Here is a 118,000-nt window from a genome sequence, read left to right as displayed (position 1 = left end):
CCACTTGGTCACATACAACAAGTCTCCACTTGGTCACATACAACAACTCTCCACTTGGTCACATACAACAAGTCTCCACTTGGTCACATACAACAAGTCTCCACTTGGTCACATACAACAACTCTCCACTTGGTCACATACAGCAACTCTCCACTTGGTCACATACAACAACTCTCCACTTGGTCACATACAACAGTCTCCACTTGGTCACATACAACCTCTCCACTTGGTCACATACAACAACTCTCCACTTGTGTCCACATATACATACACTCTCCACTTGGTCACATACAGCAACTCTCCACTTGGTCACATACAACAACTCTCCACTTGGTCACATACAGCACTCTCCACTTGGTCACATACAGCAACTCTCCACTTGGTCACATACAGCAACTCTCCACTTGGTCACATACAGCAACTCTCCACTTGGTCACATACAACAAGTCTCCACTTGGTCACATACAGCAACTCTCCACTTGGTCACATACAACAACTCTCCACTTGGTCACATACAGCAACTCTCCACTTGGTCACATACAACAACTCTCCACTTGGTCACATACAGCAACTCTCCACTTGGTCACATACAACAACTCTCCACTTGGTCACATACAACAACTCTCCACTTGGTCACATACAGCAACTCTCCACTTGGTCACATACAGCAACTCTCCACTTGGTCACATACAGCAACTCTCCACTTGGTCACATACAGCAACTCTCCACTTGGTCACATACAGCAACTCTCCACTTGGTCACATACAGCAACTCTCCACTTGGTCACATACAACAACTCTCCACTTGGTCACATACAGCAACTCTCCACTTGGTCACATACAGCAACTCTCCACTTGGTCACATACAACAACTCTCCACTTGGTCACATACAACAACTCTCCACTTGGTCACATACAGCAACTCTCCACTTGGTCACATACAGCAACTCTCCACTTGGTCACATACAGCAACTCTCCACTTGGTCACATACAGCAACTCTCCACTTGGTCACATACAGCAAGTCAACTCTCCACTTGGTCACATACAACAACTCTCCACTTGGTCACATACAGCAACTCTCCACTTGGTCACATACAGCAACTCTCCACTTGGTCACATACAACAACTCTCCACTTGGTCACATACAACAACTCTCCACTTGGTCACATACAGCAACTCTCCACTTGGTCACATACACAACTCTCCACTTGGTCACATACAACAACTCTCCACTTGGTCACATACAGCAAGTCTCCACTTGGTCACATACAACAACTCTCCACTTGGTCACATACCACAACTCTCCACTTGGTCACATACAACAACTCTCCACTTGGTCACATACAGCAACTCTCCACTTGGTCACATACAACAACTCTCCACTTGGTCACATACAGCAACTCTCCACTTGGTCACATACAACAACTCTCCACTTGGTCACATACAACAACTCTCCACTTGGTCACATACAACAACTCTCCACTTGGTCACATACAGCAACTCTCCACTTGGTCACATACAGCAACTCTCCACTTGGTCACATACAGCAACTCTCCACTTGGTCACATACAGCAAGTCAACTCTCCACTTGGTCACATACAACAACTCTCCACTTGGTCACATACAGCAACTCTCCACTTGGTCACATACAGCAACTCTCCACTTGGTCACATACAGCAACTCTCCACTTGGTCACATACAACAACTCTCCACTTGGTCACATACAACAACTCTCCACTTGGTCACATAGAGCAACTCTCCACTTGGTCACATACAGCAACTCTCCACTTGGTCACATACAACAACTCTCCACTTGGTCACATACAACAACTCTCCACTTGGTCACATACAGCAACTCTCCACTTGGTCACATACAACAACTCTCCACTTGGTCACATACAACAACTCTCCACTTGGTCACATACAGCAACTCTCCACTTGGTCACATACAACAACTCTCCACTTGGTCACATACAACAACTCTCCACTTGGTCACATACAACAACTCTCCACTTGGTCACATACAGCAACTCTCCACTTGGTCACATACAACAACTCTCCACTTGGTCACATACAACAACTCTCCACTTGGTCACATACAACAACTCTCCACTTGGTCACATACAACAACTCTCCACTTGGTCACATACAACAAGTCAACTCTCCACTTGGTCACATACAACAAGTCTCCACTTGGTCACATACAACAACTCTCCACTTGGTCACATACAACAACTCTCCACTTGGTCACATACAACAACTCTCCACTTGGTCACATACAGCAAGTCAACTCTCCACTTGGTCACATACAACAACTCTCCACTTGGTCACATACAGCAACTCTCCACTTGGTCACATACAGCAACTCTCCACTTGGTCACATACAGCAACTCTCCACTTGGTCACATACAACAACTCTCCACTTGGTCACATACAACAACTCTCCACTTGGTCACATACAGCAACTCTCCACTTGGTCACATACAGCAACTCTCCACTTGGTCACATACAACAACTCTCCACTTGGTCACATACAACAACTCTCCACTTGGTCACATACAGCAACTCTCCACTTGGTCACATACAACAACTCTCCACTTGGTCACATACAACAACTCTCCACTTGGTCACATACAGCAACTCTCCACTTGGTCACATACAACAACTCTCCACTTGGTCACATACAACAACTCTCCACTTGGTCACATACAACAACTCTCCACTTGGTCACATACAGCAACTCTCCACTTGGTCACATACAACAACTCTCCACTTGGTCACATACAACAACTCTCCACTTGGTCACATACAACAACTCTCCACTTGGTCACATACAACAACTCTCCACTTGGTCACATACAACAAGTCAACTCTCCACTTGGTCACATACAACAAGTCTCCACTTGGTCACATACAACAACTCTCCACTTGGTCACATACAACAACTCTCCACTTGGTCACATACAACAACTCTCCACTTGGTCACATACAACAACTCTCCACTTGGTCACATACAGCAACTCTCCACTTGGTCACATACAACAACTCTCCACTTGGTCACATACAACAACTCTCCACTTGGTCACATACAGCAACTCTCCACTTGGTCACATACAACAACTCAGAGAAAGGGAGAATGTACGTTCTGGCTCACCGATTCCGACAGACCCTAAATATTAACGCAAAATAGGCTTCTGGACTAAACTTTTACTAAAATGAAACATGCGACAAAATTAGAAAAATACTGCATAAATCCATACAAAAAAAAAATACAGTAAAGTAAGGTTGTTTTGAACCAATCCCGGGTCTGTCGGAATCAGTAACCCAGAACGTACATTCTCCCTTTCTCTTATACAACCACGGAAATTACGAGCCGTTGCAGGTGTTCTTTATGGATATCCTGGATTTTTTGCTGTTGGTCTCCCCTTTCGTTTTATTTACAGCAAGCTAAATAATCGTCTCGTATCGAAAACAAAAGCAGACGACAAATTTAGTCAGTTGGAGTTGTCTCCCGTACTCCTGTAGCATGCACTGCGCGCTGCATCTCTGTGGCTGCACCAGACGGTTCGGGAATTCCCAACAAAAGAAAAGATCAATACGGCACTGGCAACTTCAGTGTCAGCTGAACACGAGAGCGTTCGGTCTTTTAGAAGATTTGTATCTTGAAATGAAAATTAACGAATATCGCGCTGTCCGAAGGAATGGAGTACATATCGGACAATGACCACGCTCAGGCTAAAACGATAGGACATCTGACCGACATGCGGCAATGTGAATCGGACATTTGGGGATTTTCATCGTTATATGTCCGATGTCCGACGCCTAACGACATCCCTGCCTACATTATTCTGATTGATCACAACCAAACCTACTATCATTGGACACATCCAAATGCAAGCGTCTGTTCTTGAAAATTTCCCACTGATCTAAAAATAAAACCAGTGCAATTTCCTCTGTCGCGCTTTGCCACAGAAACTCACGGTTTGGCCTGTATTTCTGATTTGTGCGCAAAAGCTTTCTTTCTTTTTTCTTTTTTTTAACATAACAATGTTTAATGTCACTGTTTGTTTAAAAGACCATGGTCATATTTGTAAAAAAAATGTTAAATTAGAAAATAAATAAGACTTTGGTATATGATTTTTCCTACACCTGTGCTGAAAATAAGACATAAAAATGTTGGTATATAAGTCGCTCAAATACAAGAAGGAATGAATGGCTCGGTTTGAGTTTGTTGCAGTTGACCCTGCACAATACGATCTATGATGTTTTTGGTAACAATTTTGCCGTGACGTATTTCACAACTTCCTGTGTTACACAAACTCAATTTTGCCTGTACCAGAAACAAGCCAGCTCCAACATTCTCAAGAATTCTAGGATTCTAAAAATAGTACCGTTCACGCGTGAACGGTAGGTCTTGCTGGTAAACAGGCGGCTTGGGTCACTCTGTTTCAACGCTTCGCTTCAATATTTAGGCCGCCTGAAAAGGCAGCCACCGAGTGCACTTTATGCAAATGACTTGTGTAATATTGTTCCACCACGATTGGTTCTGGTGTATCACGTGGTTCATGAATATTAAAACTTGTTTATTGAATCAAGCTTTGACAAGTGTACTTGGTGGCTGCTTTGAAACTCAACAAAGCCTACTCCCCTTTCACAAACACTTCCCCGCCATAGCGGGTTTTCCCGATTGACACAAATTCTTATTACACACCCAGACTATTTGGAGCCGCGTTTATTCTCCAGTGGCCAATTGCATAAGAATATTCTGGTGATGAATAAACGCGCTTTGTGTCATTAGCATCTAAAGATTTCTTGTTTACAATAGTTGTGTTGATCTGATGAAGCGCGGAACTGATCTTAGGGTTGTCATGGTGAAACACTCGCTTCTGAAACAGTGCTTCCTTGTAGTTATCATGCGATATGCTCGACTTTACAACCTGTTTGCTTACACCCTTTGCTTTTTTAACCACCCCTTTCTCACTTGCAACACTGTACATCTTTGCACGCAATCCAACATACTCCTTAATTATCTTCCCATTCATTTCATCTTTCATCTTTCCAATAACCTTCTTGTTAACATTTGAGTGCAATGGTGATTCTTTAGGGTAGTCGCAAGTGTCATAAAAAGAATCTTTTCCTTTTACTGCAGGACTTTCAGCTTCTAGATCTTTGTAAATGTCATCCGCTGGAATGTCAAGTAAGAATGAATCTGTGTCTGTGTAAAGTACTCTCGATTTGGGATATCTTGGTTTCAAATAATCATACAAAAACTCAAGCATCAACAGTTTTGACAACTCTAGCACAGTAAAGCCTATGAATACTGGTTTGTCAAGCTTGACTACAAGTTTTTTCATTAAGATACCATACAGCTGTTCATGAAAGTATTTAAAGTCTTGATACTGTGGTTTGGATGTCAGCTTGATGGCCTCATTTTCTCTTGTAACAAGTCTAACATCCTTTCTCTTGTGTGGGTTTTCCATTGTCTTACCAAAGCAACTGTTGTTCATCAGTTTAAAAAAGTCTTTCTCTGATGCATCAGCGGCTTTGGTTCTCAGTTCTGTGTTTTTCATGATGTAAGGTTTCATAAACTGTTCTTGATCAAATAAAATTATACGATGAACAGCCTTCAAAATCAATCCATGTCTAATGTAAAACTGTAACAGTCTGTAGTGACACACATACTTCTTTTTGTGAAACAGATTGGGCACCAGCTTTGGAGGTTCTCTTGGGTTTACTTTTAACCTCTCAGCCGCTAAAGGATAATCATTATGTAGATCATGAAGTGATAGTGGATAGTCTAAGTCAACTTCTAGTATCCATCCCTTTCGACTGTCTGGGCCTGCTTTTAATATTGCCAGCACAACACATTGTGAAAATGGTCCTGAATAGATCTTAAAGTTCCGAAGTGGAAGCGTCTGACACATTGCCCAACCATACAAATTGTTTGCATCTAGATACATGATGTAATTAGAAGGTTTCATAGGATCAAAGTCGTCCAAGTATTTGTTGTTGGCTTTGCAGTAATTGTGTGAAGCCATACTGATTCCTCCACGTAGTCCATTTTCAATCATCTGAAGTGTAGGTAGATCTGATAGCAAGTCAATCTTTACTCCCGTAAATCTAAGAAATGCATCCCAGCTCATGCCTGGTGCAGATATGTAATGTGAAGGATCTAGATTGTAGTGCTTCATACATGTTCTTCTGTAATTCTCAAATATATCTGCAAGTAAACAAACATCAGCCAACAAATATTGATCATGATAATCACCCATTGTATTACATCCTAATTTATTCCATGCAGTCTTAGCGTGTTCATAGTCTTCGTCACTTATACCTTTACCCTTCAGCCGTGAGAAGTAAGCATCCTTTGGTGGTAACTCATCTTCATCAAACCTCTCCCACGAATCCATGTATTCATATGGATAGACTCCCTTTCTAACTAAGTCACTGTCAAAGTACTTACATGTGATTGGGAAAGCAGTTAGTGATGAAGATAAAGACTCAAGTGTTCCCATCAGATGTTGAGCAGAATCGTAGAAGTGTAAACTATTCAGAGTAAAGGCCATGTACTTTTCTGAAGACTGCGCAATGCATCTTGCTTTGTATTCATCAGTTACTGCCTGCATGATCAGATGTGAATCATAACCGCGCAAGTTATGGAAGAAGATTGGAAGCTTCCAAGTCTTAGGATCAAACTTTAATTGTAGATTACATTTGCTGTGTGCTGCTCCTCGGAACTGCCCACTTACATGATCATGATCTCTTACTATTGGATTGTCTGTGTTTGGTGTTAGACTTTGTTTGCATATCCAACACTGTGTGGTAGAGTTAAACTGTTCTTGGTCTTCAGGTTTCATAACAATGTCTGAAAGATTCAGTTGTTTGGAGCAGTCATTTCGCACTTGGTTCATTTGCTGTAAGAAGTTCTTTGCTGCATTAGGTCCTCTGTACAATTGCGGTTTAGAATGTTTACCATCTGAACTAACAACAATAAATGCATATGAACAGACTTGATGATTACTTAGAGTTACTGTTTTAGGTAGGTCTTTTGGTAAAGGTCCTTCATATGGCACAATGATAGATTCAAAGTCAGCATAAACAACATAAGGACTTTTCTGTAGTTTGCATACATTCTTAAAATACACTTTGCTGTCTGGCGGTGGTGTTGTTAACTTCACAACCGCATCATCAACGCTCTTACAATGTTGCTTGTGTATAAGTGCTGCATGAATTGATGGAATACGCAAGAGACATCGCCTACAAAAGTCTTGTTTACTATTGTGATTGCTTGTGCTCGCCATCAGTCTACTCATTGTACGAATCAAAGTGTAATGATATTTTACACCATCAGTCATTAGTAACATGTCAACATGGTTAGTATCACAATCACCAATCGTTGGTGAGTTCTTTGATATTCTGACTGGTTTCAGTTCATCTTCCTCATCCCACGTGTAAACATTTACGGTGATGGGTTTGTTTTGCTGTTCAAATTTCTCAATGCTTGTAATGCTGACAGGAAATTCAATACCAGTAAAGTTTAGTTTATTTCTGTATGCATGATAGTTAGACACTCTTTCTGCATTTTTCTTTACACTGTACAGTCTTGCCAGAACACACCACATAAAACATTTGTCATCATCATTCTTTATGTTCAGCACAGCACGTTTTTTGACAAGAGCAGGAGGTAAAGGTATGTAACTTCTACCTCTGATGGGGGCAAATTTACTTAGCTTCAATTCTATTTTTAGAATTTCACCTTCTGACCATCCGGATCCTTTCATCTTTGCATCCTCTGCAGCTTGCTCAAACCGTTTCATCATTTCATCTGCCCAGTTTCCATTCAATTCTGCCATAGAATTAAGTGCTAGTTGTCTGGTTGAAACATGAACTTCTAGCACCTCATCACTGACTGTTTTGTATTTTATTAAACTGACTATCTGCACTTTTACTGGAGGTTCAATCAACAAATTGTTTGGAATTTGTTCAATGGCGTCTTGCACACTGGACTGCACATTTTGAGGATCCGTTACTTGTAATTCAACGGTGTCAAATACTGTCGATAAAGATTCTAATACAGAGTCTTCCATCGCTGTGAGTTTGATTTTATAACTCAAAATAAAAATATAAATTAAAAAAAATGAAGTTGCTTCCATTTTTGTTAACACTATAAAATCTGAAATAAAAAATCATTTAACATTTGTACCACGTGGAACTAATTGTAATTCCTCTTTTACAAAGGCTCTTTGCGGTGCTGGTTCTCTCAAGTAATATATAGGTGGATTTGTCTCTACTACTCTCTTGATTTCATGAATGTCAATACTCCAGATTGGATCCGTTGCACGCTTCCTGCTGTCACCCTCAGCTTCACCGGGTGCATATAAATATCTGACTTTCTGATTGAAAGGTAGTAATGCCACTGGTGTTGTTGACTTTGGAGCAACAGGTATTGTTTTCTGTTTGATTGCATCAACTGGTCTTAACCCTGTAGCTTTAAATACCTCCAGATTCATTGCTCTAAGTACTGATGGTAATCTTTTGACCCATTCAGTGTTACGCAATTTACTTTCTGTGTCCAAAAATTCCTGATGGTACTGATATGAAAACAGTTTTTCTGCCAACTGTTTGTTAAAGCTCTCAACAATAGCCTGTGACCTGTGGTTTCCTGGAATACCTCTCTTCACTGTAACATGATGTTTTAAAAGAAGCTGGTTGACAGCTCCTTTAAACTCCTTACCATCATCGCACTGAATCATTCTGGGATACTTTAGTGGTCCACGTCTGTAAATTTCTTGCAGGGCAACAGCTGTAGCTATAGCACTTTTCTCTGTCAACGGTTCAGCATCTTTGTATCTTGTTGCAACATCAACTACAGTCAGTGCATACTTATATTTCTTCCTTCTGACTGTGTCATGCGGTAAATACAGCAGGTCTATTTGATGAGTGTCATTCGGTTTAATGTTAACAAAGTGTGGTCGTGTAATTTTTTTTGGTGCAGGTAAATAGATCTGCCAAACTGCCTGCTTTGACAACCATTTCTTTGCTGTATCTTGAGAAACACCTGCTGCGTCACTGAGCTTGTCAATAGCAGTTCTTCCTTTCCAGTATCCTTTTGGGGAATAATATATTTTAGATAACAAAGCATCACTCATGGTTTTTTAAATGACAGAATATTAAGATTTGACAGCACGCGCAATAAAGTAAACAACAGCCATACCAATAACAATGAAAACAATCTCGCCCACCTTCTGCTCTTCTGAAGGTTGATAAAAGTCACCCAGTTTTGGAGGAGCACTTGTCTTCATTTTCTTTCCAGTTACAAGATAGTATTCTTGAATGGCTGCATCAACATTGGCAAAGGTTTTGTTTGCATGTCCTTGCTGCCTGAGTTTATCATTCATAAAGTCTAACTGCGCAATTCGTTTCTTCTCGTATTCATCCTGTGCTTTCGCCAGTTGTTCCATGGCTTTGTTGTGCCTTTCCCTCTCTTCACCATTTTGCAGTTTAGAAAACAAATAGTTGCTGCCAGAAAATGCAAGCGCATTTACAATCGCACCTCCCACCATCATAACCAAGCTAGCCATTTTATTGTCTTACATGTTTATATTTTCTGGAATAATTCCTTGCTTCACCAGGAAGTCTTTTGTTGCAAAGGAAGCTGTCACAACACCAATTAGTTTAGCACCGTCTTCGAAGTCTAACTTTCCCAAGTCGGCTGGTTTCATTCTGAGGAGACTTTTACCCAGCATTGTGTAACCTACACTCAAGCCTCCAATCACTGCAGCGTGATAAACTAGATTAACTATTGTCTTTTCAGAACTCATTTTTATGTTATCAAAATTAAAATATTAAAATTATTCCATATGAAATGAATCCACTGCAGGTACTACTGTGGGCTTTGTTATTGTTTGTACTGCTTTGTTTGTTGGTTTTGGTGTTTCTGATTTTGGTGTTTCTGATTTTGGTGTTTCTGACACTTTATATTTGCCTTGCCAAAGTTTGTAAAGCAAGTATCCACCTCCTCCAACAACAGCTGCTACAGCTACTTTTCTGTATGATAGAAATGAAGATTTTAATTCTTGATCAGTTTGTGTGACCTTAGTCACTTCAGGAATGTTTGGTGTCTGCTCAACTTCAGACATAATGTTCTGCTTTGCCTTTTGATTTAACTTTTTTTGTCTGTTCCATTCGGCTAGTTTTTTTCCTGCTTCTACTCTACCAGGTTTCTTTGTCACTGTGTTCACTTCTGGTATTTTCGTCTGCTCCACTGTCTGCTTCAACTGATCCGTCATCTTTTTTATTCTGAAAATTAATGTGTTTGAAAGTAATTAATCCAGCAACAAATGGTACTAATAAAGCACCAAATCGATAATACAGGCCACAGGCAAGAGATTCGAGGGACTTGGAAACAACAGGGTCATGAGTTAGATCATGTGTTAAGTCTTCCTCCGAGTCGAGAGGTGTAAAATGTCCAAAAATCTTTGTGTACAAACCTATAACAGTCTGTCCAATACTTCTAACCATCTTAGAACCAAGCACTGATTCATACCGTCCATGATACTTTTCTATATCTTCTGAGGAAAGATGTTGTACTTCTTCCACAGTTAACTGCTGCCCAAGGTAGTGTTTTGTTTTTCCACAAACAGCAAGTGAATACAATCTTTCTTTTTTATCAGGTATAGTCCTACTGTCACAGATTTCAATATCTGTAGCAGTCTGCATCAGCAATTCATCACAGTTCATTTTATTTTGATGCAGAATAAAATAAAAATCTAGTAATTAAACTTGAGTAAGAACTTGGGTAGGAACTTAACAAGAACTTAGGTAGGAACTTGAGTAAGAACTTAGGTAGGAACTTAACAAGAACTTGAGTAAGAACTTAGTAAGAACTTGTGTAAGAACTTGAGTAAGAACTTGACAAGAACTTGAGTAAGAACTTGACAAGAACTTGAGTAAGAACTTGACAAGAACTTAGCAAGGATTTCTACAAACATACATACTGAACTGGTTGATCAGTTTTTAAAACCAGTTTCGAGTGCTTAGAAGATTTCAGATTATTCTTTATTCTTTCTCTCTCCTGTTTGTTTTCAATGACATCATTTTCTCGAAGACACTCTTCAAAACTGTCACGGTCCTTTGAATAGAACAATGTTATTGTTTTGAGTTGCTCTCTAAAGTCTTTCAGAACTGCATTGTATTTTTGTGTTAATATCCAAACTGATATTAATGCATGTCGTCCACTGAATGCAAGCTTTGCTAGTGCACTTTTCTTTCTAACAATGTCACGTTCTGCTGCACAGTCATCAATAATAAACAGTGTTGGCGTGTTCTGAAAAAGATCGAAATAATGCTCCAAGCAAACATTTAGACGATCAGAAGGATTTACAATAAATATATTTTGATCAGACCATATGAATTTTCTCTCCTTGTATGTTCTGTTATGCTTTATGGTTGGACAGAATATGACTATGTGTTCAAAGTGATTTATGTAAACAGTCTGTAATAAATCCAAAACATATCTTGTTTTGCCGCAACCTGTTGCCCCACAAATCAAAGAACAGTGTGGATCTTTTGGAAGAAAATCTAGATACTTCATTTTAACACGTTCAATAAACAATATCCTGTAATCTGCTTTCAGAGATGTTTAACTGCGCATCTGACACAACAAACACGTAGATCTTAACTGATTTACTACTACTCCCTACTTCCTTTTCAATTTGTATTGTGATTCCTTCTGATCCGTTTTCAATTCGCCTTCCACTTCCATGCAGTTTGTTGTCGTCAGTTGTTCTGAGATCCAGCCATAACGCATATTTATTTGTCAAGAAATCTTCTACGCCAACACCGTGTAAATGTAGATCTTTAGCCACAAGATCAGATGTTGGGTCTTTCAATCTTCCTCCAGTAAAGTACTTTCTTGCTTCATCATAGTGTTGGTATGGCAGCATGCCAGATGCAAATATTTGGTTTGGCTGCCCTTCAATTGTGCAATATACTCTATTGATTAGTGGATTGTAAAACTTTTCTATTTGCCTTTCATATGAATCTTTTGGTTCCTCAAACAACATAAGTATTCCCTTCATTGACCTAGCTGGTGTATTCAAGTTAATGTTCCAGATTGGATCAGCCTGGCTTTTTGAAAGTGTACTGTGATTCAACACTCTTTCATAATAGATAGGCAGCTTAGAACTGTACTGATTTTCTATAAGTCTAGCCAGTTCAGGATGGTTTACAACATCAAACTCTAAAGAAATTCCAGACACCTTATACTTTGCTTCCGGGTCTTGTGAAAGCATAACACGATCATAACTATTGAAAGTCAGGTCGTATGACAGCCTGTCACGCAATGCTCCTTGATAGAAGGGAGGATGTGAATTTATGAGTTCAAAGTCAAGTGGAATACAAAATTTGTTTCCAAAAGCAACATTGACAGCGTTATCTTTTTTGTTATTGTCAGCTTTATCTCCTGCTCCTATTCTAACTTTTATCCCATTGTCTGACTGAATCCCTTGAAACACTCTGTTTTTCTTTTCATTGTCAGTCAACCAATTATCTGCGTAAACTAAAAAAACATCTGCATTATTCAATGACATCACTTCCCGCCCTTCCAGTTTGACAGTAATCTTCCTCACAATTGCTCTTCCTACATTATAAGCCAAAGTCCTATTTGCATCTGAGCCAGATTCTAATTCTAATTTGAATGATAGTCTTACAGTGCCTGGTACAATAACATCGTTCTTACCTAGATTAGGAAACCTAACAGTAAGTATTTCATTCTGATCAATAGTAGAAGGATTATTTGTAACTATAACTGTTTGCCTTATTCCTTTTACCCCGAGAGGTTCTTTCAGCCTTCTGTAAGGATCAAGAACAGAACCGAACGATTGTGCCATCTTTTTTTATTTTCAAAATAAAAAATAAGTTACAAATGGCAGAAGGTGGATTTGAAGATTTATTTGAGCCAGCGGACGACATGAGCGAAGCAATCCCTTTGGTTCCCTACCATCATTCACTGCATTATGAGGTGGCACGACATGAACTTCTGGAAGGTAAAGTTAGAGATTTCTACAAAAGTTTAGGAGAAGAACCTGATGTTTTAGATCCAAACCAGTTCAAAATGGAAGCAAATCATTTATATACAACTAACGATAAAGGAGAAAAAGTCCAACTTACATATAAATCTAATCCTGCTAAGTTTCTATCAAAAGTTTCACTAAAACAAAAACTTACTGCTAATCGACTTAGGCAATTAGATATTGTGCCTAGCACACGGTCATCACCTTCCCATGTTGTTTCCTTACTTCAAAAAGCAGAACTAGGACTACCAACTGCTACTCAAATAGAATCTGTTCCATTGCAAGATCTTAATAAACTTGCAGATGAGGCTGATCAACTTATACAAGAGATAGAGACTTCTTTTTCTGAGGAAACTTCACTGAAGACTCCACATGAACTATTACCTATGAGAGAAATAGAAGCCCTTAATCAATCACTACAAACCATCAGAGGTGAAATAGCAAATAATCTGTCAAAACTAGGTCAGCTGGATGAAGATATAAACAAAGAGAAACAAAAACTTGCTGATGCTGATGATTTGAACCTAGAACAAGAAGTAAAAAACAGAATTTCTAAGCGTTTAAAAGATTTGCAGGAGGAGAAAGCCATAAGGTTAGAAGTTCTAAGTAACAATAGAGAACAACTGAGAACACAGGTCAGCAGAATAAAAAATACAATTCAAAGAATCCTTTACGAAGACACAACTCTTGCTGAAAGAATTAGAACGCTTTTCAGAGAGCAGGGAATCACAATAGCTAGTATACTAACTGCGTTAGGATTTGCAATAAGCACATTAGTGTTAACACTCACAGGTGGCACTGTCACACCTCCACCTCCACCTTCACCTTCACCTCCATCTGATCCGGGATGGGTAAAGAAACAACTCAAACACATTGCAGAACTATTAAAGAAACTAGCAGCAAAAGCTTTGGATGCACTTCCAGGAATCATTGGTTCAATTGTTAGCTGGCTGTTATCTTTTGCAGGTAAAGTTGTTGGTTTCATGGCTGAACATCTCTGGACTCTAATAGTTTTAATTGCAGGTGTTCTGCTAACGAGAATAAAGCAAAAGTAAGCCTACACCCACTCCACCAATTACTAGAGCAGTCTTCTGCGATTCATGATCATCACTAATACTAACAGCTTGATCATCACTAGTGACAGAATGATCTTCACCTGCAGCGTGATCTTCACTTGTCACGCTTTGTTTCTGTTCATTGTGATATGGCTGTAACATCGTTCTGATTTCTGAATTCAGTTCTTCACCCTTTCCAAGCGGCTGGGTGTCACTAGCAATAATGATTTCATTGTTATAATTTGTTATTGTTCCAATCTGCAGCTGGAGATCAGAAGGTAACATGTAAAGGCCGTTACCAACAGCAAAGTCAACTTTTGATCTTGCATAACGGAGAGAGTCTTGATACCTTTTGATGCTGGAAGGCAGATCAACTGCAGAGTTTATGACATCTTCTAAATTTGATAACAACTGTTTCTGTGCACCAAACCCTGTGCTTGTTCTCATTATGTTTGATCGTGTCTGTGCCTGCGAGCCTAGCAAGCACCACGCATATGTTCGGATAGATTCATTGATCCTTTCAACACCTGATCCAGTGAAACCTTTGCCGGTGTCTAATATAAAAGTAGTCCATGCATTGTGGTGCTCTTGTTCTATTGATCCTAACTGTACCTGCACATTTGAAGAAAAAGATGTATGACCTGGCCAGTAATCAAAATTATACCTCCTGTGGACACCCCATAAATATAGTGTTCCCATGCCATGGTTTTTGTCTTGCTTTTGCCTAAAGTCGGTCTTAAAATCTATATTGAATTCATTGCAGAGACGCTCATACACTTTCATGTTTATCCTATTGTTGAATGGGTTCCAGCTCTTTTCATGCGGCATTGGTGCCTGAAGTTCAGACAAGATTCTTCTGCACTGATAGTAAACGTGAAATGTGTACACACACTTTGTCAGTAAGTTTGAATTATTCATGTGGTCTGCATAGGACACTCCACATCCTGTGGTTGCACAGAATATTGCAAAGTTTAACTGATTCTGATAGAACTGAATTGGGTGAGAGTTCCACATCTTTGGAACACTATCATTTTTGATTGGGGGATTTAGGTAAGAATGGAATGGGTCAGGCACTTTAACGCGAATGGATTCTGTTTCTGTTACAGCAAAGTCCAACTCATGGAAAGAAATAGTCTTTGGATTGTAATATGGTCCAGTTTTGTATTTAACGTCTTTGTTGAATTTATACTGACTCATTTTTGTTGTTGAATAAAAAATGTTTATCACACTAACAAATGTGAAGACTAGTGTGCCAGTTAAACTTGCAAACCCTATCAACAATCAAAATGGAGGAATGAAAGTTGCACTGCATGAAATTATGTACAAGGTTACTTGGTATAATATCAGTAAAAAAAAGGCTAACAACTGGGTTAGAATTAATGGTAAAACACATTCTGTAGAAGATGGTTACTATGACTTCTGCACTTTAGAGAAAGAATTGTTTGCTCCAGTAGGTATTACAGCGAGTTTAAATCATGCAAGTCTCATTGCTACTCTTACTATGCCCAAAACTAGAGAAGTAAACGTTGAGTTTCCAACCAAACTCCTTGATATGCTTGGAATTACAAATTTATACAAGGGAACACGTCCCATTGACATGGATGTTAACAGTGTACTGTTTGTTCACATGAGAGAGCTTAACACATCCTATAATCTGTTTAATGATCAGCGTTCTGATCTGCTTAGGATTCTTCCACCGAGTGATGCCTCTTTTTGTAAAATGCACGTGCCAACATTTAAGACACTTCAGTTCAAGGACTTGGAGGAAGGGTGTCATGAATTCCTACACATTGATCTGAAAAATCAAAGTGGACAACCAGTTGATTGTTTGTTTAACATTACATTGGAAATAGTTCCATAAAATATTGAGTATTAAAATGTCGAGTGGACCTACAATAGCTTATCCTGTTGCATGTTCAACTATAGAGTTGAAAGATTTAGCAGACGCTATCGACTTTGAGAGCAATGCTGAAGTTGGTGCAGTGTATGCATTCGAGTTTACAGACACCGGTTATTACAAGAGAAAGGAAATCGACGATGAAAAGAAACCAAGATTCCTCAAACTAGGTCAAATCCGTGATGTTAATGTACCTGATCCAATTGTCGATGACATATACTACATGTGGAAACATCAGAATAAAAAATGGGTACTTAGTCCTGTTATGAAAAAGATTGACTGGGAAATGAAGTTTGAATTTGTGAGTCCATACACTCTTGTTGGAAAAGACGACACATTCCGTAAGTCAATCAATGCTAAACCACTAATTGTTAGCCTTGTTCCTGCGATTAACAGCAGGGGAGAAGTTGCAGTTAAACCTTTCCATAAGAACAACTATCTCATTCACAGAAAACAAAGTGTTGAAAAGGACGCTGACACCATTGTCGATTTTATACCCAAGCTTCCAATAGGGCAGAATGCAACTATGATATTTGATATAGTTGTCAGGAAAAGGGAAGAAACCACAAACACTGTTCTAATGAGAGGAATAAATCTCAACTGGAGACCATTAAATGTTGAAGAAGTCAGAGTATTTATTGCTGTTCAAAAGGATTCTAACACAATAAAAAAACAGACGTCAAACCAAAATGTTGTTGTTAACGCAGATATAAATAATTTAACAGAAATAAGAAGTATTAATCTTACTTATCTTGATTTGATTGCTTTCTACTATACAGATAAGGTGTTAAGCAATGAACAGCTTCAAAGCTTAGCAGAAACACTGGCCAGTGAGAATTAAGATAAATATTTTATATTTTGCATTAAAAAGATGACTAGCAGTGTGAAGCTTTATCCTAATATTGATGAAAGTGCAGCAGAAAGTCAACAATTCAGACTGGCACACATTAGTAATATACAAAAACAACTAGAAGATGAATTAGAAAAATATTCTCGCGCTAGACGTAAGTACTCAACAACTTACAACAGCCTTTCTAATGCCAGCACTGGTTCTACTATCCTTGCATCAGCTGCAGGTGTAACGGGAACAATTCTGTTAGCTACCGGAGTTGGGACTCCAGTTTCTCTAATCCTAGGTGGTGTGGCAGCAGCAGTTGGTGGTTTATCATTTATAGCATCAGCTATAATGAAAAAAATTGTGAAAAAGCTTGAAAAACACGAATCCATTTCCACTCTTGCATCATCAAAATTGTCTAGCCTAAAACTGTCTATCAGTAAAGCACTTGAAGATTCAAAAGTTTCTGACGAAGAATTCAAACAGATACAAACAGACTTTGATGACTACAAAAGTAAGAAAGCAAGTATTCAAACAAAAACACGAGCTGAATATAACAAGCCAATCGATATAGAAGATCTGAAAAAGCAGTTTTTAAAAAAGGGGATTCAAATAGGACGGGAAGAAAAAGTAAAAATAGAATCACTTGTAAAGAGTTAACTATTCGTTTAGACAGTCACATTGCATGTATCAGATATAATTCTAACAGTGAAAGAACATATGAAGTAAAGTTTGTAAATGAGAGAGCGTATTGAGCTTAAGAATGTTGTATGAGAGAAAGGGGGAATGTACGTTCTGGGTTACTGATTCCGACAGACCCGGCATTGGTTCAAAACAACCTTACTTTACTGTATTTTTTTTTGTATGGATTTATGCAGTATTTTTCTGATTTTGTCGCATGTTTCATTTTAGTAAAAGTTTAGTCCAGAAGCCTATTTTGCGTTAATATTTAGGGTCTGTCGGAATCGGTGAGCCAGAACGTACATTCTCCCTTTCTCTAACTCTCCACTTGGTCACATACAACAACTCTCCACTTGGTCACATACAACAACTCTCCACTTGGTCACATACAGCAACTCTCCACTTGGTCACATACAACAACTCTCCACTTGGTCACATACAACAACTCTCCACTTGGTCACATACAACAACTCTCCACTTGGTCACATACAACAACTCTCCACTTGGTCACATACAACAAGTCAACTCTCCACTTGGTCACATACAACAACTCTCCACTTGGTCACATACAACAAGTCAACTCTCCACTTGGTCACATACAACAACTCTCCACTTGGTCACATACAACAAGTCAACTCTCCACTTGGTCACATACAACAACTCTCCACTTGGTCACATACAACAAGTCAACTCTCCACTTGGTCACATACAACAACTCTCCACTTGGTCACATACAGCAACTCTCCACTTGGTCACATACAGCAACTCTCCACTTGGTCACATACAACAACTCTCCACTTGGTCACATACAGCAACTCTCCACTTGGTCACATACAGCAACTCTCCACTTGGTCACATACAGCAACTCTCCACTTGGTCACATACAGCAACTCTCCACTTGGTCACATACAACTCTCCACTTGGTCACATACAGCAACTCTCCACTTGGTCACATACAGCAACTCTCCACTTGGTCACATACAGCAACTCTCCACTTGGTCACATACAGCAACTCTCCACTTGGTCACATACAACAACTCTCCACTTGGTCACATACAGCAACTCTCCACTTGGTCACATACAGCAACTCTCCACTTGGTCACATACAGCAACTCTCCACTTGGTCACATACAGCAACTCTCCACTTGGTCACATACAGCAACTCTCCACTTGGTCACATACAGCAACTCTCCACTTGGTCACATACAGCAACTCTCCACTTGGTCACATACAGCAACTCTCCACTTGGTCACATACAGCAACTCTCCACTTGGTCACATACAACAACTCTCCACTTGGTCACATACAGCAACTCTCCACTTGGTCACATACAGCAACTCTCCACTTGGTCACATACAGCAACTCTCCACTTGGTCACATACAGCAACTCTCCACTTGGTCACATACAACAACTCTCCACTTGGTCACATACAGCAACTCTCCACTTGGTCACATACAACAACTCTCCACTTGGTCACATACAGCAACTCTCCACTTGGTCACATACAGCAACTCTCCACTTGGTCACATACAGCAACTCTCCACTTGGTCACATACAACAACTCTCCACTTGGTCACATACAGCAACTCTCCACTTGGTCACATACAGCAACTCTCCACTTGGTCACATACAGCAACTCTCCACTTGGTCACATACAACAACTCTCCACTTGGTCACATACAGCAACTCTCCACTTGGTCACATACAACAACTCTCCACTTGGTCACATACAGCAACTCTCCACTTGGTCACATACAGCAACTCTCCACTTGGTCACATACAGCAACTCTCCACTTGGTCACATACAGCAACTCTCCACTTGGTCACATACAGCAACTCTCCACTTGGTCACATACAGCAACTCTCCACTTGGTCACATACAGCAACTCTCCACTTGGTCACATACAACAAGTCTCCACTTGGTCACATACAGCAACTCTCCACTTGGTCACATACAGCAACTCTCCACTTGGTCACATACAACAACTCTCCACTTGGTCACATACAACAACTCTCCACTTGGTCACATACAGCAACTCTCCACTTGGTCACATACAGCAACTCTCCACTTGGTCACATACAACAACTCTCCACTTGGTCACATACAACAACTCTCCACTTGGTCACATACAACAACTCTCCACTTGGTCACATACAACAACTCTCCACTTGGTCACATACAGCAACTCTCCACTTGGTCACATACAACAACTCTCCACTTGGTCACATACAGCAACTCTCCACTTGGTCACATACAGCAACTCTCCACTTGGTCACATACAACAACTCTCCACTTGGTCACATACAACAACTCTCCACTTGGTCACATACAACAACTCTCCACTTGGTCACATACAACAACTCTCAACTTGGTCACATACAACAAGTCTCCACTTGGTCACATACAACAACTCTCCACTTGGTCACATACAACAAGTCTCCACTTGGTAACATACAGCAACTCTCCACTTGGTCACATACAGCAACTCTCCACTTGGTCACATACAGCAACTCTCCACTTGGTCACATACAGCAACTCTCCACTTGGTCACATACAGCAACTCTCCACTTGGTCACATACAGCAACTCTCCACTTGGTCACATACAACAACTCTCCACTTGGTCACATACAACAACTCTCCACTTGGTCACATACAACAACTCTCCACTTGGTCACATACAACAACTCTCCACTTGGTCACATACAACAAGTCTCCACTTGGTCACATACAACAACTCTCCACTTGGTCACATACAACAAGTCTCCACTTGGTCACATACAGCAACTCTCCACTTGGTCACATACAGCAACTCTCCACTTGGTCACATACAGCAACTCTCCACTTGGTCACATACAGCAACTCTCCACTTGGTCACATACAGCAACTCTCCACTTGGTCACATACAGCAACTCTCCACTTGGTCACATACAGCAAGTCAACTCTCCACTTGGTCACATACAGCAACTCTCCACTTGGTCACATACAGCAACTCTCCACTTGGTCACATACAGCAACTCTCCACTTGGTCACATACAGCAACTCTCCACTTGGTCACATACAACAACTCTCCACTTGGTCACATACAGCAACTCTCCACTTGGTCACATACAGCAACTCTCCACTTGGTCACATACAGCAACTCTCCACTTGGTCACATACAGCAACTCTCCACTTGGTCACATACAGCAAGTCAACTCTCCACTTGGTCACATACAGCAACTCTCCACTTGGTCACATACAGCAACTCTCCACTTGGTCACATACAGCAAGTCAACTCTCCACTTGGTCACATACAGCAAGTCAACTCTCCACTTGGTCACATACAGCAAGTCAACTCTCCACTTGGTCACATACAGCAACTCTCCACTTGGTCACATACAGCAACTCTCCACTTGGTCACATACAGCAACTCTCCACTTGGTCACATACAGCAACTCTCCACTTGGTCACATACAACAACTCTCCACTTGGTCACATACAACAACTCTCCACTTGGTCACATACAGCAACTCTCCACTTGGTCACATACAACAACTCTCCACTTGGTCACATACAACAACTCTCCACTTGGTCACATACAACAACTCTCCACTTGGTCACATACAACAAGTCAACAGCAACTCTCCACTTGGTCACATACAACAACTCTCCACTTGGTCACATACAGCAACTCTCCACTTGGTCACATACAACAACTCTCCACTTGGTCACATACAACAACTCTCCACTTGGTCACATACAACAAGTCAACAAGCAACTCTCCACTTGGTCACATACAGCAAGTCAACAAGCAACTCTCCACTTGGTCACATACAACAAGTCAACAAGCAACTCTCCACTTGGTCACATACAGCAAGTCAACAAGCAACTCTCCACTTGGTCACATACAGCAAGTCAACAAGCAACTCTCCACTTGGTCACATACAACAAGTCAACAAGCAACTCTCCACTTGGTCACATACAGCAAGTCAACAAGCAACTCTCCACTTGGTCACATACAGCAAGTCAACAAGCAACTCTCCACTTGGTCACATACAGCAAGTCAACAAGCAACTCTCCACTTGGTCACATACAGCAAGTCAACAAGCAACTCTCCACTTGGTCACATACAGCAAGTCAACAAGCAACTCTCCACTTGGTCACATACAACAAGTCAACAAGCAACTCTCCACTTGGTCACATACAGCAAGTCAACAAGCAACTCTCCACTTGGTCACATACAGCAAGTCAACAAGCAACTCTCCACTTGGTCACATACAGCAAGTCAACAAGCAACTCTCCACTTGGTCACATACAACAAGTCAACAAGCAACTCTCCACTTGGTCACATACAGCAAGTCAACAAGCAACTCTCCACTTGGTCACATACAGCAAGTCAACAAGCAACTCTCCACTTGGTCACATACAGCAAGTCAACAAGCAACTCTCCACTTGGTCACATACAGCAAGTCAACAAGCAACTCTCCACTTGGTCACATACAACAAGTCAACAAGCAACTCTCCACTTGGTCACATACAACAAGTCAACAAGCAACTCTCCACTTGGTCACATACAGCAAGTCAACAAGCAACTCTCCACTTGGTCACATACAGCAAGTCAACAAGCAACTCTCCACTTGGTCACATACAACAAGTCAACAAGCAACTCTCCACTTGGTCACATACAGCAAGTCAACAAGCAACTCTCCACTTGGTCACATACAGCAAGTCAACAAGCAACTCTCCACTTGGTTACATACAACAAGTCAACAAGCAACTCTCCACTTGGTCACATACAGCAAGTCAACAAGCAACTCTCCACTTGGTCACATACAACAAGTCAACAGCAACTCTCCACTTGGTCACATACAACAAGTCAACAGCAACTCTCCACTTGGTCACATACAACAAGTCAACAAGCAACTCTCCACTTGGTCACATACAACAAGTCAACAGCAACTCTCCACTTGGTCACATACAACAAGTCAACAGCAACTCTCCACTTGGTCACATACAACAAGTCAACAAGCAACTCTCCACTTGGTCACATACAACAAGTCAACAGCAACTCTCCACTTGGTCACATACAACAAGTCAACAAGCAACTCTCCACTTGGTCACATACAACAAGTCAACAAGCAACTCTCCACTTGGTCACATACAACAAGTCAACAGCAACTCTCCACTTGGTCACATACAACAAGTCAACAGCAACTCTCCACTTGGTCACATACAACAAGTCAACAGCAACTCTCCACTTGGTCACATACAACAAGTCAACAGCAACTCTCCACTTGGTCACATACAGCAAGTCAACAAGCAACTCTCCACTTGGTCACATACAACAACTCTCCACTTGGTCACATACAACAAGTCAACAAGCAACTCTCCACTTGGTCACATACAACAAGTCAACAAGCAACTCTCCACTTGGTCACATACAACAAGTCAACAAGCAACTCTCCACTTGGTCACATACAACAAGTCAACAAGCAACTCTCCACTTGGTCACATACAACAAGTCAACTCTCCACTTGGTCACATACAACAAGTCAACAGCTTCCTGTGTGCAGAGTTGGAATTTTTGAATGAGGTAGTTTTTCCTTAAAGCCATTTGTGCCTTTGTGGGACGCCTTGAACTACACAGTCTGGGTCGTGGGTCGTGTACGACCCATACTTTCTAAAGAAGGATTCAGCGTAAAAAGTATTGGTCGTACACGACCCACCCCATCCGAATAGGGATAAACATCGTAAAATACTTTCTTTAATTCCATATGGGTCTGCCCACAACCAACAACATCCTGACTGACTGTGCAGTTCAAATGATGTCACGGTTTATTTGTTTGTTTACAAAGATTATCCTTTAAAAACTGGAAGGTTCGATGGTGTTTGAGGATGACATGAAGTCTCAATCAAAACCTCCCAATAGTTTCAAAGATGCATACTTTTGTGATGCTCCAAGTCGTCCAACACCCAGGAAGCATATATAATATATATGTGTAAATTTGTTGTGCTTTTTTTGTTGTTGCTTTTTTTTTTTTTATCTCTCTCTTTTCTCTTTCTTTGTTTTCTTCTTAATTTTGTCATGGTGTCACGGTGTCATGGTGTGACGGTGTGCAGGTATGGGCAGTGAAGAGGCCGGGGCGGGGAGCAGGACAACACAGAAGCGTGGGGAAGGCAGTGTGGCTGTGCAACGCTCAAAGCCCTGGTCAAGCATCCCCAGTTTATGGATATAAATGGCAACTGGACAGTCGGCGTAGTGGACGGGCTATCGAGCGGGGACACCGGATACATCAACCAATCAAATAACAGCCGGGCAGTGACAGAGCGAGGGGACGCAGATCACAAGATGACGAAGGATGAACCCGACTCTGACTTGCCTCGTCAGGACCAGGCCAAGGAATTCTACGCCACGTACGAACCCAGGGACATTCTTGGAAAGTCAGTACTTTTTGTCTTTTGTGTCTTTTTTGTTGTTCATGTTGCTGGTGGTCATGGTGATGATGTTGCTACTGTTTTTCACATGTAGCCAGTCTTGTTTTTTTTTTTTTTGGGGGGGGGGGGGTTTGCTTGAAATTATGATTTTAATCATTTTGATGTCGTCATGGAATTTTGGCGTAACTCGATTCTTGGCGAGTTTGATGTTTTTGTGCTTTAGATTCAGTAAATCATTCTCCATGAGAAATTTTCTCTAAAAAAGTTAAATATGATTGATGATACGTGATTAAACATTCTTTCATCTTTCTATTCATATCAAGAAGAAGTATAAACACTACTTCATAATGTGATGGGGTGGAAGGAGGGGGATATAAGAGTTTGGAAGTAGTAGGTAGGTGAAGTTGTCAGCCAGTAGACCCCGAAGTTAGGAGTACACCATGTGGGTGCCTCTTTAGTGTCTTGCACGGAACGAACATCACTTGCTCTTGTTTTGGACTTTACACACGTGTATGGAATGATAGACAGGAGTTCACTGGCACAGACAGACCGACGAATCACTTGATGCAAAATTAAACTCTGGAAAACCATGACTTTTGGTTCACATCTCTTTAATTCCTGTTGGCCACACAAGTAAAAATGCAATCTACGTCGGTATGTCTCTATCATAACAGGGTACAAAACAAGTACGTCCTCTCTGTCTCAGAACCTAGCGTATACTCACGTCGTTCTGGGGACAGAACTATTAAGTTAGCATACTAGCATAGCATAGCTGTCTCAGATAGTTCTCACTTCTCCCTAAAATCTCAAATGGTGAAATGCTGTAGAATAAGGTGTGGGCAAAGCCACCAATCAAACGTTAGCTAACAAGACTGACATGGCATCTCATTGGTCAAGCAAGTCAACAAATCACAATCTTACAAACACACACGCAACCTGAAACTAGGAAGCGACATTCTAACACCCTCTTGAAAAAAAAAAAGCTGACCCCCCCCCCCCCCCCCAAAAAAAAAAGAGAAGAGAAAAAAAAGAAGAAAAAAAGTCGAAAGCCTTTTGCATATGATATGAATCTATGAACATTTGCGGCCTATTAAAGATCTGCATCTTGTAAATCACCCGTGTGTGTGTTTTTCTTTTGCGCACTCCTTCATTAATTGGCAAAATTAATTCAGCGAAATTAGCAAAAAAAGCGACAAGCTGCTTACTTTTAATAATGTACCCAAGTCTGAAAGGTGCCGTTAGCGCATTTGAAAGCTTGGACGATTCTGTGATGGTAAACATGACACATAGACAGTCATACCCCATGATCCCTGTATGACTGTATACATTGCTGAATCATACAAGTAAAAGCCCACCTTTGCAAAACAAGAGTGTATGTATGAAGTCATGTACGAAAGATTCTAGGCAGACACTGAATTCTCTTCACCGAGGATTGGATCAGCTGTTTTATTTGTATACCTATATATATATCTACACTGAATTCGCTAACCTGTTCGTCGATGAAGAATAACCACTTGGTGTAACCTGCTGTACCTATTGTCTACGTCGACCTGTCGTCACTGGATCGTCGTCGTCCCAACATTTGCTGTTCGTCATCCTGTCTTCATTATTTCTTCGACCTCAAGCTATCAGCGTCTAACACTATAACTCATCGTCATCATAGGTTCTAGATATATTGTGTTTTTCACCTGAAACTTTTGAAGAAGAATTACTTGTGTTCTCCCATTGTGGGCATCTATTTATTAATTAACCTGTGATAGATAGAGGATGTTGTGAATTTTGAACAATATATAGTTAGCCACTTATAAACGAAATTGTTCAAACTAAATATATTAAAAAAAAGTTCTGTGAGGCATTGCTAGTAACATTTTTTTCTCTCGAAATATTACTGTTCTTTGAGTATATCGAGATTTGTCTGAACAGGTACAGAATAAAGAAGAAAAAAAAAAAAAAAAAAAAACCACCCTCTTAATGGAGCTTTGATCTGAGTGCATCAAACAACATCTTCCGGGAATCTAGCCCCGGCTCGGTCATAAAATTTCGTAACTGACCCCAGCTGCGAGCCCGAAACACCCGTCTCTCCCTGGGAGAGCGGCTTGACGTCAAAGGAACAAAGACTATAGTTTCTAGTGGACACAGACGACTGAGCGCGTTTACGATCACTGCAGAGGTGTCGGAGCATATCGAAAACATAAAGCGATCGGCAAAACTTACGCAAGACACAAAGGACAGAAGACATAAAAACGAATTAGTAGCCAGTTCGGCCCTTGGCTACAATAATACAAATAATCAATATTGTCCTTCTCCTCAACACATGGTTAAAACGAGTTACGCCAAAATTCCACGACACCATTGATTTGATTTCTAATGTTTTTCACTTTGAGGCGCTGTTCCTCTTGAACATTTCACTATGTATTTTACGGCCAACAAGACGCATAAATCTGTTTTATTTTAATCGGACTTGCAATTCAGAAGAAGTGCTGCCTGTAATCCCTATGTTCTGTTGATATTTCATTGCTTCTAGTTTCTGTGAGGTTTCCCTCACAACTAACTAACTGTTCTGAGAGTTGTGTCATCTGAGTGATAAAACGCTCACATGCAAATATGAGACGAGACATATATCATGTTGATGAAGTGGATGTTTACTTTCCTAACGCCCTGATAGTGAATGACTCACTTGAATATAATATTCTCTCTCTCTCTCCTCCTCCCTCCCTCAGGAGAGGGGGAGGGAGGGATTGGAGAGAGAGAGGGGGAGGGAGGGGGAGAGAAAGGGGGGGGGGGGAGAGAGAGAGTTGTGACACTAACAGCCCAAATCCTGTTTTCACTGATGAAAAAAGGTCTTGTTGATTGACGACCTAAGCGTGATGATTTGAACGATGACTCGACCTATCAGCAACTCTGCCGGGTTCACTATGACAACGCTGATGACACCATACAGTGCATACTCCAAGCCCCAATAGTGGTTTTATCGTACGGGCGTTAAACAACACCTATTGTTACGCATTTCGCATCCCCGATCCTGATTCGTGTCAGCACAGAGGGAGACCGGCTGCCACCTATTGCATCGCCCGCCGTCAGCATCCACCCGTCTGGTCAACCGATTGTCCGGGCAGGGGTGGAGCAAATTACCCCCCTTAGCTTGCATCAAATTAGACGGACGATCGTGGGGAGGGTCGGGGTTGAGCTCAGTGCGGGCGGTGTATTAAATGTCCATGTTTTGTACCGGTGTCAGTAGCGGGTAAAACAGCAACAAATCGGCTCAGAAGTGAAAACCGTTACGGCCAGAGATACACCACTCAGCAAAGTTGAACTATGATGCAATCCCGTGTTACAAAATAATGAACAATTGACAAGAAACAAACAGTTCAAGTCTATGGCGAGGGCCCCAAAGGGTTTAAAATCGTGATCGTGATTGGCGTTTTTTGACCTTTCTGTGACCGTGATTGCCGAAATTTCCATTTCTGTGATCGTGATGGGACTTTGCCCGTGATCCGTGATGACAAAAAAATCAAGTCTCGTGATCGTGATCGTCATTTGTTTTCGTGATCGTCATTTGTTTTCGTGATCGTGATGGGCATTAATGCAAAGCATTTTATTTTCAACGTACATTTTTCACAGCTGTATCACTCTATGATCCTCTATTCGTCAAGGTGTTTGTGATCGTGAAAACAAAAATCAAGGTAACTGTGATCGTGAAAGCTAAAATTTCCCTTCCCGTGATCGTGATGATACCGCCCCTGTGGGGCCCTCTATGGCTATATGCGACTGTCTGTAAATGCAGTTCAGTGGTTGCAGACAGTAACCGTCTCGGGGAAAATTTGCATGCGACAACCGGCATTGTTAGATCGGAGGGGCCATTTTATGACACGAGTGTATGAAAATAGAACCTTTCTTGTTCATTTCGTTCACTGATTGAAAGCAACTTGCCTAACGTTCACTGATTGAAAGCAACTTGCCTAACGTTCACTGAGTGAAAGCAACTTGCCTAACGTTCACTGATTGAAAGCAACTTGCCTAACGTTCACTGATTGAAAGCAACTTGCCTAACGAATCAAAAAAAAAATTAAACAAAGACTTGAAAAACCCGCGAACAACCCCCCCCCCCCCAAAAAAAAAGGGGGGGGGGAGAAAATAAGCCTGTGTTTGGTCTTGCGAACAGTTTCCATGATGAGCCATTCGCTAAAAGTAGGATTTGGTAAGGAGATTATATCGCATGTAAACCCGTGGTCAATAATGGGATTTTACCGGTATAACACTCAGTTTTACGAGGGAAACAAGCTATTCTCAGACAAAATTAATTTAATTTGGCTGACAAAAAAAGAAGAAAACAAGTCGCGTAAGGCGAAAATACAATATTTAGTCAAGTAGCTGTCGAACTCACAGAATGAAACTGAACGCAATGCAACGCAGCAAGACCGTATACTCGTGGTCCACCGCTCACGGCATAGGCAGTGAAATTGACAAGAAGAGCGGGGTAGTGGTTACGCTATGCTGCATAGCACGCTTTTCTGTACCTCTCTTCGTTTTAACTTTCTGAGCGTGTTTTTAATCCAAACATATCATATCTATATATTTTTGGAATCAGGAACCGACAAGGAATAAGATGAAAGTGTTTTTAAATTGATTTCGAAAAAAAAAAATTTGATAATAATTTTTATATATTTAATTTTCAGAGCTTGTTTTTAATCCGAATATAACATATTTATATGTTTTTGGAATCAGCAAATGATGGAGAATAAGATAAACGTAAATTTGGATCGTTTTATAATTTTTTATTTTTTTTTACAATTTTCAGATTTTTAATGACCAAAGTCATTAATTAATTTTTAAGCCACCAAGCTGAAATGCAATACCGAACCCCGGGCTTCGTCGAAGAGTACTTGACCAAAATTTCAACCAATTTGGTTGAAAAACGAGGGCGTGACAGTGCCGCCTCAACTTTCACGAAAAGCCGGATATGACGTCATCAAAGACATTTATCAAAAAAATGAAAAAAACGTTCCGAGATTTCATACCCAGGAACTCTCATGTCAAATTTCATAAAGATCGGTCCAGTAGTTTAGTCTGAATCGCTCTACACACACACACACACGCACGCACACACACACATACGCACATACACCACGACCCTCGTTTCGATTCCCCCTCGATGTTAAAATATTTAGTCAAAACTTGACTAAATATAAAAAGCACACACAAAAATGACTAGCCAAGAGCTGTCTGGTGAACCAACAGCTGTTCACCGTCACTTCAAGGCGTGTCAACAAGTCGAGTGACCGAGTGACTGAGATTAAACACATGACGTGCCCGCTGACGACACTTCAAAGCCCGACACAAAGCTGTCCGAGTCGCGTGCACTTTGCGTTGACAGGAATGTACTCGCCCGCTGTAGTGAGGACCAAAGAGTGTATCCCTACGGATAGGCTAGAGCTGAGGGAGCGAATATTTAATTTGTAATCCTATAATATATCCGTTTCTGTCTTTTCTTATTCTTCTGTTTGATTGGCTATTCGTTTGATTAACTATTCTGCGTTTCGTGACCTTCGGGTGCCAGTCTATCTCTTATTAAACCGAATCTATCATAACGTTCTTCATAACTCCTTATCATCAACAAACTTTGGCCTTGTTAACTTTAATTCTTATATATACATTATTACTTAAACGTTGGAACCTATCTTTCATGTACTAAGTGACCCCTTGGCTGCTAAATTTATTCTTCAATCTCACTGTACAACTCGTAAAGTACTATTAACTAAATTCCATATATAATATTTACGATTATCGTTAAAACCTAAATCCGCTTTAAACTCTAAAATCCTAATTTGCACCGTGTGATAGTACCTTCCGCCCTACGCGAAAACGGTCCTCCGTTTTGTTTAAGGTATGACAACTATCACAACTTCATCATAATATGTATAATACATTGCATGACTATCAATATCAAACTTCATTTTTCATTTTTTTTTTTTCATTTTCATTACTTTATTGTCCCATCGCTGGGAAATTCGGGTCGCTTCCTCCCAGTGGAAAGCTAGCAGCAACGGAGTCGCGCTACCCAGGTGTTTGCGTGTTTAGGTGTATTCAGCCACCTGCACTTATGGCAGAATGACCAAGGTCTTTTACGTGCCATTGTGATGACACGGGGGTGGGACATGGCTTCCGTCTCTGGGTCTGCACATAAAGTTGACCCGTGTCCGTCCCGGCCCGAATTCGAACCTGCGACCTTCCGATCACAAGTCCAGTGCTCTACCATCTGAGCTACCGGGCCCCCTTGGCAAGTGATCGATGAATTTTGAGGGGGTCCTATGGGGAGGGAGAATTTAAAGTTAACGACACAATGAGTCGTATTTGACTAAGTCGGAAATCCAACAACAGGTTGATGTTGAAGATGGTACGCTGAATGATGGTGTCTTGTCCGGAAGATATTGTCCGGCGAGTGAGGTCCTTCGAGGTTTTTGTGACGCGTAGAATGATGCCAAAACGTAGTCGCTGTCCTGGAAATGGTAATGAGGTAATGTCATTGTTTGAACCTCCGTTGTGCACTAGGTCTTCTGTATTGTGCAGTGTTTATATAGACCGGACCGGCACGGTTGGCCTAGTGGTAAGGCGTCCGCCCCGTGATCGGGAGGTCGTGGGTTCGAACCCAGGCCGGGTCATACCTAAGACTTTAAAATTGGCAATCTAGTGGCTGCTCCGCCTGGCGTCTGGCATTATGGGGTTAGTGCTAGGACTGGTTGGTCCGGTGTCAGAATAATGTGACTGGGTGAGACATGAAGCCTGTGCTGCGACTTCTGTCTTGTGTGTGGCGCACGTTATATGTCAACGCAGCACCGCCCTGATATGGCCCTTCGTGGTCGGCTGGGCGTTAAGCAAACAAACAAACAAACAAACAAGATATAGACCGGAGTGTTTATCAGCAGTGTTCGTTTGTAGTGACCGGCGTCGGTGAGGTATGTGTTCAGAATGTGACGCCGGCGTGACCTTGGTTGAGGTCACATAAGTTTGTAGAGTGGATGGATATCGTAACACTGCGGATAAGGCGACGGGGTCTTTCGTTGATAGCCCTCGAGTTGAAGGGCGGTGTAGATACCGATGATGTGGCATTATGCGGACCCGGGCTGGCTGTAGAGGGTTGGCGTCAATGTTGACCATGTGAAGGGGGTGTTACGGCGAGGCTGCCGTGTAAGGTGTGAAGTACCATGTTGTGGTTTTCCGACTTAGGAGTGGGGTAGACTGATGTACGGAGGTTGGGTGAACGGATCATTTGCCAGGTTGGACGTTGTTGTACACGGCGTAGCGAAGTAGTCAAATACGTCATCTAAAAAAAACCACCAATATATCGTATAAACAAAATATCATAGTAATTTTTTTTCCTTTTTACATTTAGTCAAGTTTTGACTAAATGTTTTAACGTAGAGGGGGGAATCGAGACGAGGGTCGTGGTGTAATGTGCGTGTGTGTGTGTGTCTGTCTGTGTCTGTGTGTGTGTAGAGCGATTCAGACTAAACTACTGGACCGATCTTTATGAAATTTGACATGAGAGTTCCTGGGTATGAAATCCCCGAACGTTTTTTTTCATATTTTGATAAATGTCTTTGATGACGTCATATCCGGCTTTTCGTAAAAGTTGAGGCGGCACTGTCACGCCCTCATTTTTCAACCAAATTGGTTGAAATTTTGGTCAAGTAATCTTCGACGAAGCCCGGACTTCGGTATTGCATTTCAGCGTGGTGGCTTAAAAATTAATTAATGACTTTGGTCATTAAAAATCTGAAAATTGTAAAAAAAAATAAAAATTTATAAAACGATCCAAATTTACGTTTATCTTATTCTCCATCATTTGCTGATTCCAAAAACATATAAATATGTTATATTCGGATTAAAAACAAGCTCTGAAAATTAAATATATAAAAATTATTATCAAAATTAAATTGTCCAAATCAATTTAAAAACACTTTCATCTTATTCCTTGTCGGTTCCTGATTCCAAAAACATATAGATATGATATGTTTGGATTAAAAACACGCTCAGAAAGTTAAAACGAAGAGAGGTACAGAAAAGCGTGCTATCCTTCTTAGCGCAACTACTACCCCGCTCTTCTTGTCAATTTCACTGCCTTTGCCATGAGCGGTGGACTGACGATGCTACGAGTATACGGTCTTGCTGAAAAATGGCATTGCGTTCAGTTTCATTCTGTGAGTTCGACAGCTACTTGACTAAATATTGTATTTTCGCCTTACGCGACTTGTTACATTTAGTCAAGTTTTGACTAAATGTTTTAACGTAGAGGGGGGAATCGAGACGAGGGTCGTGGTGTATGTGCGTGTGTGTGTCTGTCTGTCTGTGTCTGTGTGTGTGTAGAGCGGGGATATAGCTCAGTTGGTAGCGCGCTGGATTTGTATTCAGTTGGCCGCTGTCAGCGTGAGTTCGATCCCAGGTTCGGCGGAAATTTATTTCAGAGTCAACTTTGTGTGCAGACTCTTTTCGGTGTCCGAACCCTCCCCCCGTGTACACTACATTGGGTGTGCACGTTAAAGATCCCACGATTGACAAAAGGGTCTTTCCTGGCAAAATTGCTTAGGCACAGTTAATAATTGTCTACATATACCCGTGTGACTTGGAATAATAGGCCGTGAAAGGTAAATATGCGCCGAAATGGCTGCAATCTACTGGCCGTATAAAATTTCATCTCACACGGCATCACTGCAGAGCGCCTAGAACTGTACCCACGGAATATGCGCGATATAAGCCTCATTGATTGATTGATTGATTGATAAACTACTGGACCGATCTTTATGAAATTTGACATGAGAGTTCCTGGGTGTGAAATCCCCATACGTTTTTTTTCTTCATTTTTTCAATAAATGTCTTTGATGACGTCATATCCGGCTTTTCGTGAAAGTTGAGGCGGCACTGTCACGCTCTCATTTTTCAACCAAATTGGTTGAAATTTTGGTCAAGTAATCTTCGACGAAGGCCGGGGTTTGGTATTGCATTTCAGCTTGGTGGCTTAAAAACTAATGAGTGAGTTTGGTCATTAAAAATCTGAAAATTGTAAAAAATATTTTTTTTTATATAAAACGATCTAAATTTACGTTCATCTTATTCTTTATCATTTTCTGATTCCAAAAACATATAAATATGTTATATTTGGATTAAAAACAAGCTCTGAAAATTAAAAATATAAAAATTATTATCAAAATTAAATTGTCCAAATCAATTTAAAAACACCTTCATCTTATTCCTTGTCGGTTCCTGATTCCAAAAACATATAGATATGATATGTTTGGATTGAAAACACGCTCAGAAAGTTAAAACAAAGAGAGGTACAGAAAAGCGTGCTATCCTTCTCGGCGCAAGTACTACCCCGCTCTTCTTGTCAATTTCACTGCCTATACCGTGAGCGGTGGACTGACGATGCTACGAGTATACGGTCTTGCTGCGTTGCATTGCAATCAGTTTCATTCTGTGAGTTCGACAGCTACTTGACTAAATGTTGTATTTTCGCCTTACGCGACTTGTTTTTTCCTTTCTTTAAACACCGAACCAAATAATATGTAGAGGTTACATGCCGAGTCTCAGTGATTATCAAAAATAATGGTCGAAGTTAGCGGATCATGAAAAATGCGAGCTTTAGCGAGCTTTTTCATGACCGCGAACTGAGACCATTATTTTTGATAATCACTGAGACGAGGTGTGTAACCTCTTTATTCCTCCTTTCTTCAGTTATTCAAAGAAAAGAGGAGTTTTTTTGCGAAAGTTTGATCGAATCCTATTCACTCAACCAGTCAACCTGCGCAGGCGATCGATTAATGCGCGGTTGTATAGTTCCGTGCAAATCATTCCATTCTGTTAACACTTCTTGTCAGTTTTCCTATTTTGGACTAAAATCAAGTACACAGATATGCTGTTATTCTGCTGTGGCAGCAAAGGCAGATATTGTGTGTTCTGTATATGTTTTGGTATCGGTTAGGATAATGTTCTTTCGTCAAATGGGACTAGCAGACGAACTTTTGCACCCGTGTTCCACGTTAAAAACTGTATGAAGTTCAGTTTTCTGGGGAAAATAGTGTATGAAACCGCTTTATGTTGTTTAAATTGATGAGATGTGTGCATTTGGTTGCGTGTGATCTGTTTATTAAATGAAATATTGTTGAAAACTGACCGTCGGATTGCAGTCTGTTGTCGAAGAAACTGAGTGAAAAGAAGGGGAACTACTCTTGTCGCTAGACAAAGTATGAGTTACTTGCCTTGGGAAATTGCTTGTGATGAACGTCTGATCTAGATTCAGAAAACAACCGAACTCATGGATTTTATATGGAGATTCATGTGTTCAGGCCTGTAGTTGTTAATTTAAATGCGGTATGTTTGTATTGTTTGCTCCAGAGATGTATACTTCGTACATTAGAGCGTTCGGAACTTTTCAGTCGCAAAAAGTAGTACCGAAACAGAACAACCTCTCAACCCATTGCACTATCGAGGATTCAGGCTGTTGCTGGGTCGTTATTTGTTTGGTTGCTGGGTCATTATCGAAAAATAACTACCCCTACAAGTTTACAGAGGTAAAGAAGCAGAGGGGGGAATATATACCGTTACCATTATTCATTCAAATATTTCAATTATTAAACAGATAAAGGAGGAAGAAAAGTTTGTCTTTAAGGACTTATCATCATGGTCAGAATTTGTAACAACAACAAAATTTATATATCAAATTTAATAAAACAAGTATTTAATAAAATCATTTTGTAACGCAGGCATTTGCGCCATTGAATAATACAGTACGAAGCGTATTGCTTATGATCAACATGTTACGTTGGTTTCAAAACAACATAATGAAATTTTTTTTTTAAACCAAAAAAATAAAAATTCAAATAATTATGTTGTAAGCAAGGACTACTAAAAGATCTTTTAGTAGTCCTTGGTTGTATGGTGTAACTTTTACGAATTAGGTTGTGACTTAACACGTCAAAGGTTTATTCATAAAATTGTATACTAAAAGGTTTATATGTATACCAACTACAAAATAAATACCTTTAAGTTTTAACTTAACATTTTTGGATCAAAACAGATTGTATAAAATGAACGTTATAGTTCATAGTTAAACAAACGTTTTTCCATGGCATTGTTATGTAAAACAATTTTCAAGCGAGCAATGCTCCCATGGGGTCGCCTTCACGCGGCGGGAGTGTTCTCACCAAGCTACCCCACCCCTTTACTTCTCTTCTTTAATCTTATTTCTGCCTTACCAGTCCTTTCACCTATATTTCCTTCCAAGAAAACTCTCCCTACTATTCCCTGCAGTTTTCCAATTCTTTTCTTGTTGTCTTATTTCTACCTGACTGGATCCATCACCTTTATTTCACTTACCAAAAGTCTTCTTTTCCACATCCTTATTTCTCTGCACCCCGCATGTCGTAAGAGGCGACTAACGGATTCTGTTCCTCCTTTTACCCTTGTTAAGTGGTTCTTGTATAGAATATAGTCAATGTTTGTAAAGATTTTAGTCAAGCAGTATGTAAGAAATGTTTAGTCCTTTGTACTGGAAACTTGCATTCTCCCAGTAAGGTCATATATTGTACTACGTTGCAAGCCCCTGGAGCAATTTTTTGATTAGTGCTTTTGTGAACAAGAAACACTTAACAAGTGGCTCTATCCCATCTCCCCCCTTTCCCCTATCCCATCTCCCCCCTTTCCCTCGTCGCGATATAACCTTCGTGGTTGAAAACGACGTTAAACACCAAATAAAGAAAGAAAAGAAAGAAAGAAGCGAGCAATAATAATACCACATTTATCAATATAACATTAACAAAATACAACGGACCATTTAAGTAAACTTCTTCTTCTTCCTTGGTCTGAAACTCCCACGTACACTCGTGTTTTTTGCACGAGTGAAATTTTACGTGTATGACCGTTTTTTACCCCGCCATTTAGGCAGCCATACGCCGTTTTCGGAGGAAGCATGCTGGGTATTTTCGTGTTTCTATAACCCACCGAACTCTGACATGGATTACAGGATCTTTTTCGTGCGCACTTGGTCTTGTGCTTGCGTGTATACACGGGGGTGTGCGGACACCGAGGAGAGTCTGTACACAGCTTAATTTCAAGAAATAAGGCCTAATTTTTGTAAGGCCTTATTTTTTCGCTCAGTTGTATGCTGGTACACAGAGAGAGCGGCGTTAGAGAGAGAGAGAGAGAGAGAGAGAGAGAGAGAGAGAGAGAGAGAGAGAGAGAGAGAGAGAGAGAGGAGAGACAAACAGACGGACTGACAGACAGATAGACAGAGGGACTGACGAACGAACTGACAGACAGAGAGAGAAAGATAGAAAGAGAGAAAGAGGGAGAGAGAGAGGGTGTGTGTGTGTGTGTGTGTGCGTGTGTGTGTGTTTGTGTGTTGTAATGTCTTTATGTGTCTGTGTGTCTTTGTATCTAGGTTTGTGTGTTTGTGTGTGTGAGTGCGTGTGTGTGTGTGTGTGTGTGTGTTTGCAAATGCCGTTAGGGTAGGTACAGATGTACCAGGAGAGTCCATGGGTGCGACAACAGATTTCAACCAGTGTCATAATGTTTATCGTTTGGAAATGTTTTCTCTTGTTCCATTCATTATCTCTGTCAGAGCACATGTGTCGTCTGGCATAACGTTACATCGCCGCTTGACCGTTACAAAGCTCCTCTCAGCTGTGTGAGTTCAGGGGTCGATCCACCTCCTGTGTGCTGTGCTCCCATTGGCTAAGCTTTACCTGGAATTTCCCATCACCAGAATCTCTCGTCTGGTCAGCCGATGTAGGGTGTAGTTATACAGATTATACAGAAAAGTGCTACACACTGATCATGTAAGCTTGTGTTGATGTGTCGATTTGGTGTCGCGGTCTAAGATTAGTTTATATATATTATAGATATATTATTCGTTAAAATAGGCTAGCCCGCACCCGCAAAGGCTAAACTATCAGGGGCGCGCTCGACTTCTTGATGCAAGTAGCGAAGGTCACACGATATCACGGATGACGTCACGTGGAATCTGATTGGCTGTGGGTCTCCAGTCCCCTACTTCGTGACCAATCAGAGCACGCGGGTCAGTGTGTGTCGGAGGGAAAGGTGGGGGGAAGGGGAGGAGTAAGGTCAGTGAGAGTTATGTGAGGTGGCGGTGCTCGCGGTGCAATAGATAGAGCCCGTGTTGTCAAAACACTACCTTGACGGAGACTGGAGTCCGGCTTGTGCTGTGAGGCGAGCAAGTCAGGGCTAGGGGAAAAACTCGGCCTCGGCCATTTAGTGAGAAAGAACATAATAGAGTGACAAATTGTGAGAGGAAAACAGCAAGATAACAAAATAATTCAGTAATTGTCACAGAAATCGAAGCTGGACACAGGACGACAGTGAAAGAAAATTGACTTCATCGTGAGACGAGATAGAGAACTGTGGGGTAGAAACTTTGTGAAGATAACTGAGGAGCGGTCGGAATACAATCATACATGTGCAATCATGGCTATGCGAGTATGTGATTCAAGGACTACACAAAACACCTCTGGTCTGTACGAAACGGGTTTCATCAGTTGAATGAGTACAGTGGTTCCCGTGTTGACCGAGAAAAAACAAGTTCTGGTGCACGTTCGTTTAGCACGTGTTTGTACTACGTTCAGCTTGCACCAAAACTTTTCGGTTTGCACGCACGATTGACTGTCTTGCCCATGATTTGAGCATGAATTAAGAGATCTCGTCGACGCCGCCCTTTTAATTGTTCGTTCAGTCTAAAATCTCAGTGCAGACGATCGACACAGCAGACGATCGACACAGTGCATCATTTCTCGGAGAGGCCTGTGTGTTTTACAGTGCCGCATTTCTCCGAGAGGCCTGTATTTTACAGTGCCGCGTTTCTCGTGGAGATTAATTTTACAACAGTGCGTTTGTAAAGGAGATGTAATCGACCAGCCGCGACGGTTTGTTGTCTTGAGACATGTTACTGGCATCTGCAGCGGATACTACAAACTATTCAGTGTGTGTGTGGCTAAAGACAATTCACACAACACAGTGCGTTTCATCAAGGGATGTTATTGTTAACAGGCTGCAACTTTGTCTCAACTTCCACACGTGTGCATGATGCTACAAATAAGACAAATACAATTCCACAAAACTCGCAACAATCATAACACAGATATGCCGCTTCATCAGGAGTTCTAAAATAAAATGGAAATGTGAAAAAACTGAGTATGAGACAAAAGCCAAGATGGTGATCATTGAGATAAAGAACGCCAATGTCGCGAGTCCACCCAGCTGTACGGAGAAAGAGTTAGAGACGTCGTATACACTGACCGATGAGGAGGAAGAGCAGATGTGTTGCGCTCAGCGATCTCTCGACAGTCTGCACAGGGCCTTCACACTCAAGGAAGAGCTGGGACGGTAAGTCGGCGTTGTGTTATCCAGTTTCCGGCCGATTTATGTGGAACACGTGAAAGTCACAAACAATATTGGCGGTTTAGAAGTGTCGTCTGCGCAATGATCGCGGCGGCTTTCTTGACCGCCCAGGACCACCGCGCACGTTGTGAGACGTCATTCGTTGGACCTCAATTGGCGATAGGATGGAGAACAACAACGATGCATATTTGTCCTTTTTACTGACAGCTTTCTTTTTCTATTCGACTCTTTAGCCCGATTATTTGGGCACCCGACTAATTTTTAAAAACAATCTTCAGGATCGAGTGGTGCAGTCAACACACACACACACACACACACACAGTGACACACACACACACACACACACACACACACACACACACACACACACACACACACACACATACACACACACACTGTGACACACACACACTGTGACACACACACACACACCAGCACACACACATTTTCATCTGAAAGCTGTAGATTTGTCTCCAGTATAAAATAAATGAGGGCGTCTTTTTTGACAGCGCACGTAAACGCAATCGGCAAATGGCGCTTGACATATATTATGCAGTGCGTTTGTAACATTTTGTCCGGTGTAACGATTTCATATTTCCCCCGTGGTCATATTTCCCCCTCGATATATACTCAAGACTGACTGTCTGACATGTTGTTTCCTGGTAAAATTAAGAAGTGACATTATTTAAGGACGAAAAGCATGTCAGTTTCTTGCATGTGAAGAAAATTGGTGGTGAAATTTAATAGATTTCACCCCAAAAATCGATTTCTTCGAAAACGTGTACCGAGTGGTCACGTCCCTTGAATAAGAAGGGAAACATTTTAGGATGAATCAAAATTTTAAGTTAAATACAAAAAATTGGTTGGACAAATTTGGCCCCATGAATGTAAGGTACCCAAGGTCGCTCATTGACGAGCCGCAGGAGGTTCAGTGTGGAGTTTATACAAGATCAACGAGTCCGAGAATCGAAATTGACCACGGGGAAAGATGTCATCGTCACACCAGCAAGGCCAGGAGTGATGACATTCAGTCAGTGTTTCCTTCCAACGCACAGCTCTTGCACACACTTCCTCCTTCAGCAACACGAGCACAAAGCCGTGACCCCAGACTGTATACACAGGACACTGACTGTGTCATTTAAAGTTGCGTGTGTGTCTGTCTACTGTCTCTGTCTTTGATGCGAACGACTGGCGGAGGGAACGTGACAGACATATCTACCTGTCATCCTGACCTCAGGTCAAAATGAGTTTGGCTCATTCTATCCCTGACAGGATGCCTTGGTTTTCCTTGTCTTGCGAGGAAATCGATTTTTTACATTATTATAGATCTGTTCGTAATGTGTTATGGATGTAAGCAGATTCGCGATCGTCGATAATGATTGTTCATGGTGTTGTGCAATTTTTAAATTACAAAGGAATTGATATGTAAGACAGTTTCAAGCGAGCTATTTTTCGCGGCTGTATTTACTGTGCAAACAACTCTAAATATGGCATAAGTGTCACATGATAATCAACCGTTTGGTTTCGGCGCTCGCTGGAGCAGACGATTTTTTCTGTAACCAGTTGACAGTGATGAAACCATATATTACGGTCTCCTTCCGGCAGCAGTCCCAAAATTTCGACTTGTTTTGACCTTAGAACGATGTCTTTATCATAACAGTGAAGAACAGAACGGAGATCACTATCGAAGTCGGCCAATCTGCAATCATTTTCGTCTCGCGAACACTGCTCGCGAACAACATATATGGGAGATAACTCTGTATTCTTGTTTTGATAGATTCGCGTAGGACTTCAGTGTCCGGTCAGAGAGAAAACTGGCGATAGCCGTGGAGCGATGATGATCAGAATGATCTACCTGTGTCCCAATGGAGAGTTTGGTGTGGGGGGCTTTCTTCACACCATTGTAGACTGTCAACTGCTAACACAGCTCTCTACACACTCCTCTCACAACTACAATCACTGAAAACAAACACAGCTCTCTACACACTCCTCTCACAACTACAATCACTGAAAACAAACACAGCTCTCTACACACTCCTCTCACAACTACAATCACTGAAAACAAACACAGCTCTCTACACACTCCTCTCACAACTACAATCACTGAAAACAAACACAGCTCTCTACACACTCCTCTCACAACTACAATCACTGAAAACAAACAAACAACAAACAAAACTGGATCTTTACATTGTTTTGAATGTTTCGGGTCTATTTTGTCACCTCGCCTTTTCGGTTGTTGTGAATGCATGAGTTGTGATGGGCCTTGGCATAAGAGGTTCGCCATGGCAAGTCCAGTCATGGGAACACGTGCAATGACAATTGGGTGTAGGAGGTTTCCGTGTTGCAATGCTGTGCATCACGTGCACTGCGACGTTGAGCAAACAGTGCGTGTGACGTGGAGTCCACACTGATCGAGCTATTTTATTATTTTTTTTTTAACCCGGTCTAATATTCACATGTATAGCAGTAGGGTTACGTCACATGGTGACGAGTCGAAGTTCCAAATGACGTCAGCAGTGGTGGTGTAACATCATATAGTGTTGAACAGGTTCCAATTTAAAAACAAAATCAATCAATCAATCAAATACGTAAATGGCGGGGTCAAAACGGTCATACACGTAAAACTCCACTCGTGCAAAAACATGAGTGAACGTGGGAGTTTCAGCCCATGAACGAAGAAGAAGAGAAGAAGAAGAAATACATAAATGAATGAATGAATTGATGAATGAATAAATAAAACGAAAACCAAACCAAATATCATATACATGTATATTGCTTTTAGGAGCACGTCTATAAGCTTTGCTCGTTGTGCTCCATGTATTAACTGATGGTATGCGGCTTTGTTGTATGTCATTTTGCTGAATAAAATTGTTGAAACCAATAAATAAAAAATAAATTAAAAAAATTAGCTGAAAAAACTGTCGACAAAAACGCTTCCGATAAGGCAGCAGCACAACCTCACACAGGCAAGCTTCCAGAGCTGGTTGTCGGGGAGGCATAGTTTGCAGTATCACGTGCAGATGTGACCATGACCATCTTACCACGGACCTACATTCTACAGGGCCGCCTCTGGCACTGAGTGTCTGCATAGTGTGTCAGATGTGACCATGACCATCTTACAGGGCCGCCTCTGGCACTGAGTGTCTGCATAGTGTGTCAGATGTGACCATGACCATCTTACAGGGCCGCCTCTGGCACTGAGTGTCTGCATAGTGTGTCAGATGTGACCATGACCATCTTACAGGGCCGCCTCTGGCACTGAGTGTCTGCATTGTGTGTCAGAGGTCAAGGCACATGGTGGGTTTGATAGAACGTAGAAGGCAACAGGTTAGGAGTACACGGTACCCGTTCTTTTAGGGCTTGATAGAACGTAGAAGGCAACAGGTTAGGAGTACACGGTACCCGTTCTTTTAGGGCTTGATAGAACGTAGAAGGCAACAGGTTAGGAGTACACGGTACCCGTTCTTTTAGGGCTTGATAGAACGTAGAAGGCAACAGGTTAGGAGTACACGGTACCCGTTCTTTTAGGGCTTGATAGAACGTAGAAGGCAACAGGTTAAGAGTACACGGTACCCGTTCTTTTAGGGTTTGATAGAACGTAGAAGGCAACAGGTTAGGAGTACACGGTACCCATTCTTTCAGGGCTTGAAGTGTATGAATCATAAACGATGCCTCCTGCGATGGTAATGATGTTTTACGCCCTCACGGTGACACCAATGAAGGGCATGTTCCCCGGGTGTTACCCGACTTTAGATGAGATACCGGCCAGGGGGGCGGTAAGTCAAAAAGTGAACCGGCCCCCCTAAATCCCAAGCGGCCCCCAACCTGCCCGGATGTCTTACAAGCGGCTCGTCGCGTGCTAAGCATATACACAAAAGTCGTACATTGACAGCTCCCTGTTCACCTGATACACAAAAGTCCTGCCGGTGCCACAGATGGCGACATGCAAGTTGATTTTTTTTTTTCAGACTCAAACTTTTTTTTTATTCAAAAGCAGCAAAGCCAGAGGCGGAGTAAAAAAAAAAAAAAAATCTTTCTTAAAACCAGCAAGCACGGAGTACGAAGCCACGATTCTATTTCAGGTAAACAAAAAAAAGACATTATAGTTAGTTTCTGAATACTTATGTTGTTTTGCGCGTGTTACAGAGGTCTGAGCAGCACAGTACGGCGTGTGGTGGAGAAGGCCAACGGCAAGGAGTATGCCGTCAAGATCATCGACATCAGCGGCGAGCGCGACACATGCAAGGCCAACATCGAGACGCTCAAGTCGGACACCATCAGGGAGGTCAGCCTCCTCCGCATGTGTGCCGGACACCCTAACATCAGTGAGTTCTTTGAGATATTGAGAGAGGGGGGGGGGGGGGGGACTCAGGTCCTTGTTTTTGCTTCGACTTACTTTTTCGCCAATGACAGACGTGTTTTTATTTACTTGATTTATCTAATTTCCCCAGGATCGCGTACAAGACGTTTGGATAACCGCAAGCATTTGAAGAAGAAAAATGACGATGAACACAATCTGGACTCTGTCGCAGGAAACTGCCTACTAGAGATGCCGTTCCCTTATTCAATGACGTTCTCTCAAATAGGTAGCATAGTTCGAGGGGTTTGTGTGCGTGTTTTTGTTTTGTTAATCATTGCAGGTGGATCTGAATAACAGCACAGCCAATTTCCCTTTTCAAAATCGAAATAAAAACCGGACCAAAACGGTATCTTCGTATGCAATCGTTCCGGATCCCAGCATGCGGCTTGTTCGAACTGGCTGAGTTTAGTAATGGGCGGAGCCCCAAAGGTGACGTCACGCCTGTCAATACATGTTCAAAGGGTGCCTGTTAATTTAGAGGGGTGTCGGTTGCATACCGCTGTCAGCGTTATCGCCTGGGTAATAAATTGCCCCCATACTTCGTGTACACTACATTGGGGTGTGCACGTTAAAGATCCCACGATTGACAAAAGGGTCTTTCCTGGCAAAATTGTATAGGCATAGATAAAAGAAATAAAAAAAGTCCACCAAATACCCGTGCGACTTTGGCCGTGAAAAGTAAATATTCGCCGTAAATATTCGCACGCACACACACACACACACACACACACACACACACACACACACACACACACACACACACACACACACACACACACACACACACACACACACGCACGCACGCACATACACACACACACAAACGCCCACCCGCACACACACACACACACGTACACACACACAAGGTTCTTATCTGAATTGCTTTTCAAGATAACGCACACGACGTCATCAATTGACCGTCGTGTTGTCTCTTGGCTATGGCTTCTGTGATCTTCAAATCAAAGTATTCCAAGCACGCAAGTACGATCGACATTGCAAAGAAAAAAAGCAAGACAAACGCGTGCTGATATTTGCTATAACCGATTCAGGTGTATGTGCACACAAAGACAGCCTGTGCTTGTAACAAAGACAGCCTGTGCTTGTAACAAAGAGCACCCCAACGCATTGTACGGCTGTGTAAATGAACTGAGCGGATTACACTGTGGTGGTTTGGTTCTGGAATTTTGATTTGTTTGATCGCGTGCCTTATCTATAGGAACGGAATGGTCTGAGTATGCCGACGTGGTGGGCAGGCACATGCATTCAGCAATTACATTATGACCAATTCGTGAAAGATGGAAGAAGCCATGAAACTGCTTGATATAATACTTTTTTTTTTTCTTCTTTTTTTTTAAAGCTTGCAGGAATTTCTGTGGAGTTATCGATTTGTTTTAGTGTCACGTTATACACTTCACCTCCTTTGGCTGTCAACATGGACTTTGTGACTGGTCGAGAATTTCATAGCTTAGTTTAGGTTTGAATGACACTAGATAGTGACATACTGCTTGTGTCGCATTCCTGATGTTAATCTTGAATCTGTGTCCTCAGGCAAGGGCAGGGAACGCTGAGTATAGGAACTACACTGTGTCGGCAACAGTGCGTGAGAAAGAAGGGGGGGCTCAACGTGTCCAGATCATATCTCTAATCTCTTGTCGGAGACCATTGATACTGACCGTATTAGTTTTATTAATCAGTTCCATTGGTCGCCCTCCTCGGCCCACCGCTAGAAAAAATGCTAGAAAAAATGCTCGGCTAAAACAAAACATGAAATTCTTAAAATACATGACGAAGTGTACTTGACTGACTTTTCTGAGTGTGTGTGAGAGAGAGTGTGTGTGTGTGTGTGTGTGTTGGCAGATTCCATTTCTTCAAGTTATTGATACGCTTGTTTCTTTTGTGTATTCGTCACACTGGGTGGCCGAGTGGTAACGCACTTGCGCTCGGAAGCGAGAGGTTGCGTGTTCAGGCCTGGGTCAGGCCGCAATTTTCTCCCCCCTTTCCTAACCTAGGTGGTGGGTTCAAGTGCTAGTCTTTCGGATGAGACGAAAAACCGAGGTCCTTTCGTGTACACTACATTGGGGTGTGCACGTTAAAGATCCCACGATTGACAAAAGGGTCTTTCCTGGCAAAATTGTATAGGCATAGATAAAAATGTCCATCAAATACCCGTGGGACTTGGAATGAAGTAAAAAAATTCCATCTCACACGGCATTAAGTCTCAGGAAACATGAATACACGCATGCAGGAAAAAAAAATAAAAATATGGGTAGCGCCGTATGTATGGCAGCTCGCTTTCCCCGGGGAGAAAGCAGCCCGAATTTCCATGAGGGTAACCTCACTGGACTGTAAATCTTATCCAATCCAATCCAATCCAATCCATGCATTTCTTAAATGTTTTACTTCCAGTGGACTGGTGCTGCTTTCTTGCTTGCGAGTGTGCTTACATTTGTAAAAAACAAAACAAAAAAAACCCACACACAAAACACACGGGGAAAAAAACATAAGCAAAAAAACATAAAATCACGAAAGTTTGTCTTTGCTGTGAATTAATGCATTTTCAAGGAAAGTGTGTGACATTGTTTACTTTGTGATTCCAGTTGAACTCCATGACTTCTTTGAGACTCCGACATTCCTCTTCCTGGTCTTCGAGCTGTGAGTATAATCATAATTATAATTGTGTCTGTTTGTGTTGTGTGTGTCACTGTTTGTGCTAGTGTTCTTCTGTGTGTTCATAACATGCACAAGAGAAAGTGGAATGGTAACACATCAAAGAGGGCATACTACCTTGTGCATATCGTGTTGCTGCATTCAAAGCTTGCGTTTCTGAATAACAGAGTTAGTTGCAAAGGTGGGGCACGTGTGTGTGTGTGCGTGTGTGTGTTAATGTGTGTGTGTTAATGTGTGTGTGTGTGTGTGTGCATGTCAGTGTGTTTACCAACATGTCAGTGTGTGTGTGTGTCTGTGCGCAACAGTTATATAAACTCAACGATGAACAGCTGTAGAATAAGCATTGTCAGATCAACCCATAGCACATCGATATCACATGTCTCTCCGCGTGTCGTGGCCGGCCGGTACGCAGAAATAGACTTGACATTTGGACCCCACGTCCAGTTACCCCCACAGTCAGTTGTCAGCTGTTGTCACGACCCCCTGTAGCTGACCCGCTGACCGCTTCACAGGCAACAAGTCAGACACTGTGACTCCGAGCTGACACACAGCTGACCCGCTGACCGCTTCACAGGCAACAAGTCGGACACTGTGACTCCGAGCTAACACACAGCTGACCCGCTGACCGCTTCACAGGCAACAAGTCGGACACTGTGACTCGGAGCTAACACACAGCTGACCCGCTGACCGCTTCACAGGCAACACGTCGGACACTGTGACTCGGAGCTAACACACAGCTGACCCGCTGACCGCTTCACAGGCAACACGTCGGACACTGTGACTCGGAGCTAACACACAGCTGACCCGCTGACCGCTTCACAGGCAACACGTCGGACACTGTGACTCGGAGCTAACACACAGCTGACCCGCTGACCGCTTCACAGGCAACACGTCGGACACTGTGACTCGGAGCTAACACACAGCTGACCCGCTGACCGCTTCACAGGCAACACGTCGGACACTGTGACTCGGAGCTAACACACAGCTGACCCGCTGACCGCTTCACAGGCAACACGTCGGACACTGTGACTCGGAGCTAACACACAGCTGACCCGCTGACCGCTTCACAGGCAACACGTCGGACACTGTGACTCGGAGCTAACACACAGCTGACCCGCTGACCGCTTCACAGGCAACACGTCGGACACTGTGACTCGGAGCTAACACACAGCTGACCCGCTGACCGCTTCACAGGCAACACGTCGGACACTGTGACTCGGAGCTAACACACAGCTGACCCGCTGACCGCTTCACAGGCAACACGTCGGACACTGTGACTCGGAGCTAACACACAGCTGACCCGCTGACCGCTTCACAGGCAACACGTCGGACACTGTGACTCGGAGCTAACACACAGCTGACCCGCTGACCGCTTCACAGGCAACACGTCGGACACTGTGACTCGGAGCTAACACACAGCTGACCCGCTGACCGCTTCACAGGCAACACGTCGGACACTGTGACTCGGAGCTAACACACAGCTGACCCGCTGACCGCTTCACAGGCAACACGTCGGACACTGTGACTCGGAGCTAACACACAGCTGACCCGCTGACCGCTTCACAGGCAACACGTCGGACACTGTGACTCTGAGCTAACACACAGCTGACCCGCTGACCGCTTCACAGGCAACAAGTCGGACACTGTGACTCCGAGCTAACACACAGCTGACCCGCTGACCGCTTCACAGGCAACAAGTCGGACACTGTGACTCCGAGCTAACACACAGCTGACCCGCTGACCGCTTCACAGGCAACACGTCGGACACTGTGACTCTGAGCTAACACACGGCTGACCCGCTGACCGCTTCACAGGCAACAAGTCGGACACCGTGACTCTGAGCTAACACACAGCCTGCGTATGAGAGCACCACCGCACGGAGGGATTCTGCGGACATCGCAGCAAAAAGAAAGAGGGACATTTGTCTCGAACTCTCGAGGCAGATGCCAGACAGTAACACATGGTCTCTAGACTGAGAAGGAATGTTACAATTTCTCGTGCAATTGAAAGGGAATGGAAAGCCTTGACCCTGTAGACTGGCCGTGACCCCAGTAACTCAGTCTGGGTTGGCTATGGGGTGGGTGTCGTCCCTGAAAAGGTGTGTGGGTGTGGTGTTATGTTGACAACCTCACTTTAGTAGGTAGTGTGGCAAAACCGCGGGAGTTTAGGCAAGAGTAGAAACTATTCCACTGCAGGTTTAGGGAGGAGGGGGAAGTGAAAGAAATGTGGATGTTGCTGTCGTGAAATTGCACATCTTTTTCAAGGTTTCGAACAAGCAAACAAAAACATAGAGAAACGGTTTGACAGTATTTCTGGTTTGAAAGGGTGCCCCCCCAACTTTGGTGACCATTTTGCCTACTGTTGACATGTTCAAAAGTGATTTTTTCCTGCAAATGATAGACTGACACACCACATGTTTCTCTCTTGCAAAGATCAGTCTCCAGTTCTCTTGCATGCGCACTAACACGCTTTACAGTGACAATGACAAAGACAAATCTTTATAACAAGATGAAAGGAATAGAGAGAGAGAGAGAGAGAGAGAGAGCTAGAGAGAGAGAGAGAGAGAGAGAGAGAGAGAGAGAGAGAGAGACTCAGACTCAGACTCAGACTCAGAACTTTATTACAAAAGGATAAAGGTTTTAGGCAAAGCCTATTCTTCCAACCTGTCCTTTATCAGAGAGAGAGAGAGAGAGAGAGAGAGAGAGAGAGAGAGAGAGAGAGAGAGAGAGAGAGAGAGAGAGAAAGAGAGAGAGAGAGAGATTCGGCCGTATCATCTTGAGATGAAACAAGCCAGTGTGTTAAAGTGTGTAGACCGGAGGGGTGAGAACGATTGCATTATAGCGTGTGCAACAAGAAAATTCGCGCGCTTTTAATGCCATCTCACCGAATTTTTTCTCTCTCCCCACCCCCACCTTCATCCTACTCAGCAAGCAGCCAACCGCCGAACGCTGAGATGTAAAGTGCAGGCTTTGTCTGTTGCATCATCGCTGACAGTGCAGCGAGCACGCTCACCTCTGTGCGCTCTGTGCGCCCGGTGGGCTTGCACCTTTAGTGACTGAATTCTCCCCTGACCCAGTTATGCAGGACCTGCTAATACAGTCCACCGCTTTATGTTAGTCGTGTCTTAGAGCAGGAGATAAAAAAAAATACAGTGCGCGACCCCCCCCCCCCCCCGCCCCCCACCCCCCCCCCCACCCCCCCCCCCCCCCATCCCCCTCGTCTGTTGAGACTTCTAAAATGTGAGAAAAAGTCAGGCAGGGTATTTTCAAATGTAGAAGTCAATTTACAGAGGTTGTGCACAGAAGCTATGATAATGAAAAAGGGGGTTGTGGTGGTGGCTTGTTCAATCCAGGGTCTTTTTATATTTAGTCAAGTTTTGACTAAATATTTTAACATCGAGGGGGAATCGAAACGAGGGTCGTGGTGTATGTGCGTGTGTGTGTGTGTGTGTGTCTGTCTGTCTGTCTGTGTGTGTGTGTGTGTAGAGCGATTCAGACTAAACTACTGGACCGATCTTTATGAAATTTGACATGAGAGTTCCTGGGTATGAAATCCCCGAACGTTTTTTTCATTTTTATGATAAATGTCTTTGATGACGTCATATCCGGCTTTTCGTGAAAGTTGAGGCGGCACTGTCACGCCCTCATTTTTCAACCAAATTGGTTGAAATTTTGGTCAAGTAATCTTCGACGAAGCCCGGACTTCGGTATTGCATTTCAGCTTGGTGGCTTAAAAATTAATTAATGACTTTGGTCATTAAAAATCTGAAAATTGTAAAAAAAAATAAAAATTTATAAAACGATCCAAATTTACGTTTATCTTATTCTCCATCATTTGCTGATTCCAAAAACATATAAATATGTTATATTCGGATTAAAAACAAGCTCTGAAAATTAAATATATAAAAATTATTATCAAAATTAAATTGTCGAAATCAATTTAAAAACACTTTCATCTTATTCCTTGTCGGTTCCTGATTCCAAAAACATATAGATATGATATGTTTGGATTAAAAACACGCTCAGAAAGTTAAAACAAAGAGAGGTACAGAAAAGCGTGCTATCCTTCTTAGCGCAACTACTACCCCGCTCTTCTTGTCAATTTCACTACCTTTGCCATGAGCGGTGGACTGACGATGCTACGAGTATACGGTCTTGCTGAAAAATGGCATTGCGTTCAGTTTCATTCTGTGAGTTCGACAGCTACTTGACTAAATATTGTATTTTCGCCTTACGCGACTTGTTTGTTTGTTTGTTTGCTTAACGCCCAGCCGACCACGAAGGGCCATATCAGGGCGGTGCTGCTTTGACATTTAACGTGCGCCACACACAAGACAGAATAAGTAGTCGCAGCACAGGCTTCATGTCTCACCCAGTCACATTATTCTGACACCGGACCAACCAGTCCTAGCACTAACCCCATAATGCCAGACGCCAGGCGGAGCAGCCACTAGATTGCCAATTTTAAAGTCTTAGGTATGACCCGGCCGGGGTTCGAACCCACGACCTCCCGATCACGGCGCGGACGCCTTACCACTAGGCCAACGGTGCCGGTATCCAGGGTCTTGACTGGAGGATTGACTGTATAGTCAGTCTTGTGTTGAGTGCAGCCAATGTAAGCCTAACTTGAGGCTAACTGTAGAGGAAAGGTCTGCCCACTGCACTGTCAGTCAATCAGCTATGAATACAGACTACTTAAACTCTAGCTATTGATGTGCATGTGATGGTTTGTTTAAGGTGAGAGGAAAGGTGCATTTCCTTTCTATGCAGGCTTTTCAGTGGACGCAGACAGATTGTGGGACAGTGGGACACAGATTGTGGGACGGTGGCTGTCTGCTCTGCATTCTGCACCGCCCCACATTTCAATCTGTGTGTCAAGAATTAAGTCATCAGGAAAAGATAACAGGGCATTCTTGTCATTCAAGCCTTTAAACTATCTGTAAAGATTAGTAATGTGAACCTTGTGCTTTATGCTGTCACCCTGAAGGTCCCATGTTAAGTAGAGTTATGTTTTACAGTGACCCCCCCCTCCTCCCTTCCCCTGGTCGGTTTGAAGATCTGCCACTTTAAAAGACAGTGGGTTACCAGATATTGAGGTAAATTAACAGGCCTTGAGCCAAGATTAGGCCGTTGAGAGAGTAGGTTGAAAAAGAGGTGTACTGTTGCACGCTCCCACACACCCCACACAGCATGCAGACACACGATTCACCTCCATGAAATTAACTATTGATTAATTTATTTATCTATTTACTTTTATTTATGTAATTTCTTTTAGTTATTCATTTAGAATAATTCTTGTTCTTTAAGTTATTGGAAGTACGCTTGAAAAAAGCGTGTCATTGAGGATCGTAGAGACCTTCGGTATATGGTTCAATGCTCACTTGCAGGCTAGTGGTGAAACGTGTGTGTGCATCGTGTGTGGGAGCGTGCAACAGTACACCTTTTTTCAACCTACTCTCTGAAGGGCCTAATCTTGGCTCAAGGCCACAGCACTTGTGACTGGACTACTGTTATAGTTTTACTGACCCAGATACGTAAGGCCATATCTTTTAAAGCAGTTTGCTACCATCAGATGTTTTTGTGTGCACATGTACTTTTACAATGTGCTCAACATACACTCTTCCCGGTGTGAAGAATGGTGTCAACCAGCTGGGGTCACTCCAGGCTGTTACACAGGATGAGAACATGCTTCCACTTGAACACATACCACCCATCCACAGTCTGCCTTACATTCTTTGCAGCGTGGCCATGTCTTTGTGAATGACGCGTCATTTCCTGAGTAAAACATACCACACGGTCAATCTGTTAGAAAAGACCAATCTGTTAGAAAAGACGATGTTCGCAAGTAACTTTGCTGGGAGAGAAAAGAGGGCAATCAAACCCACGGGACATTGTACGCCCATCACTAGCCAGCGGCGTGTAGCTACACGTTGTCAGCGAGCACGTGTAAGACAGGCAACCCAATAATGATTGGCCTATTTTGTCACGTGGTCTTGTTAGCCCTCGATTTTCCAAGAAAAGGCAACCCTTTGCTTCCCATATAAACTTGACAGTGTTATTTGCGGAATTGGTCTATTCAGCAAAAAGCTAGTGGTTGTGTCCATGTATTACAGAAAGCAGCCCGACTGTTGATGTTGAGTGTGTGTCTAAGTGGATGCAATCTTGTATCCCATGTAAACAGCGGAGTACATTTGAGATGGTGTACATAGTCTTGAGACCAAAGTTGGCTACAATCAGACTTTTTGTCAGCTCCAGACACAAACTAAATCATATCTGTTTTGTGGAGTCCATCATCAGATCAGAATCACTGCATTATATTGGGACCTTTAAGGCACTTTAGACTTTTTAATGTGTCCTGTTCCTCTTATTTTGTACATGGTCGCCTGCATGTGAAAGATTGTATCTTTAACATGAGCTCATCTTTAACTCAAGGGCACATTAACTGGTGTGACAAGACTACTGTTCCAGTTTTTACTAACCAAGAAACATTACCTTAAAGCAAAGCCATGTATTTTAAAGCAGTTTGCTAGTAATTAAACACACGCACATATTGTTGATAAGGTTGACATCTACATGGCTTTAGAAAGGAAACAAGAAGTAGGCGAGAAAGTGAGTGAGTAAGGAAAAACTGCTGATCGAGAATTATGTCACTAACTGACTGACTTTCAGTCGACTAATAGCTCTGTCAGACCGCAATATAAAGCCCACAATATAAAGCCCACATACCCAAGAAGATAACCAAAACAAGAAATTCCTCTGAGGTAGGAAAAACACCCCCGTTGGTCAAAGGGAAATAACCATTCTCACTGCCACCAACTGAGAAGGTTATTTCCCTTTGACCATTAATATGTCCCTCTATAAGTCCTTGTAGAATCTTAATCCACCAATAACTCCCTAACCGTGTGTTTGACTGGTCCCAATTTTTGTAAGGACCGTCTCAGGAATGTATAGAACCTGTTCACCAAGTTTGGTGACGATCAGTCCGTTCATTCTTGAGATCTATATGCGAACACAAACACACACACAAACAAACAAACAAACACATCGACCGAATCCTATACACACCCCTATACCGGGGGTGTAATAAATAAACTGAAGCAGTGAAGGACACATATTTCTTGTGTGCAGTTCAACCAAACCATGTGACTAAATGAGCCAATCTGTGTTTCAGTTTAGAAAAGGAGAGAGAAAAAGTCATATCGAGTCTGCACTGTTCGTTCAGAATCAAAATGTTCTCAGTCTCAGATTTACTATATGTGTTTGGAGGACTTTCTGCACAATAGTTTTGTTCATGGTAGAGTCAGATTTGTTGGAAGCTGATGCTTTAGAAACGAAATGAAGACACTCTGCTTCAGTATCAGTCTTGTGTTTTTTTTAAGGAAATTTAAAAGTGAAGACGCAGGATCTTTGTGTTGGAGACATGATGTGGGAAATGTGCTACAAAACCTTTCACATTGAAAGGCATGAAACCATTTTATGGCATAGTTTTGATGACTAAAGCAATTAGCCGATACACTGTGCTCATGTGCAGTTTGGTTTGGAATGCTGCCAAAAGCAATTTACATTCTACTGTTAGATGCTGGGCATTGCAAGAATAAAATGCTAGAGCCGCTAAATGCTGGCAGTTACACAAACCAAAATGCTGGATATATCATGCTTCTTATATGATGTTTGCACATAATGATTGAACACCTGTAAAATTTGAAGCTTTTTATTTTATTTTATTTTTTATTTTATTTTTCTACAATGAGCAATGAAGGGCTAATGGAGAAAGTGAGTGTGGACATGAATTATGGAATTGCAATTGTATTTTTTCTTTGTTGCATATCTTACTGAGATATTAATTGTTGTGGTTTGTTAGTCAAGTGTGTGATTGTCGTGTCCCGTGGTTTGTTAGTCAAGTGTGTGATTGTCGTGTCCCGTGGTTTGTTAGTCATGTGTGTGATTGTCGTGTTGTGGTTTGTTAGTCATGTGTGTGATTGTCGTGTTGTGGTTTGTTAGTCATGTGTGTGATTGTCGTGTCCCGTGGTTTGTTAGTCAAGTGTGTGATTGTCGTGTCCCGTGGTTTGTGAGTCAAGTGTGTGATTGTCGTGTCCCGTGGTTTGTTAGTCAAGTGTGTGATTGTCGTGTCCCGTGGTTTGTTAGTCAAGTGTGTGATTGTCGTGTCCCGTGGTTTGTTAGTCAAGTGTGTGATTGTCGTGTCCCGTGGTTTGTTAGTCATGTGTGTGATTGTCGTGTCCCGTGGTTTGTTAGTCAAGTGTGTGATTGTCGTGTCCCGTGGTTTGTTAGTCAAGTGTGTGATTGTCGTGTCCCGTGGTTTGTTAGTCAAGTGTGTGATTGTCGTGTCCCGTGGTTTGTGAGTCAAGTGTGTGATTGTCGTGTCCCGTGGTTTGTTAGTCAAGTGTGTGATTGTCGTGTCCCGTGGTTTGTTAGTCAAGTGTGTGATTGTCGTGTCCCGTGGTTTGTTAGTCAAGTGTGTGATTGTCGTGTCCCGTGGTTTGTTAGTCAAGTGTGTGATTGTCGTGTCCCGTGGTTTGTTAGTCAAGTGTGTGATTGTCGTGTCCCGTGGTTTGTTAGTCAAGTGTGTGATTGTCGTGTCCCGTGGTTTGTTAGTCAAGTGTGTGATTGTCGTGTCCCGTGGTTTGTGAGTCAAGTGTGTGATTGTCGTGTCCCGTGGTTTGTTAGTCAAGTGTGTGATTGTCGTGTCCCGTGGTTTGTTAGTCAAGTGTGTGATTGTCGTGTCCCGTGGTTTGTGAGTCAAGTGTGTGATTGTCGTGTCCCGTGGTTTGTTAGTCAAGTGTGTGATTGTCGTGTCCCGTGGTTTGTTAGTCAAGTGTGTGATTGTCGTGTCCCGTGGTTTGTGAGTCAAGTGTGTGATTGTCGTGTCCCGTGGTTTGTTAGTCAAGTGTGTGATTGTCGTGTCCCGTGGTTTGTTAGTCAAGTGTGTGATTGTCGTGTCCCGTGGTTTGTTAGTCAAGTGTGTGATTGTCGTGTCCCGTGGTTTGTTAGTCAGGTGTGTGATTGTCGTGTCCCGTGGTTTGTGAGTCAGGTGTGTGATTGTCGTGTCCCGTGGTTTGTTAGTCATGTGTGTGATTGTCGTGTCCCGTGGTTTGTGAGTCATGTGTGTGATTGTCGTGTCCCGTGGTTTGTGAGTCATGTGTGTGATTGTCGTGTCCCGTGGTTTGTGAGTCATGTGTGTGATTGTCGTGTCCCGTGGTTTGTTAGTCAGGTGTGTGATTGTCGTGTCCCGTGGTTTGTGAGTCAGGTGTGTGATTGTCGTGTCCCGTGGTTTGTTAGTCAGGTGTGTGATTGTCGTGTCCCGTGGTTTGTTAGTCAAGTGTGTGATTGTCGTGTCCCGTGGTTTGTTAGTCAAGTGTGTGATTGTCGTGTCCCGTGGTTTGTTAGTCAAGTGTGTGATTGTCGTGTCCCGTGGTTTGTTAGTCAAGTGTGTGATTGTCGTGTCCCGTGGTTTGTGAGTCAAGTGTGTGATTGTCGTGTCCCGTGGTTTGTTAGTCAGGTGTGTGATTGTCGTGTCCCGTGGTTTGTTAGTCAGGTGTGTGATTGTCTGTCCCGTGGTTTGTTAGTCAAGTGTGTGATTGTCGTGTCCCGTGGTTTGTTAGTCAAGTGTGTGATTGTCTGTCCCGTGGTTTGTTAGTCAGGTGTGTGATTGTCTGTCCCGTGGTTTGTTAGTCAAGTGTGTGATTGTCTGTCCCGTGGTTTGTTAGTCAGGTGTGTGATTGTCTGTCCCGTGGTTTGTGAGTCAAGTGTGTGATTGTTAGTCAAGTGTGTGATTGTCGTGTCCCGTGGTTTGTGAGTCAAGTGTGTGATTGTTAGTCAAGTGTGTGATTGTCGTGTCCCGTGGTTTGTGAGTCAAGTGTGTGATTGTCGTGTCCCGTGGTTTGTTAGTCAGGTGTGTGATTGTCGTGTCCCGTGGTTTGTGAGTCATGTGTGTGATTGTCGTGTCCCGTGGTTTGTTAGTCAAGTGTGTGATTGTCTGTCCCGTGGTTTGTGAGTCAAGTGTGTGATTGTCTGTCCCGTGGTTTGTTAGTCAAGTGTGTGATTGTCGTGTCCCGTGGTTTGTTAGTCAAGTGTGTGATTGTCTGTCCCGTGGTTTGTGAGTCAAGTGTGTGATTGTCTGTCCCGTGGTTTGTTAGTCAAGTGTGTGATTGTCGTGTCCCGTGGTTTGTTAGTCAAGTGTGTGATTGTCTGTCCCGTGGTTTGTTAGTCAAGTGTGTGATTGTCGTGTCCCGTGGTTTGTTAGTCATGTGTGTGATTGTCTGTCCCGTGGTTTGTTAGTCAAGTGTGTGATTGTCGTGTCCCGTGGTTTGTTAGTCAAGTGTGTGATTGTCTGTCCCGTGGTTTGTTAGTCAAGTGTGTGATTGTCGTGTCCCGTGGTTTGTTAGTCAAGTGTGTGATTGTCGTGTCCCGTGGTTTGTTAGTCAAGTGTGTGATTGTCGTGTCCCGTGGTTTGTTAGTCAAGTGTGTGATTGTCGTGTCCCGTGGTTTGTTAGTCAAGTGTGTGATTGTCGTGTCCCGTGGTTTGTTAGTCAAGTGTGTGATTGTCGTGTCCCGTGGTTTGTTAGTCATGTGTGTGATTGTCGTGTCCCGTGGTTTGTGAGTCAAGTGTGTGATTGTCGTGTCCCGTGGTTTGTGAGTCAAGTGTGTGATTGTCTGTCCCCAGGTGCAAGCAAGGGGAGCTGTTCGACTACCTGACACAAGAAGTTTCTCTCTCAGAAAAACGCACAAGGTAAATTCACTTTCTAATTCAATTTGCTATGAAATGGTTTTTGTTTTGTTTTATTTTTTTCTTCTTCTTTTTTCTTCATCTTTACACCTGTTCCTTTGTCCCGGTGCACCGCCCCGTCCCCGTACTCACTGCTCCAACCACCTCTGAATTTCGTTCCGCTGCCAGACTTGTCGATTTTACAGACGCTCCAGGGGGGGATGATGTCGGGTAATTGCTGCGGTCGGCTACCCTCGGAAGATGACACTGCACTTCGACGGTGTTCAGTAGCTATGAAATATATTGCTTATGTTTAGCTTTTAGAGGTTAGGTTACTGTAGCATTTTGTCGTGCAATTGGAGGAGGAGGATGACCGCGGGTATTTGGTACAGTGGAAAAAATCCACTTTTTTAAGATCTCCAGATTTCGGATTTCCCGCTGTAAAGGGTCAGATTGCCTAGAGCTGTCAATGGTCAGATTGCCTGGAGCTGTCAAGGGTCAGATTGCCTAGAGTAGAGCTGTCAAGGGTCAGATTGCCTAGAGCTGTCAAGGGTCAGATTGCCGAGAGCTGTAAAGGGTCAGATTGCCTAGAGTTGTCTAGGGTCAGATTGCCTAGAGCTGTCAAGGGTCAGATTGCCTAGAGCTGTCAATGGTCAGGTTGCCTAGAGCTGTCAATGGTCAGATTGCCTAGACCTGTCAATGGTCAGGTTGCCTAGACCTGTCAATGGTCAGATTGCCTAGAGCTGTCAATGGTCAGATTGCCTAGACCTGTCAATATGGTCAGGTTGCCTAGAGCTGTCAATGGTCAGATTGCCTAGAGCTGTCAATGGTCAGATTGCCCAGAGCTGTCAATGGTCAGATTGCCTAGAGCTGTCAATGGTCAGATTGCCCAGAGCTGTCAATGGTCAGGTTGCCCAGACCTGTCAATGGTCAGGTTGCCTAGAGCTGTCAATGGTCAGATTGCCTAGACCTGTCAATGGTCAGGTTGCCTAGAGCTGTCAATGGTCAGATTGCCCAGAGCTGTCAATGGTCAGGTTGCCCAGACCTGTCAATGGTCAGGTTGCCTAGAGCTGTCAATGGTCAGATTGCCCAGAGCTGTCAATGGTCAGATTGCCTAGACCTGTCAATGGTCAGATTGCCCAGAGCTGTCAATGGTCAGATTGCCTAGAGCTGTCAATGGTCAGATTGCCTAGACCTGTCAATGGTCAGATTGCCCAGAGCTGTCAATGGTCAGATTGCCTAGAGCTGTCAATGGTCAGATTGCCCAGAGCTGTCAATGGTCAGATTGCCTAGAGCTGTCAATGGTCAGATTGCCTAGACCTGTCAATATGGTCAGGTTGCCTAGAGCTGTCAATGGTCAGATTGCCTAGACCTGTCAATGGTCAGGTTGCCTAGAGCTGTCAATGGTCAGATTGCCTGGAGCTGTCAAGGGTCAGATTGCCTGGAGCTGTCAAGGGTCAGATTGCCTGGAGCTGTCAAGGGTCAGATTGCCTAGAGCTGTCAAGGGTCAGATTGCCTAGAGCTGTAAAGGGTCAGATTGCCTAGAGCTGTCAAGGGTCAGATTGCCTAGAGCTGTCAATGGTCAGGTTGCCTAGAGCTGTCAATGGTCAGATTGCCCAGAGCTGTCAATGGTCAGATTGCCTGGAGCTGTCAAGGGTCAGATTGCCTAGAGCTGTCAAGGGTCAGATTACCTGGAGCTGTCAAGGGTCAGATTGCCTAGAGCTGTCAAGGGTCAGATTGCCTAGAGCTGTCAAGGGTCAGATTGCCTAGAGCTGTCAAGGGTCAGATTGCCTAGAGCTGTCAATGGTCAGGTTGCCTAGAGCTGTCAATGGTCAGATTGCCTAGACCTGTCAATGGTCAGGTTGCCTAGACCTGTCAATGGTCAGATTGCCTAGAGCTGTCAATGGTCAGATTGCCTAGACCTGTCAATATGGTCAGGTTGCCTAGAGCTGTCAATGGTCAGATTGCCTAGAGCTGTCAATGGTCAGATTGCCCAGAGCTGTCAATGGTCAGATTGCCTAGAGCTGTCAATGGTCAGATTGCCCAGAGCTGTCAATGGTCAGGTTGCCCAGACCTGTCAATGGTCAGGTTGCCTAGAGCTGTCAATGGTCAGATTGCCTAGACCTGTCAATGGTCAGGTTGCCTAGAGCTGTCAATGGTCAGATTGCCCAGAGCTGTCAATGGTCAGGTTGCCCAGACCTGTCAATGGTCAGGTTGCCTAGAGCTGTCAATGGTCAGATTGCCCAGAGCTGTCAATGGTCAGATTGCCTAGAGCTGTCAATGGTCAGATTGCCCAGAGCTGTCAATGGTCAGATTGCCTAGAGCTGTCAATGGTCAGATTGCCTAGAGCTGTCAATGGTCAGATTGCCTAGACCTGTCAATGGTCAGATTGCCCAGAGCTGTCAATGGTCAGATTTCCTAGAGCTGTCAATGGTCAGATTGCCTAGACCTGTCAATGGTCAGATTGCCCAGAGCTGTCAATGGTCAGATTGCCTAGAGCTGTCAATGGTCAGATTGCCCAGAGCTGTCAATGGTCAGATTGCCTGGAGCTGTCAATGGTCAGATTGCCTAGACCTGTCAATGGTCAGGTTGCCTAGAGCTGTCAATGGTCAGATTGCCTAGACCTGTCAATGGTCAGGTTGCCTAGAGCTGTCAATGGTCAGATTGCCTGGAGCTGTCAAGGGTCAGATTGCCTGGAGCTGTCAAGGGTCAGATTGCCTGGAGCTGTCAAGGGTCAGATTGCCTAGAGCTGTCAAGGGTCAGATTGCCTAGAGCTGTAAAGGGTCAGATTGCCTAGAGCTGTCAAGGGTCAGATTGCCTAGAGCTGTCAATGGTCAGGTTGCCTAGAGCTGTCAATGGTCAGATTGCCTAGACCTGTCAATGGTCAGGTTGCCTAGACCTGTCAATGGTCAGATTGCCTAGAGCTGTCAATGGTCAGATTGCCTAGACCTGTCAATATGGTCAGGTTGCCTAGAGCTGTCAATGGTCAGATTGCCTAGAGCTGTCAATGGTCAGATTGCCCAGAGCTGTCAATGGTCAGATTGCCTAGAGCTGTCAATGGTCAGATTGCCCAGAGCTGTCAATGGTCAGGTTGCCCAGACCTGTCAATGGTCAGGTTGCCTAGAGCTGTCAATGGTCAGATTGCCTAGACCTGTCAATGGTCAGGTTGCCTAGAGCTGTCAATGGTCAGATTGCCCAGAGCTGTCAATGGTCAGATTGCCTAGACCTGTCAATGGTCAGGTTGCCTGGAGCTGTCAATGGTCAGATTGCCCAGAGCTGTCAATGGTCAGATTGCCTAGAGCTGTCAATGGTCAGATTGCCCAGAGCTGTCAATGGTCAGATTGCCTAGAGCTGTCAATGGTCAGATTGCCTAGAGCTGTCAATGGTCAGATTGCCTAGACCTGTCAATGGTCAGATTACCCAGAGCTGTCAATGGTCAGATTGCCTAGAGCTGTCAATGGTCAGATTGCCTAGACCTGTCAATGGTCAGATTGCCCAGAGCTGTCAATGGTCAGATTGCCTAGAGCTGTCAATGGTCAGATTGCCCAGAGCTGTCAATGGTCAGATTGCCTGGAGCTGTCAATGGTCAGATTGCCTAGACCTGTCAATGGTCAGGTTGCCTAGAGCTGTCAATGGTCAGATTGCCTAGACCTGTCAATGGTCAGGTTGCCTAGAGCTGTCAATGGTCAGATTGCCTAGAGCTGTCAATGGTCAGATTGCCTAGAGCTGTCAATGGTCAGATTGCCTGGAGCTGTCAAGGGTCAGATTGCCTGGAGCTGTCAATGGTCAGGTTGCCCAGACCTGTCAATGGTCAGGTTGCCTAGAGCTGTCAATGGTCAGATTGCCTAGAGCTGTCAATGGTCAGATTGCCTAGAGCTGTCAATGGTCAGATTGCCTGGAGCTGTCAATGGTCAGATTGCCTAGAGCTGTCAATGGTCAGGTTGCCTAGAGCTGTCAATGGTCAGATTGCCTAGAGCTGTCAATGGTCAGATTGCCTAGAGCTGTCAATGGTCAGGTTGCCTAGAGCTGTCAATGGTCAGATTGCCTAGAGCTGTCAATGGTCAGATTGCCTAGAGCTGTCAATGGTCAGATTGCCTGGAGCTGTAAAGGTACCCCCATTTTTAGACACCGGTCCAGTTAAAGGTCCTTGTCTAAGTTTGTATTATATAAATAGACATTTGACCACTAAAATGCTGAGTCTATTCCCTACAAATATCAAAAATACCCCTACCCCCCTATATTTCCATCCAGCTCACATGTTCAAGACAGTCACATCTGATAGTTTTGTTTTGATTTAAATTGCTTTAAACTTTTGTTAGAAATCCTTCTTCTGACCTAGCTGGTAGGTAATGATTTATTGGTTGTTTTTGGTGACTAGGTTCTTCATGCATCAGTTATTTGATGTGGTCAACTATCTTCATGGGAAACGCATCGTTCACAGAGATCTCAAGGTCAGTGTTTGTGTGTGCTTGTCTGTCTGTCTGTCTGTCTGTCTGTCTGTCTGTCTGCGTGCATTGGATGGAATGCATGGATGCGCATTTTTGTGTAATGGGTATTAAGCCTCTTTTTCTTGTAGGTAGAAGTTGGTCTGAACATGAAATTTGTAATGGTAAGATGTGGTTTTTGATTTAAGCTTGTCTGCTATTATTTTTTTAGGTGGACGTACATGTGAATTTTTAGTCTATAAACAAACGCTCCATGAACTAACCTTTCTGTGTTTGTTTTTTTCATTCTTGAGTTTGGAAGATTTGCAGTCTGTCCGTTAAGGATTTGAATGGCTTGTCTGATTCATGTTGGTCTGATTTTGTCTTGTCCTCAGCCTGAAAACATTTTAATGGACGACAACATGAACATCAAGGTGTCGGACTTTGGCTTTGCTACCGTGCTGCCCGAGACTGAGCGCCTCACAGGTGAGAGCCTTGTCATCTTGTTGTAGTGCAGGTAGTAGCTAGACTGCCCGAGACTGCCCGCCTCACAGGTGAGAGCCTTGTCATCTTGTTGTAGTGCAGGTAGTAGCTAGACTGCCCGAGACTGCCCGCCTCACAGGTGAGAGCCTTGTCATCTTGTTGTAGTGCAGGTAGTAGCTAGACTGCCCGAGACTGAGCGCCTCACAGGTGAGAGCCTCGTCATCTTGTTGTAGTGCAGGTAGTAGCTAGACTGCCCGAGACTGCCCGCCTCACAGGTGAGAGCCTTGTCATCTTGTTGTAGTGCAGGTAGTAGCTAGACTGCCCGAGACTGAGCGCCTCACAGGTGAGAGCCTTGTCATCTTGTTGTAGTGCAGGTAGTAGCTAGACTGCCCGAGACTGCCCGCCTCACAGGTGAGAGCCTTGTCATCTTGTTGTAGTGCAGGTAGTAGCTAGACTGCCCGAGACTGAGCGCCTCACAGGTGAGAGCCTTGTCATCTTGTTGTAGTGCAGGTAGTAGCTAGACTGCCCGAGACTGAGCGCCTCACAGGTGAGAGCCTTGTCATCTTGTTGTAGTGCAGGTAGTAGCTAGACTGCCCGAGACTGAGCGCCTCACAGGTGAAAGCCTTGTCATCTTGTTGTAGTGCAGGTAGTAGCTAGACTGCCCGAGACTGAGCGCCTCACAGGTGAAAGTCTTGTCATCTTGTTGTAGTGCAGGTAGTAGCTAGACTGCCCGAGACTGAGCGCCTCACAGGTGAGAGCCTCGTCATCTTGTTGTAGTGCAGGTAGTAGCTAGACTGCCCGAGACTGAGCGCCTCACAGGTGAGAGCCTTGTCATCTTGTTGTAGTGCAGGTAGTAGCTAGACTGCCCGAGACTGAGCGCCTCACAGGTGAGAGCCTTGTCATCTTGTTGTAGTGCAGGTAGTAGCTAGACTGCCCGAGACTGAGCGCCTCACAGGTGAAAGCCTTGTCATCTTGTTGTAGTGCAGGTAGTAGCTAGACTGCCCGAGACTGAGCGCCTCACAGGTGAAAGTCTTGTCATCTTGTTGTAGTGCAGGTAGTAGCTAGACTGCCCGAGACTGAGCGCCTCACAGGTGAAAGTCTTGTCATCTTGTTGTAGTGCAGGTAGTAGCTAGACTGCCCGAGACTGAGCGCCTCACAGGTGAAAGCCTTGTCATCTTGTTGTAGTGCAGGTAGTAGCTAGACTGCCCGAGACTGAGCGCCTCACAGTGAGAGCCTTGTCATCTTGTTGTAGTGCAGGTAGTAGCTAGACTGCCCGAGACTGAGCGCCTCACAGGTGAAAGTCTTGTCATCTTGTTGTAGTGCAGGTAGTAGCTAGACTGCCCGCCTCACAGGTGAGAGCCTTGTCATCTTGTTGTAGTGCAGGTAGTAGCTAGACTGCCCGAGACTGAGCGCCTCACAGGTGAAAGTCTTGTCATCTTGTTGTAGTGCAGGTAGTAGCTAGACTGCCCGAGACTGAGCGCCTCACAGGTGAAAGTCTTGTCATCTTGTTGTAGTGCAGGTAGTAGCTAGACTGCCCGCCTCACAGGTGAAAGCCTTGTCATCTTGTTGTAGTGCAGGTAGTAGCTAGACTGCCCGCCTCACAGGTGAAAGTCTTGTCATCTTGTTGTAGTGCAGGTAGTAGCTAGACTGCCCGAGACTGAGCGCCTCACAGGTGAGAGCCTTGTCATCTTGTTGTAGTGCAGGTAGTAGCTAGACTGCCCGAGACTGAGCGCCTCACAGGTGAGAGCCTTGTCATCTTCTTGTAGTGCAGGTAGTAGCTAGACTGCCTGTGTAAACAAACAAAGGAGGGAAAATAGCTCAAAACGAGCAGGTAAGAATCATGCAAAATGCACATTTCTGGCTTCACTTGTTTATTCTAATTTAAACCCAAACAAAAAGTTGCTACAGTGGAACCCCCCTTTTAAGACCTTACAAAAATCCGAGAAAATTAGGTCTTAAAAATGAGGCAGGCTTAAAATGGGGGTAACTTTACACAGGTTGTGAACAGAAAGTCTGAGAAAACAAGGTCTTATAAGGGAGGGAGTCTTAAATTGGGGGGTCTTAAAAGGGGGTTCCACTGTATTGACTATTGAAATGTTATCCTTGTTTCCTGACAAACTGACTTGTCTGTGTGTGCAGAGCTGCTAGGCACACCTGGTTACCTGGCGCCCGAGGTGTTGGTGCAGGCCATGAACGAAGACAACGACGGGGGCTACGGGCTGGAGGTGGACATGTGAGTGTTACGTCTGTACACAGTCAGATATCTGCTGTCTGGCTTGCAAGGTTAGGACATGTGAGTGTTACGTCTGTACACAGTCAGATATCTGCTGTCTGGCTTGCAAGGTCAGGACATGTGAGTGTTACGTCTGTACACAGTCAGATATCTGCTGTCTGGCTTGCAAGGTTAGGACAATGAAACAATGAAACAAATCCCTTTTTTCATAACATAGAAACTTCATATTCTTTTTGCAGTGGTAGGGTGGGGGAGGGAGTTAGTGGGTACGGTGTGCATGTGGTGTGTGTGTGGTGTGGTGTGCGTGTGGTGTGGTGTGGTGTGTGTGGTGTGTGTGTGCGTGTGGTGTGCGTGTGGTGTGTGTTTTTTGAGAAACAGAGAGGAGAGAGAGAAAGGAAAAGAAAGTGTATGTGTGTGTGTGTGTGCGTGTGCATTGTGTGTGTGTGTGTGTGCGTGTGTGCGTGCGTGTGTGTGCGTGCGTGCGTGCGTGTGTGTGTGTGTGTGTGTGTGTGTGCGTGCGTGCGTGCGTGCGTGCGTGCGTGTGTGTGTGTGTGTGTGTGTGTGTGTGTGTGTGTGTGTGTGTGTGTGTGTGTGTGTGAACAGTGATTGTAGCTCAGGTGTGTTCAGTACCTGTATGTTTCAGTCTCTGGGTTTACTAATATGTAAAAGTGTAATATTAGCTAGTCAGTATTGGCATCAGATAGAAGCAGGCAGACGTCTCATCGCCCGATCTGCACTCAGCCGCTCTCTTATCGCAGTGTTAGTGATAGCTTGACATGCTTGGGACGTTTGACAGGTTATAAAAAACAACATTGTTGTTGTCAGCCAAGATGACATTGTTTATTTAATGTATTTTTTTGTTCAACAGATGGGCATGTGGCGTCATCATGTTTACACTGTGAGTAGATGCCATGCATATTAAACCTGAACCAAATAAGTATTGACATGTACATGTAGATAAAATTAATGTTCATGACCAGTTCTTATCTAGGCATTCAAAACATTAGGTCAGCGATGAGTCTAGCAGCACACAACCCGGTCATACACATTGCACACACACACAACACGGTCACACACAACACGGTCACACACATTGCACACACACAACACGGTCACACACAACACGGTCACACACATTGCACACACACAACACGGTCACACACAACACGGTCACACACATTGCACACACACAGAAACACGGTCACACACATTGCACACACACAACACGGTCACACACATTGCACACACACAACACGGTCACACACAACACGGTCACACACAACACGGTCACACACAACACGGTCACACACAACACGGTCACACACAACACGGTCACACACAACACGGTCACACACATTGCACACACACAGAACACGGTCACACACAACACGGTCACACACATTGCACACACACAACACGGTCACACACATTGCACACACACAACACGGTCACACACAACACGGTCACACACAACACGGTCACACACAACACGGTCACACAGTCATTGCACACACACAGAACACGGTCACACACATTGCACACACACAGAACACGGTCACACACAACACGGTCACACACAACACGGTCACACAGAACACGGTCACACACAACCCGGTCACACACATTGCACACACACAGAACACGGTCACACACAACACGGTCACACACAACACGGTCACACACAACACGGTCACACACAACACGGTCACACACATTGCACACACACAGAACACAGTCATACACAACACGGTCACACACAACACGGTCACACAGAACACGGTCACACACAACACGGTCACACACATTGCACACACACAGAACACGGTCACACACAACACGGTCACACACAACCCGGTCACACACATTGCACACACACAACCCGGTCACACACACAACACGGTCACACACACAACACGGTCACACACAACACAGTCACACACAACACGGTCACACACAACACGGTCACACACAACACGGTCACACACAGAACACGGTCACACACAATACGGTCACACACAACACGGTCACACACAACACGGTCACACACATTGCACACACACAGAAACACGTGCAGCTGTTTGCTTTCTGGAGGATGATTCAGACTGGTTTAAATCTAGAGTTTGCTCGGTTTTTATTTTGGTTCTCCTGTTTCATTGGTTGTGACTGTGTGTGTCTGTTCTTATCCCCCTTTAGTTGTTTGTTGTTGTTGTTGTCGTTGTTTACTAGACATTCACTCCACAAACATCAGCAAGCTAAATACCTAGCGCGATCACTGTTCATTTCAAAAATATTTGAAACACAGTCCCTTGTCATTGTATGTCAGCACAGAACAGATAGTGAGAAATCTTGTTGTGATTTCAGATATGTGTGTCAGCACAGACAGTGATAGTTGTGTGTGTGATTTCAGACTGTGCGGCTCACCCCCGTTCTGGCACCGCAAGCAGATGTACATGCTACGCGACATCATGGCGGGCAACTACAGCTTCAGCTCACCGCTGTGGCACGATGTGTCCGACACGCCCAAAGACCTGGTATGTGCAGGGGATTCATCGTGGGGTTAAGAAACACAAAGTTTCATGGGGGGGGGTTCTTCTAAGGGCAAGTACGGTACAGCGGAACCCCCTTTTGAGACACCCCCCCCCCCCAATTTAACGGCTCCTTCCTCCTTTTTAGGAAAGTGTTTCTTCAGATTCACTGTGCATAACATCTGCAAATTTACATCCATTTTAAGACTCCCTCCGTTTTGAGATTTCATTTTTCTTGATTTTTAGCTGTCTTAAAAGGTGTATTTCTACTGTATTGACAAACGAATGCACGACATTCAGTCCATGCACATTATCCAAACACCCTTTAGTTAGTGTTGATTTAGTGTTGATTTAGTGTTGATTGAGTGTTGATTGAGTGTTGATTTAGTGTTGATTTAGTGTTGATTTAGTGTTGATTGAGTGTTGATTTAGTGTTGATTTAGTGTTGATTTAGTGTTGATTTAGTGTTGATTTAGTGTTGATTTAGTGTTTATTGAGTGTTGATTTAGTGTTGATTTAGTGTTGATTTAGTGTTGATTTAGTGTTGATTTAGTGTTGGCTGGTTTAGATTTATTGTCTGCATTGTCTGGCAGACGATGTGACTGAGAGCCCTTGGCGTTCACACAGGTATTGGACTGCTATGGTCCAAGAGGAGATAATTGTGGCAAACTCTGGCACTGTATTACAAGTAACGCACTGGCTATGGGAACCCCTGCATACACTCCGGGGTTAACTTCCGGTCGAGATGTGAATTTGTCATTCGACACCACATTGCGATAGGAACGCAGAGCAGTTGATCATAAGAGTACAAAAGACCGAAAACACGACTAACCTGACTAAATGTAAAAAACAAGAATGGTACGTTAGTGGAACGTTTAATTATTGAGAAAACAAAACGTTACATTCACAGTACATTGACCTAGCTTTTAGGCAGGCAGACAGACAGACAGACAGACAGACAGACAGACAGACAGACAGACAAAATCAAATATTTTTTTATTTGTTCCCCAATTTTTAAACTCCCTCCAGTTTTTGATGTGATTTTCTCAGATTTGTGGATGTCTTTAGAGAAGGGTTGCGCTGTAGTTGACTAATGTGGTGATGATGTTGGTGTGAACAGATCAGCAAGCTCCTGGTGACGGACCCAGCCAAGCGACTGACGGCCAAACAGGCATTGATGCACCCCTTCTTCCAGAGAGATGTACGTATCGCTTCTTTGTCCTTTCATCTCCTCGCTCTGATTTGTATATTTTTATTTTTTTATTACTTTTTTTTATATTTTTTATTATGCCAAGCACATCATTGTGGGGTTTTTAATCCATAAACATATATCCCTCACTACATGATACAACTCTCATACATGATCATTTACGGTTGGCAAAACTATGACACATCGCCGTCCGGGAATACAACTGCCGTAACTCCATTTTTTGCTTTTTTGACATTTTTGGCATTCCATATCAGCATATCAAGGGGCATAACTTAGCAAAGTCGTAAACACTATCTCCTATAAATAAACGCCCTGTCATCAAAAAACAATTACTGTATCTCAACTCACTTCGAATCTTGTGGGAAGAAGACTGCCGTAAATTGATTTACCTCAACTGTATTTGTATTTTTCATTTTTTGCCGGATACACAACTGTCGTATGTCAACTTACGGTTGTAGCATTGCAGATTTTTACAAAATGATTGGTAGGAATGCCTCAAGTTTCTCACATACGACAATTGTTCTCCAGCTTTCTCTTCAATTTTAATACTTTTCGTAAAAATTGCGATTCACATTTTTATTTTACTTTCTTGTTCCTGTTGTTTGGCGCCACAATTGCCAAAACATCAAACCACGAAAGCTGAAGCATCAAACCACGAAAATAGGTAAGTGAAAATATCCAAGATCTCTGAATAAAGCCTACAACGAATATCAAAATAAACCAATGCATATTACCAAGCATTTAAGACTATAATAACCAGTATTAATCATTATTTAGCACAACTTCGTTGTTTTGTATAATTGTATTGGTGGGGGACACCGGGGCAGGTTGAGACACGAGGCAGGCTGACTGACACGTAACATTCTGGCAGATTTTGTTGTTGTTGAGATTTTGTTTTTTTGAAAAATTAGTACACTTTAATATTACTTTTGTTCCACGAACAGTATCTGCAATGAAATATCGAGTGAAACCATCATAAGTCTCATAAATATTTTTAAGATTTGAAATCTAGTAAGGCATGCTTAGCATGGGCGTGCCCCATCTTGCCATATTTTTGTCCTTGAGTTTCAAAGCGTTGCTTTCCTTTCTGTTTTGGTCAGTGTTTGCCAACCATGGGAATCCATGTCCGAGGAAGCTTTCATCAAGGGGATTCCAGATTCGAGGGTCGGGGAAGGCAGTGTACGGCCATGGCAATGCGAGCAGTGGCACATCACTGTGTCAAGGACGTGTCTCTGTGGACCACGCAGGATCTTGATGAAATACTACATGACGGAGACAGGCTGTACTTGTCTGCAGCTGAAGCCCATGACGTCACAGTGCTTTTTCCCAGTGAAGCAATTCAAACTGTAGTGATTGAAGGACGCAAAGTAAACCTTCATGTCGACAATAATCGCAATGGAATGCTTGGCAGCAGAGATGCTTCCCTCGATGAGGGTGCAGTGACTTTACAGCAAACTGTTGAACAGATTGAGCATGCTGCAGTCTTCACTGTTGGGGGTGTCTTTTCTTCTTATACCATTGGCATCATGAAAGTTCTGTCAACATTTTACGTATTTGATTCCCACAGCAGGGATAAGAAAGGAATATGTCATCCTGAAGGTCGTGCTTGTGTTACTAAGCATGAAGGATCTGAGAGTTTGATCAGCTTTATGCATGATCTGTGTCAGTCGCTCGGGATGTCCAACGAGGCTGTGTTTGAAGCTGTGAATGTGTATGCCTCTGTTGAGATGACGGAAGACACTGTTCCACTACCCCACCTTGGACAATTTGAAGATGAGGATGACATTCCCCTGATCCGTCTTAAACCAGGCAGACAAGACGAGGATGACAATGATGTTCCACTTAGCCACCTTAGACAAGTTGACGACGAGGATGACATTCCACTACCCCACCTTAGACAATTTGAAGATGAGGATGACATTCCCCTGATCCGTCTTAAACCAGGCAGACAAGATGAGGATGAGAATGACGTTCCAATGAGACACCTTGAACAAGGTGAGGATGAGGATAACATTCCCTTGATTAACCCAAGAAAAGGCAGACAAGACGAGGATGACAATGATGTTCCACTTAGCCACCTTAGACAAGTTGACGACGAGGATGACATTCCACTAAGTCACCTTCGGAATGTTGATCCGTGCATTGAAATGGAGCATGAATCGGATGGAGATGTCCCACTTCCAACAATTAACCAGTGTTTGACAACTGAATGTGCCGAGTCAGAGGCTTCTTCGGATCATCTAAGCGATGGCGATGATTATGTTCCTTCAAAGGAAGAATTGAAATTTCTGGATTGTTCATCATCTGAGATGAGCTGGGATGAAGACTATGGTGATGCTGTTTGGTGTAGCACAGCAGGACACCCTGCATCTTCTGAAAACCAAGAGGAAGTGACAGACCCAGAGCATATAAGAAGTGAGCAAACACGTGACAGTGACGCAAGCAATACTTTAATTGGATCACCCACTGCAGGACATTCCCAAGCAACAAGTCCATTTACCGTTCCCAGTCAGGACAAGCCGAGGCAATCCAGAAAAAGACTCCGACATGAGGATGATTGGAAAGAGAACAAGAGAAAACGGCTCAGGAACAGTGGAGAAAGTTATGTATCAAGAGCAGGAAAACTCAAGAGAAAAAGAGAGCTGAAATCAGGTTGTGGGGACCAATGCAGAAATAAGTGCAAGTCAAAAGTCTCAGAGGATGAAAGGATCCAAATTTTTCACAGTTTCTGGAAATTGGGTTGTCTCACACAACAGAGGCAGTACTTGTGTAAAACAGTCAAGAAACGTGAGAAAAAAAGTACACACACAAAGTCATCTTCAAGGAGAGGTTCCACTTATGAATACCACATGCACCATGGAAAGATAGTTAAAGTTTGCAAGAAGATGTTTCTTGATACTCTGGATATATCAGACACGGTTGTTGCCACATCACTGAAGAATATTAACTCTCTGGGAACCTGTGATGCAGAAAAGCGGGGAAAGCAAAGCCAAAGAGGCAACTCAAAGGACAGTGAGAAGGATGAGATTAGAAAGCACATCAACAGCTTTGCGAGAGTAGAGAGTCACTATGCAAGGAAAGATTCAACACGAGAATACCTGGAAAGTTCCCTCAGTCTGCTGAAGATGTATGAGCTCTACGTTCAAAAGCGGGAAAAGGAAGGATGCAAAGCTCCCGCTAGTGAAACCACCTACAGATATGTTTTTAATCGTGAATTCAACATCAGCTTCCATAAACGAATGAAAGACCGATGTGATATCTGTGCCGCCTATGAGAACGGATATTACGATCACACAGAAGAGGGCGAGTACAAAAAGCATAACCAGATGAAAGAAGATAGCAGAAAATTCAAAGATGAAGTAAAAGCGAGATTAAAGGATGATCCAAGTCTTGCAGCGGCAGTGTTTGATCTTGAAGAAGTTCTGCCGACCCCTTCAAGTGTTGAGTCATGCCTGTATTACAAGAGAAAACTGAATACCTACAACTTGACAGTGTATGATTACAGAAACGGACAAGGATATTGCAATGTCTGGGCAGAAACTGCATCGAGCAGGGGATCGAATGAGATTGCCAGCTGTGTTTATAGATACCTGGAACGCATCAGCAAAGAGGGGGGTGTCAAGAAAGTGGTGTTATTTTCGGACAGCTGTGGAGGGCAAAACAGGAACAAAAACTTCCTTACAATGCTCTGGTATGCCATGACAAAGTTTCATTTTGATGAAATAGAGCACGTGTTCTTTGTATCGGGTCACTCTCAGAACGAAGGGGACAGCATGCATTCTGTCATTGAACGGATGAGCAGACACGTGGCCGTGTACACCCCGAGCCAGTGGGCACAGAATATGAGAACAGCCAAGCGACATGCACCTCTGTACATTGTTGACGAGCTGGTTCAGTCGGACTTTTTCGACTTTAAGAAAGTAGCAGAGCTGTTGAAGAATTTCCAGTTGGACACAAAGAAAGAGAAAGTTAGGTGGTTGGACGTGAAAAGATTTAAGCTATCGTCACAAGAACCAAATGTCGTAGACGTTGGTTATGACTACACAGGCGATTACTGCCAGCTCAATTTGGTGCGAAAACTGAGAGCTGTCCATAGCATCCCAGATCCTGCTGACATTGTCTTGGAAAACGTTTCAAAAGCCCCATTACCGATTACCAAAGAGAAGTACAATGATCTGGTCAATCTCTGTGAAAGGTACATCATCCCAAAGGCACATCACCACTACTTCAGATCGTTGCCCCATGATGCCTAATTGGCTTTACTGTGGTCAGCATTCAAACAGTGAAAAAGGCGTTCATGTTCAAGTGAGCAGTATCACATAGAGTTTCGTGGTGGGTGTGAACTTCTTTTCTTCTTTTACACCCAGCACATTTCAGGTGTTCAGAACGTGAGCATGAACAGTCAGGCCAACAGCTCCTAAAGAATGACAACAATTTAAAGAGACCAATGCACATAAGCAATACTAACGACGTTTTATTTTGACTACAGAATGTCGCAAGTTCAGGCTGAATGACTATGGTTATAAACTGTTCAATAGGCATGAGTTTGGTTATGTTCGAACATTAATACGTACTTGAACTAACTGTTCCACAGACAGGAACCCAGTTTTGTTTTTCTCAGATCAGTGTTCATGAAAGATAGCACAAACGAATCATTACCTATTTTCATTTTGTTGCAAATTTAGAGTTAATGGAGTTAATAGTCATGGTATGACCTTTTTTTTAAACCAACTGTTTTATAGACATGAATAAAGTTGAACTTTTGCTGTTACAAGTAAACGTCCTGAACGTAATTGGACAAATTGCTCGCTCTCTCTCTCTCTCTCTCTCTCTCTCTCTCTCTCTCTCTCTCTCTCTCTCTCTCTCTCTCTCTCTCTCTCTCTCTCTCACACACACACAGACACACACACACACACACACACACACACACACACACACACAAACAGACACACAGCCAAATTTAAACAAATACATTACTAAATCACGGTTTTTTCTCTCAATAAAACGGCAAACATCAAGCATTATACATCTAAAACTTGCCATGACAGCTATCCTACTACTTAAATCTGCAATGTAAATGACCGTAACTTTGAAATCCTTTCAAAGAGATCTCTCTCAATCTGTATACAACTGCCGTAAATCGAGTTACCTCAGTTACATTTGCGCCAATTTCTCATCACTCTCATCGTAACTTGACTTACGGCAGTATTGTTTCCGACTTTCTGTCAAAAAATCAGCATAGTGTTAAAATAACAGTTAAGGACTTAATTTTTCAAAGAGAAATTATAATAGGCAAACGAACCAGATCACAACAATGTTCTGTGTGAAACAACGACGAATTTTGGGTAATGGTGACCAAGATAAATAGTTTTTTTCGTCTCCTGAAAAATGTGGTTTTTAGACATACGGCAGTTGTATTCCCGGACGGCGATTTGTAATCAATCATTTGGATAATAAAAAAATGTCCTAAATTATGCGGGTTTCTTGTTTTACATTTCAACATGTTTTTGGTGTACATGGCTGGTAGACAAGACAGAACACAAAAACACAATATCAGGCCAGACTGACAGACATGACATCACCATGAGTGAAACCTTTCCGCCTCAGGGCGGAATTCCGCCAAATGAAAGTGGTCAAATAAGGAAAATTCCTTATTTTCAATATCGTTAAAGAAAAATAAAACAAGAAGAGCAAACGCTCGATCGAGTCACTTTCGCAGTTCTGAATATTATATGAGGCATCAGATGGACAGGAAGAAATTGCTATTCACAACACAATGAGTCACGTTCACATAAAATTTGAGCCCGGTCACTTTTATAGTTTCCGAGAAAAGCCCAACGTTAAGTTGTGTGTTGCCGAACAGAAAAGGCTAGTTATCTCCCTTGTTTTTCTGATAACGTTCGTAAAAGGCTACAGATGTAAATACTTTGATGTAAAGAATAATCCTACAAAGTTTCAATCACATCCGATGAACTTTGTCAAAGATATAAAATGTCTAATTTTTCCTTTGACGCTGACCTGTGACCTTGAAAAAGGTCAAAGGTCAACGAAACCATCGTTAAAGTGTAGAGGTCATTGGAGGTCACGAGTAAACAAAATATGAGCCCGATCGCTTTGATAGTTTCCGAGAAAAGTCCAACGTTAAGGTGGTGTCTACGGACGGACGGCCGGACAGACTAACACTGACCGATTACATAGAGTCACTTTTTCTCAAGTGACTCAAAAATGGAACAAGTAGTTTCATTTGTTACAGTCAATAAAGTAATCGAGGGTGGTGGATTTATTATTGGAACATAATGCATGTTGGACCACAGAGGGTGCTGCAATCAATTACATGAACCTTCATGATTACAAGACTTTATTTTTTGGATCTCCATAAAAAGCTTGTTTTCTTTTCTAAGCCAGGATAGGCCCCCAAAACCCTTCCTGAAATGCTAAAATTTTGTTTTGTGCATCCCGCAAGGGATTTCGTGGCTCTTGGAACCCGGCTCTTCAAAAAGGTTTGTTGGCAAAATGTTTGAAACCACCCATAAGATGGTGTTCTTCATTCTGTTTGGTGCAAGAAGCCCATGAAGTGTTTGAGATGCCAGGAGAGGCATCAAACGCCTGAAAAGCAAATTTCTTTGTTTTCTTTTCAGGGGGCTTTGCCCTGGACCCCGGCATGACTTTCCTTATTTTTAGTTTGGATCAGTTTCACCCATGCATCACGTTCACACACAAGTTAACACATTTACGTAACACACATTTGCAAAGGAGGGAGAGATAAAGAGGGAGAGATAAAGAGGGAGAGATAAAGAGGGAGAGATAAAGAGGAAGAGTGTTTGTTTGTTTTGTGCATGGGCTGAAACTCCCACGGCTTTTACGTGTATGACCGCTTTTACCCCGCCATTTAGGCAGCCATACGCCGCTTTCGGGGGAAGCATGGGTATTTTCGTGTTGATATAACCTATCGAACTCTGACATGGATTATAGGATCTTTTCTGTGCGCACTTGGTCTTGTGCGAAGGGGGATAAGTCACTAGCAGGTCTGCACATAAGTTGACCTGGGAGATAAAAAAAAAATCTCCAACCTTAGCCCACCAGGCGGCCGCAGTTGGGATTTGAACTCACGACCTTCCGATTAGGAGGCCGATGTCTTATCCTCTAGGCCACTGCGCCCGTCGAGGAAGAAAGTAAAAGATAGGAGAGAGAGAGGTGAGGGGTGTGTGTGCTCACATTCTCAATTTATGCATTTTTAGATATTAATTCAAATGACAGTCATTATCAAACTTAATATTTCTTACCAAACTTAATGATTTATCTTCTAAAAAGGGGTAGGCATAATTTTCAATCACTATAAAATTTGTTGGGGACATTGTGATTACATGCATTGTATTTTTGAACTTGAAATCTTTGGCACATACTTATCATAATAACAGACACGCTCAAGACCTTTAAATCATTCACTCTGGCGGTGTAAATGTAATGATTAGCCAATAACAAAATCAAAGACTTTATCGGTATATACATTCTGTGCATATCCAAAAATAATCAATTTCTTCGAAAACTCGACTTGTGCACAATGCAAAAAATGTTGCTTCAACCGTTGCAAAAGATCATTCCAAAAGTTGTATACTGCTCCAAACAATTTAAGGGCCACTCTCAATCTTTGTGTACATTCTTCCAAGGCTCAGTGTTCAGGGGAATTCGACCCCAAAACAGGCTTCAATTTACTTACAAAAAACTTTTCTTCGGACATTTCTTATTCCATTTTCAATGGTTTGCAGTTCACAGGCAGAATTGACACTGTACACTTCAAGTCAAAAGAAATGCAAAAATCCCGTGATTTAAATTAACAGTTTGTGCTCGCTGTACTGACTAGGCAAGCTAGGGGGCACTTCAAACATGGAGCACGTGCAAGGCGTGACTGTTGTGAGCACTGCTCATCTGCAGTTTTACTTGCTGGGCTATTTACAGGGCTGTTTCACGGCCATGAGTAACCATGCCCCCACGACGAAGACTGATTGCGGTAAACAGAGGATCCATGACGGCGTATCCATGCGAGAAGTGGCCAGAAGACTTGCTGTAAGCCATTCTGTCATCCAGAGACTGAAAGATCGCTTCGAGACCACTGGACGGGCTGAAAAACGACCACGACCAGGACGTCCACGAATGACATCCAGACAAGACGATAGATTCGTCTGTTTGGCTGCCCTGCGTAAGCGAAGACTCACAAATGACCTGAGTGAACAACTGAGGATGGCAGCTCACGTCAGAGTCGGTGACCAGACGATAAGGAACCGTCTGCATGAAGCTAGTCTCCATTCCAGGCGCCCAGCAGTGAGAACTCCTCCGACACACTCTCATCACCGGGCCCGAGTAGAGTGGTGTCGACACCATCTTCGCTGGACCAGGCAGCAGTGAAGCAGGACTCATCTGTGAAGAGAACTCTGGACCACTGCTGCCTGGTCCAGAGTTCTCTTCACGGATGAGTCCTGCTTCACTTTATCCCATCCGTATGGGCGAGTTCGTGTGTGAAGGCGTCAGGGGGAGCGATTCATCGACGGCACTGTTCAAGAACGGAACCGTTACAGTGGAGGCTTTGTGAGGGTGCGGGGCGGGTTCCACCTGCAAGGCAGCCCCCACTCCACCTTGTGCACGGCATTTTGACCGGGGTCCGCTACCGCGACGGTTCCTTCAGCCCATTGCCATTCCCACGCTGCCAGACATGGATGAAGGATACACAATGCAGGATGACAATGCAACTCCGCATCGAGCTTGCATCGTCACCAACTTCCTTGGACAGCAGGGCGTTCAGCGCATGCTGTGGCCAACCAACTCCCCTGATCTGGCACCAATAGAACATCTCTGGGACGTCCTGGGCCGACGCATGAGAGACAACCACCCCCCTCCCGCTAACGTGGCTCAGCTTGGTGAGCTACTCATGCAGGAATGGAAAGTAATCCCTCTGAAGATCCTGGTCGAGTCCATGAGGCGACGATGCATGGAGAGCCTTGCCTCAAACGGAGCTCACACGCGGTACTGAGGATGTTGTGATGCCAGATGATTGAGCTGTGACTTTTGAAAAGCGGTGTACCTCGCGCGCTTTGCCAGAAGATGTCATGTACACAAAGATGACCGTATGAATTCAATTCTTTCGAACATTCGGGGAAATGATTGAAATATAATTTGAAGTAAACAATGATCTCTTTTGAATTATTTGCTTGTTTGCAGTGGACAGTTCTCGAAGTGGCCCTTCAAATATTTTGAGTGGTATACTTTAATACAGTCCCACAAAAAGTTGCAAGGTATCTTCATAAATCTGTCTTTTTTGTCATAATAGACAAAATCTGTAAATAACTCTGTAAGGTTTGTTTGGGTTGTGAAAGAGAGACAACTCTTGCTTTTAGTGAGGCAAGCTTTCCACATGTGCTCCTTGTCCCTGTGTTTCAGACACACCCCTCGCTAGTGACTGGCCTGTAATGTCACGTGGGAAAGTTTGTCTCAATAAAAGCCAGAGTTGTATTCACTCTTTCAACCCATACGAACCGACAATTATTTCCAAGCATTTGTCTATTTTCACATTGTGCACTATTTTACACTCTCAACACTGATTAGCTTTCTGGTTTCTGTTTTGTCCCGAATTTGACATTTGTGCATTTGGCTTCATGTTCTAACACAAACGGCTTTACATGTGGTGGTGTATTACACAAGACAAGTGTATTCATCATCATCATCATCATCATCATCATCATCATCATCATCATCATCATAATGCATTTCATAATGGGAAGTTTTCATGTACTGCCATTTCAATCACCTCACCATGAAGGCAGCTGTACTCCATCTTTGGAGAAGTCTTTTTGTGTTGGGAGAAGTGACTGTGTGACAGTATGTAAATGAGCGGAATGGTGCACCCTGTGCCAGATCCGATGGTCGGTTGCAGGGATATCACAGGTGCACCTCATGATGCTCCGTCCCAGCTTGAAGAGCTTGAAGAGTTATACACCTGTAAGGGTTACTGCTACTGTTATTGTTACTGCTACTGTAAGGGTTACTGCTACTGTTATTGTTACTGCTACTGTTATTGTTATTGTTACTGCTACTGTTATTGTTTCTGTTATTATTACTGCTACATTTACTGTTACTGCTACTGTTATTGCTACTGTTACTGTTATTGTTACTGCTACAGTTACTGCTACTGGTAGTAGGTACTGGTACTGTTACTGCCACTGTTATTGTTATTGCTACATTTACTGTTATTGTTACTGCTACTGGTACTGTTACTGCTACTCTTACAGTTACTGGTACAGTTACTGTTACTGCTACTCTTAGTTACTGCTACTGTTACAGCTACTGTTACTGTTTAGCTCGCTTCTGTTGGTTGTCTCTTGACAAAGAGTTGGTGTTACTCAAAAATTACTTTCAGCATTGGTTTTTCTATTATGTTTGTTACTATTGGGGGATTAGTGTGTGTGTGTGTGTGTGTGTGTGTGTGTGTGTGTGTGTGTGTGTGTGTGTGTGTGTGTGTGTGTGTGTGTGTGTGTGTGTGTGTGTGTGTGAAATAGAGAAAAGGAGGGAGAGAGGGGAGTAGTGAATAGTGACAAAGAATTTAGAGAGAGAGTCTCAGAGAGAGAGAGAGAGAGAGATCTGACATTTTGTTTTTATGAAATGGTTTTTATCAATATCATTGAGACATTCTCTTGTTTGTTCATCGCATTGGCTTTTCACATGCATGCATGTTTTATTGTATTTTTCTGTACAGGTGTATCTATACAGGTGTATCTATACAGGTGTATCATGTATTTGTGGATCAGGCTAACCGCAGTGTCTGGTAGCACACCAGTAAAAAAATCCCCAAATGCTGGGAATAAAACCAGCAGCCAGTCATGCCTATCTGATCAGTTTCTTCCTGACAGAGATGATGTAATGGCTGTGTTGTAGACTTGGTAGACTTGGTGTGACTGCATGGTTGGCGTGATGCAGTCACCACTTTCTGTCACAGCCAGGAGTAGTTACAGTGGAACCCACTTTTTAAGACCCCCCATTTTAAGACTTCCTCCATTTTAAGACCGTTTTCTCAGAGTGTTGGTTCATTATACAACCTCTGTCCATCTACCCTCGGGTTTAAGACTACCTGATCCTTGTTAAGACCTGACTTTCTCAGATTTTTGGAAGTCTTAAAAGGGGGTTCCACTGTACAGGAAGAGAAATAGCAGTATGGAGAAGAGCTGGCACCAACACTGGTCAACCTGCCTGGTGTGGCTGCTTTTCATAGTTGAGAGCCAGAGTGGCCCAGTGGTAAGAGTCCTTGCCTCTCACGCTGCAGGTCGTTGGTTTGATCCCCACCCAGGGCGAATACACATTTTTCTGAGCGCTCTCCAGTCCACCTACCTGGATATGGGTACCTGAAGGCTAAGGCAGCGAGGGAGAGGTGATGGGCACCGCCCTCATAAAGCTGGCCCGAGCGTAGCTGTGATCTCTAACATCTCGCTCCCCTGTGACCAACAATGGTTATGGGACTGCCTTTACCTTTTGTATAGTTGTCATCTCTAACATCTCACTCCCCTGTGACCAACAATGGTTATGGGACTGCCTTTACCTTTACCTTTTGTATAGCTGTGATCTCTAAACATCTCGCTCCCCTGTGACCAACAATGGCCGGGACTGCCTTTACCTTTACCTTTTGTATAGCTGTCATCTCTAACATCTCACTCCTCTGTGACCAACAATGGTTATGGGACTGCCTTTACCTTTACCTTTTGTATAGCTGTCATCTCTAACATCTCACTCCTCTGTGACCAACAATGGTTATGGGACTGCCTTTACCTTTACCTTTTGTATAGCTGTCATCTCTAACATCTCACTCCTCTGTGACCAACAATGGTTATGGGACTGCCTTTACCTTTACCTTTTGTATAGCTGTGATCTCTAACATCTCACTCCCCTGTGACCAACAATGGTTATGGGACTGCCTTTACCTTTACCTTTTGTATAGCTGTGATCTCTAACATCTCACTCCCCTGTGACCAACAATGGTTATGGGACTGCCTTTACCTTTACCTTTTGTATAGCTGTGATCTCTAACATCTCACTCCTCTGTGACCAACAATGGTTATGGGACTGCCTTTACCTTTTGTATAGTTGTGTAATATGTTGCTTTTTTACAAGACGGTACCGGTGTAAAGACATTTCAATCAGTGGTGTTCTGTTTGTTGCAGCTTGTGCCGGAGAAGGTGTTCCAGCCACGTAGAGTATTCAAGGTGAGATTCACACAGCATCAACAGGGATATGGTGAAGTGATAGATAATGAAGGTGTTTTATTCTCGCCACAGTTCACCGACAACATATCTCAGCCCTGACATCACTGGATTTACTTGTCAAATGAATGATTGGCTTTTTAGCTTTTAGCTTTAAAAAAAAAAGCAAGCCAGTTAGTGTGGGGCTGGTAGTACTTGTAGTACAAAAGTCTGCTAGAAATCTAGAAGTACAACAAACCGATGTCGCCGTGGAATTTTGGCGTCACTCCATTTTTGGCAATTTTGATGTTTTGTGGCTAAGACTTGGTAAATCATTCTCCTTGAGAAATATTCTCTTAAATGCGATTGACAATACATGATTTAACATTCTTTTATTTTTTTTATCCATATCAGGAACAAATATAAACCCTTTTTCATAAAAAAATAGTCAGTTTGGTCCTTCTGAAAATCTGTGAAAACAACGTCGGAATGGTGCTGGAAGAAGAAGAGAGTGTGTGTGTGTGTGTGTGTGTGTGTGTGTGTGTGTGTGTGTGTGTGTGTGTGTGGAGGGGGTTGTTTTCAGGACTTATGCTTTGGCACATAAACTAACGTTGCACATCCTTGCTTCCAGAAACTCAAACCTCGATGGTTATTTTTTTCAGGCTGCCGTTCTGGCCGTGTGTTTCTTCTTCCGCCTGAAGTTGGTGCACCTGCACCCCCCGCCGGTCCCCGTGGAGACAGTGATGGACTGCCCCTACAAGGTGAAGCAGTTCCGGCGTCTGATCGACGCGTGTGCCTTCAACATGTACGCCCACTGGGTCAAGCGCGGCGAGAATCAGAACCGGGCCGCCCTCTTCGAACACCACTTACGCGACGACTGGACAACCGTGCAGATTCCTACCTGGTGATGAATGTGGAACTTAGAGCTTGTATTGCACCTGCGTCGTGAAACAATTCGCGTGATATCAGCCTGGGAATGAAACGGACGCTCAGAAACCTGAAATTCAACAAACTATTTGTAGTATCTTTTTTTTTTCTTCTTTTTTTCTTGCTCACATATTTTCGGCTGTTATGTGCAATTGTTTGATTCTCAGTATGCGTATTCTCCACACAAAATAGTCAAAGCACGAACCCCCTTAATTCTCACTAATGCAGATCCAACGAATCGCTGTTGTCGGTCATTTTTTGCTGTGTGTGTCTCAATGTGTTGGTGAAAAAACAATTCTCAGCAGTCAAGACTTTTGCTGAGGAACTGTGCACGAGGTGAAGGTTGAAAGTTAACACTGGCAAATGCATCATGTGCTCTTTTCCATAACCCTATGCCTGGTTGTTGTTGAAGGTGATGTACTGCTATTGGATGAGTATGTCAAATGTTTTTCATGAAAAATGTCAGAGGCTGTGCAAGTCAAAGACAATACAGCGATGATTATTTGCAGACGGATTTATAAAATTTGGTTGAAAATTGGAATGTGGTCAAATTTCACAACTCAGGATGTCTGGCAAAAGAGTTAATTCGTTCAGTGCATCTCCATACCTCAACATGGTATTTTACGAGACATGCTTTTGAAGTTTTGTTATTTAGATTACATTTTATTTTGCCATAGTGAATTTTATCTGTGTGCTGTAGACATAAAATTTTAGCCCAGGGGGTGAGAAAAAGGAGACCAAAGTTGTTAGTGCAGATTGTGTTTACTGTGTGATAACATGTCTTAAGACAGTTAACTGCTAAATCAGTGAAGATATCTCATTAAAAATAGGAACTGCAGTTGAATACCAAGGTTTTTGAGCAGTGTATTTTTATAGCAAAGTGTTGAACAGATTACAAGTCGTTCAAACTTCGTCATTACAAAGGAACAACCTTTTTTTTTTTTTAATGTGCTGCAAAAAACAACTGAGAAGAAAAAATACAAAGCACTGGCCTACTTCTGAGAAACGAAGGGAGTTAATCGCTCTAAATGCGCCCATATGTGCAACAAGAGTAAGTGAAAGTTATGTGGAACTGATCTCCTGGCATCTGACACAACTATACAAGCATTGTTTTAAACAAGCCACTTTCATCCTCATATAATACAACTTTCTTAATATCATACTTCCCAGTACTTCTTAAAATGATTGATGGAGAATGATATTGCATGTAAAAAAAACAACTACTAGTTGCAGCTCGAGCTGATGTTTTTGTTGCAGCCTTGCTCACTTCATCCTAGCAGATAGGATATGGAGGCAGGCTGGACAAAATTTGAGAGAAAAGCGAAGGACTGACAGTCAGGCAGTCAAACACGAAGTGCAGAGCAATGAGAAAAGTTTGCCTGTGTTTTGAGCGGTGAGAACATTGCCAGTTCTCCTTGAATACTCAGGCGGAGAAAAGACTTTTACTGAAGCTGGAGTGTTTTCACTTTTGAACAGACAATCCAATGTGGGGAGTCAGTCACAAGTGCATGTGTCAGTGTGAGTGTGAGTGTGTGTGTGTGTGTGTGTGTGTGTGTGTGTGTGTGTGTGTGTGTGTGTGTTTCTCAAATTAAGAGAAAAGAAGTTTTGTTTGACACAACTATTTGAAATACATGTACTGAGGTGTGAAATCATTTGTTAGACATTTGTTGTGTGGATATGTAATAGTCCCACACACAACAAATAATTGATCATCCCATCAAAGTGTATGTTTTATGTGTATGCACATCTGGCGTCCAAATACCACTCCCTACCCCCATCCATTCAAATCTGTCAGCCAATTTTTAATATGAAAGGAGGGTTTGTTTCACAAACAGTTCTTGTTTTTGAAATATGGCAGAAATCAATATGTAAAGCGCTTAGAGAACGTTAAGCGCTATATAAATCTCCCCATCCAATACAGCACACATGCATGCGTTGGACACAAAACCTTGGATAGGAGCGCGTTGGACACAAAACCTTGGATAGGAGCGCGTTGGACACAAAACCTTGGATAGGAGCGCGTTGGACACAAAGTTGTAGCTGGAATGTTTTGCCCAACATATATACACAGTAAAATTGTTTTTATCTTTAACACTTTCGAGAGGAAGAATGCAAAGTTCAAGTTTATTGATCCTTATGTAGAACATTTTCAACTGGTAAAAATGACACAAAAATCAGCACAGAGCAATACAGAACCTTTGTTTGTTGAACAGAGAATTTATAAACATGTTTTAAATGAATTGTGAAAAGTGCTCCTCCAATCTGTTGTGCATGAAAGAGAGAAATGTGAGGTCAATTTAACGAAGAAGAGTTAAAAGAAGAGAGTTGACTTTTAAATTTAGTATCTCTTAGAAAAGGAGGGGTGTTAAAGAGACCTAGACAATTGAAAATGTGAAAATATATTTGCACAAGAACATCAGATTGTCACAGGGAATATTTTTTTCAAATCAGAAAAGTTGGGGGGGGGTGGAATTTGGATGTGAGCTGCACTATTCCCCTGTGAAACTCCCCAAGTGTGCTGTTTTTCAAACAATAAACAGCGTGCACCTTTTTCACAATTACGGCAGGTTTCTCCAATCTGGTTGTAAATTGGAATTTGTTCAAATTTCACGATGTCTGGCAAAGGGTTAACTAATAAACAGAGTGCACTATTTTCACAATGAAGAAAATGGGTTGATGTGTTTTTTGTTGTTATTTATGTATTTTGTAAAATTGTTTCTTGAAAGCACTGATATCAACTTTCAAGTCGAGAGTCAAGTAATGTGTCTGAGTTTGTTTTTCTCTGTGTATTTTATGATATTGTTTGATGAAAGTACTGATGTCAAGGATCATGAGTCAAGTACTGATGTCAAGGATCAAGAGTCAAGTACTGTGTGTGAATCTCAATGTGTAAACATGTACTAAAGCAAAACCACACAATGTCCAATTATTTTATTTTCAACAGTTTATCATGTTCCTATCATATTTTCTTCACTGAGTGAATGGTTTTGGATATAGAGAATACTACATGGCTTGCTGTGTCGTACCAGATTTACACGAGTTTTGTTTTTTTAAATGTTGAACTGCGAGCGAAAACGAGCTGTTCACTATTTGAAAAAGCAACGAGTGTAAATCTGGTACGACACAGCAAGCCATGTAGTATTCTGTTTATCCTACATACTGTACTTATGTGTATTTTACTGAAAATGTCCTGCATTCGAGGCAGCGAAATTGAAGACGCTTGTTTTGGAACCTCGATCTCTTCTAAAGCCTCGTGCAATCTATTACGTCAAAGCAAAGAAACGTCACTCTGAAAGTGTGGCGTGACGTGTTAGTTCTAAAGATTCATCGAGGGTCATTAGCGAGCGCAATTTGTGTTTCTATAATGACGTTTGTCTCGGTGACTTTGGCATCATACGCAGTGAAAAAACAGGTTCCTGCCAGACTTGCTTGACATGACCTCATTTACATGATATACACACGTGTGATTTGAACGATTATTATCTCACGGGTGTCTCTCTCACGTATGTAGGATAAGTGTTTTCTTCTTCTTGTCGATCGCCTTAACACTTGGAGTCCAGCTCTAGATATGAAGCTGGCGGTCATTTGTAGAGCCGAGCAATCCTTGGGAGTGTTTTCCATTTTAGCAAACTCGTTCACGATAAATTTTCACACAAATATTTTTCTTTTTGCACAAGCGACCGTCATTTATGATGTTCTGTACCCTTACTCCTTTCCCTGCTAATGCTGGCACCAACTTCTTTTTATTCTGCTGTACGGGTTCTAAGACTTCATATTATTCTTTTCTGCTGGCAAGAAACCCCACTATTGAAATGTGCATCGGGGCGGGGATGTAGCTCAGTCGGTAGCGCGCTGGATTTGTATCCAGTTGGCCGCTGTCAGCGTGAGTTCGTCCCCACGTTCGGCGAGAGATTTATTTCTTAGAGTCAACTTTGTGTGCAGACTCTCCTCGGTGTCCGAACACCCCCGTGTGTACACGCAAGCACAAGACCAAGTGCGCACGAAAAAGATCCTGTAATCCATGTCAGAGTTCGGTGGGTTATAGAAACACGAAAATACCCAGCAGCATGCTTCCTCCGAAAACGGCGTATGGCTGCCTAAATGGCGGGGTAAAAAACGGTCATACACGTAAAAATTCCACTCGTGCAAAAAACACGAGTGTACGTGGGAGTTTCAGCCCACGAACGCAGAAGAAATGTGCATCTTCTACTGCTATGCAGTTTTTGTCATTATTTTATCTTGACAGAATTCCACTGCTGTGCAGTTTGTTTCATTTCTAATTTCCCCTTTTGGCTGTTGTGGTTTTTTTTCTACCCATAATTTTCATATTCTTCAAGAATGTTTGTAAAGCAATATTCTTGGAAACACGACTTTTGTGATACATCTTTTTAGACTGTGTATCTGTGTGAAATGAAGCTGGATGAAAGTGATTGTGGAATGGTCAAGATGTTGAGAGCAAGGCAAGGCGCTGTCTGTGAAGGCCAATGGTTGTGTTTGAGCATGACCTCCGTCTAAAGGTCAACTAGTTTTCAAACAGTCAGGTGTGTTGTTCCCAATCTCTCTTAAATTTTGTCTTTTGTTATTGTGTGGGGTGGGGGAGGGGAGGGGAGGGGAGGGGAGGAGAGGGTTGTGTTTGTGCTCTTGATATGTTTTTGCCCCTCATCCAGTCTTTGATTCATGCAAACTGATGGAACCTTTGTCTGTACATTGTATTATTTGATTTTTTTGTGACAATGTTTTTTTAATTTTTTTTTTAATTATTTTTTTATTAGGGGAGGGCGGTACATTGGGGCAGAGGGCTTGTTTTGCATTCTTTTAACTCTGTTCACATCCGTCTTGTCTTTGCTGACTCAAGAAAGTGAAATAATAGGTAGTGCAGGATTGTAAATAAAGTCTGAAAAGCTGAAATCACTGTTTCTGTAATATAGTATTTTGTTGTGCAGCCGATTTCTCACCCCGGTGGCTGGGTATGCCGATTTCATCTCGTGTTGTATGTGTAGATGCGTAGATGTATGCATGCTGGCGTTGTGCTTGTAGAATATTAAAAAGATCTTGTAGAAGTGTGCTTTCTTGGAAACAAACACACACCAGTAGAACCTTGCACTGTAAGTACAATAATTGTGAATTTGACATTTTTAAAATGTCAGTTGTAAGTCGCTGACTTGGCGACAATCTTTCAGCACAAGTCTGTTCAGGCTTTCACCTTGCATGCCAGCGTCCTTCCACCCAGACACATGTCTTTTGAACTTGTGCAAAGCAGGTGTGTTTGTGCATGTGCGTGTGTGTGTGTGTGTGTGTGTGTGTGTGTGTGTGTGTGTGCGAGAGAGAGAGAGAGAAACCTTCATACAATTAATTTTCCCCATTTCATTTATTTATTTTTAATCATTACAAGGAAACCTCACAATCAACAAATATTTGTTTTAAGGCAAAGATAATGTATATCAGTAAATATGCATGTTATGTTGTGCACAGTATATTTGTATCAGCAGAAGAAGAGAAAATTCCCCTCAGTAATGTGTGTTTGGTGTGTTAATTCTCCCTTGTTCAGTTTGATGAAATCCTTGTATTATGTGCATGCTTGTTTGCGTGAACAGATGTGAATATTGTTACTCATGTTGTGTGGTGTGACCATGTTAAAATGCCATCAATATATGTTTCTGTTTCTATACAAGCTTGCTGCTTTCTCTGTATGTGTGCGGCTGTCTGACAATATGTGTATGCATGTGTGTATGTGCAAGTGTTCATGAGTGTATGTGTTTTTATGTACAAGTGTGCACCGAAGGCTCACAAAACACACCACTAAAAGAACGCTACACACTAAAGAACACTATACACTTCCCAGTTTTACACCACTAAAAGAACGCTACACACCAAAGAACACTATACACTAAAAGATCACTATACACTTCCCAGTTTTACACCACTAAAAGAACGCTATACACTAAAGAACACTATACACGAAAGAACACTAAAAGAACGCTACACAATTCCCAGTTTCCCCCTGAGGTTTAATGGCTTTGTCTCTGAAAAACACTGTATTAATAACTATGCTTCCATAACACACACACAGAGTAACTAGATATACTTTCCAACACATTGCATGCCCAAAGGCATTGACAAGTCATAAGTCGGACATTTTTGCCACAGCAGTAGAAAAGCTTAAAGTTGTCGAGCAGACACACCAACACCACTTGCAACCCATCAATCAATTGCTGGAGTGGACAACAATTTCCAAGTCAGAGATTATCATACACAGGTTGTGCAGCCTGTACAGGAAGGTAGTTGAGGCAGTCTCCTCTCTCTCTCCTCTCTCTCGCCCTCCTCTCTCTCGCCCTCCTCTCTCCTCTCTCTCGCCCTCCCCTCTTTGGTCCGTTACCCTTGAAAAATAAAAAAAGCCTCGACTTATCTCCCCCTTTATTTCTCTCCCCAAATGACTCTCTCCCCTACTGTCTTACTCTCTCTCTCTACCCCCCCCTTTCTCTCCCACTTCTATCCGTCTCTCTCTCTTTCTCTCTGTCTTTCTCCCCATTTATCCCCCCTCTCTCTCTTCCCCTCTCTCCCCGCCTCTCTGTCCCCTCTCTCTGTCTCTCCATTTGTCCCCCCTCTCTCTCTCTCTCCCCGCATCTCTGTCCCCTCTCTCCGTCTCTCTCCATTTGTCCCCCCTCTCTCTCTCTCTCCCCGCCTCTCTGTCCCCTCTCTCTGTCTCTCCATTTGTCCCCCCACTTCTCTCTCTCTCCCCTCCCTCTCTCTCTCTCTCTCCCCCCCCCCCCCCCCCCCCCCAATCAACTACTGGAGTTGACAATGATTTCCAAGTCGGTGGCATCATAAACAGGCTGTGGGGCGTGAGACCAGGTGTGAGCAGGAAGCTGCAGCAGCCGTGACGCAGGGAACCAGTGAACGCTCAGGTCGTTGAAGATGTCGGTGTGAGTGAACGTGTTGTTCACCGCCTCCTCTGTGCAGTGCGGTGAGATCTGGTGGCTGTGTCAAGGAAAAGATATAACTGGTGCTTGGGACCGGGAGGACTGGTGAAATGATTAGGTCGGGCTATGATGTTCAAGAATGAAAAAAGTCATGTTGCAAGTAGAAAGTGTGTTGAAGTGGTACGGACACTCAAGAACCGTACATTACAGCACTGTACACTACACAACCTTGCACTACGGAACTGTACACTATGGAACTGTATAGTACACAACTGTACACTACACAACTGTACACTACACATCCGAACAATACACATCTGTACACTTCAAAACCGTACACTACACAACCATACACTCCAGAACCGTACACTATGGAACCATACACTACACATCCTTTTAACGAACCGTACACTACACAAACGTACACTACACAACATTAACATTACACACAAACACTAGCTGATTATTCAACCCCACACATAGGACAACAAGGTTTCTCAACAGAATGCCAAAGCGAACAAGGATACCAAAGAAACATAGTTGATGTGTTTTTTCCACAGCCTCTCAGGGATGCTGAAACAAAACAAATGGAGGGTCTTCATTTACAACTGTATATAGACCACACACGTGTACATCTCTTCACAAAGTCAGCCTACGCTTCATTGTGTGGCTTGCCAAGAAACACATACTTTTCAAACTATAACATCTTCCAACAACAATAAAATGCATTTACTTAAAATATTCCATAATCTGACTTTTTCTACAAACACTCAGTCACTGTTAAGAAACAATATCTGTTTCCTAAAGAACACAGCTCTTACAAATCTGCATTGGTTCTTACGGTATTTCAGTAGCAGAAGCTGTACATTATGAGACAGCTCCACAGCAACAACAAAAACACAAAATAGTGCAAATCCTGTTATATCAATTATTTCATTTCATACTTTATCATCCCATTGCCAAGAAATTCAGGCTACTTCCTCCCAGTGAAAAGCTAGCAGCAACAAGAGTAGCGCTACCCAGATGTGTGCATGTTTAGTTGTTATCGGCCGCCTGCAGTTCTAGCAGAATGACCAAAGTATTTTACATGCCACGGCGATACCGTCCCTGGGTCTGCACATAAAGTTGACCCGTACCTACCCTGGCCTGGATTTTAACCTGTGATCCGCTGTTCACAAATCCATTAATCCACCAAATGAGCTACCGAACCATCCACCACATACCCAGCAGCCCAGCCAGACCACACCAACAATATATTCATTTGAACCCCCCACACCTAAGTTTCAATGTGCAGCGTTACCCACCTGTCCACCATGTTGGAGAAGCTGTTGCCCATGACAACCATTTGCTGCAGTTGCCGTGGCGACCAGTTTGCCCACAGCAGGTTGTTGAACAAGGCTTTGCCGCAGTGAGGCATCAGGACGATGGTCACTCCTTGCATGCGTCGCTTGCCCTCCTGGACAACACAGCAATGTTTCAATTCATTTATACATATTTATTTACAGTCATACCCCCTTTTAAAACCTAAAAAAACATCTGAGAAAATTGGGTCTTAAAAAAAATCAAGGTACGTGTTGTCTTAAAATGGCGGTAAAATTACACTTGCACCTGTGTGTCTTCATCAGCCGATTTTCAAACAGCCTCAGCAAAGGTCAACCATCCCTCTCCCTCTTTAGGAAATATCTTTACACTGAAGGCCTTATCATGCAAGCTATCAGGCAGGCAGATGCATTTATGGACCTCTCTACAATAGTACACACTAAAACTGTTTCTTTCGCATCTGAGTAAAGATTGAACTTTTGACCTAAAAAGATCTGAATCAGGAGATGCCCTTAAACTGTTCATGTGACTCAATGGTTAACCCTCAGTTTCTGTGGCTAATAATATGAGATGAACCTGTGTTTGGTTACAAACTCACCTCATTTTGCTGTAGGACTGAACAGCCAAGGTCTTGAAGCATCCCTGTTTCAAGCTCTGAAAACTTTGGGTCATACATCTCACACTTTGATGTCGCAACCTGTTCAAACAGAAACAAATTCATATTACGAAAGTCTGATGAAGAAAAACAACGCAAAATCACTGTACTGTCTTGGAGTGTTCAATGTTTTATATATGTCCCAGTAATACATGTCAGTGCAAAGATTGAGAAAGAACTTAATTTTACAAAGATAAAGATTCAAGGCTGCATGGGCCTTTTCTTACAATCTGTCCTTGGGACAATAAACATACAAACAAAACACTACCAAGAAAGAGAGAGAGAGAGAAAGAAAGAGGGGGGAGGACAAACGCACACACGCACACATACACACCCCCACACTTAAGCACATACACACACATACATATATGCACGCACGCATACCCCCCCACACACACACACACAGGTGAGAACTGAAAAAGACATATACATTGATTACCTGCCAGTGTTGCCTGAGAGCTAAGACCAGAGCCAGCTGATAGCGAGCAATGACACAGGACGCAAAGTTCCCCAGGCCGTACACCAGCATGCGTGCATCCTTCGGCAAACTGCTCTTTCCATGGCTTGTTTCTGGCGTGTGTTCATTTGTACTTTTTCTGTCTATGTTAGGCTTAGTCTCAGCTTTGTGTGTGGATGAGTTTACTGCTGCTACGGATGTAATCTCTGTTGTTGTGTCATTGTGTGTACTGTCTTTAGCACTGTCAACAGCTCTCTCCAGAGTTTCTGAAACAAGTACAGAAATCATGGTAATTGTACATGTGTAATTGATGTGTGCATTGTGTTTGTTCAAGTAAGTGTGGGTTTGTTCAAGAATGACAATAATGTTTGGCATAGAGAGAGGAAAAGGGGAAGAGAGAGAGAGAGAGAGAGAGAGAGAGAGAGAGAGAGAGAGAGAGAGAGAGAGAGAGAAAGAGAGAAAGGGACAGAGAGAGGGGGGGGGGGGAGAGAATGACACAGAAAGTAATTTCCTTCTGTAATATATCAGTCTGAGATGCATGTATTGTTGTCTTTCAAGGGATTTCCTTTGAATTGTAACATCACCATTATACTGTATATTGTAATATTGTTTACATGATTAAAAATTCCAAAAAGACATATATATTACCAGCTATTGTGTTTTCAGCTTAGCAATAGGGCCCGATATTTAGACGAGACAAGTATAATGCCGACGAGTCGAAGACGAGTCGCATTATACTTGTTTGAGTCTAAATATCGGACCCTATTGCTACGATGAAAACACAATAGCATTTATATAGCTATTCTGACATTAAATTCTGTGTTAAAATCATGTTTTTGTCAGCAACAAGTACCAGAATGGTCCATGTCGCTGATTGCAGACGACGGTTCCCTTTCCGCATGAAGCCACGGAAATAACCGAACATTGAAAAACCCACGGACATGTATTGCAGAGAAAACTCGAGATAACCGGATGTTTAGCATTACGTCAATATGCTAGGAATCATATGACGTCATGACGTATCATGCTTGCCTACGTATATTGTATGTTCGAAAGTCTGACTTCTGTTGGGAATTCGCGTGGTGAAGACTGCGGTAAATCTGTAGATGATAAGAGAACAAGGATTGTCTCAGAAGAAACGACTAAATGTTTCAGACCGGTAACTTTATTTCAACATTGCACTATACAATGGACGTTCTATGTGACAGGAGAATTTGCTGATTTTGTGTTAAACCTTGGAGAGATCGTCTGCTAGAATCAGAGATAGGTCGCTTCAGATTGCAGCTTCTGGAAATTTGCAAGGTTTGTTGCCTGTTAAAGAACTGGATTTTACACGTAATGTATGTCATGTACAGTAAGCAACAACAAAAACACACACAAAGCAAATGGCATCGTCTGTCGACTAGTGGACTGGGTGGCCGAGTGGTAACGCACTTGTGCTCGGAAGCGAGAGGTTGCGAGTTCGACCCTGGGTCAGGGCGTTAGCAATTTTCTCTCCCCTTTCCTAACCTAGGTGGTGGGTTCAAGTGCTAGTCTTTTGGATGAGACGAAAAACCGAGGTCCCTTCGTGTACACTACATTGGGGTGTGCACGTTAAAGATCCCACGATTGACAAAAGGGTCTTTCCTGGCAAAATTGTATAGGCATTGATAAAAATGTCCACCAAAATACCAGTGTGACTTGGAATAATAGGCCGTGAAAAGTAGGATATGCGCCGAAATGGCTGCGATCTGCTGGTCGATGTGAATGCGTGATGTATTGTGTAAAAAATTCCATCTCACACGGCATAAATAAATCCCTGCGCCTTGAATATGTGCGCAATATAAAATGCATAAAATAAAAAATTAAAAAATAAAAATCCCTGCGCTTAGAACTGTACCCACGGAATACGCGCGATATAAGCCTCATATTGATTGATTGATTGATTGATAGTCACAGAAACAAACCTGGCGAGGTATGCGTGTACTTTATACACGTGGAAGAAACCGGAACCATGCGTCTTTGTTATCGACAATATGCTTTTGGATATTGAGTAAAATGGCCGACTTCCGCCGCATTATGCTTTGATGATCGGAAGAGACCATCCAATCACAGCCCCCGAATTCCCCCACGTGTTCATCAGAATGGCTATATATAATTATAAAATACATTTTACTTACTCAAAAGGTTACTGTAGAACTCAGTGACCAATAGCTCATCTCTGTAAGACAAGAAGAAGGCATGATCAAGCAAAAGTACAATGGTCAAAATTTTCTTAAAGGAACTGGCCTGCATGCGTGCAACAGCTTTTATTTTCTAATACAACACACACACGCGCACACATTCACACACACACACACACATGCACATGTATACAACCAGCGCATTTTCAACTTGCTTTCTTCGTTCTTAAGCAACAACAATCGACCCATACAATCTCCACCACAACCTGGGGCAACACCACCAACAATAGTAGAAAGAAACGACCAGATTTACACTAACAACCTAAAAGCAACATTGATAGAGAAAGGCACCGTCTTGAAAGTGTGCATTGCAACTGACCGACACTTGTTTACTCTTCGTTTGAGACTTTCGAGATCAACATGAGAATCATCAATGACGTTTAACGATGTTTCCTGAGAACTGCCCAGCTGCTTCTGTTGCCGTTTCCCTTTCTTACGCCGCACAACTTGAAAATCGTCTGTGCCACTGGTTTCCAGAGCACAAGCAGACGCCATTTTGGGAGATGTCATTGGATATCTCAGCATACAGAAAACTTTGTTGAAGTAATAAACAAACTGTACCGTTCAGAGTAAAAACAAGATAACAGAAATCATCTAATATAATCACATACAAGGTTAATACAGTAAAATGTAAAATCATTCGCTTCAGGTTAAATACCAGGATACCGAGGTAAAATTACAATACTGAATCCTCCCCTATACCGTTAATAAGAGTTACCGCCCATGTACTACGCAGTCGCTTATCTCTTCAGTGCGCGTGTACATGTCTGTGGTATTTTCTCGTGAGATAGAAAAAAAAATATTAAAATTCAACTTCCCTGCCTTACACAAAGATTAACTAAAATGAACCCCCCCCCCCCCCCCCACATACATACATGTATACACACCCCTAACATACAATGTTTTGTTTAAAAGGGCAATAAAACGCATATACACAAAACTGAAATGACTAAATTAAAAAAATATTGTATGTCAATCTTTTGTATGATATTTTAGTACATGTAAGTGTTACGATTATGTGTGCACGCCATACCTCCACTCAAGTGCGAAGTTGTAATCTTCAGTTAGTTGTCTAGGTGTTGTATAATTTAATTGTTTTTACGGACCTGTTTTTCTCTTATTGTGACTGTTTGCATAAAAGTATATCTCCTTCTTTTGTACATCGCTGAGAACTCTTGTGAGAAGGGACGATAAATAAATATTTGTTATCATGTGTTACTCTATATTCGTATGCTTTTTGTTTTGTAGTTTGTTGTTGTTATTTGTTCTGTTTATTTTCTTGCTTGCTAGCTTTTTTAGTGCTAAAACTACTGTTATATTTTGAAATGTGTGTACTTCTCAAGATTGCAATATTTATGATCCTTGCCAATTATAAGACTGTACACAGTTTGCCCACCTTTTCAAGCTGCCAATCAACTTCCAGCATTTGCATGCCCATACACACACAGACATTCAATACACACACAGAGGGACACACACACGCATTTAACACACATATACATGTACACACATAGGAACATGTACTCATATTTTTTTTCTTTCTTTATTATTTACATTCATCATACATATTTCTGACCACCTCCAGATAAGATTGCACAGAAAATATTCACTGTACTGTGACACTTTTTAATGACACATAACACTTGTAAAATCATTTTGCTTGCATCAATTCTTTGGCTTCTGTCTTCATAGCAAAGAAACATGCAATAGATGATCACATTCTGTGGCCACAAGACTCAGTGAGAAACGGTGAATTTCACTTGACATCAGGACGCTGTTTGACCAGAACACTGTGTGCATGTGTCACACTTCTCTTCACAGTCTTTGTCACCTGAGGGTTTCTGTTGTGGGGGAGTCTCTACTGATTCCTTGGATATGAACACCTAAACAGAAAAACAAAAGGGAAATCACATTGAGTTCATGTTATGGCAACAAGAACCAAAAACGTTAAAAGGTACCCTGACAAGAATTTAAATTCAAAGAATGATTAATTTACGGATTGTTAAATAATCAACAACACAAAATAAAAAGTCTTTTTTCTTATCATGTTTTTGTGTGTGGTAAATTATCCAATATTCCCTGCATTAACAATTCTTTGTTGTTTTTTTTAATCTTGATTTCAGAATACATTTAGTTATGAAATGAGACAGGGCACTACATTGTATTTCAAGATCTGAGAAAAGCGCTTACTTCCCTTGGATGGTCAGACCTATTCTTGACTTTGCCCTGAAGCCTTTCTTGACTTTGCCCTAAAGCCTTTCATGTGACAACCGCATATATGCAAGAGGAAAAATTGAACACCATCATCTTGTTCAGGGAAAGGGGGAGGCTGTCCTCAATTGTGCCAAATGTCAACTTCGCAAAGACTTCACAAAGTCATTTGACCAAACATTCAGTGCCAAAGCTTCGCACAGACAGCTTTAAGAAGTAGACTTCACAAAGTCCACTTCGCACAATTAATGTCAGGCTTATCAGGAGGTAGGAGAGCAGTATCCTACAGCCATATTCCAATGGCTGCTATGCTATATGGCGAAATAAATTCTTGTTCTTCTTGTTCTTGTTCATACAGGGTGACCCAAAAAAAAGAGTACCCAAACAAAACGTCATAAATTGAACAAAAATAAAGCAATCTTCATAAACTTTATTTACACACACAAGTAGCCTCTGCATGATTTGCACAGAACATTTTAGCGTTCTAGCTTGTCTTTCAGGAAAGTTATGCTCGTTCTACAGAACATGCTCCAAATGGCCTCCGCGCCGCTGCAGGCAAACTTGAACTTGCCGCGCAAAGTTATCAATCACCCGCACACACTCCTGTTGCGAGATTCCGCGAATGGTTGTTGTGATGGCTCTCTTAAGTTCTGTGAATGTCTGTGGGTTGTTCCTGTAGACGTTGTCTTTCAGGAACCCCCAAAGATAGAAATCTGGGGGATTTAAATCCAGGGGAGGCCATTTGAAGCATGTTCTGTAGAATGAGCATAACTTTCCTGAAAGACAAGCTAGAACGCTAAAATGTTCTGTGCAAATCATGCAGAGGCTACTTGTGTGTGCAAATAAATGTTATGAAGATTGCTTCATTTTTGTTCAATTTATGACGTTTTGTTTGGGTACTCTTTTTTTTGGGTCACCCTGTACCTTCTCCCCACTTACAGCGCTTCTCTCCCCTTGTTTCCCCTGGCGACCGGCGCCGACCTTGGTGTGTGGCCTTGGCTTTCTGACAGGGCGGTGAACTTCGTTGTTGACGGTCCAGGGACCCAGACTGTCGTAGGCGTAGTAATCCATGGGGTAGGTGTCTTTCCACTCCGCATTCTTCAGGGCCACAGACAGCTGTTTGTCAGAAAGAGAGAGAAAAGAAGAATGTGTTATGGAAGAAAGGTCTCCATGCTGAGAACTCAAACCAAAGTTTGATAATATCATAGGCAACCTTATTTGCCCAGCCCAGCCTTCTGCACAACAAATGCAACTAAGTTTACATTTGTATCAAAAGTCTATCCCAACAATTTACATCTTCTGCTGATAGGGGAACTATGTACACACAAAAATAGCCTCAAATGGATGACCAAAAAGCTAAGAGGCCGAAATTAAACAATTATGGCCAGTTACACTTACTTTAATGCATACCTCTCACAAAGTGCCATTCTGTTCATGTGTATCTTGATTACAACACAGCTAAATGACTTCACTCTCCAGCTGTGCGTACTTTTCTATGCCCCCCCCCCCCCCCCCCCCCCCACATACATACCATCATCCATCTCACTGACCCAGTGTCTTGCAAAATCATGCGCTGCGAATTGAACGTGTAGTGTGGAAGTAGCACACAATACAATACTGACCTCGTAAGGTGTCAACAGCGGTTTGTCAAACGCCGTGCCCCAATCAATGGATAGTCGAGGACATGCCACCTGCACCCATCTGCACAAAGAATGTTCATGTCAAAATGGCATACAATTTATTGTTCATTTTTTTTTTATTATTATTCTCTTTATTTATATAGCGCCTTATCCGAAGTTCAAAGCGCTTTATGCCGTGTGAGATGGAATTTTTTACACAATATATCACGCATTCACATCGACCAGCAAACCTCATGAGAGATTTATTCTGAGAACATGCTTGCAAGATGATTTAAGTTTTGGTCATAAGATGGGAACATACCAGCATGAGATGTGAATATCTCGTTTGTGTTTTCCGAGCGAGCTTCTAAGAAAAATTGTCAGATAAGTTTATTTTCTGTATTATAAGTGTTTGTCAGTCTGTCTACTTAAAACACCGCTGCGTAGACGATCAGTGAACGTGACGTTTTGTTTTGTTATGAATAAAACGTTCCAATAACATACTTTTCTTCATTTTTGATATTTACCACCAAAGCCTGAGCAGCCTAGGGTAGACTAGGGTAGACTAGGGTAGACTAGGGTAGACTAGGGTAGACTAGAAATAAAGCATTTCAACCATTCACATCAAACATAAATGAACTTTTCTTAGTCTCTCTCCTACTTCTCTCCCTCCCCCCCCCCCCCCCCACCCCCTTCTCTCTCCCTCTCCTACCTCTGTCTCTACCTCTCCCCCTCTCTCCATCCCCTCTCACCCAAGATCAGAAAGGATTTGACTCACGCGTCCACCTGGTGGAAAAGTCTGAGTTTGTCGGGGAAGACCTCGGACAGCAGCACAGTGACGAACTGTTTCCCACACGCCCTGATCTTCTCCTTCAGGGTCTGTGACACACACACAAAAGTATGTGCAGACATGAGCGAAATATGCATTCATTAAACTAATACCCATATAATTGTTACATTAACCACCATCACAAAAAGTCCCCTCTACCCCAGATAATATGGCATCGCACACATGTACACACACACACACACACACACACACACACACACAACAAACAAGCAACCACACACAATTGTGAAGGGGCACAAGCATACATCCACCTAGATACACCTAAAATAAGGCACACGCACGCACTCACACTCACACACACACACACACACACACACACACACACACACAAAAAATTTTTAGGATTAAAAATGTTATCACAAACAATAGCATTCTGGGCGCATATTCTAGACTCCAAACAAGATTCGTATATACATCAATTATATGACTCAATGTTGCTCCATCCGACAGAAACGCCATGGCTACAATTTGTTAGACAATCTCTTTGTAACTTAGGTTTTAGTCACGTTTGGCATAACCAATCTACATTAAATGTACACAAATTAAAGTTTGCCATTGACAAAAAACAACAAGAGGAATATATAAGATACTGGACAAAAGAAAAATCAGATACATATTCCAGACTTAAGTTTTATTCTATGATCAGTAAATCTTACGAAATGCAGTCATACTTAATACAAATTAAGAATAATAAACACAGAAAGATGTTAAGCAGATTAAGGACTAGCACACATTGTCTAAAAATTGAAAGTGGAAGACATCAGAATATCCCTAAAGAAAATCGTCTTTGTATTGAATGCAATGTCATAGAAGATGAAATACATTTTCTAGATAAATGCAATAAATATGTTAAATTAAGGGATGAATTTAAAGAAGATGCTTCACATATCAATATGAAATATGCTAACAAAAATCCAAGTAACTTATTTTTAGAAGACGAAGTTCAAGTTCGTCTTGGCAAATTTGTTACGGATTGTTTTAGCATTGTATAATGCATTATTATTATTTGTTGTTTGTTGTGTCAATAACTTTACTGGTTCATGACAATAAACATTATTCTATTCTATTCTATTCTATTCTATTCTATTCTATTCTATTCTATTCTATTCACACACACACACACACACACACACACACACACACACACACACACACACACACACACACACAAACACAGAGGATTTGAGAATGATATCCCCACCAAGCAACATTTATCACCAAATAAGATATCCACAGCCTATCAACCTGCCTCCACTCTACCCCCATTCCCCACGCCTGAAAGCTCAAGACCTCAAAATTCACAAAACACACATGCATTTGCTTCCTCTTCAGATGGACGCTCCAGTCTCTGTGAGAAAGGTGGCAGTGCTCTGCAGCTCATCCACACTGACGTGGAGTTTTCGGGCCATTGCATTTCAAAGCAGAAGATGGGCCCAGTGGTGTAGTGGTAAAACATCGGCCTCCTAATCGAAAGGTTGTGAGTTAAAATCCCCGCCACGGCCGCCTGGTGGGTTAGGGTGGAGATTTTTTCGATCTCCCAGGTCAACTTATGTGCAGACCTGCTAGTGCCTTATCACCCTTCGTGTGTACACGCAATCACAAGACCAAGTGCGCACGGAAAAGGTCCTTTAACCCATGTCAGAGTTTGGTGGGTTATGGAAACATGAACATACCCAGCATGCTTCCCCGAAATTGGTGTATGCTGCCTAAATGGCAGGGAAAAAACGGTCATACACGTCAAAACACACTCATACAAAAAAATTAGTGAACATGGGAGTTTCAGCCCATGAACGAAGAAGAAAAAAAATCAGATTAAGGTTTTTAAAAAAGAATAATAATAAAATAAAATCCTGTGAGAAAAAGCCTATGAAAGATGGCTACCTCCAGTACTTGCGGAGAGCCTTGCCGTCCCAGTGTGCCCAGTACCATGCCGACTGTGTCAGCTCTGGTCGCCGTGGCGATCGCTGCCTGTCGGTTTCTCTTCATCTGGTCAAAGTCGTAGTGTTCCCTGGTCATCTGTTTGTCATAGGGGTCGTATCTGCCATCATAAAAAAAATAATAACACAAATAAAGAATTGTACATGTAACAACAAGATGATACTTTTTTATCCCATTGCTGGGAAATTCTAAAAGATAATAACACGAATAGACAATAATAACACAAACAGAGATTTACAAACAAATTAAATCACATGACGCAACATGGACATGTTTGGTTTTCTCAGAAAGTAAGGAGTGTGTGTGTGTGAGGGAGGGTGAATGTGGGTGCGTTTTTTGAATGGGTGTGGTTATGTGTATGTGTTCTTTTTGACAGAACTACTAAATGAAAATGTTTAAAAAAAATGATGGGTTGAAACAACAAAACAACAGGATTTCTGACTGTTCATTTCCTGCACATTTATGTCAGCAGATCAACAACCAAACACCAATTTATGTCAGCAGATCAACAACCAAACACCAATATTTATGTCAGCAGATCAACAACCAAACACCAATTTATGTCAGCAGATCAACAACCAAACACCAATTTATGTCAGCAGATCAACAACCAAACACCAATTTATGATCAAAGATCTAGAGAACAAAGACATTTTGGGGGGTTAAATTACCGCTGCAACCTATGTGTATCTGAATTAAAAGGAATATTACAAAACAAACTCACTTGTACGCAGGAATGTCAGGGTTATGAATCATAATGGATTCAAGATGAAAGCGACCATCTCCTAGGTACCTGCAACGACGTGAAGGGAAATGATGAGTATTGAATTTAGAAGGACAACTAGGCAAGTTATGGCATTATACTTTCATTTTGAGAAGAAGAAGAAAACAGCATGCAAGCAAGGAAAATAAAAACAGACACTAACGCTGGCATGTATTATACAGCACCTATCAGGCTTTCTTAAGAATGTACTAAAGGCATGCAAATACTGTCCCATTTTTGAAAAGTATGAGACGCAAATAAAAAGTTTACATTGTTTCGGTCAGGTCAAACACACACATACACACAGATAGAAACACACACAGTAGTATCTACTGCATGTATATCTGGGACAGACAGCAAAATAAAGGCAGACAGACAGAAGAACAAGTAAATAGACAACATACGAGAATTTATGCCAGCCACAGAATACAAAGCCTTACACGATGGCGTCAATATCGGTGACTTGCGGTGACGTACAGCCCAGGATCTCTCCCGGTGACAGCGGTTTGGACTGCGGCGTTATCACCGTGTAGTCGGAGCACAGTTCCTGCTTGGTGCTCTGAATCAAAGATGAAAAACATGTTCAACTTAATAAAAACAAAACAGATAAGAGTGCTACTTCAATAAAGACGAACTCGTCATCACACAATAAAAAGAAAATGACAGAATAAAATGGGAACATTTTTCTGAAACAAAGATCAGAGATGAATTCAAACTCATTAACCCCCTTGGCATGGAAGTTTACTCTGTTTTCCAACATTCTACATGCTCAAACATCGCAGGAAGGCAGTAGAAATGAAACAGATATATGTGTCGCAGGTATGGTGTGTCGAGGGTGTTTCAGGGATCTGCATTCAGCAGCACAATATAAGGTGCTCTAGGGGAAACAAAGGATATTATAAGTGATTTGTATTTTTGACCAAAAAATGACCTTTTTGGGTTTTTTACACAGATCAAGACAGACATTGATCTACCAGACTGCACTGGCGGTGGAGTGGAAACATTGCTGTCAAGATTGCCCAACCTACAGCGCCATCAGCAGACCATCCTCTTCCGCCTACGGACTGGACACTGTCGACTGCGTGCCCACATGCACCGCCTTGGTCTGTCGCACACACCGAACTGCCCGTGCGAAACAGGCCCACAGACCCCGGAGCACATCCTGCAGACCTGCCCGCTCCACCAGGAAGCCAGAACAGATCACTGGCCCCAAGGTGCCACACTGCAGGAGCAACTCTGGGGCACCAAAGACTCCCTGATCCTGACCGGCACCAGCTGTATTCAAGCTACAAAACTTGAAGTCTGACCTGAGGCCAAAAATCCTGGAACGCCGAAGAAGAAGAAGAAGAAGCTGTCAAGATCTATGTCAAATGCCTCTCTCCCTCTCTGTGCACTGCGTGGAGTGTTTGCTTCTTAATAAGCTTTCCCTGCGCTGCATGCATAATCCCACAACGAATTTCTCCTTGGTGCGCCACATTTCGCGTAATCTGACATGAATTTGCACACAAAAAAAACCAAACCTCGAAATGGTGCCAGACATCCACACTGGAACCAAGTTTTGAAGAAATATCGCAAGACTTACCATGTCGTCATCAAGGTTAAAATGTGTCATTTCAATGCATCATTGCCAGCTAACCAATCAGCATCTACTGTATGGGTCACATCTTTCTACTGCGCAAAGCAAAACCTGGGCAGTGAAATTCAGTGCATGCAGCTGCACATAGCGTATATTACGAACAGGTTTTATCCACCCTTACCTGCAGTGCGGCCACAAACTGAATAGTGCTGACCAGGGCGAGCCGTGACCCCGGGTCAAAGTTGAAACGCAGCGTGTCGATGAAGTGACCCGTGTCGATCTTGATGTCCACAAACACGTACAGCATCTGAATGCCCTCAGTGCGGTCTATGGGAACTGAAACAAGTTGTGTGAAGTGATATCAATACATTCAGTCAATCTGTTGTCCTGATAGTAAAACTAAAAGATCAATACTGAAAACCTGGGATCAGTTAATATCAAGACTGTGAAGCAAACAAAAAGCCACATGAGCCTGTCTAAAACAAAATAAAAAATTCCAAGTTAATTCTAAAAAGCAATTAAATTATAAAAATAAAGTAAACAATCTAGAGACACTAATTTGTTTTTGGCATTGTCACTAGAAACAAACATTAAAAAAAAAGTTGACCTTATGATGAAAAGCCCGAGACATTGGTCACTCACTGAGACAGCTGTGACCGTAGTGCACCATGAGGTCGGCGCCCAGAGCCCGCGCCGTGAAGTCATCCACACAGCACGCTCCGTACGTCACGTCCCCCATGATCAGCGTATCGGCTTCCGTGAAACTGTCACACACAAGATGGAACCTGATGAGTGTGGGCAGGTAGCGCAGCTGGTGGAGCACTGGCCATGTGATCCTAGGGTCACAGGTTCCAATCCAGGCCGGGACGCCGGTCAACTTAATGTGCAGACTCAGAGATGGTATTTAATGATTCGTGTCCCACCCCTTGGTCACCACAGTGGCACGTAAAAGACCTCGGTCTTTCTGCCATAAATGCAGGTGGCTGATTACAGCTAAACACGCAGACACCAGTGTAGCGCGACTCTGTTGCTGTTAGCTTTCCACTGGGAGGAAGCAACGGTATAACAGAGTAAATGAAATAAAATTAAATGAAAGACACATGGACAAAGGTATCGCCGGCTGTTTTCCAGGAAACTTGAGTCGTGTTAGTCCAGAACAAGATGCACACAGAAATGATTCAAGTTTCCAAGCTAAAAATACAAGTCAAAAGACGCTAGAGCCTCCCAACACCAAGAGTGAGTCACCTTTCAATGATGTCGGCAATAGTGCAGGCGTACAGTAAGAGTCCCTCTGGAAACTGCAGAGCAACTCTTTGGGCCTGGCACTGCCGCACTTTCCATATCGTCTTGTGAATCTCAAAGTTGTAGTTCTCTGGCAGCTAAAACAAAACATGAATCTATTTTAAACTATAGAAACACTAATTAAGTAATTTAAGCAAGCTAGGATATTGCAAAAAATTAAACTTCACGTACAGCATCTAGCTATGCCATAAGACAAAATCTCACAAAACTAACAGAGTAACACATACTGTCACACTGTGTCAAGTTGACAAGCATTATAATTTTTCATAGATTTTAAAAATATAATTTCTGGCTTTCAACTTCTGATATTCACAAGTACAAACAACAACAACAAAATAGGTAATGTTGAACTTTAGTGTGTTAAATTCATAGCTCGTAATTCAGAGGCATTTAAGCCTCCAAATTTGTAGAACCTGCACTTGTAATCATAACAAGTCATTATAGATCCCTTTAAAGTCACGGAATGAACTCCGATGAACTGTACGGTTGCATTTCGTTTACATGAGTCAAAGAAGGAATTATCAGTATGGGCGGACAAGGGAGGCAACTCCGTCTTGTAAATGATGTCCTTTGGTTGACAACATACGCCATTTTTGTCGATCAAACAACCAAATTAATTAATTATGTTTAAGTTTGGAGCTCAATCCCTCAATTAATATCACGACAAATGTTCTTTGGCTTGATTACAGGGACTTGTAAAAGTTGTATCAAAAATTAGTAAAGAATGCCACTGGATTCTGAGCTATGAATTTAACACACTAAAGTTCAAGATAACCACAAAGTAAATAAATGAAAATTCCCATGATCAATTCAGTTTGTCGATCACTATATAGTATATTATAATATTGTAAACATGTGAAAGAATCATCTTTTTCAGTCATATTCTTTCAAGGTTTTACTAGTCAAATCGGTTATATAATTCTATATCAAGGGGAAGAACTGTGGCCGTTTTCCACATATGCTATGTTTTTGGATTACTTCCCTTGGTTCCATGATCGTTTTACCATTTTGTTGTTGTAAAGATTAAAGTTGTATTATTGTTTAGTTATGCTTAACGTGTACTATTTAGTAATGAGATAATAATGTTTTTGAATGTTATTATTAGAAAATTTGGTTTAGTTGAAGATGCTAGGACATGTCTTTGAATCTCACTTTTTAAAAACCAGGAATGTTAGTGTTTATTAACTTTATAAATACATTTAGTGTTAAGAAATTATTTGGAAAATGTTTAATTAATGCTTGGTAATTTTAGTGAATTTTGGGACATCTTGTTTTATTTGTTAGGAGGTAAACTGATGTCAATTAATAACTGATTTTGGATTTTTACAAGACTTGCATCCTTTCTTTGAGAACCTGACTGAGCAGACAGTACCAGGCCACAATTTGTCTGAAGTGAAAAACATTTTTATTCCTAAATCAGGTAAGAAATGGCTTTAATATGAATTTAGTTGGTTTCTTATATATGCTATATACTGTTTTGAAAAGTTAGGTGATGTGGCATTTTTTATTCTTAGAAGATGGTTGGGATTGAAATTGATTATATTGTACTCTGGAAAGATGCCAAACAAACCATGTGCTCTGAGCAAAAGGATGGTATGAAGATACAGAAAAAATAAATTGTGACATGATAAATTAGTGTTTTGATTGAAATGATGTGATTATACAAGATGTCTTTTTATGTATTAGTTGTTGGGTAATAGTTGATTATTATTTTAGGACTATATTTGATGAAACTTCATTTTTCCTTGTTGCCTGACTTATTCACATGGTATTGATAATGTGGATTTTCTGGAAGCTTCAGGATGTTGATTGTTTATCTTGTTGAGGCATGGAAATGATAAGTGTTAACAACTTGTTCATTTCTGCAGTTAATTCAAGTTGATTTGTCATTAATTTGGGAATTGTATAATTGTTGTTGTGTGGAGCAGAAGAAGATTGAAGTATTTGTTTTATGTGGATTGTTGATGGTTGTAAGAAATGGAATATAGGAATTGTATTGAAATAAGAGGAATCACCATGCGAACTGAGATTACTAGTCTGCACAGTTGTTTTGTTAACTGTCAGCTTTTGAGAGATGTAATTCCGAGTGGTTACTGGTTACATCAAGAGTAATTTGAGACATCAAGTGAATGTCTTAGATTTTCTGTAAGGTGATTATGCTTAAAGCTAGTCACTGAATGGATGAAGTATAGTTTTGATTGACTCTGCTTGTAGCTGTGTCTGAATTAGTCTTAACATAACTTCTTGTCCATTATTGAGGAATTTTGTTATCACAGACAAGTGGGGCTGTGGTTTAGACAATATTTCTGGTTGGGTTGGATTCCATATATCATGTATTACATGATATGATATTCCTATTGTATTCCATTCTTCAATCATAACAAGAGCATTGCATTGTTTTAGTGTTGTGTTGTATTAGGTGTTATGTTCTTTTTGTTTTGTTCTATGGTGTATACAAAAGTGTTCTAGTGGAACTGAAGTTTGATCTTGATGATTGTTTAAATGTATACTTATACTGTTTTTGTTTTATTTTTCAGGGGTAATTTTCTCAACTCTGTTGAGGACGTTTTGAGTTCACTTTGGATATTTTTTTGGTCTAGTGGATCTCTGGTTGTGTTTGGTTTTTGATGAGAGAGTTAGTTAGTCTTTTAGTTTGATTTAGAGAAGAGATTTTTGTATTTTGAAACTAGTAATCTAAACATGAAGAACTTTTATTTTGGCGAATGAGAAGAATTTTGTTGATTGAATGAACAACTTTTACTTGTTTTAGACTATGTTTTTGTAACCTGAAAACTGAGTTGACTAAACTGCTTAATTCAAAATAAATTTCTTTAGAACACTTATCTCATTTTTTGTTGTTTATTGTGAAAGCAAGAGTTTTACCTCACCCCGAATCCTCCCTTAACCATGCTAGAACAAATTTAAGTATGTTTTAGCAGTAGGTTTACAATATAATTGCTTTCTCGCAGTTGCACAAATGAAGTTTTGCTTCAACAGTCACGGACGTGTTGCATAATGACATCAACACTGACCTGTTTCACAGCAGCCTCAATCCCAGGATCATTAAGAATGTCTGTTGGAATTTGATGAACCATGCGTCTCTCTTCTGAAATTGAAATGTGAAAGAGGACAATACAAACAAATTCCACCTCCAATAAATGTATCCACTCTGGTCTGTGTGGAATAAGACCACCACTGCCTTATTTTAATGTGCGCTTTCACTGGCCACTTCACATTTGACTGAGAAGTGTTTATCACCGACTTTTGGAAGACTTCTAATAGATTTGTGTCAGTCTGTTAAGATGCTATGTAATATTAAAGTACTATGTTATGGTCAATCTCATGGAGCTGGTATCCTCGGCCCCCTGGAGTCGTTTCGCTCCCGTCTCGGCAGCAGTCTCCTGCAGTCGGGCATGAGAGTCCCTTGAACGCACTCTCACCTGTACATAGTTTTAAACCTCCCCCCCCCCCCTTTTAATCTCCCTGTTTGCCGGAGCTAGCCACTCTTGGTAACAGTGACTCAACCGCAGGACTCTGAGACGTTCGCAAGACCCAGTCCTCTACGGAAGAAGAAGAAGCTGCAATTTTGCCAAGAAATCCCATACACTTCTGTGACACAACTGTCCTAATAATCTAAACACAACACACAAACAAACGCACACAAATCTTACTGTTTGTGAAGGTTTTCCGCTGTGGATTTGCTGTGATAACCACAGATTTGTCATCCTCGGTTTGCCTATTTGCTTGTGCTACGGAGGTCGCCATCTTGCACGGTAAATAACTCGCATAGACATTGCGAATGTGTTTTGATGTGGTTATCTCCCTTGATACCTTTTTACTTTTTGAGGGCGGATTACTTTCCGTCGCTGTTTAAAAACATCCGACAGCGATTGACCCCAAAAATCGACTTCGCTGACATTTTGCTAATATTTTTCTGCAATAGTGTCAGAATGTGCTGAAACAAGTGTGACAAAAATGAGAGAAATCATTATTCAATCGGACAAACTTTCTATTACAGATTTTGAAAATGATGACATGACAAGATTCAGATAAACGAGGGTTGGGTAGTTGAATGGCAGGGGCGGACGAGGGGGGGGGGGCACAGGGGACACGTGCCCCCCCCCCCCCCCCCCCGAAAAAAAAAAGAAAAAAAAAAAAGATTTTTCTATGCTGATTCTATGACCATTTCTAAGTTCAAATGGCACCAGATGGCACCATTTTGCTTCTTTGGGCAAAAAAAATTTCCGGGGGGGCATGCCCCCGGACCCCCCTAGCAAATTCGGGCGCTTCGCGCCCATCACATTCACTTTCGATTCAAAGTGCCCCCCCCCCCCCCCCTTACAAAGCAACTGATCCGCCCCTGAATGGGGTTTCTGCCCGATCAGTTACAACAAATTGACCTATTTTGGAGGTGATATTAATCCCTGGTTTACGCGTGTTGTAATGATGTGTTTCTATTTGAATTATTGTAGCGTGCCTTTCCGATAAGGCTGGAAATAGCGCAGCGTGACTTTATGATTACGTCACGTTTTCGTAGGCTAAAAGGAGATCAATGTCCCAATTCACATGAAGATATTTCCTGAAGCATCCATTGGATTTCAACCACAAAAGGACACAATGCCGAGCAGGATCCCTACAATCTCATTTCAAAACAATTGATCGTGACATTTCTGCACAGATCTGCAAAACGTACCATTAGCCTACTGTGACCCGGGCCCATGTTGAATAATGGCATCAGAAGAGGTAAACGTAATCGTACTCTTAAAAAATATGCATGTTGAGTGATATGTAAGCACTGTGTTAAAGTGTTCATCTGCCATGTCCGAAAATAGAGATAAGTGTATCTTCAGGAAGTTTAAAATTAAAAAATTCTAGTGAAATCCGTTTGGACTGACGTAACCGTGCACGCGCCTCTATGTGTTGTGTGGGTTTGTCTCTCTGTCTTTCTCTTTCTCTCTCACATATTTTTTTCATGGCAAACTAAACGTTAATGCTTGCAAGTCAAAACAATTTTTTTTTAAACTTTTTTTCTCTCTCTCGTTCTCTCTCTGCCAGGACGTTCTCTTTTGGGCGGGGACGTAGCTCAGTTGGTAGCGCGCTGGCTTTGTAGCCAGTTGGTCGCTATCAGCGTGGGTTCGATTCCCACGTTCCGCGAGAGATTTATTTCTCGGAGCCAGTCAACTTTGTGCAGACTCTCTTCGGTGTCCGAACACCCCCGTGTGCACACATGCGCACGAAAAAGATCCCACGTTCACAGCGAAAGTCTCAGGGCTTGGAAAACACGAAGACACGCATGCATCATCTCTCGTCTCTGATTATCATGATCGTATTTTTGATACTTTGACGAGACAAACCCAATGCTGGTGTGTCGAAGAAGACAGCCACAGCGGGATTGTTCGAATCAAAGTATCACACCATATCTTCAGCGTATTACCAATAGGCCCCTACCTGTCCCATTAATATAGTTGGTCTAAGAGGACGTTAAACCCTAATAGTCAGTCACGTTCTCTTTTACACTGACAAAAATCCAAATACACATACATTTGCCTGAAATGACTGTCATACATACCTGGAAACATTGATTTAATTATGACAACAGATAAAGATTTATTAAAAGAATGAAACAAAATCTGCGTGAGCGAAAGAAAGAGGAGAGCCACACATACACACGCACACACATACACACGTACGCACGGTCACGTCCTAATGCTAATGATTTCACTAGAATTTTCTAATTTTAAACTTCCTGAAGATACACTGGTATCTGTTTTCAGACATGGCAGATGATGAACACTTTAAAAACAGTGCTTGAATATAACTCAACATGAATGTATTTCAAAGTACGATCACTTTTACCTCTTCTGATGCCATTTTTTAACATGGGGGTAATGGTACGTTTTGCAGATCTGTGCAGAAATGTCACGATCAATTGTTTTCATGTTTTGATATGAGACTGTCGGAATCCTGCTCGGCACTACGTAATTTTGTGGTTGAAATCCAAGGATGCTTCAGGAAATATCTTTATGCGAATTGAGAAATTAAACTAATTTTTGCCTACGAAAACGTGACGTAATTACATTATTTCCAGCAATATCGGAAAGGCACGTTACAATAATTCAAATAGAAATATCACTACAACACGCGTAAACCAGGGATTAATATCACCTCCAAAGTAGGTCATGTGGTTGTAACTGATCGGGCAGAAACCCCATTCAACTACCCAACCCTCGTTTTTCTGAATCGTGGCATGTCATCATTCTTAAAAATGTGTAGTACAAAATCTGTCGAATTAATTTCTCTCATTTTTGTCATACTTGTTTTATCAGACTCTGAAAATATCACAGTCATGCAAAATATTAGCGAAATATCTTTTCGTGGTTTTTTTGTCAATCGGTGTCCGATCTCTTTAAGCTTTTTGCCAGTGATTGTCTTGCTCGGTGCCTCATTGTAAGAGGGGACAAATAGGTTTGTCGTAACATACGGCTGGTCTGTCGGAGCATTTTATTCAGATCATTCTGCACTCGTGCCTATCATCCTTCTGGGCCGCAGTCCGTGGCTACAGTCGTAGTGAGGCAGGCAGAGAAACAAGGAGAAAGACTGGAACAAAACATACCTCGACATATTAGGTTAGACACACAAAAAAAGACTCAGTATTTTCCCGCTTTATGAAAGAACTTGAAAACTGAACTAAGCGGAAAAAAGACAGAACAGAAATGCAAACAAAAAGACAAAATAATTAGACTGAACAAGTTATTACCGCTTTTCTCGTTAACTTTGTTTTGTTTTTCTCCACTCGTAATTGATCATCGTGTAAATACTGCCAGGGATTTCTGTGGGAAAACAGGCTTGCAAACTGAAAAACGAAACCAACAAACACGTGACACAGGAGACAGACAGACAGTCAGAGCTCTCAGTGTGACTTGGCTCGGACTATGTAATAGAGACCAGACAGCCGGGTGTGATGTCAAGAAGGAAACTGATGCGGGGATCCGGCCCTCAAACCCGATTTCACGGAACACGAACCAAGTCAGTCACAGTTGTTCCAGTAATTATCTGTATGCCGACACAGGAAGCTGTGACATGAAAATAGTATGCGACATGGTTCACTGACTTGAATGTAAGACCACAGGAAGCTGTGACATGAAAATAAATGTTAGCATGTGACATGGAGCTTGTATCAAAGCGTCTTGTTCGGCCCTTGTTTGATCATGACCATCAGTCTAGTTATACTTAAATTACCTTCTATTGTCTATGTTAAAGATACAGTAATTCTTTATTAACAGCACGGGTAATGGCGTAATCACTGAATAGATGTAGCTTTTTGTAACATCTAGCCCTCACCCCCCCCCCCCACACACACACACACACAAACACACGCACGCACGCACGCACGCACGCACACAAACACACCACACACACACACACACACACACACACACACACACACACACACATACACACATGCTCTTTGTGAAGAGAGACAAAACATTCGAGCATGACTTGAAGAAGGAAAATCAGCAATTACATGTAGCTATTTTGTCGGAAACCTGTTTTCCTAAAACAGCAGGCGACCAAGTCACTTCATGTGCCAGTTCCTTTACACGCGTTGGATAATTATGTCACAGGGAAGTGTCAAGTTGTTGTTTTCTCATTATTTATTTTACCTCTACACATAAAGCGATACGACAGAAAGTGCTGACGACAGACGGGAGAGCACACATTACCCAATATTGACGGACTGTGTGATGATATCTTCTGCTATGGTCTGTTTCGACAGTGATATCAAAATCTCGACCTCCTGTCTCGATTTTGATATCACTGTCTCAACAGACCATAGCAGAGAAGATATCATCACACAGTCAGTCAATGTTAGATATATTGCTAATTCTCTGGACATTTTGTATTTACTGTAAAGAAATTACAAAAACATTTGTCTCAGTTTTGGCTGTTCCATATCCCTCCCTCTGATTATTATTTCTTTTTGTTCACTCTTTTCTTGTACTTTTCAGTATTTAAAAATGTCTTTTCTTTTAAAAAGTCTTTAGTCACTTGCTCAACTAAATTCTGGGATCATTACATTTTCATATATATTTGTTTGTTTTTAAATCTAGGTGTTTTTGTTTTTGAAGTGGGGAAGCAATAAAGAGGTCGTCGATATCAAAACTGACATCGACGGAAATGTCGTCGATATCACTTTTACAATGAGCTCAGTTTTGCCCAATTGACCAATGGAAATCCACGTAACATATGAAATAGCAATATAGACATTTACAGTGGTACTTCCCTTGTGAGACCTCCCGTGTTGAGACAACCCCCCTTTCAAGATTCCGTAAATTAACACCTTGATAGCCCCCCCCCCCCCCCACCCTTTTCCAACCCACCTCCACTACCCCCTATTTAAACAAAACTTCAGTTTTCTAGATTTCACTGTTAATAACGTCTGCTAGTTGGCCTCCATTTTTAGACTCTCTCCCTCAGTTTTAAAACTTGATTTGTTCTAGATTTGTTTAATGTCGTACAGTTAGCGGGTTCCACTGTGGCTGGTTGTGGTGCGTCGGGAATGGTCTCTTTCCTCAAAGGGCATGCACGGTCCTTACATTTCCTTTGAATGATTATGTGTCAACTTGGACGTCATATGAACTAACCATTCACGCTTTACGCTACTCAGATCGGTCGAGCAATAAAAGGACCACATGAAGCTACAAGGTAACAAGGCTGTTTTCTTTTCATTACTGGCACACCATTGCGGAAGTAGCAGCGTAGCACGTGAAACCACACTTACCAGCTTAAATTCCCAAGCGACCATTTAGAGTACATCCTTCGTACGTCCAGCGGGGGTCACGCGATACGCTGAAACAGAGATTCTGCTATCTCTTCCTCCCCTCTCCCAGCCCAGCTTGGAAATGGTCCATAGACTATTATCTCCTAGCATATAACCACGTCATGTCCCAAATAGACACTAGGTCTGGGGACACAAAAACCAAGTTAGCATAGTATTCCTTATTTATTCATCTTTTTTTTCAACTTTAATTCTTTATCTGTATGTTTATTTATTCATTTATTTTTTGTATGCGTTGTTTGAAATGTATTCATTCCTTTGTTTCTCTGTGGGTTTTTATTAATTCCTTTAGTCATTCATTTATCTACATTAATGTGTTTATTTACTTCCTTAACTATTTATATGTATAAATATATATTGTTTGTATTATGATTATGTAAGTGTAAAGCGCTCTGGGCTTGTCACCACGAGGTTTACGCGCTATATAAGTAATCGTTATTATTATTATTATTATTCATTTGTTTGTTGATTTATTGATTTACATATATATCTATTCATCCAACCGAATTCATTGAGGTTATTTTTAGTTTTTAGCTTTGAATAACCACAAAGAAAAACAAATGCTTTCGCTTTCTGCCCCGCACAACGGTATTCATGACTGATGTCAGTTTTTGTCATATCTGTCAAAACTAAAATTCATGGGTTCTTTTTTTAAACAGCACTTTTTATGCTTACAATTCAAATTTCACTTAAGATTCTTGTGTGTGCCGTGTGCGCGCGCGCGCGCGCGTGTGTGTGTGTGTGTGTGTGTGCGTGTGCGTGTGTGTGTGTGTGTGTGTGTGTGTGTCCGTGCTTGCGTGCGTACACTGATGCACTGATGCCAGTGCGTGCGTGCGTGTGTGTGTGTGTCCGTGCTTGCGTGCGTACATGCATGCCACTGCGTGCGTGTGTGCAGTGTGTGTGTGTGTGTGTGTGTGTGTGTGTATTGTATTGTATTGTATTGTATTGTATTGTATTGCATTGTATTGTATTGTCTTCAAACAGTTGCCCTGACAGAAGCATAAGGCGGTCAGGAAGCAGATCATCATGAACCCGCCTCTGAGACTGTCCTTGTTGCAGCCAGTCACTCTCCTGACGGCATCGAAATCAAAATTGTCAGCTGAAATTGCTTACCTAAACTATTCTCACGCGATTGTGATACTGAATATGCATTTCCACTGTTTAACTTTTTCGGGACCCAGATGGAGAGAGACTGAGAGAGAGAGAGAGAGAGAGAGAGAGAGAGAGAGAGAGAGAGAGAGAGAGAGAGAGAGAGAGAGAGAGAGAGAGAGAGAGAGATTTATTCATAGCCAAATCACCGTCAAACAGACAGGAAATAACTGTAAGCACACGTGACACAAAGTAGCATAAGCGACGCAATTTCATTTGATTATTCATCAGTTTGACCACGCACTTATTCAAAGAGAGGATGGTGGCCGGGTGGTGCCTGTTCCCGATTGCGCTGTGTTCCTGCTAAACTCAGTGTCGGGACTGATGGCACAGATCACTAGATTTGAATCAAGTTTAACTTTGAATGGAGAACTTGAGCGACAAAAAGAATCGTGATCTTTCGTGACGTCACCGGAACAATAAGACAAAGACAACAGAAATAGAAAATCGCATCACTTCCATCCTTGTCCACGGCTGAGCTTCCCACGATACAGATTCATTCATCATGCTTGAAAATAGTGATCGGGAAAATCCGCTGTGCGTTTAAATCAAGTGCGTCAACTGTCGGCTTCGCTGAGCGCATCAATGCTTTCCTAAGCCCTTTTAGGTGTGTTCGATCAAAGAAGTGTGTCAGCGATTTTTAATTTTGTGTATGACGGCGTAATAGCACAAGTGAAAATGTGAAAGACCCCAGTGATCTTTGCTATTCCGCATCACGCCGCCACTGCTGGACTGGTGAGACCGGTCTTCATGACCCACGTCAGAAGGGCCTGTCCGACAGCCTGGGGATGACGCAGCGTCGTTCCGCAAGGAGGATCCTGCGCGACTCCAAAACCACCAGTAGCGCAACGGAACTCGTCTCCAGGCTCAAGCTGGACCCCCTCATACAACGGCGCACCGCGACCAAGGCCACCATACGCATGAGTGTACAAAATCATGAGCCGGTGGACTGGTCGAGGTAGCCCCAAGGGAAGGCACACTGACACCGGTCCCAAGATCAACCAGGGGGTACACTACCAGACTACAGGCAGGGCCGTACCAAGTTCGTTTGAGGGGGAGGGGGGGGGGGGTTCAACTGAAGGCAGGGGTCCAGGGGCCGCCGAGGCCCCGGTGGGGTGCAGGGGCAACGCCCCGCTGGGGGGGGGGGGGGGGGGGGGGGGGGGGCTGAGAAAATTTTGCATTTGTGAGGTCATTTTTACATTTAGTCAAGTTATGACTAAATGTTTTAACATCGAGGGGGGAATCGAGACGAGGGTCGTGGTGTATGTGCGTGTGTGTGTCTGTGTCTGTGTGTGTGTGTGTGTGTAGAGCGATTCAGACTAAACTACTGGTCCGATCTTTATGAAATTTGACATGAGAGTTCCTGGGTATAAAATCCCCAGACGTTTTTTTCATTTTTTTGATAAATGTCTTTGATGACGTCATATCCGGCTTTTGGTGAAAGTTGAAACGGCACTGTCACGCCCTCATTTTTCAACCAAATTGGTTGAAATTTTGGTCAAGTAATCTTCGACGAAGCCCGGACTTCGGTATTGCATTTCAGCTTGGTGGCTTAAAAATTAATTAATGACTTTGGTCATTAAAAATCTGAAAATTGTAAAAAAAAAAATAAAAATTTATAAAACGATCCAAATTTACGTTCATCTTATTCTCCATCATTTTCTGATTCCAAAAACATATAAATATGTTATATTTGGATTAAAAACAAGCTCTGAAAATTAAATATATAAAAATTATTATCAAAATTAAATTGTCGAAATCAATTTAAAAACACTTTCATTTTATTCCTTGTCGGTTCCTGATTCCAAAAACATATAGATATGATATGTTTGGATTAAAAACACGCTCAGAAAGTTAAAACAAAGAGAGGTACAGAAAAGCGTGCTATCCTTCTTAGCGCAACTACTACCCCGCTCTTCTTGTCAATTTCACTGCCTTTGCCATGAGCGGTGGACTGACGATGCTACGAGTATACGGTCTTGCTGAAAAATGGCATTGCGTTCAGTTTCATTCTGTGAGTTCGACAGCTACTTGACTAAATGTTGTATTTTCGCCTTACGCGACTTGTTACATTTAGTCAAGTTTTGACTAAATGTTTTAACATAGAGGGGGGAATCGAGACGAGGGTCGTGGTGTATGTGTGTGTATGTGTGTGTGTCTGTCTGTCTGTCTGTGTGTGTGTGTAGAGCGATTCAGACTAAACTACTGGGCCGATCTTTATGAAATTTGACATGAGAGTTCCTGGGTATGATATCCCCGGACATTTTTTTCTTTTTTTCGATAAATACCTTTGATGACGTCATATCCGGCTTTTTGTAAAAGTTGAGGCGGCACTGTCACATCCTCATTTTTCCATTAAATTGATTGAAATTTTGGCAAAGCAATCTTCGACGAAGGCCGGGGTTTGGTATTGCATTTCAGCTTGGTGGCTTAAAAACTAATGAGTGAGTTTGGTCATTAAAAATCGGAAACTTGTAATTAAAATTATATTTTTATTAAACGATCCAAAAACAATTTCATCTTATTCTTCGTCATTTTCTGATTCCAAAAAACATATAAATATGTTATATTTGGATTAAAAACAAGCTCTGAAAATTAAAAATATAAAAATTATGATCAAAATTAAAATTTCCGAAATCGTTTTAAAAACTATTTCATCTTATTCCTTGTCGGTTCCTGATTCCAAAAACATATAGATATGATATGTTTGGATTAAAAACACGCTCAGAAAGTTAAAAAGAAGAGACGTACAGTAAAGCGTGCTATGAAGCACAGCGCAATCGCTACCGCGCCAAACAGGCTCGTCACTTTCACTGCCAGTTTTGCACATGCGGCGGACTACGTTCAGTTTCATTCTGTGAGTTCCACAGCTTGACTAAATGTAGTAATTTCGCCTTACGCGACTTGTTTGGTCTTTCCTTGCAACTGGGAATCAAAATTACACATTTTCAACAGTAACAAAATACTTCAGATATTCATTTACCATAGTGGTTCAGTGGAATAATCCCAAAGACATATATGCCTAGTAAATAAGTCTGACATATTTTTTTTCTCTTTTCTCTGAGAGGTACATCGGATGGCCAGGGGGGGGAGGGGGGTCCGGAACCCAGGAACCCCCCCCCCCCCCCCCCCCCCCCCCCCAGATCCGGCCCTGACAGGTCCCGCACTGATTCCCACAGAACATCGTTCTTCCCGTCAGCGATCCGCCTCTGGAATACCATCCCCCAAAGAGGCTGTGAGCGCAGACTCCCCCCAGGCCTTCAGGACCATCGTTGAGGCGCCGGCGAGCCTATAAAGTCTCTGCTATAAGCACCCCCTGTCAGAATCCACTCCCTCTGTTACCCCCACCCCCCCTCCCTCCCCTCCGCATTAGATTCACCTCCCCTTGCATAGAATGATTCCCTTCCCCTCTCTCATTAGACCCATCCCCCCTCTCCATCCCTAGCGACCCGGGCCATTATTAGTAGTGAAATCTATCACTCTTGCTCCATATTGTTCGTCCTGTTTGTATTGTTTCGTCGGGGCCCAGTTGCGGCGCCACAGGCACAGCAAATAGCGAAAAGCAATAGCTTGTCTACCAACCCACCACTGTTTTGATTTTCGTAGGTACACTTTCCACTTTATCTTTCACTCTAGGGAAATTAGGCGCATCAACCAAATGAGGATCGTTGCCCTGTAAAGGGATTTCCTCACCAACACTGCTCATCATTATCTTGCTGAATGTGAGTCATCAGGGGCGATTGTCAATGAATATAATTGTAGATCCCTACAAAGATCTATATTGGCACAAATATACCGACATAAATTATGCGTTGTTTGGGAACTTGCCCAAAGCAGCCCCCCACCCCCACCCCACTCTAAACCACCCCCCCCCCCCCACCCCACTCCCCGGTTAAATTCCTAAGCCCCACCTTGCTTGCGAAAGAAAGCAAAGTCTACCCTCCTCATATCGGATTTCCCCGCAAAGACCTGATCCGTGACCAATACGGCAACAATATAAATAGTCTTCCTTACTTTGGAACGGCACCACTACGAGAAAACAGCGCCAGTGCGACGGAAGATCTGATTAACTATATATATGTAAGTACAGTATTATGGTTATTAGGCTCTGGTTTGTGTGTTCGTTTCTTCACTTACTTGTTTATATGATTGTTAATGTGTGTGTTTGTATGTGTGCTTTCTTTCTTTGTCTGTTTCGTCCGAGCCTTTATTTCATTTCACGGTTTTGTTGTTGAATTTAATTAACTATGGTACCTTTTTGTCTTCTTGTTTTTTCGTGGTTTCCATATTTTTCACACTTTCTTTTTTTTCGTTCAGTCATAGTTCTTGATTGTTCAATTTGTTTCTTCATAGACTATCCTTTCTGTCTGTCTGTCTGTCTGTCTGTCTGTCTGTCTGTCTGTCTGTCTGTCTGTCTGTCTGTCTTTCTGTCGTCTTCTATTGTATTCCGTTTGTTTGTTTATTTGTTTGTTTGTTTGTTTATTTGTCAATTCCTTGTTTTCAAATTCAGATTTTATGTAAGACAATGTTAAGAAAAGAACAGAACGTTTGTAACTGGTTTGCATCTCTCAGTCTCCGAAAAGTGTGGCCGGTTACTATGTATCATTGTATATCTTAGCGGCAAACATACCCCATCGTGACTTCGTTCAATTTTAAGAAGTAGTTATATTCTGATATGTTTTAACATGTTTTCCCAAAGGTATGGTTTATTACTAAATTAGAAGAGGTATTAGGATCGGAACTTTTAATCTAGGTGGTAGGATAACAGAGGAGATATGGACAACGGGGTAGAGGGTTCTGTTTTTTAAATGTCAGTAAAACGCACAAAGTAGGTTATTTATCAGACACTTGCTAGTACCGCGACAAACTTACTGGCTAGATCAGATGATACTGAAATAAAGGAAAGTAAAAAGGAAGAAAAAATAGGCGGCAGGGGTGTTCAAACTAAATAGGCGGCAGGGGTGTTCAAACTAAATAGGCGGCAGGGGTGTTCAAACTAAATAGGCGGCAGGGGTGTTCAAACTAAATAGGCGGCAGGGGTGTTCAAACTAAATAGGCGGCAGGGGTGTTCAAACTAAATAGGCGGCAGGGGTGTTCAAACTAAATAAATAAAGAAAGAAAAGAACAGGAAAAAAGACAAAAAAGCTAAGACTCAGAGAACAAAAATGAAGACAAAAACGAAGAAAGGACATGAAGATACCTTTAGCCCTTTCAAATGTTTTTGAACTAAGTTTTTGTTTTTATTTTTTTCGGGACAGGAGAATCAGTTTAAGGGAGGGTGTTTGTATGAATCAGGGGAAAAAAATTGACAAGCAATTAATGGATATATATTATTCAGTGGTAGGAATATAATTATGCCAAGATTTTAGTATGCCGCAAGAAATTCAAGAATGCACACAAAAAAGCCCATGAAAGCAGAAAGCTGTTTTTCTCTTTTGTTTCCTTCTGAGGTTCTGCCACCCTCATATGTAATGTTGCAGAATCCGTTTGGATTATACAAACAAATTTGTAAAAAATAAAAAGAAAGAACGAACGAAAAAAATTACGAAAGAAAGACAGAAAGAACAAAAGAAAGAAAGAAAAATAAGAAATGATACGAATTTAAGGACATTTGAACAATAATGAATAAGAGTGTGATAACTGTTTTCAACACAACTGTGAAAATATTGAAACAATAAAAAAAAAGTTTAGTCTTATTTGAAAAAAAATCTACGAAGCACACAAAATCTACGAAACACCCCTCTTTTAAACGCGTCTATTAAATCCGAACAAACAAACAAACACAGAAATACAATGAACACACTAACCAACAATGGAAGAGAAAAAACACTCCTAACACATACGATGAAAATACAAACAAACAGTCTCTTCTCGATGAACACAAACAGACCAACAACAACAACAAAAATAAACAAACGGCGATATCATAGAATAAAGAAATAAACAGCATTCTTTTATTGGACAAAAACTATTGCTCATGATTCCGTTAAGGAAGTTAAAACCCAAAGCGCAAGTACAAAGTAGTAATACATTCATTTGTTTT

General features: G+C 42.3%; 4 protein-coding genes across 7 annotated transcripts in view; 2 read left to right on the top strand and 2 right to left on the bottom strand.

The window, feature by feature from the left end:
* Positions 1 to 23,642: 23,642 nt before the first annotated feature.
* Positions 23,643 to 84,542, top strand: LOC138976846 (phosphorylase b kinase gamma catalytic chain, skeletal muscle/heart isoform-like). Of its 3 annotated transcripts, none has more exons than XM_070349735.1 (13): positions 23,643 to 23,964; positions 42,514 to 42,692; positions 45,325 to 45,379; positions 56,075 to 56,140; positions 60,495 to 60,567; positions 60,936 to 61,026; positions 63,163 to 63,256; positions 64,125 to 64,154; positions 65,664 to 65,787; positions 66,902 to 66,982; positions 76,898 to 76,981; positions 79,192 to 79,233; positions 79,872 to 84,542. In XM_070349735.1, exons 1-13 carry the CDS (start codon positions 23,750 to 23,752, stop codon positions 80,115 to 80,117), a joined length of 1,380 nt encoding a protein of 459 aa, XP_070205836.1. In that variant the 5' UTR covers positions 23,643 to 23,749; the 3' UTR covers positions 80,118 to 84,542. The 3 variants fall into 3 exon arrangements, with proteins under 3 accessions (XP_070205836.1, XP_070205838.1, XP_070205837.1); XM_070349736.1 differs by lacking the exon at positions 23,643 to 23,964 and adding an exon at positions 37,203 to 38,349; XM_070349737.1 differs by lacking the exon at positions 76,898 to 76,981.
* A 2,376-nt stretch (positions 84,543 to 86,918) lies between these two features.
* Positions 86,919 to 92,205, bottom strand: LOC138977511 (SRR1-like protein). The gene is made up of 7 exons (XM_070350360.1): positions 92,030 to 92,205; positions 91,648 to 91,688; positions 89,471 to 89,754; positions 88,975 to 89,073; positions 88,361 to 88,512; positions 87,584 to 87,629; positions 86,919 to 87,107 (listed from the first exon to the last, which is right to left on the bottom strand). Exons 1-7 carry the CDS (start codon positions 92,203 to 92,205, stop codon positions 86,919 to 86,921), a joined length of 987 nt encoding a protein of 328 aa, XP_070206461.1.
* Positions 92,206 to 93,245: 1,040 nt separating this feature from the next.
* Positions 93,246 to 105,777, bottom strand: LOC138976843 (2-(3-amino-3-carboxypropyl)histidine synthase subunit 1-like). Of its 2 annotated transcripts, none has more exons than XM_070349733.1 (12): positions 105,641 to 105,777; positions 105,002 to 105,075; positions 101,913 to 102,046; positions 101,310 to 101,431; positions 100,849 to 101,003; positions 99,532 to 99,650; positions 99,053 to 99,121; positions 98,272 to 98,428; positions 96,319 to 96,419; positions 95,544 to 95,622; positions 94,846 to 95,037; positions 93,246 to 93,593 (listed from the first exon to the last, which is right to left on the bottom strand). In XM_070349733.1, the coding sequence occupies exons 1-12, from the start codon at positions 105,732 to 105,734 to the stop codon at positions 93,477 to 93,479; spliced, it is 1,413 nt and encodes a 470-aa protein (XP_070205834.1). In that variant the 5' UTR covers positions 105,735 to 105,777; the 3' UTR covers positions 93,246 to 93,476. The 2 variants fall into 2 exon arrangements, with proteins under 2 accessions (XP_070205834.1, XP_070205835.1); XM_070349734.1 differs by having other exon boundaries at positions 94,861 to 95,037.
* Positions 105,778 to 115,917: 10,140 nt separating this feature from the next.
* Positions 115,918 to 118,000, top strand: part of LOC138976842 (baculoviral IAP repeat-containing protein 8-like) — an 8,657-nt gene continuing 6,574 nt past the window's right edge. Inside the window, exon 1 of the mRNA XM_070349732.1 lies at positions 115,918 to 116,037. The gene's annotated coding sequence lies outside the window, so the exon portion shown is untranslated. The remainder of the gene's footprint in view (positions 116,038 to 118,000) is intronic.

This window comes from Littorina saxatilis, linkage group LG9, assembly GCF_037325665.1.
Source record: "Littorina saxatilis isolate snail1 linkage group LG9, US_GU_Lsax_2.0, whole genome shotgun sequence".
Classification (NCBI taxonomy): Eukaryota; Metazoa; Mollusca; class Gastropoda; order Littorinimorpha; family Littorinidae; genus Littorina; species Littorina saxatilis.
The sequence above is the reverse complement of the archived record's forward strand: the minus strand, read 5'-3'. Positions and strand labels throughout refer to the sequence as shown.

What these genes read in the sequence shown, in the direction of transcription:
- LOC138976846 (XM_070349735.1), top strand. Translation starts at nt 23,750, where the DNA reads ATGGATATAAATGGCAACTGGACAGTCGGCGTAGTGGACGGGCTATCG. An exon ending in GGCGTCATCATGTTTACACT is followed by an intron (nt 64,155 to 65,663) that starts GTGAGTAGATGC and finishes GTGTGATTTCAG; the next exon opens with ACTGTGCGGCTCACCCCCGT. An exon ending in GCTTGAAGAGTTATACACCT is followed by an intron (nt 76,982 to 79,191) that starts GTAAGGGTTACT and finishes TGTTTGTTGCAG; the next exon opens with CTTGTGCCGGAGAAGGTGTT.
- LOC138977511 (XM_070350360.1), bottom strand. Translation starts at nt 92,205, where the DNA reads ATGGCGTCTGCTTGTGCTCTGGAAACCAGTGGCACAGACGATTTTCAA. An exon ending in CAGTCCTACAGCAAAATGAG is followed by an intron (nt 88,513 to 88,974) that starts GTGAGTTTGTAA and finishes TGTGTTGTCCAG; the next exon opens with GAGGGCAAGCGACGCATGCA. An exon ending in TTCTCCAACATGGTGGACAG is followed by an intron (nt 87,630 to 88,360) that starts GTGGGTAACGCT and finishes GTTTTGTTTCAG; the next exon opens with CATCCCTGAGAGGCTGTGGA.
- LOC138976843 (XM_070349733.1), bottom strand. Translation starts at nt 105,734, where the DNA reads ATGGCGACCTCCGTAGCACAAGCAAATAGGCAAACCGAGGATGACAAA. An exon ending in ATTGCCGACATCATTGAAAG is followed by an intron (nt 101,432 to 101,912) that starts GTGACTCACTCT and finishes TGTGTGTGACAG; the next exon opens with TTTCACGGAAGCCGATACGC. An exon ending in AGTTTGTGGCCGCACTGCAG is followed by an intron (nt 99,651 to 100,848) that starts GTAAGGGTGGAT and finishes TCTTTGATTCAG; the next exon opens with AGCACCAAGCAGGAACTGTG.